This window comes from Carcharhinus amblyrhynchos, chromosome 3, assembly GCF_965287045.1.
Source record: "Carcharhinus amblyrhynchos chromosome 3, sCarAmb.v2.hapA, whole genome shotgun sequence".
NCBI lineage: Eukaryota > Metazoa > Chordata > Chondrichthyes > Carcharhiniformes > Carcharhinidae > Carcharhinus > Carcharhinus amblyrhynchos.
The window spans coordinates 16754745-16898850 of record NC_137326.1 but is presented as its reverse complement, the minus strand read 5'-3'; the positions used below and the strand labels follow the sequence as shown (position 1 = coordinate 16898850).

The 144106-nt window shown below is 42.3% G+C and overlaps 3 protein-coding genes across 4 annotated transcripts; 1 reads left to right on the top strand and 2 right to left on the bottom strand.

Moving 5' to 3' along the window:
- Positions 1-6817: 6817 nt before the first annotated feature.
- Positions 6818-23081, bottom strand: LOC145341348 (ciliary microtubule inner protein 7-like). Of its 2 annotated transcripts, none has more exons than XM_080186269.1 (4): positions 23042-23081; positions 22822-22935; positions 12673-12750; positions 6818-7305 (listed from the first exon to the last, which is right to left on the bottom strand). In XM_080186269.1, the coding sequence occupies exons 1-4, from the start codon at positions 23066-23068 to the stop codon at positions 6826-6828; spliced, it is 699 nt and encodes a 232-aa protein (XP_080042395.1). In that variant the 5' UTR covers positions 23069-23081; the 3' UTR covers positions 6818-6825. The 2 variants fall into 2 exon arrangements, with proteins under 2 accessions (XP_080042395.1, XP_080042396.1); XM_080186270.1 differs by lacking the exon at positions 6818-7305 and adding an exon at positions 9570-9762.
- Positions 23082-30327: 7246 nt separating this feature from the next.
- On the top strand, positions 30328-68082 carry ccdc36 (coiled-coil domain containing 36). The gene is made up of 8 exons (XM_080186267.1): positions 30328-30423; positions 41303-41372; positions 42611-42779; positions 45163-45323; positions 45419-45467; positions 51175-51262; positions 52793-52893; positions 66039-68082. The coding sequence occupies exons 2-8, from the start codon at positions 41317-41319 to the stop codon at positions 67431-67433; spliced, it is 2019 nt and encodes a 672-aa protein (XP_080042393.1). The 5' UTR covers positions 30328-30423; positions 41303-41316; the 3' UTR covers positions 67434-68082.
- An 11091-nt stretch (positions 68083-79173) lies between these two features.
- Positions 79174-128439, bottom strand: LOC145341346 (NUAK family SNF1-like kinase 1). Its single transcript, XM_080186266.1, has 7 exons — positions 127775-128439; positions 94714-94834; positions 92906-93057; positions 89820-89885; positions 84324-84443; positions 82847-82979; positions 79174-81565 (listed from the first exon to the last, which is right to left on the bottom strand). Exons 1-7 carry the CDS (start codon positions 127967-127969, stop codon positions 80424-80426), a joined length of 1929 nt encoding a protein of 642 aa, XP_080042392.1. The 5' UTR covers positions 127970-128439; the 3' UTR covers positions 79174-80423.
- Between the last annotated feature and the right edge of the window lie 15667 nt (positions 128440-144106).

Here is a 144106-nt window from a genome sequence, read left to right as displayed (position 1 = left end):
AGTCAGTGCAGGAATCCCCTGTGGTCATCGCCCTCTCGAACAAGTATACCATTTTGGATCCTGTTGGGGGAGATGGGCTTTCAGGGGATACCAGCAGCAGCAGCCAAAGCAGTGATGCCATGGCTGGCTCTGTTGTTAAGCAGGGAGGGACAAAGAGAATTAGAGCAATAATTATAGGGGACTCTGTAGCTAGGGGTGCAGGTAGAGGCGCTTCTATGGACGTGAAAGAGACTGCAGAATGGTATGTTGCCTCCCGGGTGCCAGGGTCCAGGATGTCTCTGAACGGACAGAAAGTATTCTGAAGGGAGAGGGTGAACAGCCAGAGGTTGTGGTACAAATTGGTACTAACAACATAGGTAGGAAGAGTGATGAGGTCCTGCAGCAGCAGTTTAGGGCCCTAAGTAGAAAGTTGAAAAGCAGGACCTCTCGGCTTGTAATCTCAAGATTGCTCCCTGTACCACGTGCTAGTGAGATTAGGAATAGGAAGATAGTGCAGCTCAACACTTGGCTAAACAGCTGGTGTACGAGGGAGGGTTTCTGATATCTGGACCATTGAGGTCTCTTCCGGGGCAGATGCGACCTGTGCAAGAAGTATCTAAACTAGAAGGGTATAAATATTCTGGCTGGGAGGTTTGCTAGTGTCACAAAGGAGGATTTAAACTAGTCTGGCGGGGGGGGGTGGAAACCAAAGCAAAGGTGAATTGGCTGAAGGGGAACCAGAGAGTAGGGCCAGTCAGACGCAGGGAAACAGCAGGCAGAGTGAGGTTGCTAATCAAAGAGGGTCTGATGGACTGAAGTGCATTTGTTTCAATGCGAGAAATGTAACAGGTAAGGCAGATGAACTTAGAGTTTGGATTAGTACTAGGAACTACGACGTTGTTGCCATTACAGATACTTGGTTAAGGGAAGGACAGGATTGGCAGCTTAACATTCAAGGATACAGATGTTTCAGTCGGGATAGAGGAGGATGTAAAAGGGGTGGGGGAGTTGCACTAATGGTTAAGGAAAATATCACAGCTGTACTCTGGGAGGACACCTGGGAGGGCTCATAAAGTGAGGCAATGTGGGTAAGCTCAGGAATAGGAAAGGTATGGTCACAATGTTGGGGGTTTACTATAGGCCACCCAAATGCCAGTGGAAGATAGAGGAACAGATATGTAGGCAGATTTTGGCAATGTTTAAAAGTAACAGGGCTATTGTGGTGGGAGATTTTAACTTTCCCTACATTGACTGGGACTTACTTAGTGCTGGGGGTGTGGCTGGAGTTTGTAAGGAGCATCCAGGAGGCCTTCTTGAAACAGTATGTAGCAGGCGGAGACAGTAGTCAAGAAGGCATTCGGCATGCTTGCCTTCATCAGCCAGGGCATTGAGTTTAAAAACTGGCAAAGTCATGTTGCAGCTTTATAGAACCTTAGTTAGGCTGCACTTAGAATATAGTGTGCAATTCTGATCACCACACTACCAGAAGGATGTGGAGGCTTTGGAGAGGGTACAGAAAAGATTTACCAGGATGTTGCCTGTTAAGGACGGCATTAGCTATGAGGAGAGGTTGGAGAAACATGGTTTGTTCTCACTGGAACAACAGAGGTTGAGAGGTAACCTGATAGAAGTTTACAAGATTACGAGAGGCATGGACAGAATGGATAGTCAGAAGCTTTCTCCCAGGGTGAAAGTGTCAATTACCAGGGGGCATAGATTTAAGGTGTGAGGGGCAAGGTTTAAAGGAGATGTACGAGGTAGATTTTTTACATAAAGAATAATGGGTGCCTGGAACTCACTGCAGGGGGAGGTAGTGGAAGCAGAAGTGAGTTTTAAGGGGCGTCTTGACAAATACGTGAATAGGACGAGAATAGAGGGATATGGTCCCCGGAAGGGTAGGGGGTTTTAGTTAAGTCAGGCAGTATGGTCGATATAGGCTTGGAAGGCCGAAGGGCCTATTCCTGTGCTGCAATTTTCTTTGTTCTTTGTTCTTTGTAATATCTGGTATTTCTCCCCACTGTGTACCCGCCATAAGTTTCCCTTGCCACTGTATATTCTCAATGTGGAGTTGCCGGCATTGGTCATCAGGTGAATGGGAAAGAGCAACACTCCTAAAGCTCATGCTACCAAAAAAAACCTGTTGGGCTTTAACCTGATGTTGTGAGACTACTTATTGCATGTTCTCAATCTCCCCCTGTGTATTCCAAATCATATTGTTCTCTACTATTTATATCATTTTGTTCTCTGCTGTGTATCTCTATCACATTGCTTCCCTCTACATACTCTTTATCACATTGCCCCCACCCAGTGTATCCTCTAGCATATTGTCCCCCTCCCCCTACAGTTTGTCTTCTAGCACAGTGCCCCCCCCCCCCCCCCCCCGCCGTTATATACCCTCTCTCACATTGCTCCCCCTCGGTGTACCCTCTATCACATTGTACTCTAGTGTATCCTCATCATAAAGATGTGCAGGTTAGGTGGATTGGCCATGCTAAATTGCCCCTTACTGTCAGGGGGACTAGCAAGGTAGATATGTATGTTTATGGCTCTCGGGATTCTATGATTCTATCTTGTTCTCTGGTTTGTACCTTCCATCATATTCTTTTCAGCTGTGTGCCCTTTAATACATTGCTTCCCATTATGTACCCTCCATCACATTACTCCACATTTCATTCTCTATAGTACATGGTTTCCTATTTTCTAGCCTCTATCACACTATTCTTCATAGCCCACTTTTTATCACCTAGTCCCCATTCTATACTACTTACCACTCTGCTCCCAAATGTCTCTTAGATACTGTGGACCGCTATACCACTATATTGTTGACTGCTGGGTACTTTCAATAGTGCTTTCTCAATTATGCCTGAAATTATGAAATGTATGAGAGTTCTTGAGGGATTTGAAACTGCTAAATACACCCTCCAAGAGAATACAGGTTGCCTGCAGAAGTTGTTTACAATGTGATATTGTGTTAAATATCTGTAGCAGCTAGTATAGTGTGGGACCCATCATGTTGGCTGGCGTCCACAAAGATCCTCCATTCACAGCTGTTGGATAGTTTTGGGGAGAGGAGAACATGAAACATATATAGCAAGTATCACCAGGGACATCCAGCTAAACAATTGTCATTTTAAATTAATTTGACATTTAAAAAGATCCCTGGAAAGATCAGACCATGGTAAAAGTGGAATTATCCATTGCTGAAACTTATAAGAGAACAGACAAAACAATTTCCAAATTTTGTTCCAATACTGACAGGTTGAGGAGAAATCTGAATTCTAAGCTGATATAGAGCAAAAGGTTCATCTCTTATGCTGACAGATTTTTATTCAATGAATCTGCAACCAGTTTGAAATGTGTGAATATTACATTTTGAGAACATGTCAATTACCTGGAACTGGCATCTGACGAACCCTTTCCATCGAAATGCATTCAGTCCAAAATGTTTTATATGGTTGACTAACTGCATCAGCAACTATTCTGAAATCAAAGGTATGCCCTTAAGTCGTGGCTGGTTATTTTGATGATATGGTGCACAAATTTCTCCAGGAACATACGCAATGACACTCATGAGAGCAAGAGGGTGAGTTAATGAGGGGGACATTTGAAAGAAAGGTTGCTGATTAGCAGGGCAATTAGTGCAGTCTTCACTGCATGTTATTTACTGCACAAATTACTAATGTCATTCTGCATGGCTTTGATCTGCCAGTGGAGGGAAGCTGCCATTAAATATGCTGAGTTGCAACACCCTGTTTTATGCAGGTATTGCATGGATCACATATTCAGTTTACAATCAATTTTCCTTTGCTCACATATTGATAAGATCTGAATAGCTAAGTCTTATTGTTGGTAATAGTTTATTGAAAATAGTCTAGACAACAGGTACACAAATCACTGAATAGAATGCCACAGATTATCTTAATTAATAGATAACATATTTTGAAATTAATCAACTTCTCCATTATAGTGAATAATACTCTGTTCTCTGAAGGAAACACAAGGAAAGTAATTATCTATCACAAACCAGATGAGTAATAGTGATTTCTGTGAGCCAGACAGGCTAGGTAACACAATGATGACTACTGGACGATAAAGGTAGCTAATACCATGATGAGGCAAGTAAGAGGAAATCCATTTTGGTAGGAATAGCTGCAAGATGGACTATTATTCAAATGGTAAAAAATTGCAGCATGCTGCTATGCGGATGGACCTGAGTATCCTTGTGCATGAATCACACAAAGTTGGTTTGCAGGTGCAGCAGGTAAATAAGAAGGCAAATGGAATTTTGTCCTTCATTGCTGGAGGGATGGAGTTTAAAAACAAGGAGATTATGTTGCAGCTTTATAAAGTGCTGGTGAGGCCACACCAAACTGTACTATGTACAGTTTTGGTCTCCTTACTTGAGCAAGGATATACTGGCTTTGGAGGGGTTGCAGAAGAGATTCACTAGGTTGATTCCGGAATTGAGACGGTTGGCTTATGAGGAGAGACTGAGTAGACTGAGACTATACTCATCGGAATTCAGAAGAATAAAGGGAGATCTTATAAAAACATATAAAATTATGAAGGGAATAGATGAAATAGAAGCAGGGAGGTTGTTTCCACTGGCAGGTGAAACTTGAAATAGGGGCATGGCCTCAAAATAAGGGGGACCAGATTTAGGATTGAGTTGAGAAGGAACTTCTTCACCCAAAGAATTGTGAATCTGTGGAATTCCCTGCCCAGTGAAGCAGTTGAGGCTACATCATTGAATGTTTTTAAGGCAAGGAAAGATACATTTTTGAACAATAAAGGAAATTAAGATTATGATGAGCAGGTGGGTAAGTGGAGCTGAGTTCATAAAAAGATCAGTCATGATCTTATTGAATGCCAGAGCAGGCTCGAGGGGCCAGATGGCCTACTCCTGCTCCTAGTTCTTATGTTCTTCTGAAATGTTACATACTTTCTGTAAAGAATAGACAAGATGGATAACAAAAAAGTGCATTGGAGTGGAGTCGCAATCTATAGTTTACCTATCCCTTCTCTAGCATTATTATTTAGCTATTCCAGGCCACATACCATTTCACATGTGTACCTAAGCTTCTCACAGATTTTACCAATGTGGCTGGAGTTGGATGCAAAAGAATGTACAATTATGTCCCTGGTTGAGTCTCCCCTTCTAATTTTCTCCCTTGTTGCCTGTTAAATCTGAAGCTGCAATCTGCTTCCTAACAGATTGAGTAGCTGCATGTTTAGGATCAATAGTATGCTGCTGTATTGTTATCTCAGAATACAGCAGCAAATGCTCAGATGGATGGTTACAAAACATTATTGGCCAGTTCAGTATTCCTGTCCCAACTATTTCTGAGTTGCTATAATAAGGCCTTCTTTAAACCTGTCAACTATGAAGTAAAAATGTCCACTGTTGAGACAGATGATCTAACATGCGTTGTAGTATTAAAAATAAATCAAAAGTCATGTCTCTGCTTGCTGTTATCTAGTTTGTAGTGGCCCTACCGCCACTGAGTTCAATTCTAATGGAGAATTTTTGTTTAGGTATAAATATTGATGAAGCCAGATCTCTCAGTTGACTAAAGGTTGGTTGCAGAGCTGTGACCAAAATATAGCACTCACATTTTATAAGGACAAGGTTGGGGCTTTGGTGTAATGTGATAGAGGTGAAGGCAGATGTTGTTCTGAAGTGAAAGAGAAAGCATTTATACCGAAAGGTATTCAGGGTGCACTCAGCCGCCCAAGGCAATTTCTGGATCCTTGTCCAGTTTGGCTCTTTCGGGAAGGGAGCTCCTAACAGATGTTAAGACCCCCCCATGTTAGCAAACAAGTTTAGGTCAGGTGTAAAATAGCCAGATGTGGAGTACAATTCCCACTATTCTCTAAGCAACATCTTCAACCTCAAACTCAGAAATCATTCCCCTATTCCACCATACTCCTACTACTTCCCGTATCAGCCATTCCATCCATGGCCTCTCTGAGTATGCCACCAACTGGTGCCGTACTAGAAACCCACTTCCGCAATCCTAGGAAAGTGTCAGAGTTCTTCAAAAAAAATTTTCAACTTTGATCATTGCGATAGGAAAAGTAATTGCTTGCTCTGGAATGTTTGGAAATTATTTTCCACCCCCAGAAAATTATTTGTGAATCTTCCCGTCATTATATTCCCTTGGAAAAAAATCAAATGTAATAATGGAAAAAACATCTCTTTTCTCAAACAGAAAATGCTGGAGAAATTCAGCAGGTCTGACAGCTCTGAAGAAACGTTGGCTAGAACTTTTCTGCCCCACCTACCATGGAAACTAGAGCTGGCAAGGGGTGGAACATGGAAAGGTCTATTGACCTCGGACAGGATTTTACAGTTTCGGGATAAACTAGGCCATAAAATCCTGCTCATTGGTTCTATTCTCTCTCCCCAGGTATTGTCAGACCTGCTGAGTTTCTCCAGCATTTTATGTTTGTGTTTCAGATTCCAGCATCCGTATTTTGCTTTTAAACTATTTTTCTCACTGAAATAGCAGATTATATTAACAGTAAGAAGTCTCACAACACCAGGTTAAATTCCAACAGGTTTATTTGGAATCACGAGCTTTCAGGGCACTGCGCCTTCATCAGGTGAGTCACTCACTTGATGAAGGAGCAGTGCACCAAAAGCTCGTAATTCCAAATAAACCTATTGGACTTTAACCTAGTGTTGTGAGACTTCTTATCCTGCCCAACCCAGTCTAACCCTGGCATCTCCAGATCAAGATTATATGCAAACACTGGTGGGGCGTGGTGGGGGTGGGGGGGGGAGGCAGCGGAAAGGTGAACAACTTGTTTTCTCCTTATACTGATTTGTTCCTAATGGAGTGTTCAGTCATTCGTTGCATCTGTTTTTGGAACAGGCCAAGAAAGACAGTCAGCGACAGTGATGCACTGTGACAGTGAAGACCTTGTTCTCCACTCTCCCATTGTTGGCTTTGGTTTGGGGTTCACATACACAAACGTTGCTTCTTTTTCCACGGGTGTGCTCCGCACTTCTCCGGTAAGGATATTTGTATGAACATTTGGATTTGGTTGGCAGTGGCTGTAGAATTGGCGATATGTTGTTTGCATGTTTTCTGATCTTGGATGGGCTGCTGTTATCAGCGGATGGACACGTGGGACCAACAGCTGTGGAATCACCACCGCTGTGGATTGTGGATTTCTGTGATGCCAGAAATCCGCTTTATACGTGGATATTAAGGGCCACTGCTGTTGCTTCTCAGTCTGAATCAGAATCCAGGAAATCAAATCTTTCTTAAATTCGCTGCTTCTTCCAAAAGCAGTTTTTGCCCGACATTTAGCGTTGCTCTGCAGAAAGGGAAGACAATGTGTTCATGTTATTTTCAAGAATTTATACGAAAGTCTGCAGTAGTGAATTGTCTAATAAGGCTGTGCATATGTGACAGATAAACGTCTCTCATAGACGTTCTAGGGCTTGGGTTTTGGAATTTAATGCTGTGACTATACCTTCACTCTGTACATAGAAAAATAAAAACGCAGCCCAGACTTAAGGCACATCCCTCATTGATATTCTTACCATATACAACTTTACTGATCTTTAAATTTTTAAGCAAAGTCCCTTGTAATGAAACAACTGGGAGCTTGTCAAAGCCTATATTTTAGCAAGTAGCACAAATAAAAATATGTTTGTTTTACTGAGGCAACAGAACTGCCTTAGGATGTGTTGCATCAAAATGGTTTCTGCTGATAGAAAAATGACAGAATCATTTTGGATTCAGACCCAAACCCAAATTCAAAGGATTGCAATGTGAGATTCACCCTGGAGGAGTCAGCCTCATTATTTGGGATTGAAACTGCATTATGTCAGACTGTGTCCAAAGGCTGAAACCTCTCCTTCGAGATCCTAATTTATAACAAGATGCACCCCTTTGGTCCTCTGCCACTGATGCTACTACATTGTCTTCATTAGAATGCAATCCCACATAGCCATGGGAACATCCTGGAGCCCATCAGAAACAAGAGGGAAATGCAGGATTGGCCAGTCACTTCATGTTCTGTCAATATTACGAGCCAAAAGAGGGCAAAGGTAAAACTCAATTTGTTCCCTTTATGAGGTGGGATTTTAATCCCCAAGGATTTGATTTGATTTGATTTATCATTGTCACATGTATTGGTACACAGTGAAAAGTATTGTTTCTTATGCACAACACAGACAAAACATACCATTCATAGAATACATAGGGGAGAAAGAAAGGAGAGAGTGCAGAATTTGATGTTACAGTAGAGTTAGAATGTAGAGAAATATCAACTTAATATACATAGTGTAGGGAGAGGTTGGTCACAGAAGGCAGTGGGGAGAAAAGGCAAGTCGGAAATTAATTATAAAAAAATTAGGAAAGCCAGTCTTTACCCCACCTTGTTTTTACAGAGGCAGATTGGGAGGGCGGGCAGTTCTGCTCCAGAATCTGTTCCAACTCTATTGCTGGCTTGGGAAATTTGACAGCTGAAAGGAGATGGGAATGGATGGGAAGAACAAATAACTGCCTTTCCAGCACAGCTCATAGGCCAAGAGGAACTGGAATGCTTCCTATTGGCTATCAAGTTTACCTGTTTCCAATTGGATCCCAGCCCACAATCTTCCCCCTCATCGCCTCACTCCCACCTGCATGTCTGATAACCTCCACCGATATCTGTCCAGACTATTTCCTCGTACCAGGGACCTATCCACTTGACAGCTTCTCAATGCGGCTGGCTATAGCCAGGGAACAGATTTAAAAGCATTTAGAAATTGTGCTTCTCCAGACATAGAAACCTCCTCCTCAGTACTACTGGGGTACTATCTCCAAATTATTTGAATAACCTGACTCTCCTTTCTGGTATTTGGCCAGTTGGATCTGATGGGACTCCAAACTTGGGAACCCCCACCCTGCCAATGCTTTCTGTTGATGTGTGCAATTCTGCCTCAGCTGGATGAGATTTCTGGTTCAATAATTGCATTTCCATGCTGGAAAGAATTCTGTTGCTCGTACTCTGAGACTGATAGCTACAAGATAATTGCACACCAACAGGTACAATAGTCAACCATTGAACCTCTTGCTGGCATTTTTCATCAATAGCCCTTTGATATGCAGGACAGAAATGATTGACAATAATCCAGAGTTCAGAGCAAAACCCTGAATCAAGACAAGAACCAAAATCTAGGCCTCTGGATCAAAATGTAACAATCCTGCTAAGAAGATCACTATGTACTCTAATACTAAAATCCTTTTGGTGCAACTAAAATGTTTAAATTCTGTGGTCCAAAGTTTTAAACAGCAGAGTCGGCCTTCCTGCTAGGCTTGAGTTATGAGTTTCATTTGCTTTCTCAATACTGCTACTCTCACTGTCCTTTCCCTGGGCTGGGTTACTGATCAAACGAAAGAGAAAGGCCACAGAAACAGCACCAAGCCAGAGATTTGGAAATTTATTGCGTGGAAAGCTGAGACATTTCAACATGATAAAAAGAAGTATTCTTTTACAATAGTTACACATAAAACGCTCCCATAAAAATGGTGGTTATGTAAAAATGGCGACATGAAAAATTAATAAGTCAAAAGAAATGCCAAGCTTTTCATCTATTTATGGGAATATACCAAAAGGTCAAAAAGGGAAGTACTGGTTGTGATTTTCTGTTCACTGAGTTTAGGCTGACTTTTATAGATGTCTGACTTTTGACTCCTTGAATGTCAGACTCCATCAGAGAGAAATGATGTAAGCCTCCCGTGGCTCCTTCATTGAGCTGCTCTGAATCTCCAGCTGCTTAACCTGCGATATCATAGGGAAAGATACCAGTTGGAGGCATCAGTTTAGAAAAAAAATGTTTTAAATACTTACACAATTTGCAATTAATGTTGTCCTGCATTAGTATATTAATATATTTTAATATTAACAACAATACATTATACTTTTGGGAGCATGGCAAATCTTTCAGATTTCAGTCATTTTTTGGTGGGTTTTGCGAAAAGAATTGGCTTAATATTTTCAGCACTAGTATCATTACGCTTTGCAATCTATATCAATCACCTGGGTGAAGGTATCTGGGGTATTGTTGTCATGTTTGTGAACAACATCAAGATCCATGCTAGCATCAGATGGCATGGTGGCACAGTGGTTAGCATTGCTGCCTCACAGCACCAGGGATCAGGTTCGATTCCCGGCATGGGTCACTGTCTGTGTGGGGTTTGCACATTTTCCCTGTGTCTGTCACTGTTTCCACTGGGTGCTCCAGTTTCCTCCCCCACTTCAAAGATGCGAGGGTTAGGATGATTGGCCATGCTAAATTGCCCCTTAATGTCAGGGGATTAGTAGGGTTATGGGGATAGGGCCTGGGTAGGATAATGGTTGGTGCAGACTCGATGAGTCGAATAGCCTCTTTCTACACTGTAGAGATTCTATGAACAAGAGAAAATGAGATTACAATTTGATTTAGCTTGTTGGCAGAATGGGATGATGACATCTAACGCAGCTAAATGGTGTCTTTTGCATTTGAATAAGGCTTATGCCAAGCATGTGTGTACCATGTCGGATTCTGAATTAAAATTTGTTGAGAGGGAAAAAGATCTAGAAGGTATAATGCATAAATGTCAGAAGATTCGAGCCCAATGCAGAGAGGCTAAAGGAAGGGAAAATCAGAGCATTACAATGTACAGCTAGGAGAATTTAAGGTAAAACAAAATCCTATTATTGTACTGGACCTTGGCTCAATCCTATCTAGAATACTCTGTTCAATTCAGATCCCCTTGCAAAATTGGAAACATCGAGACTCTGGAAAATATTCAGAAGTCACCATGTTAAGTTCAATGAACTGGGTATTTTTAATTCCACAAAAGACCTTTGATTGACTATTTAGATTAATGAGTGGAATAGGTTGTACATTTGGACAAATTACTTCATTTAGTTAAGTTAGGAACAAAAAGAGGACATACATATAAGTTATGTAAAAACATGATAAATACTGTATTTACATATTATTAATTAAATATCTCATAACCCCCATCAAATACCCCTAATCTCCTTCTATATTCTACGCAAAATCCAGAGAAAGTTCCTCACAGTCTGAAATAAAGCTGTCATTAAATTGCCATATCAACTTGAATGTTAATGAGATGTAGCAGCATAGGTTTCATGGAGGATCTTAGGAATAAATTGTTAGTTTGTGCTGTGGGTGCAGATTCACTGCAACTGTTCAACATGCAACTGGACAAATTCATTGGAGAGGCAAATATTACTCTTTACAAAAGGTAGGTGGGGTGTGGGAATGCACCCTGTGGTTGCTGTTAACTCCTAGAATTTGTTTTTCAATACCTATGGGGATCAGAGAGAAATTTCACCAAACTCTTTTCCCTTCATTTTGCCTTCAATGTTTTTTCTGCAAACCGTAAATGATCACATGATAACTGGCGGATAAAGAACATTGCAGGCAGCCTGGAATAACCACCCTCCTTATTTGCAACCCTTCCCCAAAAACCTGCCTTGTTTCTGGCCGGATATTTAATGGATATTGCGTAGGTCTGAATCCAGCGGGCTGCAATGATATGCTCCTCCGGGACAAGCAGCCCACATGCTCTATGTCAATGTGGTTTGGACTTTGCAATGAACCCAGCCTCTCTGCTCCAGGAATGGATGGGGAGGTAACAGTGAGAAATGACAGTAAACCTTCCAAATGTTAAAATCTGCCCTGTGATTCTGAGACTCAATGTGGTTTTAGGTTCTGCTATCTGACTGGTTGAAGTATCAGTGGTCTTTGGTACTGGCACCTGCTTGATTGAAGGGGCACTACAATCATACATTCTAAGCTCAAAGTCACAAAACATTTAATGTTATAGATTATTGCATCAAAGTGTTTCGACATATGTCAATGAATGATTAAAGGTTATTCTGTAAAATAATAACACTCAAGTAACAGTTATAATCCAAATTATAATAGAGCTTCATCGGCTGTGAAGCACTTCAGGATGTCACAGCAGCAAATTTACAATTACTTTTGTCCAATGCTTTTTGCTTGTGTTCTGTCCTGTTTTTTATGCCTCATTGTTTACATTTTCTGCAATTTTCAATGCAATCTGAAGTGTGAGTAGAGTGTGTCGGGAATCATTTACCGTATTTGGCCCTTTTTAATATCACAGTTCTTTTAACATTGCAGTATTATTGCTGGGACCATATGGTCTTAGATGGCTATAATGGGCTAAATTTTAAATTTTGTATTTTTAAAATCTCTAACAAATGACTCCAAGCAGGAATGAGATTGAACATTTAAAATTGTTCCCATTCTGGGACAGAGCAGTTAACTGGTGCTGCATTAACAATTATTAGCTTATTTATAAAGGTACCGTCAGCTGTTTATGGGAAATTCCAGCAAGATCTTAAAAATAACAGAGGAGCTAATAGCAAGCAGTATAAATTGACCAGAAGATTCTTGAGATTCACAACACTTAATGCCTTGAATTTGCTGGCGAATTTGCACATTAATGATGCCAATCCTTACTAACACACCAGCAAGGTCCATAGGAATAAAGGAATATCAGACCTGGGTTGTTATATTAAAACAAACTCATAACTATCAATTTTCCTCAGTGTATTTTGCATGAATGTCAATTACTTAGAATGTCAATAGAATGATATGAAAGAATCACAAGTCTTTGTGCTGCTGCATCAAGTATCACACTCTAAACTTACATTCTCCAGGTATGTGGCACTGTCATGAAACACTCGTTGACTATCATGTTTGGAAAAGTTGTGTTTCAAAGGGCTCTCCTGAAACCAGAGTAACACCTATGTTAATCAAAGGGACTAAATGGTGGTCAGTGAGACACTTCACAGTGTGCAAATAAATATACAACACTCAACTCAGTTTTAAAACAAACATATCTAGTTGGTAGTCAGAGGGAAGAGCTTTGGTCCACACATTGAAGATGGGAAAGGTCTGAAGTCGGCATGGACTCAATGGTCTGAATGAGCTTCTTCTCCACTGTAAATGTTTAAAATGTTTATTTATTAGTGTCACAAAGAGGCTTACATTAACACTGCAATGAAGTTAAAGTGAAAATCCCCTAGTTGCCGCACTTCGGTGCCTATTCAGGTACACTGAGGGAAAATTTAGCATGGCCAATGCACCTAACCATGTCTTTCTGGCTGTGGGAGGAAACCGGAGCGCTCAGAGGAAACCCTCACAGACACAGGGAGAACGTGCAGACTCTGCACAGACAGTGACCCAGCCGGGTATCGAACCCAGATCCCTGTGAGGCAGCAGTGCTAACCACAGTGCCTGGAATGTCTATAACTAAAAATGTGAGAAGCAGGGGCATAGCCAGGTTCTAAAGTTAGGAGAAGCAAGCCACGACGCACACCAAATAATTTTAAATTCATTATACATTTTTATCTTGTATTTAAAATCAAAACATAATAAAAATATGTGTGTTATTTAATTATTTTACATTTTAAATGTAAAATCAAAACAAAACAAAGCATTATGAAAAATTATCCTTGTGATTGCATGTCCTCTCAAGAGACTGCATGCCTTCCTCGCTGCCTTAAGTCCCCGCATCCGCATCACATCCTGCGATTGCAGTACACGGATTGAGGGCTTCAGATCTCGGGAAGAGATCTGAGGGGCCCATGAGGAACACTCTGGTGAAAAGGTGCCACTGTTCAAGAATGTGCTCGGGGGAGCGGTTGCTCCCCCTCTAACTACGCCACTGATATGAAGCAATTCTGATCACATCTGTTAGCTTGATATCATGAGTGGTCACAAAACAGCGCAGTGCATGAGTATCTAATGAGAATTTAAAAAGTTAATCAAAAGTTGATTCTTGAGCAAGGAATATGGATAGACTCAGAGGAGCAGCCTGCAGCCGCAATTCACCAATTATTTGCCTTTTGAAAGCTTTAGTACAGGGTTTCAAATGTTTCCTGATCAACTGTGACATTTCAGGAGAATGTGTACTATCCATTAATCACTGTATAAAATGATTCCATTGCAAAGGTCTCATAAAAGGCTATTCGTCAAGCAATACAAACATGGCTCCTGTTGTTACTGCTGACATTCATATAATGCTGTGTTTGCATCCCAAATTCCACCTTTTACTGGATGACTATCAATCTCTCCAGTTGTATAATGAGAATACAGGGGAAATTTTCAACTGCCGGCTGCTCATTTATCACACAAGAAACAACAGGAAAGAATGTGGTAGAGATTTTATATGCTCACTTGCCAGATACATTCGATTTTCAGCCAGGCTTTTATAAGGGTTGCCAAAAATCATGCACAAGATTGTGCAGAAGTCCATTTATATATGCAAATAAGGAACAAATGCCTTGTAGGATCCCAATTACAATATTTGTGATGAAGTGAACAGCAAATGCAAAGCACATGTAAAATTTAAAATTTAAATTAAGGCACAAACCAAAAAGTGCTTGGCCTACTAACACAGGTCTTAGACATTTGCTGTGACTACAAAGCCATCTTCACTTTGACACAAACCAAAAATCTCCCTCCACGTACCTCTGAATGCCTGATCTTGTCAAGAATAACTCCTGCAATTGTTACAATGGCATTAATTTGAAAAATGTTAAAAGTCCAGGATGCCAAAAGATTCAGGTTATAGATGTCAAGGAAAGGAGCTTTTATCAACCATGGATTGAGGGGGTGGGGCGTGGGGGGCGTAAACATTGTACTGCAGCCTGGCAAATATCCCTGATTGCAGCAAATATTTTGGAGCTATCTGAAGCCAAGCACCTCATGCTTTGGACTGATAACATACCTTTTCTCTTTTCATGTTCATGCTTTCATGGTTTCCCTGATCACTGTGTGAGAAAAATGTATCTTTGATGTATTTAGTAACTATAAACCATTTTCTTGGACGGAAATTGGCATTGTTAGTTTCCAAAAGGCGTTTGATAAGATGCCGCACAAAAAATTAACACTCAAGATAAGGGCTGATGGGGTTGGGTAATACATTAGCAGAGATAGAGGACAGGTAAATGGACAGAAAATAAAGAGTAGGGATAAATGCAGCATTTCCAGTACAATAAGCTGTGACTCGTGGAGTGCCGCATGGATCAGCGTTGCAACCTCAGCAATTTATAATCTATATTAATGACTTAGACAAGCAGACAGAGAGTAATGTTACTAAATTTGCTGGTGATACAAAGCTAGGTGGGAACTGAAGCTGTGAGGAGGACGCAATTGTAAAGCAAAGTAAAAGTAAAGTTAAAGTAAAAGTAAAAGTAAAGTTAATTAAGGCTTACATTAACACTGCAATGAAGTTACTGTGGAATTCCCCTATTTCAAATTGCAAAGAGATGCAGGCAAATTAAGTGAGTGGCCAACAATGTGGCTGATGGAATATAATCTGAGGAAATGTATTCACTTTGATCATAAGAATAGAATGCCTACAGTGCAGAGGAGGCCATTCAGCCCATCATGTGCACACCAATTCTCTCTGACAGAATACCTCATTCCAGCCCTTTCCCCACCTTATCCCTGTAGCCCAAAACACTTCCTATGGCTAATCCATCTAATTTACACATCTTTGGACACCAAGCAACAATTTAGCATGGCCAATCCACCTAGTCTGCACATCTTTGGACTGTGGGAGGAAACAGGAACACCTGGAGGAAACCCATCCTGACATGGGGAGAATGTGCAAACTCCACACAGACAGAAACCCAAGGCTGGAATTGAACCCAGGTCCCTGGCACTGTGAGGCAGCAGTGCTAACCACTATGCCACCTCTGAATGGAAAAGCAGAATTTTATTTTCAAAGATGTGGAACTTAGAATGTTGATGTTCCAAGAGACTTGGGTGCTTGTACAAAAAATATGGAAAGTTAACATGCAGATACAGCAATAAATTAGGAAGACAAATAGCATGATGACTTTTATTGCAAGGAGATTTGAGTATAGGAATAAATAAGTCTTGTGAAATTGTACAGGGCTTCTGTGAGACCACACCGAGAAGACTGTGCAGTTTTGGTCTCCATATTGAATGAAAGATATACTGGAATTGAAGAGAGGATAGTGAAGGTTCACTAGGTTGGCCTGTGGAGTGAGAGGGTTGTCATCTGATAAGAGATTGAATAAATTGGGCCTATATTCCCTGGTACAAGTGAGATTAATGCGCCATACCATGACAGCAGAATTCCTGGTAGGAGTAGCTACAAGCACCAGCAACATAATTTCTAGACTTTAGAAGAATGAGGAGTGAACTCAATCAAGCATACAAGATACTAAAGGGAGTTGCTAGGGCAGACACTATGGGTATTATTTAATAGAGCTAATGAGGAGGTTCCACCCGTCAGCTGGAGAGCAGTATGGAGCTCTGCATCGACTCTTTTTGGGAAGGCCCACCATATTAAGTTTCAATCAAGCACTTACCTGGCCAGTGGGATTTACTTACGATCAAAGAACCCACAGGCGCAAGTCGAGAGCTGCCAGCCAATCTTCATTTCTTAGTGTCACCAAAGGAGGTGCTGGCTGCTGCCAGTTCAACACCTACTAGAGTACTAAGTTCGCTGGTGGACTCAGGCACAGGTGAGTGACGGCGAGGAGGGTAGGTGGGTCACGTAGGGAAGAGTGGGTCATGTAAGTAAGTGCAGGAGACTAGTTCTCAGTAGACCTCATCTCAATGACACTGGGTCCCTCAAGGGTGAGTGCCTTTGAATGAGGGACCATCCACATAAGTCTGCAAGCAACTCGGCTGCACTCACTTTTTGGGCTTCCCATAAAGCAAGTGCCCGCCTGCCAGTAGGTGAATATCATCAGTGAGGGGCGAGGTTGAGGTGGAGGGTGAGCGGGTGGAGAGGTTGAGGGGAGGAGGGCGGTTGTGGGGGGGGGTGGCCGTTAAGTAGGCAATAAAGGATTTCAACAAACAGTGTGGCAGGGAGGCCATCATCCATGTACCTTCCTGCCCTGGGCATAATTAGGGTGGAGGCAGGAAGGTGGCCTAAATCCCCAGCTCGACTAGCTGCCTGCAGCCATCAAGTATGCCATAGGGAGGCATTAAGTTCCACTACGTGGATTTGTTTCCCCTGGCTAAAGAAACTAGAATATATGGGCACAGTCTCAGGATAAGGTGGCAATATTTCAGGATTGAGATGAGAACTTTTCTTTACTCAAAGGGTTGTGAATCTGTGGACTTCTCTGCCCGAGAGGGCTGTGGATGTTTCAGCATTGAATAAATTTAGGACAGATTCCTAGCCTCTCAATGAATCAATGGACCGTTAACATTGGATTGCATGGTGCTGAATCACATGCCTTCTACAAATGCTACTGAATTACCTTACAACAGTTGGATAGTTGAGAATCTTTAACTGAGATTTCAGGAACCAGGTGGCTAGGTAAGCATAAGCAAAGCTATGAAACTGTGGGTGTGGAAAAAGGGAAAATATTCTCTTTTTCTCCCCTGCCGAGTCTCCATTCCCCACATTCCATTTCCCGGAGTCATCATTCCCAGTCTCTGTTTCTTCGACCCATCATTCCCAGTCTCCACCATTCCCACAAACTGCTATTCCCTGATTTCCATTTCTCCCTGAGCCTCCAGACACAGAGTCCAGCCCCCCCAGTCCCAATTCCCAATTTTCCCAGCTATTTGCAACAATGCGGGTGACAGCACTGTGCAGTGGCTGGTGACAAATTCCACAGAGAAGTTTGGAATGATTCCATTTAAAATTGATGCAGTTTCTTCTGACCCTCAAGTATTTAGCAATTTTTACAATGCCTCAGCTAAGTGTCTGCTATTTATTTGGAAGGCAAGTGATAGGAAATTTGAATTGATGAGCTGCTAGAGGGAGGACTCAGGGCAGGATCCACTGATTCCAGGCAAACTCTGGTTAACCTGAGTGGGTAGGGTACCCAATGCCCAACAATAACTGAAAAACATCTGCAGCCACATTGGCCTTGGAGTCTGGGACAGCCACCTAAAACTGGCCTCGGGTCCCTTGCATGTGTTAATGAAGGGCTAAAGCCCGCTTTAGAAACCCTCTGAGAAATTGAGCTTCCCTAACTGAGCGAAGGAGGTGTTGGGCCTATCTCACAAAGTTTTCCAGCTATGAATGCAAAATCAAAGACACATGCCTAACTTTTTCAAATTCGTGTAGATCCAGTTGGAACATGAGTGCTCCTTCCTGCTCCATGACTGTCAGTCATGATATGCCCTGAAGTCACTGTCCTTCCTTGTACCTCCTTACCTGAGGGTCAGCTGCCTGGGGAAACAAGACTGGTGCAGGCAACTTCCCAATTGAAATGAAGCCTGAGGCTTAATTTCAGACCTCCCTGTTGGATGCAAAGAAATATCATAGAATCCCGACAGTGCAGGTGGAGGCCATTCAGTCCATCGAGTCTGCACTGACTCTCAGAAACAGCATCCCACTCAAGCCCTAGCCCCGTAACCCCACATATTTATCTTGCTCATTCCCTGAACCTATACATTTTGGGATACTAATGGCCTATTTGGCATGGCCAATCCACCTAATCTGCACATCTTTGAACTGTGGGAGGAAAGTGGAGCACTCGGGGGAAACTCTTGCAGACACGGTGAGAATGTGCAGACTCCAAGGTGGAATCAAACCCCAGTTCCTAGCGCTGTGAGGCAGCAGTGCTGACCTTAATGGGCCCAGACAAACATCTACCTTGTTACATGGATAAGTTTGGAACTGGCATCATTCTGAAATGTTGCTTTAAAATAAATGGGTACACAGATCTGCGAAGTTCAGTCTTTTGCAGGCTAGAAAGTGACTGTAGCAAAACTTTCCATATTTCTATGTATGTTAACTTCATTAACAAGTAATTGTGAGTAATGGCCACACAGATTATTCCTGATTGGTAATTAGAAGGAAGGTCTGCATGGCACAAATGAGATGAATTGGTTCAATTATTTTTGTGTGACTAAACCCTTGTGATCTTACAGATTACACCACTAATGAGTACTGATGGCTTCGCACGTAGATTACCGGTAAATGACAATTCAAATTATTCCTGAGTTTTAGAATTAATCAGTATTACAAATACCTCCAGGTATTTACATTTAATTTATTTAGTTAATTTTGTTAATGTCAAAAACACTGGACAAACTGGTTGGAAAATACCACCAAGTTTTACATTAAAATGAAGCTTGAATAAAGATTATTTATTTATTAGTCACAAGTAAGGCTCACATTAACACTACAACAAAATAACTATGAGATTCCCCTAGTCGCCATACTTCAGTGCCCTGTTAAAGTCAGTGCACCTAACCAGCATGTCTTTGGATTGTGGAAGGAAATCACATCATCCAGAAGAAACCCACACAGACACAGGGAGAACATGCAGACTCCACACAGACAGTGACCCAAGCTGGGAATCAAACCTGAGTCTCTGATGCTATGAGGCAGCAGTGCTAACCACTATGCCACCATGCCACCCCCTCACTACTTACCTCACTATTTACCTCACTATTACTGTGGATCCAAAACTTCTTTTTTATTGTAAAGAACCACGATTTCATAATAATCTGAAGTTGCGTTTACAATTAAGAAAACAGGGACCTCCCTGATCCTGGCACATTAGGCGTAGACTAAAATCATGAATAGGACACTGAGAATAGTGGGACGGCGGCGCGGGCTCGTTGGGCCGAAGGGCCTGTTTCCCGTGCTGTGTTGTTCTTTGTTCTTTGTTTATTTACATGGGGTGAATGGAGAAAGAACTTCCCCTGGTTGGAGAATCAGTAGGTCATTGATATAAAACTGTCATCTTGGCGGTACAAAAACAAGTTGAGAGAAATCTATTCACTCGCAGCAATGGTTTTAATGTAAAACACTACAAGGTGCTTCACATAAGTGTTATCGAACAACATTTGACATTGAGCCATGTAAAAGGATAATAGAGCAGGTGACCAAAAACTTAGTCAAAGACAGATTATAAAGAAACATAACATGGAATGCTTTGCCATGGAGAATAGTCGAGGCAGAGACTATTGCATCTTTGGAAGGAAGTTTAGAGAAATTTTTGAAGCAGAGGAGGGCAGAGTTCTGGGGAGAAAACAATTTTGTTGTCACAACACAGATGTCAGCAAAGGCCCTTGGTGGTACGACGGTTAGCACTGCTATCTCATAGCATCAGGGACCCGGGTTCATATTCCTGGCTTGGGTCACTGTCTGTGTAGAGCTTACATATTCTCCTGGTGGTCTGCATGGGTTTCCTCTGGGTGCTCTGGTTCCCTCCTACAGTCCAAAAGATGCACTGGTTAGGTGCATTGGCCATGTTAAATTCTTCTTCAGTGTACCCAAACAGGTGCCAGAGTGTGGCGACTAGGGGATTTTCACAGTAACTTCATTGAAGTCTTAATGTAAGCCTACTTGTGACACTAGTAAATAACATTAAAATTGGCTGATTGACTGATTTGGTGCTGTAAATATTTATAACTCCATGCTTTTTGCTGCACAATTCAAACAGCTATAACTGCAGTTTCATTCTCCAATGACAACTTGCATGTATATTCAATCATAGAATCCCTACATCCAGAAGGAGACCATTCAGCCCATTGAGTTTGGACAACAACAATCCCATCCACTCCCTATCCCCATAACTCCATGTATTTGAGACGTATAAGATGATGAATGGGATGGATAGGATAGAGGTGGAGAGACTCTTCCCGCTCAGAAAGGATAGTAGGACTAGGGGGCACAGCCTCAAGATAAAGGGGGGGCGGTTTAGAACGGAGTTGAGGAGGAACTTCTTCACTCAAAGGGTGGTGAATCTCTGGAATTCTCTGCCCGTTGAAGTGGTGGAGGCTGCCTCGCTAAATATTTTTAAGACGCGGGTTGATGGGTTTTTGATAAGAGAGGGGATTAAGGGTTATGGGGAGAGGGCGGGAATGTGGAACTGAGCCACGACAGATCAGCCATGATCTTATTGAATGGCGGGGCAGGCTCGAGGGGCTAGATGGCCTACTCCTGCTCCTATTTCTTATGTTCTTATGTATTTACCCTGCAAATCTCCCTGAAACTAAGGGTCAATTTATCATAGCCAATCAACCTAACCCGCACATCTTTGGACTGCGGGAAGAAACCGGAGCACCCAGGGGAAACCCATACAGACATGGAGAAAATCTGCAAACTCCACACAGATAATTAGAAACATAGAAACCCTACACTGCAGAAGGTTTGACCCATCTAGTCTGCACTGACAACTATCCCACCCAGGCCCTATCTCCATAAGCCCACATATTTACCCCGCTAATCCCTTTAGTTTATGCAATCCAGGAAACTCAGGGACAATTTAGCATGGCCAATGCACCTAATCTGCACACCACTGGACTGTGGGAGGAAACCCATGTAGACATGGGGAGGAATGTGCAAACTCCACACAGTTACCCAAGGATGGAATTGAACCGGGGTCCCTGGTACTGTGAGGCAGTAGTTCTAACTTCTGTGTCCCTGTCATGCTAAAAACATACCTGAGGTTGTTTCACAGAGGCATTATTGAACATCAACCCACAGATGGATATAGTAGGAGCGGTCATCCTAAGCTTGGTCGAAAAGATGGGTTTTAAGAAAGATCTTAAAGGAGAAGAGGGTGGCGGGGGGGGTGAGTTTAGAGAGGGAATTTCCAAGATGTGAGGTGGGATGGCTGAAAGCACCAGACAGGACACACGTGAGGCCAGATCGAGATGAATAGGGTGTACAGGAGAAATGGCTGTAAATCTGTGAGAGATTACACAGTTAAGGGAGCTCCATTGAAGCACAGGAGAGAATTCTAACTGAGGCACTGGATCCAATGTTAGTCAGTTAGGAAAGCGATGATGGGGTGAACGAGACATTCTGTGTGATGGAATAACTTCCTTCGACCTTCGACTTAGCCACAGTAATTTTGCTGACAATCAAGATGAAATCTTATTGCCCTTCGGGAGTATTGTTACCACAACCCCCCCATCCCCCCGACCCCCCACTTAAATAGTGATGGAGAGGAGGAAATTCGTGGCCATTATTGAGTTCATGTTTTGATTTCTGTTGGGTGATATTTAAGATTCGTCAACTTTATTTCACCAGGTTTGTATTTAACTGTGTGGAGTTTGCACATTCCTCCCCATGTCTACATGGGTTTCCTCTGGGTGCTCTGATTTCCTCCCACAGTCCAGTGGTGTGCAGATTAGGTGCATTGGCCATGCTAAATTGTCTCTTAGTGTCCCGGATTGCATAAACTAAAGGGATTAGTGGGGTAAATATGTGGGCTTATGGAGATAGGGCCTGGGTGGGATAGTTGTCGGTGCAGACTCGATGGGTCAAACCTTCTGCAGTGTAGGGTTTCTATGTTTCTAATTATCTGTGTGGAGTTTGCAGATTTTCTCCATGTCTGTATGGGTTTCCCCTGGGTGCTCCGGTTTCTTCCCGCAGTCCAAAGATGTTCTTTAATGCTAAATCATGCCTTTTTCGTGTTCAGCTCAATGCACAAGTAAACAAATATTTAATTATGAAACTAAAAGAGAAAATGCTGGAAAATCTCAGCAGGTCTGGCAGCATTTGTAAGGAGAGAAAGGAGTTTTGTCAAAGGGTCGTCTGGATGTCAGCTCTTTTCTCGCCTTATAGATGCTGCCAGACCTGCTGAGATTTTCCAGCATTTTCTCTTTTGGTTTCAGATTCCAGCATCCGTAGTAATTTGCTTTTATCAAATATTTAATTATTTCTAGCAAAGAATTTTAAAAATCTCCTAAATGTCAGTATTGTACAATAAATGACATGGAGTGCAAACGGAGAATAATCAGAAAACATCGGGCTGAGCAGCGACGGATAATCCCACTCAACTCCAGCCAAACATTGGTAAATGTGCTTGATGCTAATTCTTTGAACTCACCCGGAGTAGCCTGATAAGTCTGTCGGGAGGTGGAGGCTTGGCTTGTTGTCTATATTCTTGAAAAATATCATTACGGGATTTACTGCGAGTGTGCCCGTGAAATCCAGTCGGAAACTGATGGGGGGAGAAAGAGAGACAGAGAGGAAGGGTCAATGAACAGAAAGATTCCCAATGCAGAACTCAGCCACCGCTTCATTAACTTGCAAAGTGGCTTTCTCACCCAAGTTCCAGTGATGGCTCCAGCCATAATGTCTGGTGAGTTTCTGGGAGATTTGTAGAAAGGGTTTCCTAGGAATCAGTGTTGACACTGAACTTATGTTCAATGTTTACTCGGTTGCTAAACTACACGATTGGGAGGTGCGGCTGACTGCACTGCGTTACCACAATGTAAACTACAAGATATATAAGCCTTATTCTAAAACATTCAGTCATAGATTGTCTTTCGTTTACATGACAGAAATGGTAGGTCTCAGTTGGTCGCCACCACTAAACATTAATCGCAAAACAAACTCAAACTTGTAAACTGTCAGACGTTCATTTTTTTAAAGGCACCTACTTTTAAGGAGAGGCTATGGCCTGGTGTCATCTCTAGACTATTAATCCAAGAAACTCGGCTAATGTTCTGAGGATCCAGGTTCAAATCCCACCACGCAGATGGTGGAATTTGAATTCAATACAAAAAATCTGGAATTAAGAATCAAGTGATGACCATGAAAGGATTGGCCAAAAAAAACCATTGGATTCATTAATGCCCTTTAGGGAAGGAAATCTGCCGTTCTTACCTAGTTTGGCCTACATGTAACTTCAGAGTCACAGCAATGTGGTTGACTCTCAATTACTCTCCAAGAGCAACTAGGGATGGGCACTAAATGTTGGCCAGTCAGCAACACCCATGTCCCACGAATGAAAGGAAACAAAAAACCTGTGACGAGTAAATGGCATCACAAAATTGTTATGGTGCAGAAAGTGGCCATTCAACCCATTGTGTCAGTACCAGCTCTCCCAATGAACAGCTCACCTCGTACCAGTTTTCTCTCTGCAACTCTACACATTCTTCATTTTCAGATAAGTCTAATTCACTTTTGAATGTTTCCACTGAACCTGCCTCCACCAGGCTGTCAGACAGTGCATTTCACTCCCTAAACATTGGTTGAGTAATAAATTTTCTTTTCCTGTCATCTTTGCTTCTTTTACTAATAGTTTTGCCCTATCTACTGTGCCCAGACCCCTCATGATTTTGAATTTCAAATCTCCTCTCAATCTTCTCTCCTCTAAGCAAAACTTGGAAGTATTGTGAACTATGAGAAGGATAATAGACAAGTTAGCAGAATGCAGGTGAAGTTCAATGCAGAGAAATATGAAATGATTCCTGGGAAGATCATGGAGAGACAATATAATATAAAGGGTACAAGTCTAATATGGGTGCAGGAGCAGATGGACCTGATCACGTTGTCCATGTGACTATTTATTTTGCCCCCAAAGTTCTATTGCTTTAGAAGTTTCCCCACCTCCAATGTCTGTTGAGGTAGTTTGGGCAGAAATTAGAAATAGGAGAGGAGAGGTCACCCTATTGGGAGTCTTTTATAGACCTCCAAAAAGTTCTAGAGAGGTTGAGGAAAGGATTGCAGAGACGATCCTGGTTAGGAGTGAAAGTAATAGGGTAATTGTTATGGGGGACTTTAACTTTACTAACATTGATTGGAATTGCTATAGCTCTAGCTCGTTAGAGGGGTCAGTTTTTGTTCAAAGTGTGCAGGAAGGTTTTTTGACTCAATATGTAGATAGGCCAACTAGAGGTGAGGCTATATTGGACTTGGTGCTGGGAAATGAGCCAGACCAGGTGCTAGACTTGGAAGTTGGTGTGCATTTTGGTGATAGTGACCACAATTCGGTTACGTTCACCTTAGTGATGGAAAGGGATAGGCATGAACCTCGGGTCAGTAGTTTTAGCTGGGGGAAGGGTAATTATGAGGCCATTAGGAGACAATTAGGAAGCATTGGTTGGACTAGGAGATTACAGGGACTAGGAACGTCTGAAATGTGGAGTTTTTTCAAGGAGCAGCTACTGCGGGTCTGTGATAGGTATGTCCCTGTCAGGCAAGGAGGAATTGGTAGGGCTAGGGAACCGTGGTGCACAAAAAAAGTTGATTTGTTGGTTAGGAAGAAGAAGGAGGCTTATGTTCGGATGAGGCTTGAGGGCTCGGGTAGTGCAGTAGAAAGCTTTGGATTGGCTAGGAGGGAGTTGAAGAGGGAGTTAAGAAGGGCTAGAAGAGGGCATGAGATGACTTTGGCTGATAGGATTAAGGAGAATCCTAAGGCATTCTATAGGTATGCCAAGAACAGAAGGTTGGTTAGGGCAAGATTAGGGCCAGTTACAGACAGTAGGGGGAAGTTGTGTGTGGAACCGGAAGAGATTGGGGAGGCATTGAACCATTATTTCTCTTCGGTGTTCACGCAGGACGATATGAATGTAGCTGAGGAGGTCACTGGGGTGAAGGGGTGTAAAATAGAAAGTATTGCAGTTGATACAGAGGATGTGTTGGATATTCTAGAAGGGTTGAAAATAGATAAGTCCCCTGGTCCAGACGGGATTTACCCTAGGATTCTATGGGAGGCAAGAGAGGTGATTGCAGAGCCACTGGCTCTGATCTTCAGGTCGTCGTTGGTCTCTGGTATAGTACCGGAGGATTGGAGGACAGCGAATGTTGTCCCATTGTTTAAGAAGGGGAACAGAGACTTCCCTGGGAATTATAGACCAGTGAGTCTTACTTCCGTAGTGGGCAAGGTTTTAGAAAGAATTATTAGGGATAGGATTTATAGTTATTTGGAGAGGAATGAATTGATTAGAGATAGTCAGCATGGTTTTGTAGCGGGAAGGTCGTGCTTTACTAACCTTATTGAGTTCTTTGAGAAGGTGACCAAAGAGGTGGATGGGGGTAAGGCAGTAGACGTGGTATATATGGATTTTAGTAAGGCGTTTGATAAGGTTCACCATGGTATGCTTCTGCAGAAAATGCAGATGTATGGGATTGGTGGTAATTTAGGTACTTGGATCAGGAATTGGTTAGCAGATAGGAGACAGAGGGTGGTGGTTGATGGTAATTATTCATCATGGAGTTCGGTTACAAGTGGTGTGCCTCAGGGATCTGTTTTGGGGCCACTGCTGTTTGTAATCTTTATTAATGATCTGGATGAGGGTATAGTTGGGTGGATTAGTAAGTTTGTTGATGACACCAAAGTCGGAGGTGTGGTAGATTGTGATGAGGGGTGTCGAAGTTTGCAGGGTGACTTGGACAGGTTGCAGAGCTGGGCCGCGAGGTGGCGGATGGAGTTTAATGCGGAGAAGTGTGAGGTAATCCATTTCGGTAGGAATAACAGATGTGTTGAGTATAGGGCTAACGGGAGGACTTTGAATAGAGTGGAGGAGCAGAGGGATCTAGGTGTATGTGTACATAGATCCCTGAAAGTTGGGAATCAAGTAGATAAGGTTGTTAAGAAGGCATACGGTGTCTTGGCGTTTATTGGTAGGGGGATTGAATTTAGGAATCGCAGCGTCATGTTGCAACTGTACACAACTCTGGTGCGGCCGCACTTGGAGTACTGTGTGCAGTTCTGGTCCCCACATTACAGGAAGGATGTGGAGGCTTTGGAGAGGGTGCAGAGGAGGTTTACCAGGATGTTGCCTGGTATGCAGGGGAGGTCCTATGAGGAGAGACTGAGGGATTTGGGGTTGTTTTCACTGGAAAGAAGGCGGCTAAGAGGGGATCTAATAGAAACATATAAGATGATTAGAGGTTTAGATAGGGTGGATGGTGATAGCCTGTTTCCTCGGATGGAGAAAGCTAGCACGAGGGGGCATGGCTTTAAATTAAGGGGGGGTAGTTATAGGACGGATGTCAGGGGCAGGTTCTTTACCCAGAGGGTGGTGAGGGACTGGAATGCCCTGCCTGCTGCAGTTGTAAATGCGCCTAGTTTGGGGGCGTTTAAGAGATTGGTGGATAGGTTTATGGACGAAAAGGGATTGGTTTAGATTAGTGGGTCAATGTTTTTTTTTAAAAATAAGACTGGTCGGCGCAACATTGTGGGCCGAAGGGCCTGTTCCGCGCTGTAATGTTCTATGTTCTAATGTTAAATTGACTGGCCTGTACTTGCTGGGTTTACCTTTACACTTGTTTTTGAAAGAAGTGTGTAACATCTGCAATTCTCCAGTCCTCTTGGACCACTCCTGAGTCTAAAGGAAAAGTTATGGCCAGCTATTTCCACTCTCATTTCCTTCAGTGTCCTCGGATGCATCACATCTGGTCCTGGTGCCTTATCAACTTTAAGCACAGATAGCCTACCTTTAAACATACCTAGTGTCTGATTTACCTCATATTTTATCAAGGCCTCGGCAGCATCTTCATTTGTAAAGATAAGGGCAATGTATTCATTTAGTATCTCAGCAATGCCCTCTACCCAATGTGTAAATCGCCTTTTTGGTCCCAAATTGGTCCTCCTTTTTTACCCCCATTATTTTAATTATGCCTATAGAAAACCTTGGGATTCCCTTTTATGCTGCTTGCCATTCTCTTTACATACTCCCTCTTTGCTTCTCTTATTTGCTTCTCCACTTCTCCTCTGAACTTTTTTTTATTCAGCTTGGTTTTCAATTATATTTTCTCCTTTATCTTAATTTCTATCTCCTTTCCCATCCAGGGTTTGCAAGATTTATTTGCCCTACTCTTTCCTTTCGGGGGAATATATCTTAACCATGCCTAAATCATCGCTTTTTTGATGGTAGCCCCATGATCATCTACCTTTTATCCTGCCATCCTTTGACTCCAATTTATTTGACCCAGATCCATTCTTGCCTGATTGAAGTTGGCTCTCCCACCAGTTAATTATCTCACTCTGGATTGTTCTTTGTCCTTTTCCATAGTCAGTCTAAAACATACAATACAATGATCATAGGTCCCTTGCTGTTTGCCTACCACTTCTTGATCTACTTGGCTCACCTCAGTTTTAAGAACTAGGTCTAGCCATACCTCCTTCCTCATTGGACTGCAAACATACTGCTGAAGAAAATGTTCCTAAACAAACCCTAGGAAATCTTTCTTACAATCCAGTCTATAATTGGATAATTAAAGTTCTCCAGTATAGATATTGTATTAGTTTTTTTAAAGTATTGTACAAACCTATGGAAGAGAAATACACAGAAGTGTGCAATTTGATAACACATATAAAAGTTGAGACATGGGGAAAGATATAGAGAAAGCAAGAGAAGCTGTTGGGGAGTGTAAGGAAATTTGTACTCAATATGTAAGCATGTTAGTACTTAGAGAATTTGTACTGAACAATTGTACCTAAACTGGGTATGAAATATGGAATCACGGATAGTATTAGAGTGTCTTCCTTGAAGTAGAATTAGGATGGGTAAGTAAAATTGGGATGGGTAATCAAGTATAGCTGATTTGTAACCTAATATAATCAAGTGTAGCAAATGTGATCAGAGCAGGAGACCCAGAGAAGTAGTATAGCAGTTACTTATTAGCAAATGCAAACAGCAGTCACTTGGGGAGACAATGGGTACTATTCAGCTGTCCAGCTTAATATATGATCGTAACAAGCAGGAAAGAATAAAGTGAGCATGTTTTTCTTCACATTCGGCCTAAGTCAGCTAAACCACTATTGTTGTACAAGCAGAGTCGTAAAGATAAGGGCAAAGGATGTAACTACCATGGTTTCGAGAGGAAAAGAGACGTAACAATGGGTGACCAATCTCAAGCAAGGTAAATAAGGGGTCAGTACAGAAACAATGGTGGCTAAACGAGGTCGCATTGTAAAAGCGAGATAAGAATCTTGAGATATGGAGCTGAAATGTGCATAAAAAGACTGTAAGCCGAGGGCTCTGTGGAGTGTTCCGGACCTCCTGGCTTTATTCTCTTGTACTGGAAAATAAAGTCTACTGCTTGGAAGATTACAACTCAGACTCTCTGTTTCAATCGGGCTACATAAGTTGTCGTCCTGGGGAACCACGACAGGAGCCGTAGAGAAAGGGTGTGCAGCAATAAGGGCAATGTTTGTAAAGGCATTTGTAAATTCATTTACTGCCTACGCTCTACTAAAAGTGTGAAGTATCAGCATATCTTAAACTGAAATCAATACAACGAACACTGGGAAACTCAACAATTCTAATCAGACTAGACAGTAGCATCTCACAGGTCAAATTCTATCTTTACACTTTACTTCAGAGCTTCTCAGAATAATAGAAGATGATGGCTGGAACATGTGGCTGGTTTTTAAGATCAGCAGGCAAGTGAGCTGTCACTGAACACAAAACTTTCCATTAGCTGAACACGATTGTATTCTAGGGCAACATTTATAGTTTGTTACCCTCAGGACACTGCTGCATCAGCTGTTGTTTGAAAACTCAGCAGTTTTTCAATTGCTGCACTATTGTGACACGTGAATAGGTTTGAGCAAGCAGCTGGAACTTATGAAATTGTACCAGTGAATGGCCAGGATTGGAATCTCTTCTCCAAATATGGCAGAAGAGAGAAGTGGGGAGCAAGTATCAACTATGTTTTTGCAGCAAGGTCATGCTCACTTGATCAGTTCACTGTAACTCAAAGGACAAGAATGAGTCAGCAACCAAATTCTCTTAAGTAAGGCAAATAGAAAGTGCTAGAAGTACACAGCAGGATAGGCAACATCTCTGGAGAAACAGGGTGAGTAATTTCAGGTTGATGACTTCAGTCAACACTGGAAAAAGTGAGAGATGTAATAAATTTTAAGCAAGTTCAGAGACAGGGAAAAGAGATTCTCTGACAAACAAGATGATTTCTTCCTCACTTGTTATCATGCAAAACAAGAAACTGTGCAGTGAGGCAGCTATCCAATCTATGATGTGGTCTAATTTGTGCTACCTTACACTGTCTTCCCTCAACACTTCTTCAAGATGAGAAATATTAGTTATATTTGATTCTTGATCTAATAACATTTAACAGTGGATAAAATATGTGCATGGAATTGAGAGAGAAATTGTAAGAAGTAGTCAAGTTAACATTTTAGTTCAGTTCAGAATAATAAAGATCATCAATTTGAAATATTAACTCTGTTTCTCTCTTCACGGGTGCTATCAGACCTGCTGAATATTTCTCACATTTTCTGCTTTTCTTTAAGATATCCAGTACCCAGAGAATTTTACCTTTACAGGAGCTAACCTTCCTATACAGAGCATTATGACTTGCGCATAGGCATGCCAACTCCCATAAATTTATCAATAGATATACGATTTCTAAGTAAGATGAGAGAGGCAAGGGAGGAAATTGCTGGGGCAAAAAGAAACTTCCGGGTTGTACATCCAGGCAAATGAGTTCCCGCGTGCGCAGGGGGTCAACGAGGGGTCAGCCGCGGACCATGTGACACCCTGATCTGTCAATCACCCTCCCTGCGCATGCGCATTCCTCCCCGGGCTCGCGCTGATTCGCCTTCCCGCTGCTGGGAGGGCGGTTAATTGTTGGCGTCGTGAGCGGGGAAAGGCCCAACATCGCAGAGCCTGCAGCACCGAGAAATAAAACTCACCACACAGTACATCAGGGAAGACTACATCCCCTGTTACAGGTAGAAAGTGAATATAACACCAGCGAGTGCGGCTGTTGCTGAATTTCCTCAGAGCTTCCAACCTGCATGAGGCGGCTGTCCAGCCATTAAACTTGGGGCATAATGTTCACACACATACAGTGCATGGTTATCACATACACACGCTGCATGGTTTCACACACATGGTGCATGGTTTCAGAAATGGCATGGTTTTCACACAGAGCATGGTGTTCACACACGGTGCATGTGTGAAAACCATACACCGTGTGTATGTGATAACCATGCACTGTATGTGTATGAACATCATGCCCCATGTTTAATGGCCGAACAGCCGCCTCATGCCGGTTGGAGGCTCTGAGGTAATCTCAGCAACGGCCGCACTTGCAGGTTTTAACACACGTGCATGGTTTTAACACGTACATGGTTTTAACACTGTGCATGGCTTTCATAGGTTGAATGGTTTACATCAATGTTGTATGGTTTTCAGACGTGTACAGTTTTTGCATGGTGTTTGGTTTTTGCATGGTGCATGATATAACACAGTGCATGATTTCCACATACGATGCATGGTTTTCATACACTGCATGATTTTAGTACACATGATGCATGGTTTTTGCACATGCAGCACATAGTTTTCACACACTGTACATGGTTTTAACACAAGCTGCATGGCTTTATCACATGCCAAAACCAGTTAGTTCCTGCTTCAGAATGTGGCACCATGTTATGGTGGAGCGTAACTGGCACCTAGCAATTTGCAACATAGCAACTTCTAGATCCCGGCTGGATTGTTCTGAGGAAGTGTGGGAGGAGTAGAAGGAAATTCTTTACTACCCCTGTCCCCAGTGAGGATATGTGGATGACCCATCACTTTGCCCCATTTGTGTCCACCCCAATAACGGTTGAATAAAAAATCATAGGCAGAGATTTGGGAGAAGGTCATTCTTCATTCTCAATCAGGAAAGAGTGAACACCAGGAAATAAGTTGTAAAAGAAGGTCTTCTGCGTATTACACAATATCAGTATTATTCTCTGGGTATTGTTTCAATGAAAACTGGCAAAAATGAAAGAGAAATGACAAAAATATAAATAATACTTACTATTCTTGAACTTTTTTAAGTCATTAAGTAAATTAGGGAATGATGGACTTTGAGGTGTGTTTAAAAACCAGTTATCAAAACAAGGGAACGTGGATTTTAAAAATTGCATGTATGTTGCTGTTATAACCCTGAAATCCCTCCAGAAGCTTTGTTATTGACATTTCAGTTTATATTTGATAAGGATGTTTACTCCATTTTGTCCAGTTTTGTGTACTTGGAGCAGCTGATAGTGCAAGTACAATCAGTCAGCATTCTCTGACTTGCCTGTTATGTTTAAACAAGAGATTTAGCAATTATAAGGTTTTAATGTGCATTTGTTAAGATACTAGCTGCAATGGATTGCATACCTAATATAAGAACATAAGAACATAAGAAATAGGAGCAGGAGTAGGCCATCTAGCCCCTCGAGCCTGCCCCGCCATTCAATAAGATCATGGCTGATCTGTCGTGGCTCAGTTCCACATTCCTGCCCTCTCCCCATAACCCTTAATCCCCTCTCTTATCAAAAACCCATCAACCCGTGTCTTAAAAATATTTAGCGAGGTAGCCTCCATCACTTCAACGGGCAGAGAATTCCAGAGATTCGCCACCCTTTGAGCGAAGAAGTTCCTCCTCAACTCCGTTCTAAACTGCCCCCCCTTTATCTTGAGGCTGTGCCCCCTAGTCCTACTGTCCTTTCTGAGCGGGAAGAGTCTCTCCACCTCTATCCTATCCATCCCACTCATCATCTTATATGTCTCAATGAGATCTCCCCTCATTCTTCCAAACTCTAACGAGTACAAGCCTAGTTTATTCAGCCTCTCCTCATAGCTCAACCCCCTCAACTCCGGCATCAGCCTAGTAAACCTCCTCTGCACTCCCTCCAAGGCCAAAATGTCCTTGTGTAAGTACGGCGCCCAAAACTGCACACAGTACTCCAGCTGCGGCCTCACCAATGCCCTATACAGCCGCAGCAAGACCTCCCTACTTTTATATTCAATCCCCCTCGCTATGAAGGCCAGCATCCCATTCGCCTTCCTGACCACCTGCAAGCTGGGTTTTTGCGACTCATGCACAAGGACCCCGAAGTCCCTCTGCACCGTTGCCTGCTGCAGTTTTTCGCCACGTAAGTAATAATCCTTCCTACCATTATTCCTACCAAAGTGGACCACCTCGCACTTGCCAACATTAAATTCCATTTGCCATTTCCTGGCCCATTCAGTTATGTACGAAGATTGTAAGAAGTATGAGCAGGAATAGGTCATTCGGCCCATCAAATAAAATCGTGGCTCACCTGATTGTAGCCTTAACTCAACTTTAGTGCCTGCTCTCCATAACCTTTGACTCCTTTGTAGGTCAAAACTATCCAACTCAGCCTTAAATATATCTCCATTGCTCTTTGCAAATGAGAATTCCAAAGTCTAACAACCTTCTGAAAGAAGAAATTCCCCCTCATCTATGGTTTAAACTGGAGGCCTCTTATTTTTTAAATGTCCCTTCCCCCATTCCATACTCCCCCACAATTGGACCAGATTTTCATCTTAAATGTGGGTAACTTAAGTCAAGAAATTTTCTAGGCTTGGCACACTGGCCTTGAAAAAAAAATGTTCTGAAGGTGTGATTTTCTTTCCAGGAGCTGGGTGCAGGATAAAATCAAGCTATACCCAGGCATAGATCAGAAGCAGGTACAGAGGCTGCCAGGTGGCGAAGCAGACATGTTAAAAAGTTCTGCCTTGGTTTTCTGGGACTTTGTTCCAGTTGTTTTATTAAATATTCGGCTCTCTCGCCCTCTCCCCTCACAATTTCTTTACCTTATCCACTGCCCATGCCTCATTTATACCAACACATGCTGGCTGATACCCCACCTATCCCCACACACCCTCCATGCCAACTCATAGTACTTGCATGTCCATTCATCCAGTGTCTGTATAGAACTCTGTGCTAACAATGGCATGCGTGGAAGTTTTTAAAATATCTTTCACTGGATTTGGACGTCACTGGCAAGGCCAGCATTTATTGCCCATCCCTGGTTGCTCTTCAGAAGGTGGTTGTGAGCTGCCTTCTTGAACTGCTGCAGGCGTTGAGGCGTAAGCACACCAACACGTGCTGATAGGATTCGGGATTTTGAGCCACCGACAATGAAAGAATAATGATATATTTCCAAATCAGGATTGTGAGTGACTTAAAGAGGAATTTCCAGGTAGTGGTGTTCTCAGATATCTACTGCTGTTGGCCTTCAAGATGGTAGTAGCTATGGGTTTGGAAGATGCTGCCTAGAACCTTGGTGAGTTCCTCCAGTGCACCTTATAGACTATATGCACTGCTGCTACTGTTCATCTGTGGTAGAGGGATTGAGTGTTTGTGGAAATAGTATCAATCAAGTGAGTTGCTTTGTCTTGGATGATGTCAGGCTCCTTGAGAGTTGTTGGAGCTGTGCTCATTAAAGCAAGTGGAAAGTACATTCCTAAGTTACATTCCTAACTTGTAACTTATATATAGTGGACTGGTTCTGGAGAGTCAGGAAGTGAATTACTCGCTGCAGGATTTCTATCCTTTGACCTGCTGTAGTAATCACAGTATTTATATGGCTAGTCCGGTTCAGTTTCTGGTCAATGGTAACACGCAGGATATTGACAGTGGGGGATTCAGCTGTGGTAATGTCATTGAATGTCATGGGGTGATGCATAGATCCACTCTGGTTGGTGATGATCATTGCCTAACACTTGTGTGGCATAAATGGTACTTGCCACTTTCAGCCCAAGCCTGGATATCGTACAGGTCTCACTGCCTTTGGACACGGACTGCTTCAGTTGTGAATGGTACTGAACATTGTGCAATCATGGGCAAACTGACCTTAGGATGGAAGGAAGTTCATTGATGAAGTCACTGAAGATGTTAGGGCCTAGGACACTACTGTGAAGAATTTCTGCAGTGATGTGCTGGATCTGAGATAATTGACCTCCAACCACCACAGTGATCTTCCTTTGTGTCAGGTGTTTCTCCAATCACAATGGGTTTCCACCAACTCCAGTTTTGCCAGGGCTCCTTGATGCCATACCTGATCAAGTACTGCCTTGATGTCAAGGGCAAGTACTGTTACTTTGGGCGTCCAACTCTTTTGTTCATGTTTGAACCAAAGCTGTAATGAAGTCAGGAACTGAGTGACCCTAGCAATAACTGAGCAGGTTATTGCTGAGTTTGATAGCATTGTTGATGATCCCTTCCAACACTTCACTGATGATTGAGCACTTTAGAAAACAGCTATCCGTAAGATTTGTTATGGATGCTTGGTTGAAAGTCGAGACATCCATTAGTTTGTTGAAACAAGTGCATAGCAGGGAAAAGATTGCTTGATAAGTTTACAACCTTTTTTTGGAACTATTTTGTCACTGGCTCAGTGTTTATTTACAAAAGGTGTTGTGCTTATAGTTTCTGCCGTTGATACTTTAAAGGCCTGCTTAATTGACACCTTTATAGTGTTGTAATAATAACAGTTTTTCAAAGAAAGAAGGGCCACTAGGTGAGTGGGGGGGACATGAGTTTGTCTTGAGATATGAAAAGCTATTGGAATAGATATGGGGCATGAGTTGATATGGAGGGCATTTTAAGACCATTTGACGTTTTCGTTCAAAAGGTTCCTGAATCCAGACTGTGGTTCACGACTCATCTGAGGGCCATGAACCATGAGTACTTGAGAATCTGGACCGAATTAATGAAAATTGTGGGTCATCAGGAGATAGCTACTGCCACAATGGAAGTTAGCCAAATCAGGAAAAGGTCTGTGTTGTTCTCCCATCCCAGTGAAAATTGGGGGTGGGAATCTGGCAATCAGATTCTGTCTGCCACTTTTAAGGTCCGCACAGTCCCTCCAACACTGTGATAATGCAGCCCATCCTCTCAACTTCTACCCTTACAAGACCCTCACAATGTTATATGTTTCAATAAGATCACCTGCCACTCTTCTAAACTCCTAATGAGGATGGGCCCAAACTGCTCACCATTTCTCAGAACAACACCTTCATCCAAGGAATCAGCCTAGTGAACTTTCTCTGAACTGCTTTCGATGCAAATATATCCCTCCTTAAAAAAAAGAGCAAAACTGTACAATTTTGTGTATGGTACAGTTTTATGAATGCCCTGGACTTTTGCAGCAAGACTTTCCTAGTTTTAAACTCTATCCTTCATGCAATCAAGGCCAACATTCCGAATTACTTACTGTGCCTACATGTGATTCACATAATGAGGGCAACCAGATCGTCTGGACTGCAGCATTCTGCAGTTTGTCTCAGTTTAATACTCTGCATTCCGATTCCTCCTACCAAAATGGCAACCTCACATTTCCCATGTTATATGCCAACTACCAAATTTTCTTGCTCACCGAACTTATCTGTTTCCCTTTACATGTTCTTTGTATCCTTCTCACAACTTGCTTTCCTACTTGTCTCTGTGATCAGCAGATTTGGCAACAATACAGTTGGTTCCTTCATCCAGTTCATTGATATAGTTTGTAAGTCACTGGTCCTTGTTTTAAATTCATTTGTGGGACATGGGTGTTGCTGGCTGGCTAGCATTTATTGCCTATCCCTAGCTGCCCTTGGACGGCAGTTGAAAGTCAATCACATTGCTGTGGCTCTGGCGTATGTAAGCCAGATCATGTAAGAATGGCAGATTTCCTTCCCTCAAGGACATGAGTGAACCAGATGGGTTTTTCCTACAATTGACATAGTCATCAATGGATTCTGAACTTCAGCTACATTTTGTTGAATTTAGATTCTACCGTCTGCCATGGTGCCATTTGAATCCGGCTCCCCAGAACATTAGAGTTTCAGTTTAGAAGCTGAGTTTCTGAATTAGTAGTCTAACGATAATACCACTAGTCCGTCGCTCCCCCTTGGCACTCCACTTGTTACAGTTTTCCTGAAAATGACCAATTTATCCTCACCCTCTGTTAGTTTGCTAATCCTCTATCCATGCTAATAGATTACCCCCAATACCATACCACGTTTGCAGCAACCTTTCATATGGCACCTTATTGAATGTCTTCCATAAATGCGTATATCCTACATTTGACTTGTTCGCCTTTTACATCTTAAAGGAACTGATAAATTTATCAATGACATTTTCACTTTCACAAAACCACGCTGACTCTGTCAGATTCTATTATGATTTTTTAAATGAACATCAAGAAAGAAATGGAGGGTATATAAATAGCTTTTGCACAGATGTTGTCACAGAGCAAAAGGGAGGGAAAAAATACATTAGACCAAAAAAAATGTATTGGGTATGTTGACAGTGCCTTTGACAATCTCCGCATAGTCCAATGCGCTTTACAGCCAATTAATTACTTTTGACATTTGTCAATATTTTTGAAGTAAACACAATCAATTTTCACAAAGCAAATTCATGAAAACAGCATGAGATAAATGACTTCCCAGCCATTACTGGTGTCATTGACTGGCACACAAAGACACTGTTCTTTGAAAACGTGCTTTGTTGATTTTTCAGATCCAGCTGAGCAGGCAGACGCAGTCTCAGTCATTAACAAAAGATATTGGTTTGAATTTTGCCAGTAACGGGGAAGTCCTTGTGACCCTGATTAGGGCAGCAGTACCCCATTAAGAGGCAGTGGCTGAGGCTGCTGTTTAATTAAGGATGACAACAACTCTGAAGAGCACAATCAGAGGACCAGCAGTTCAGCATGCTACTGCTAACAATGTCCAATGCTTAGGTTGAAGCTCCAGGGAAAGTGCAGCTCAGCAGTGTAGGAGCCCGGTGTAGACAGGTGAGTTGGGTTGGGGAATGCCAGTGCCAAGCAGGCAGCAACTGGCAGTTGCAAGACTCCCTGAGCATAGGCGTCATTGCTTTCAGAGAGGCTATTGCTGACAGGGAGCCCTTCTGTGGGCCATAGAGGACCCATAAAAAAGGCCCCAACCCTTCGGAATCCAGCACAGCACCATTAAGATTTATCCAGGATCTTCCTATTTGGAGCCTTCCAATCAGGATAAAATGCCCAAAGATGCAGGAAATGACCTTTAATTGCCCACTTAAATGGCTCATTTAACCTCACAGTGGCTGCCATTCTGTTAACTTCCTGCAACTGGCAATTATAGCATCATGGCAGGAAGACTCGGTTCCCTTCCCTTCACCTTTCTTCACCATTTTGCCAGCCTTCCTTCCTCACAGTCCATCTCCACAGGTCCTGGAAAAGTCAGCCCAGCATCTCCAACATTGCAGCAATTACCTCAGTGTCACTGTTACTTTTAGGCAGGAATCTGACTTAGAGGAGTTCAGTCATAACCCCACAGATGGTAGGTCTGCATCATTGTTCCCTCAGTCAAGCATGTACAACAAATGTCTGAACCCGCGGTTCCTCTCGTTCTGAGCGGTGACAACTTAGGTAGCCAAATTCTCAAGTGGAACTTAAACCCATAGCCTTGACTTTGAATGGAATGTGCTACCATTATTGAGCCAAACTGACATTTGATATTGGGTTACATCAGTGTAAACAAACATATTAACTATAATGTTTTGTAAAGAATTGATTTTGAAAGTGAAACAAGACAAATAAATATCAAGAAAATATAAATAAGTGATTCTTTAGAGTATCTTCCGCAGGGAAAAGTTAGTGACCTTTTTCTTATTTTATCCTTTTCATGTTCTTATAGTAGCATGGAACCATATAATATGAGTCATGACATTTTACGGACTGTTAATGTGCTCACGGCAATGTTTTTATGTCCACTATCTTAATAGAGGCATTAATGCATTTAAAATTAACATAATTTTAAAATATTGGAAAGAAGAATATAATACAAGTATGTTGGACCTTCACTGAATAGCATCAAGGTAAATTTCCACACTAAGGAACGGATTGTATGTAGTAAGGTATTTAATCTGTATCCCTTGGACGACGTGCATCCCCTAATCACTGACAACTGACCCACATACTCTATTTATAGTTAAGAGCCCAGAGATTACAAAATGTCTGTTTTAAAGATCATCTTTCAACCCCTGTACAACCTCTGTGATGTCATATTGCTTGCTTCACATCCAGCCTTGGATGTCCTACATTTCTTCCAGTTAAGCATTGGAAGGGTAATGCCATATTTTTGGGTCCCAGGTTCAAAATTCCATTGATTCCAACTCTTCTGAACTCTTACCTGGCTGGGTCAGATTGTTTGCAAGATTAGCAGTCTATTTGATCCTGAGTTGAGCTTCTGACCCGATTAACCATGGTAATGGCTGCCTCTTTTCACCTCTGTAATATTGCTTGCCACTGTCCTTGCCTCAGCTTACCTGCAGCTGAAAACAATATCCATAACTTTGCCCAAACTCAAATATATCATTGTTTCCAAGCCGGCGTCTCATGCTCCACTCTCTGTCCATCGACACATCCAAAACTCTGCTTTTCAAATCTGACTGTACACATGTTTAGATGTGTTCATAGCCTTGCCCCTCCACAACTCTTTAAACTTCTTCAGGCCAACATTGTACGATCTCTCTGTTTTCTGGCTCTGGCCTTCCCTTCATATCACCATTAATGAATGTGCTTTCAGTATCCCTGGTACAGATCCTCTGGAATTGTGTGTGTGTATGTGTGTTAGTTCTGTGGGAAGCTTTTGCCACCAGGACCCACTCCATCAGTCACAATGCCCAACACTTAATTAGGAGCCCTATCATGTTGTCAGAGTTCACCAGGTGGTCACCCCATTCAACAGAGCACCGACCCACCCATGGTAAAGTGCAGTCGGAAAACATATTGAATTGGCCACTTAAGCACTTGGGCAGGAGAGCCGTCACCCTTCCCTGCTGATGGTAAAATGCTGTGATGGTAGTAGGAAGGCAATAGGAACTTCACCCCCACCTTTTCTTGACATTTTACAGGTTCCCTGCTCACCTCCCAGCCCATCCCTGGAGGGCTGGTAAAATCGAGCCCTGTGGCTCTCATGGGTTTATGGTACATATTAATATAATCCATGAATACAAAACCTTTGATACCTATGTCATATGATCTGTGGAAGGACAAAGAAAATAGGCAAAGCTTATAGAGATTCTATTTTTTTTATATAAGTTAAGCTATTAACCTAGAAACAACTCAGACTGTCATGGCTACTATGTGGTGGACAAGGAAGAAAGATTTGTATTTGTTGTTATGCCCTTTAAATACCTTAGAATTCCCCAAAGGGTCTCACAAAAAATGGACTACTTTTTTGTCATTTAGACATTGTTGTAATGTAAGAAGCATACATACATTTCCAGCTGGAAGCATATTAGGTAAGGTATCCTGAACCCATTTCTGAGCCAGGCATTTGGCCTTAGATGTAAGTATAGGACTTAATACCTGCTTGAGATTCTGTTTTAATTAAGGATTTTTCTAAGAGAACCATCATTAGCTGCACTCAAGGTAACCCAGTTTAGGGATTCCCTGCCAGGACCAACCAAGTACGTAAATAAATTCTAAGTTAAAATGGAGAACTGAGAAGAGCGTTCTAGCATAAGGCAACAGAGAATTGTGTGTTGTACCAGAGAACTGATCAGTGCGACTCACTACCCATCTCCCTACCAAATCATTGACGACGAGGGGTTCCACTCAGATACCTGAAAGTTGTTCATGACATTTTCAACTCCTCACTTCCACCAGCCCCTGGATGCCACCTGTCCCCCAGTTGTCCATGACACTTTCAGGCATCCGCATAAAGGGGTGCAGCAGTGACCAATTAATACTCCTTGTCTGCATGGATTTCCTCCAAGTGCTCCGGTTTCCTCCCAAAGTCCAAAGTTGTGCAGGTTAGGTTGATGGTTACTCAATGTTATGACTTGGCAAAATGGGGAGACATGAGCCAATTGAAAGTTAGATTGTTAGATTGGTGATGTTAGATTGGTTCCTGTAAAAACTGCAGTTCAGTGAGTAGGCAGTGTGTAACATGGAATTTTTGGTTCTGTTGCCCAGAGTATTAGTTGTCTACTAAACAGCATTTAGTCAGTATAGCTTTTGGTTTGTTATGGCAAAAGTTTTAAAACTTGAAATCTCGTGTGATCCTTTGAGTCAATCGCTGGGAATTCAGATCTCTTTGTTTAAAGTTATCATTCTCTAAAGGAACTATTAACAATATTTCTTGTAATAATATTAAATTGAGATGAAAGAAATTTTTAGTGCCATACCAATTTAAGACCAGGAATTCAGGTGGATAGATGGCTGTCTGTTATACTGAGTATCTGACACTCAGTTCTCTTGCAGTCAAGAGGAAGTCAAAATATAGAATTTCAGTGCAGCTGATGCTCTAATAGTGTAATTTGGAGCCAGAAACAAAGATGAGATTGAAATAAATGCAAATTTGACATTATTGCATCTTCAAGTGCCAAGATAAGAGTGCTTAGTCATGAGGTACATTTCAGATTGACTTTTATGGTTCATATGGGTCATCATAACGTCTCAGTGTTCAAATGCTGCATAGGACGGCACTAGTTAGCACTCACAGCGCCAGGTACTCAGGTTCAATTCTGGCTACGGGTGCAGTTTGCACGTTCTCCCTTTGTCTGCATGGGTTTTCTCCGGGTGCTTCGGATTCCTCCCAAAGTCCAAAGATGTGCGGGTTAGGTTGATTGACCATGCTAAATTGACCCTAGTGTCGGGCTTAGCAGGGTAAATGTGTGGGATTAGGTGGGTCTATGGTTGGTGCAGATTTGATGGGCCGAATGGCCTCCTTCTGCACTGTAGGGATTTTATGATTCTATGAAAACAATTTAACTGTAAATATTGAAATACACAAGCACCAGTAGTACAGGAACATTGACTTTCTTCAGTATTATTCTCTTCTCAGCAGATATTACAAAGATGAATTCAAACCTATGGAACATTAGAGAGATGTTAAGCATTCCCACAGGACCTGGGTAAGTAGCAATTAAGGAAAAATTAAATACTGTCACTTTGAGATATTTTAGACCTTGGCTGAAAATATACTGTCAAGAATGGATAATAATATGCAATATAAACTTTACAGCTACTAGATTTAAAAGACATGTGGACAGCCATTCACTTAATGTTGGGCAAGAGCTTCTTATTCCTGTTACACAGTCCTTGCGGCTACAGCTCGTACTGGAGAAACTGGTAGATGTGAGCAATCACAATACCAGACATACAAGGGCGCCTCCAGCATTGTCTTTCATTGATTTCTAGATAAGAACAGAGCACGCAATACACCCATAGTCAGGCCAGTGATTGTCGTGCAGTGGTCCACTTTCACCAGCATTTTGACCTTGCAGTGGCTTCGCTGTCTCTTGTGGATCAGTCCCTTGCCCCTGCCGACCCTGTGCCAATATGCAAAGGACCCACTTTCTAATCTGGATAAGAGCCATGTGATGGTGAGGAGCATATCTGGGGAAGATGGTCATTGGAATCACACCTGGAGCAAAACACTTTATGCTTGCACTAATGCCACAATCAAATAAAGTTGGGGTCTAGGCTAACTTCATAATATACCTTGGAGTTTCTGACCTGGTCCCTAACACAGTTGTTCGAATAAGCAATCCCAGACAATCAAAAAAATGCAGAACAGGATTCAGCATTTGCACAAATTACAGACTTCTCCCATGTCTAATGCGTCACTACCTACACCCATATTACCATATGAACTCCTTCAAATGACACCCTTCTTTGAATTGAAAGTCCTTTCACTCCATTTATGTGGCGTGATCACCAGGGAACCTCTGTGTTTACTCTCTTAGCAGATGTCATGATACATATGTCAGCGGTGTTCCTTCTCCTCATTATCCTGCGCAGCATGCTGGTTGTTTCGGGATAAGGGCTATCCCTTACTGTTACTTTATGTTACTTATCAGGAATCTACTCTTGGTATTCAAACTCTAGTTTAGGCAGATCCAGTTTGCAGTTAGAAGCTTCATTGAGCAGATATTAGGATTCTCCAAGCAGTGATTCCATTGCCTGATCGGATTTAGTCGTTTCCTTCAATAAAAGCTGAAACATTATATCCAATATGATAATTTACTGTAAGCCACATAATACCACTTAGCAATGGAAGTGCATGCTTACAGAATTACCCTCATTCCTGCAAGTTTCTACTCATCTTAGTTGTCTTTGTAATGTTTACTTATGAATTATTTTGATACAGGATGACTAAAGCTTCAACGCGGAATAGTGCTCCCAGTGACTACTCCAGCTTGACTGATTCTCAGTTTCTTTTTGGATCACAATTCTGTCCTGAGAATTCAGAATCACAAGATTTCAACCTGCCTTCGAGAACACTGAAGAGCTCCCAGCAGAACTCACTGCAGATTGAAGTAAGACCCCTCTGAACTGGCTGAGCTGGTGTCTGAACCTTGCTCTGCTGATATATGACGTGCAATTAACATAAAACGCTAGAATTTACAGACAGTCATAGAACAAGCATAAACATTTTTCATTAAGTTTGTGTGACCTAAGCTGAGTTAGGAAAAGTAACAGGAGAGTTAGTGGCTCCCTGATTGCTAAAGCATTGAATTAAATGACTAAAATGCATGTTTGTGTCCTTCAATCCCTACACAGCTTCTTCTGTCATTCGTTATAACACCCTCTAGCCTTCTATCTGCCTTCTGTATCCTTGGGTCCTCTATCTCCATTCTTCTATGCTCCTCCTTTCCTTTGCCACCTGCCCCTTGAACTCTGTCCTTGCAGTCCTTTGCTTCTTCACTTCTCTCTTCATCTATAAAAGTCTTCTCATGACTCTTTTAATTTTGCCACCAACTCATGTCATTTTTTTCTTTATGATACCTTTAATCTTCTTGTTTTTTACTTTAAAGTTTACTTTCCACATTAAAGTTGTTACGTAAATGTAAGTGTTTAAAACATTTTTGTTATTGTCACAAATAGGCTTACATTAACACCATAATGAAGTTACTATGAAAATTCTCTAGTCCCCACACTCCAGCACCTGTTTGGGTACACTGAGGGGGAATTTAGCATGGCCAGTGCCCCTAGCCAGCATGTCTTTTAGACTGTGGTAGGAAACCAGAGCACATGGAGGAAACCCACACAGACACAGGGAGAATGTGCAGACTCCACACAGACAGTGACCCAAGCCAGGAATTGAACTCAGGTCCCATGCGCTTTGAGGCAACAGTGCTAACCATTGCACCACCATGCTGTCAAATGTGTTGCTTGTTGTCATGATAGCACAAACAATGCATTTCACTGGAATTTGAGGATAACATCATTTCAGAAATTTATTAATGAGCATCAAGATATTTGGGTGAGAATTTGCAGGAAAGTTTCTAATTGTTTTAATTACACTATCACACTATTTAAATTCTGTCTTGATTCATCTGTTTCATGCAGTATTTCTTGTATTGGAATCTGATATAATGTGTCGGAGCTCTCAATTTTCTACAGTGATAGAAAGCAAGCTTTGCATCTGATGTTCTGCAAAGTGAGATTTCCGATTACCTGTAATTATGAGTAGCCACCAAGCAAAAATGGTTTATAGCTGGAACTTTCTGGCTGTTCAAGCTGGTGGGACCTCCTGTTCGATGACACATTCCATCTGTGGTTTCCCATGGCGTCATGGGGTGGTGTTAGTGAGAAATTCCATTGTCAGTGGCAGGACCAAAAGATTGGCTTCTGACCAATGGTGCACAGCCTCCCGCTGCAAGAAAGACACCTCAGGGAGGCTAGAGAATCCTGTCCTATATCTCTAAAGAGGAAAATTCAGAGAGAAAATCAGCTCCTGTTGCTCTCTCTTAGACTTAGCAATCTGTTGCCGCTGACATTAAAAGAGATCCAAATTAAAGTCACGTTTTTGGTCTCTTGACTATGGATCATTTATAACACAAGTAGATCATATAAAGGCAAGCGGAGGAATTTATTAACAATAATTTTTTCAACAATAAATGAAATATAGATTGTGCTGTTCAGTGATATCCTCTGATATTTAAATGGCAAATAAAAACATTGGTAGCAGCTTTGAAGCAAAGCATTTGCTGTCATAGATACAAATTTTACGCAGCACATTTATGAAATGTATGGAATAGCGTTTGACAGATTGGTGGTAAATAGTTTTTCATGTTAGGAGATAAATATTCCATAGTTAAGTAAAATAAACAGGCTTCAAAACAAGAATTCAATCCAAAGTATAAGGATATGAACCAGGATTGCTCATGTAATTCACAAGTGCCAACATTCATAATTTGAATGTATGTCAAGTATACTGGAATGTTGCTGAGTGCCAATTTCACAAATTCTAATATGCTTTAGGTATTGAATTGAGATTGTGAGAATTACAAGAGCAAGCTGTATTCAGTTGAGAAGCTGTTCCCTCTCAAGAGTACATCAAGAACTAGAGGGCACAGATTCTGAATAATGGGCAGGAGAAGTAGAAGTAGAGGGAAAATGTTTTCACTCTAAGTGGTTGAAGTATGGAACTAACTTCCTGAGAGGGTGGTGGAGCCAAGTTTGATTGAGGGGTTCAGAAAGGCTTGCTTTCTGAAAAAAATAATGTGCAAGATTACATGGAAAAGGCTAGAAAATGGGAGGAGGCCGAATACTTTTCCAGAGAGCCAGCGTGGACTCGATGGGCCGAATGATCTTCTATACTGCAAATATTCTGTGATTTTGTGATTTTTTTTAGATAGGGAGAAAGTTCAAAATCCAAATGAAATACCAAGCTAAGCTATTTCTGTTATTTTATAGAGTGAATCGAGGTTCTATGAGAAATATCAGGCTAAGCCATATTTATTTGCTGCAGAAAGCAAAGAGACTCGTTCATTGACTCAGTCTTGTGCTGGGAAACCCAAAAGCCTTCTGGAGCAGTTTGAGATTAGGAGGAAAAAAGCGAAAGACAAAGAAGAAAGGTAACTATTGCAGGAATAGCAGCTAACATATGCATTTTGATACTTGCTTCAGTATGTTTGATTATAAAAATGTATTTTATTTATTATTATTTTAGTGAGCTCTTTAATAGCTGGATTTCTAAGCTCCAGGACAGCATTGAAGGGGTATGTAAATGTCAAGTCTGAATATTTTTTCAGTGCTAATTTTACATGTTCAACATTCGCTCCAACATGTGAATACCATGATGTAGTAAGCAATAGGTCTGGACATTATTCTAATTATATTGGAATTGGCTTCATTTGTACGGCACAATGGTTAGCACTGCTGCCTCATAGTTCCAGGGACTCGGGTTTGATTCAGGCCTTGGGGACACTGTCTGTAGAATTTGCACACTCTTCCCATGTCTGCATGGGTTTCCTCTGGGTGCTCCGGTTTCCTCCTCTATGCAGGTTAGGTGGATTAGCCATGCTAAATTGTCCCTTAGTGTCTCAAGATGTATAGTTAGGGGAGGATTAGCAGTGGGAAATGTGTGGGTTATGGGGACTGGGTGGGGGAGAGGGCCTGGGTAAGGTACTCAGTCAGAGTCGGTGCAGACTCAGTGGCCCTAATGGCCTCTTTTACAATGTAGTGATTCTGTGGGCCCGATTTTACCATCAAGTTGCACCCATTTTCGGGCATGAAAACTTGGTAAAGTGGGGCGTGAGGCGAGTAGTGCGATCCGTGCCCGTGCCGGTTCCCCCTTTACCAAGGCCCGAAAATGGCCATGCTTGAGACTGCATCCAAAGTGGGCATAACGACAATTTAAATGCATTTGCATGCATTTAAATTGACTTGATGGGTGCAAGCCCAACTTTACTGGCACTTCCCCCTTTACCACCACGTTCGTCCATCCAGAATTGGTGCAAAACAGACATGCTCCACAGAAGTCCGATTCGGGTGCTCCAGTTAGTGAGGAGGTAAATGCCGAACATCCAAAGGCTCTCTGCTTGAGATTGGTGGGAGGGGAATCCGCTGTCAGTCTGCCTGAGATCAGTGAGGGGGAAGAGTGAGTCCGCTGCTACTCTGCCTGAGATCAGTGAGGGGGAAGAAGCCGAAGATCAGTCTGGGTGGTGGAGAGGGGGAGGATAAGGAGGTCAGTAATGTTGGGGGATGGGGCAGTGTTTGTGAGGGCCAGGGGAAAGCATTAACCAGCCCAGGAACGATGTGTAAGGGAAGCTGCATTCTGTCTTTTTTGCACATCTGCAGTTGGAGACGCCGAATGGACCTGCAGGATTTTGGATGTGTTAAGCCCTGCCCACCGGCTTGTGCAGCGCAATTTGGAATCGCTGATATTTTTGCCGGCAGCGTGTGTTAGGGGGTGCCTGAGAATGGGTCTGAAAGTTGGATCTGAAACACTCCCAGTTTCAAATCTGCCCAGCACTTCGAATCAAAATGGTAAAATAGGGCCTTATGATTCTATAAGGATATATTTTACACCTTTGGAGGAAAAACAAAGGCTGATTTTCCTCTGTGGGTATCTGTTGGTTGCCTGACCAATGTGACACGGCTCAGGTTGGCTACATTTAACAAAACAGCACATAACTTGTTTCAGGTCATAGCACTTCCTGACTGGGCCTATGCCAGTAACCTAGGCAGAAAACAGGAGTGAAACTATATGACTAGAGAGGTCTATAATTGTGCTTCTAGTTGCACCACTGGGGAGCAGCAACTAGAAAGCTTAAAGATTATTTTGATAAAGGGTGAGAGGAACTAAGGCTGATGTGGATCATAAACACCAGTCACGATCTGTTGGGTGGAATAGTTTGTTGCTGCATTGTAAAATTTATTTAATTCTAGAGAATGAGGGAAGGTCCCCTGTCAATATTAATCCAATGTTTGATAGCTCCAGGTGTCCTCTGAAACCCTTGCTCTGTAGAACCCTCAACTCAGACCCTTTTGACAGCTATCCTGCTGCACTTAAAATGAGGTGGGAGGCCATGAATGCTTCTTCTCATTTTACTCACGGCATAATTCTGAGTCAATCCCTCTGACAAATGTTAGCCAGTTGGCATACCATGACATACCAGTGCAGCACCTAGAGGCGGAGGCATGATGGTTTGGTTTCTGGCGTGTTTTTCTCTTCTGTATGGCTTTGGAACATCAATCTTTAGGGTACAACAAAGAGGAAAATCTACCCTTTAATATCAAGTGACTTTTCAGGTAATTGAAGATTTTTAAAACTCATGAGGCTGATTCTTTTGACTGGGACCCCTTCTACATGCTGAGCAAACATGATGGAGACCATTTAGGCTGCGTCTCTGACTGCATTGTTTTGATTCCAAAGCTTTTGTCAAAGGGCAGATCAAAGCCTGCATTTGCATTAGGAACAGACCAAGTGTTGTCATGGCAATGTGATGGAAACGACATTCTTCAGATTCAATTCCCTCTGATTACATACAACATGCACTAATTTCCAGCAGAACTCCAAGCTTCTGATGCCTGTGTCTGGACCCTTGTCACCTTGCAGAACAGAATGGACTAAGCAGTAAGGCAAACAGCACTGAAAGGGGCCCGACAGCTTTTTGACCCCAAGTGGGCAGTACGGCGGCACAGTGGTTAGCACCAGGGACCCGGGTTCAATTCTCGCCTTGGGTGACTATGTGTGGAATTTGCACATTCTCCCCATAACTGTGTGGGTTTCCTCCGCGTGCTGTGGTTTCTTTCTACACACCTAAGTTGTGCATGTTTGGTTGATTGTTCATGCTAAATTGCCCATTAGTGTCAGGAGGACTTGCATGGGGTCATGGGGATAAGGCCTGGATAGGATTGTGGTTGGCCAAATAGCTTCCTTCTGCACTGTAGAAATTCTAAGATTCTAAGTCTTTCTACTTGCTGTTGGAGAACAGCAATCAGAAAATCCTGTGGCTGGTAGCCAAGCCCATACACACTTTGAACATAAATTGGTTAGTTTACAGTAAGGTAACTTAAAATCTTTTTCTTAAATTCATGTTTTCTAGACAGACAGGAGTAATAAATACTGGTTGTTAAAGTTCCTTTTTCCATAAAACAGAATTTACAATTAATCATAAAAGCAGGTCCAAGAAGAGAAGTCCTTAAAAAAATGCTGATGAATTACTTCATGTAATGTTCTGCTTCTGTTACATCCTTATTATCCTTCTATGTTGCAGATTGCTTGTTGATTCTTCTTGTCTACAAATGACCACACATCTCTCAGTAGGTGTATAGTGAAGAATGAAGCCTACCAATTCAATTTGTGCCAGCGCTTTTTAACACATACAGATCGTAATTTTACTCGAAAATATGTGCAGCTAGTGTGAAAATGGGAAAGTTGTAGATCTGTCTTTTGGGCGGGTATTTGCGCGCAATCTTGTGCACATAGTACATGAAGAAATGGGCTAGGCTATTTCTAGCTACTACAGGCAGTAGACAGGACCTAATTTGCCAGCCAGCAACAGAGGGAGCTATTACGCATGTGCAGACCTGTCTGTATAGCGCGCAGTACATGTGACAATAATAAATCAAATCAAATCACAGCGATCGTTGGGGTGAGGGAGTGATCACAGTAGCAACACAGAGCTGTGAAGCCCCTGCTGTTGGAGCCAGCCTCAACCAACCAGCATGCCTACCCCCCACCGATCGCGAGCCCCGCACTGCCTGGAAATGTAGCCCCTGCCTCCTCCCCATGTCACCCAGACCAATTGCGCCCCCTCCTTTCCCTCCACCGACCTGATGCAGAACTGCAGCGGCCTTCCCTTTCCACTGATTGCAGGCAGAGTGGCAGCGGGCCCACTCCCTCACCACAATGATCGCTTTGATTTGGTTTGATTTATTATTGTCACATGTATTAGCATAGAGGGGAAAGTATTGTTTCTGGCAAGCTGTACAGACAGAGAATACCGTTCATAGAAAAGGAAACATAGTTAGAGTATAGACAAAGATCAACTTAATACGGGTGAGTCCACTGAAAAGTCTGACAGCTGCAGGGAAGAAACTGTTCTTGAGTCGGTTGGCACGTGACTTCAGACTTGTGTATTTTTCTCCTGACGGAAGAAGGTGGAAGAGAAAATGTCCGGGGTGCATGGGATCCTTAATTGTGCTGGCTGATTTGCTGAGGCAGCGGGAAGTGTAGACAGTGTCAGTAGATGGGAGGCTGGTTTGCATGATGGATTGGGCTACATTCACAACCTTTGTGGCTTCTTGCAGTCTTGGGCAGAGCAGGAGCCATACCAAGCTGTGATACAACCAGAAAGAATGCTTTCTGTGGCGCATCTGTAAAAGTTGGTGACAGTCGTAGAGAACATGCCAAATTTCTATTTTGAGAAAATAGAGGCGGTGGTGGGCTTTCTTAACTGTAGTGTCTGCATAGGGGATCAGGACAGGTTGTTGGTGATCTGGATACCTAAAAACTAGAAGCTCTCGACCCTTTCCACTTTGTCCTGTTCGCAGCTGTAGAGTGGCAGTGGAGCTCCCCTCCCTCCCCAGTCAGGCTGTCGCAGTCTGGTCCCGCCCCATCCAGGCCCTGCACCCCACCCCCTCATAGGTCACCTGATGTGCAGTCCAATGTGTCTGGAGGGTATTGCCAAAATGCCAGGCTGACATTGCCCTTGCCCTCCGCTTCCCCAGGGGCCCTCATTGGTGTCCAGTTTTACCAATGAGTGCAACAGGACTGTTCCCTGTTCATGGAGAGCAGGTGTTTTCTTCGCCAGAGAGAACTTCTCTCAGTCAGGCCATTAAGGCAAGTGAGTCTGGACAATTCAGCACCAGGCTCGCTAATCACATGGAAATTAACATTTTAATAAGTTTAAATAACTTGTTCAGTTTCTCACCGGAAATGGGCGAGAGATTGACTTCTTTGAAAATTTGGCTGCAGTAAGATCACGAAAGCTGAGCAGTTGGGTGTGATCCAGATTTCTTGGCTCTCGAGCAATTTTACCAGCTTGCTCCGCCCGTCGATGGGAGGGGCGAACTGGTAAAGTTAAGCCCATAATTGTAAACTCTCCTCTTAGTGTCTCAACAGCAGAATTATCATTCTAGCAGAAAAATAGTCTGTTTGAGTAGGGATTAGGTCCTTACCTTTCACACGTAACTAATTTAGGCTATTTGCTAAGCAACACAGGTTGCGTGATGGTATTAAGGGCAATGTTTCAAGTTGGTAAAATGTTTGGAAAACCAACTATGTCCACTCTCCAGGACCTACGCATTGATATGTAGAAACCATTGCTTGTGATTTTAGATCATTTGTGCCTTCATAAACTACAGTTATTTACTGCTGTGGATCATACAGATCCACTGCTGGGTCATACAGATGCTCACTGGACCACAGCCCTCAGGTGATGGTGTCTTATGAATGCCATGTATTTGGAAGAATCTGACATTTTTCCTGTTACACGCTTGTTCTGAACTTAATGTTATCACACATTGTCAAAACAGGACATTTGTGCATTGGCCACTCATTTGAAGAATAACTGCTTTTACTACTGTAGTTAAGGAATAACAAAACACAGAATTTACTCTATTAATACTGATTATGGAATTTACTCAGTATTAATATTGATTATGATAACCTATGAGTGTCTTGATAATTTGTTTGTGACCTGATTGTTGCAATTTTAAATGCCACTCTTTGTATGTAACATTTAGAAAGTGATAGAGATCTCAATTCTGGAACTTAATATCGTTAGTGTTAACATCCAAATGTTCAATGCAATCATAATGCATTTCTTTCTGCATCTTTAAACAAGGAAGTTAATCCACTGCAATTAACAGGATAATAATGCACACAGTACAAAACTGGGCAGATTAAATCAATCGCTTGCTAATATATTCAAAAATTATTCTGTGCCTGTGACAAATTGCTTTTTTATTTTAAAGATTATAACGTGCTTTAATAATCTTGAAAAGAAGGATGAACTACACAACAAATTGGTCCTTGAGGGATTGGAAAGTATGTCAAAAACAAGTAAGTTCACTGTGCTAAAAGGATTTTCAAATCATGTTTTGTAGAAAGTGCTAGAAAGAATCTATTAAGACAAATCACAGGTCCCACCCACAATGGCCTGCCCCCATACTCTTAATGTCATAATCTAATGAAATGGATCACCTGCTCATTGTTAGACACATGTATGATTTTCATTCCATTGAAATTCAAAACAAATGGAAAATGTCAATGAAACTGAGAGCATTCCAATTTAGTAACAGCTACAACAAGCACAGTGTGCTGGTTTTTAAAGTCCAGAATTACATACATCAAATGCAGTCTTCAAATCGAGTACAACCATAGCAACAGAGTATGCAAGATATGCAGATTGGATTGTAATCTCTGTAGTAACAAGCTAACTACCTTTGCAAAAGCAAGCATAACAAGGTTTTTATTTCATGCTAAGTGGCATGTAATATGTTCTAAATGTGCAACACTTTTCCAATCAGCCATTGAAATGAAACACCCCTCAGTATAGCATGGATTTTTATGTGTCACGTTATATTGAAAGAAAATCATCAGGGTGTATATAATGGATGGTTGATCTTTTACAGTCCACTTTTCTGTTGGAATTGAAAATTTATGATCTATTTGGAGTTAAAAAATGCAAACAGACTATGCAATAATCAGCAAATGAATTCTATCTCTATTATACAGCAAGTAGTCTCACAACACCAGGTTAAAGTCCTACAGGTTTATTTGGTAGCACTGAGCTTTTGGAGCATTGCCCCTTCATCAGGTGATTCATCACATCATCTCTGTAATAGGAATAGAGAGGGCTGTAACTCATTGGTCCACCTAGTATGAAAGTTTATACTATATTCCAGTTTGTTGTATGATTATCTATACGCATTATTGACATCCAAATGTTAATTTTGGAAATACCCAATGCAGTTGTTACTTTATGAAATCTAACCTTGGATTTTATTTAAAAACTCACGGCTAATTCAGGCATTTTCCAAATGGGTATTTTGGTAAATTGTGGGTGAGTTTTACATATGATTACATAGCCACTAGGTGGAGCACTGTTCAGTAGACAAAGTTCCAATTATTTCCTGTTCAGGTTAAACAAGACAAGTTAGTTCATGAACTGAGTATAATTTTTAATATATAAAGGGCAGACATTTCCTAAAAGCATGAAATTAATGCTCAAGCAAAATGGAAACTATGAAGGTCAAGTCAAAGTGGCCATGTTTTTTGTTGAGGATGTAATTCTATGCTAGAATTTCCTGTAAGATTTTTATGTTGCTTCTAATATATTGATAGATGGGAAATATTATTCAGGCAAATATTTCCATGGCAACATTTGAGATTATTTAAGTTGCATTAACCCAGCAGTTTTGCCCACCCTTAGTAACCCAGAATTAATATTAATTTCCAATATCCACCCTCACTAACCCAGCTTGAATTTCCAAGTTACTTCACCCTCCTGCAAAGAATTATAACTGTTCCACAATTTCGTGCATTGTTATATATCTCATCTTGTTTCACCTCCCTCCACTCCGTTTTCAGTGCAGGAGAACATAAACTCACATTACGAATCAATAGTGAGTGCCTTGGAGACCAAAAGCAGTACTGAGCAAATTCTGGAAATGGATAAGCGGCTTGTAGCTGTAAGTTATTTTTTTCATAATTGAAACAAATTAAGTTTTTTTTACCTCTTTTATATCATTTTATAGTTGTTTTGTGGTATAGAACTTAACCATTGCTGAAAGAAGATATTTTGTCAAAGTTTTTTGTCTGGCACTGGTCAGGACAATCACAAGAATACCAACGTTAGGCAAAACAATAAGTTTATGCTGTATGAGAAAAAGATATTGATTGGTTGTCAAGTGGATTCTAATTGATGGAGGTGTTGCCTTGGAGAATGCATAGGTTAATGGTGACTGATAGCTAATTGTTAAGCATTGTATGTACGTGTAAATTAGGGAGCTTGTCTCTGGTCAAGCTATTTCCCTGAGGAATGAAACAGCAACTGGCTATCATTTATTTTGCAGATGAAACAGGTACACTACAAGGCTGACTGACAGTTGTACAATCTGACAATCAAAGTGCTACTTTTGCATATACTCGAAGCTACATATATTAGTACATGGAGCTGTAATGACTTCAGTCAGGCCGTTGAGGTTGGCTATTTGGAATATGAACTCCGTGATTAAGGATCCGATTGATGGGACAATCAGGGAGTCTTTGCTGTGCACTTAACTGGAAGTGTCAGTTCCTCTGATACCCCAGAGGTAGACTGCTAACTGCTAGCACTCTGTGTACTGCTGTTAGAGTATGTAAATAAAGGGATTTTAGTGGAGGAGCTTCTGCTTCTAAGGACTTAATATAGGGGCACTCTTCTTTGCAGACAGAAGAGCAGGTACACACATTGTGCCTGTTTCAGCTCAACAAACTAAATGATACCATCCACTGGTTCATTCCTCAGGGTAATGCCTTGACCAATCAGAATCAAACTATGCTCAGCAATTAACTGTTAGTATCATTAACAGGCACATTCTCCATGGCAATGCCTCCATCAATCAGAGTCTACTTGCCAGCCGATCAGCACTCAGCCCTCATATAGTATAAAGTTGTTGTTTCCGCAACATTGTATTCTTGTAACTGTCCTAACGAGTACAAGACAAAAAGCTTTGGCAGAATCTTTTTTCAGTAATATATAATTTTATGTACAGCAATTATCGTTAGAACTCACTCCTAAATTGAATTAATGACTTTTCACTATTCTTTAAAATCCAATTAGTGTTTTTTGTTTGTTTTTGAAATTTGTCTTCCATATTGTCTTTTGAGAATTGGAGAACAGCAAGGTTTATTTTTCCTGCCAGCAGAAGAATCCAGCCATACTTGTTGTGACAAACATGCAATTATCAAAAATTAAATAGACTGAAGGAACTAATTTATCTGTTATTATTTTTATGATCATTTTGGTCATGTAAAATATGCATAATTATATAAATCTTTTGGCAATGTTTATACTTACACTGCTTAAATTTTATGTCAGGTTGGGTTTGCCTATTGTTCCAATTATGTGAAATGCATTTTTGCTATTTAAGTCCATAAATTTCAACAATTGCTTGATGTAAATGAGGGAACCCGTGACAATGTGCATTAACCATTTTATTTCTATTACATTTCAACAAAGGCAATCCTCAGAATTGCTAATTAGAATTAAAAAGATTTTTGAATGCATTTTTCACTTGGGATACTACATTTATAGATTTTTAATTTACCGGCTTTGTGTTTTGTTAATAAAAACGTGCATTCTCATTTTATTGCTGACGCACTATTATCAACTAAGGACAGACAATACATTTATCTGCAAACTCACTCTGAAAGTCAGTAATTAACAGGTGCTGTACAATCTCCCAGATTGATTTATCCTTCATTATTCCATCCTTTCTTGATTTGTCACTTTGAGCCTGATTTTACCATCAATTTGCACCTGTTTTCAGGTGTGAAAATTTGGTAAAGTCAGGCGTGAGGCGAATAGCGCAATCCACGCCCGCCTCCACGCCGGACCACGATCGGGACCGTGCCCAAAACGGGCAGGATGGCAGTTTAAGTGTATCTGCATGCATGAAACAGACATGCTCCGCAAAAGTCCGATTCGGGCGCTCCAGTTAGTGAGGAACTAAGTTCTGAGTTTCCGACGGCTCTCTGCTTGAGATTGGTGGGGGGCGTTGGGGCTGTGTCTGAGAGCGGTGGGGGAACGGACTGTGCTGCCACTCTGCCTGAGATTGGTTGGGGGAAGGGGATGGAGATGTCTGGGAGGCGAGGGGTGCGGGGTGGAGGATAAAGGGGTCAGTAATCTTGTGTGGGTGGGGCAGTACCTGTGAGGGCCAGGGGGAGGCATTATCCAGCCCAGGAGGGATTGGCAGGGGAGCAGCATTCTATCTTTTTTTTTCCGCTCAGGCGTGGTTGGAGGTACTGATTGGAGCCAAAGGGTTTCGGGTGCGTTAAGTCCTGCCCACAGATTTCTGCAGCGCGTTTCGGAATTGCTAATGCTTTCATAGGCAGAGTGCGTCTGGGGGCACCTCAGAATGGATCTAAAAGTCGGATCTGAGCTGCTCCCAGTTTTCAACCTGCTCGGCACTTAGAATCAAAATGGTGAAGTGTGGCCTTTTATCTCTAAAATCCAGGCTTAGGTCAGAATGATTGCATGGGGAATTATTGGAATACACTTGTTCCCTATCATTCTGGTTTAGAAATTGGGATACAGGGTGCAATTTCAATGCCAGGTGAGGGCTTTGATACTCCCAATATGGGGTCTCGGGCTTCAGTTACAATGTAAGGGCTGAGCTTTGGTGATTTAGAGATAGCTCACCTGTGAAATGTTGCTAAATGGTTGACTACTGTGACACTAGCAGGATTGTTAGGTAAATGCAGAAGAGGGCCAGGTCAGCTTGATTGATCCTACCAAATCTGAATGTGCCGTTGAAGCACTGTTGTTCCTTCTGGTTGCATGTTCCGGGTCACCGATTAGTATCGTGCAAGTTTAGTGTGTGGCGCTTTAAGCGCTGGGCCATTAATAGAGAATGTGTTTTACAAGAAGCACAGGACCCTCCTTAAAATAAATTGTTTCCACCTTCAAGTTTTTATAATGTGCCCCCTGATCCCGTGCTGCCGTTTTATCCAGTATGGAGATGTAGGAGCTGTGCGTCATCACTGCCCAAAAAACAGGGATCTCTGGACACTGATGCAATGTGTTGATACACCAATGCATTATGTTCCATCAGATTTTTAATATTGTATGAATTATGGAAGGAAAATAATGTAATAATTAGAGAAAATTTGATCTCTAACATCTCCTGACAGTCTGCCTGAACGTTATTGGTGGATGCTTGAAAGTGGGTCAAAGACATGCTATTGGCCAAAAAAAATGTCTTATTTACACAGTATTTAATAATTCTGTTGTGAACTGTTACGGATCAGTCTTTACTAATAGACAGGTCTCATATATTTTGCATTGTATTTTCTGCTATTTTCATGAATTACTCTCAATAGTTGATTCCTCTTAGGGTCAAACAATGTGAAAATGACACAACATAAATACTAGGAGGTTTACTAGGCTTGTACTCGTTAGAGTTTAGAAGAATGAGGGGAGATCTCATTGAGACGTATAAGATGATGAATGGGATGGATAGGATAGAGGTGGAGAGACTCTTCCCGCTCAAAAAAGACAGTAGGACTAGGGGGCACAGCCTCAAGATAAAGGGGAGGCGGTTTAGAACGGAGTTGAGGAGGAACTTCTTCACTCAAAGGGTGGTGAATCTCTGGAATTCTCTGCCCGTTGAAGTGGTGGAGGCTGCCTCGCTAAATATTTTTAAGAAGCGGGTTGATGGGTTTTTGATAAGAGAAGGGATTAAGGGTTATGGGGAGAGGGCGGGAAAGTGGAACTGAGCCACGACAGATCAGCCATGATCTTATTGAATGGCGGGGCAGGCTCGAAGGGCTAGATGGCCTACTCCTGCTCCTATTTATTTCTTATTATACATTAATCATACTTCATAGTTTGCATCCATGTCTAGCATATCATCTGTGATTCATTCTGCCTCCTATTTCCTCCAATGAGACTGTATACAGTACAGTTCTGGTCACCCTATTATAGACAGGATATTATTAAACTAGAAAGAGTGCAGCAATGATTTACTAGGGTGCGACTGGATTTGATGGTTTGAGTTATCAAGAGAGGCTGGATAGACTGTGACTTTTTTCCCTGTGCCGTAGGAGGCTTAGGGGTGATTTTAATGAGGTCTATAAAATAAGGAGGGTCATAGATAAGGTAGATAGGCTACCTTTCCCAAAGGTAGGGAAGTCTAAAACTAGAGGGCGTAGGTTTACCGTGAGAGGAGAGAAATACAAAAGGGTCCAGAGAGGCAATTTTTTCACACACAGTGATGAATGTCTGGAACAAGCTGCAAATAGTGGAGGTGGGTACAGTTTTATTTTTTAGAAAGCATTTAGACAGTTACATGGATAAGATGTGTATAGCGGGATATTGGCCAAACGCAGGCAATTGGGATTAGCTTAGTCGTTTAAAGAAAAAGGTGGCATGGACAAGTTGAGCTGAAGGGCCTGTTTCCCTGCTGTAAACCTCTATGACTTTATGAGACACAGACTGACACAAAGTATGTGAATAAACTGTCTATATAATGATATTTGTGAATATGAATGCCTACATTTCTCAAAGCTGCTTTACTTCAAGCAGTTTTAACACAAGTAATGTGAATCTTATTTATATCTAGACAAACTTCATTGTGTTGCTTAACTTTTTTTTCAATTTTGCATGTCTAATAAGAGGTGGAAATGTGTTAGAAACAAGGTAAGTTACTTTCTGAACTTGAGCAAGTTTGCATAAAATAGCAGTCTACCTGCTGCCTGAACAGTTGACTACACACCATGGGGGCGATCTTATCAGAAAAGTCAAAGTGTCAAACAAGCATGAAAAGGGGAGAGTTTCAGATCCATTTTGTGGGTGAGTTTCAAAATGTAGTCTTACACCATTTTGTGCAAAACCTATTGCATAATCTGTTGCTCGCCTGCAGGGGATGGTACTTAAGCACCAACCCCCCCCGACCCTGATCGTCACCTGAACCACCCAATCCTTGATACAGAGTGTGCAGCTTCTCCCTTCTCCCCACTGATTGCGATTGCAGAGAGCCCCCAGCTGATCGCTGATGCAAACTATGCAGCTCCCCCACCTCCCCTCATTGCTCGACCTCCTCAGGACCCACAGGGCACTGCCCTACCATGCTCCCAACTCCCAGGGAGCTTCAATGGTCTCTGGTCCTACCGGCAAGGCCATCAGGTCAAGTCCCTATGGACAGCAACCATATGTGATTCTTGCCAATGAGGACCTTGCTGCTAAGGCAAGTGAGTCCGGACAGTTGTGTCCCGGGCTCACTAATAATATTTAAATGCTACTTAAAATGGATATAAATATTGATACATAGCACATCTCACCAATATTCTGGCCCGGTAAAAACATGAGAAGCAAGAAATTGGGCAGAAACCTGTTTTTCGCCTTTCGTGTGATCTTACTGGCTCGCCCCCATGCATTGACCGCGAAGCCGAGAAAGTAAAATAGCACCCCCTCATATCTTCCTTAAATGCTGCCCCATTGTTAATTAGCTGGATGGAACATTCTAATCTAATCCTGTCCAATCACAGCCACACTGCTCCGAAACTGTTATATTTGCTTCCCCTAAGAATCTATCCTTTGCTCCTTGCTATCTATATGCAATCCATTGCTGACATCAAAAAAAGCATTAGATTTCAAATATATATTGCACCACCCAGTTTACCTACGAGGGCCTGAGAACCGTAGAATCGCTACAGAAGGAGCCATTCAGTTCATCGAGTCTGCACCGACTCTGAAACAGCATCTTACCCAGGCTCACCACTCCCATCCTATCCCTGAAACCCTGTATATTTAGCATCCATCTGACCTACATATCTTTGGATACTAAGGGCCTATTAGCATGGATAATCCATCTAACCTGCACATCTTTGAATTGTGGGAGGAAACCGGAGCATCTGTTGGAAACCCACACAGGCATGGGAGAACGTGCAAACTCCACACAGTCACCCAAGGCTGGAATTGGATCTGAGTCCCTGGCGCTGTGAGGCAGCAGTGCTAACCACTGTGTCATCGTGCCTCCACAATCATCAGCAATCTATTACTTGATGCTGAAATCAGCACAAATAGTGCAAAAACTGCAGCCATTATGTCCAAGCTGGAAAAGCAGTGTGACTGAGAACTGCAACTGCACGTTTACCAAGCCTGCATCCTCAGTGGCTCAGCCACATTCATCAGACAGCAGTATACTCAAAAAACCTTCTGTATAGTGAACTAGGCAGGTAATGACCTGTTGGATGTTCGTACCTCTGGTACAAGGGTTCTTACAAATGAGATGTGAAGTTCATGGATATTGACACTGAGAACTGGGAGACAGTCACTGACAGCTCTGACCTCTGTAGGAAGGGTATTGGAATAGAGAAGGAGAAACGGAGAGCTCAGCTGACTGAGAAGAGCAGCCAGAGTAAACAGGCCAGCAAAACCTGCACTTCTCAGCCTGCTGCCTTCATCTGCAGCAACAGCAGCAGAGATTGCTATGCCATAATAGGCCCCAAGCCAGGCGATGTTCAACACAGAGTTGGCCACAACATAGAAACCATCATCCCACAACTCAGAAGGCTGCCAGAGATTATTGGCTGACTGTCTGAATTTGTTTTCTTCTGAAATCCACATTGATGCCTTTTTTAACCTCTAGACTTGACTACCCTAACACAGCCATGGTTGGCCTTCAAAATTGTACCCTCACTAAACTTGAACTCACCCAAAACTCTGCTGCCCTATCCTCACTTGCACCAAGTCCTGTTGACTTATCACCCCTGTGCTCGCTAACCTACATTGCTCTTGGTTAAGAAACACCTCAATTTTAAAATTCTTATTTTCAAATCGCGCCATGCTTTCACCCCTCCCTGTCACTGTAAACTCCTCCAGTGTCAAAACTGTCTTGAAATGTCTTCCGTCATCTCATTCTGATATCTTGTGCATCCCTGATTTTATTACTCCATTGCTAATGGCCATGCTTTTAGCTGCCTAGACTCCTATCTCTGGAATTTTATTTCTTAAATCCGTCCACTTCTCTATCTCTCTTTCCATTTATACAGTTCTCCTTAAAACTTGCCTATTTGGTAATCATTTGGCCATCTGTTTTAATCTGGACATATATGACATGGTGTCATTTGCTTTCTGATGCTCCTGTGTAGTGCCATGGGACATTTCATTCCATTAATGGCACTATTGTGATTATTTGCAACTACATTTCTGTTGTGGTTTATGTGGTAGGGAGAGTGGCTGAACTTGGGTTTGCACATTATAAGCTGTACTTTTATTGGCGAAGAATTACACAGAGTGATTGAGCACTAACTGAGGGTGCTTGGCTTGTCCTGATTCTTCGAAAGAGATTACCAATCAGTCCTATTCCTTGTTCTTTCCCCATAGCTCTGTAAATTCTTCCATTCCAAGTAAATGTAATATCTTCAAATTTGCAGATGACACAAATCTGGGGGATGCACAGTTGCTTCAATGTGATTTGGACAAGCTGAATGAGGGGGCCACATGCATGGAAGCTGCAGCATAATGTGGGTAAATGTGAGGTTATCCACCTTGATAGCAAAAACAGGAAAACTGACAATTATTTAAATGACTATAGATTGAGAACTATTTTCAAATGGTGGACAAATCCTTCATAACATTATGTATAGCTAAGCAAATTGTTTAATTAGTACAAAAGTTAGAATTTGTATTAAGTTAAATATTCAAGTTATGCTTAAGTTTATTGTCTACTTGCAGATGGATCGTTCAAACATATGTTTCATTTATTATGAAGTGGGGGATATAAAGCGTGGGATTTTCCAACCAAACTCGCCTCAAAGCTGAAAAACCCTGTCCGAGGTCAATTGCTATGATTCGCGTGGCAGGCGGAATGGGAAAATGCCCCAGTGTATTAGCGCAAAAAAGTGCAATGTATGTATTTTGTTTGAAGATACCAAACATAATTGTACCATTAGAGGAGGTGTACAAGCAGAAGCAAAGCAGCTGTTTAATAAAAGAAGCCATGTTATTCTTGCACTTTTCCTTCTGAGCTGTCTCTGTCTGTTCCTAGTCCAAAGAACTTCACACTGCCCGGTCCCTTTTGTTAGGAAATAGATATAATCCAGAATTCTCCAGCCGTTGGCCTTCAAAATTGTACCCTCATTAAACTGGAACTCATCCAGAAGTCTGCTGCCTTATCCTCACTTGCACTAAGTCCTGTTGACTTATTATCCCTGTGCTCACTAACCTACATTGCTCCTGGTTAAGCAGCATCTCAATTTTAAAATTTTTATTTTCAAATCTCGCCATGCTTTCACCCCTCCCTGTCACTGTAAATTCCTCCAGTGCCAAAACTGTCTTGAAATGTCTTCTGCCGTCTCATTCTGACATCTTGTGCATCCCTGATTTTATTACTCCATTGCCAGTGGCCGTGTCTTCATTCTCCAGCCGTTCACGCTGGCGGAATTCTCCGGTCCCACCAGTAATGTACTCCTGCTCACAGGGGAGCATCAGCGGGAATTCCCATTGACAGCGGCGGAGCAGAGAACCTTGCCATGAGCAAACAATGCACCACCTTCAGCGGATGGGAACCATGTGGCTGGGAGATCAGAGAATTCCAGCCACAATTAAAAATAAGTCATTTTGTATTTGTGGGTGTTGGGAACAAGATATGGCTTAACATTTAAGCTTAATTTGTGTTTCTGTATCTGTTTGTTAAGAAAAGCTTGTGTTTTGGTTTCACTTTTAAAAAGTTGCTTTTAAGTCTGTGGGTGTGAAAACTTGGAGATGTCGGGCATGAGGCTAGTAGCGTGATCCAAACCCGACTCCGCGCCAGTTCCCCCTTATGCTAGGCCCAAAAATGGCCGCGATTGGGCCCATGCCCAAAATGGGGGCGATGACCATTTAAATGCATTTGCATGCACTTAAATTGACTGAATTTACTGAATTGACTGAGAGGGCGGCATGGTAGCCCAGTGGTTAGCGCTGCTGCTTCACAGCTCCAGGGACCTGGGTTCGATTCCTGGCTCGGGTCACTGTCTGTGTGGAGTTTGCACATTCTCCTCGTGTCTGCGTGGGTTTCCTCCGAGTGCTCCAGTTTCCTCCCACAGTCCAAAGATGTGCAGGTTAGGTTGATTGGCCATGCTAAAATTACCCCTTAGTGTCCTGGGATGTGTAGGTTAGAGGGATTAACAGGTAAGTGTGTAGGGATCTGGGGGGTGGGGCCTGGGTGGGATTGTGTGGTGCAGAGTCGATGGGCTGAAGGGCCTGTTTCTGCACTGTAGGGTTCTATGAATGGGCTGCACGCCTAATCTTACCGGCACTTTTCCCTTTACCACCACGTTCGCCCATCCAAATTGGTGCAAAACAGACATGCTCTACAAAAGTCTGATTTGGGCGCTCCAGCTAGTGAGGGGGTAAGTGCATGGTGTCCAGTGGCTCTGCTTGAGATCAGGGAGGTGGGGAGGTGGGGGGTTGGTGGGGGAGATCCACTGTCACTGCCTGTGATCAGTGAGGGGGAAGGGGGAATCTGCTGCCACTTTGCCTGTGATCAGTGAGTGGGGGGTCCGCTGCCACTTTGCCTGTGATCAATGAGGGGGCAAGGGAGGGGTCTGTTGCCAATGTGTATAGGGGGAGGGGCCAGTGATTGGTTTGGGTGGTGGAGGGCTAAGGAGGTCAGTAATGTTGTGGGGGTGGGGCAATGTCTGTGTGGCCCAAGGGGAGGCATTATTCAGTCCCAAATGCGATGTGGCAGGGGAGCAGCATTCTTGTCATTATTTTTCTGCACATGCGCAGTTGGAGGTGCCAGTTGAAGCCGCAGGATTTCGGATGTGTTAAGCCCTGCCCGCAGGCCTCCAGTGCAATTCAGAATTGCTGATATTTTTGCAGGCAAAGTGTGTGTGGGGGCGCCTGAGAACAGGTCTAAAAATCGGATCTAAAACTCCCAGTTTCAAGTCTGCCCAGCGCTTAGAATCAAAATGGTAAATTATAAGGACGGGCTGGATATGTTGGGACATTTTTTTCCTGGAGCATCGGAGGATGAGCATGACCTATCTTATAGAGGTTTATTAAAATCATGAGGGGCATAGTTAAGTGAATAGCCAACATCTCTTTCTGCAGGGTAGGGGAGTCCAAGACTAGAGGGCATAGCTTTAAGATGAGAGGAGAAAGATTTAAAAGGGACCCGAGGGGCAACTTTTTCACACACAGTGATGTGAATATGGAATGAGCTGCCAGAGGAGTTGGTAGAGGTGGGCATTACAACATTTAAATTACAACATTTAAAATACATTCGGACAGTTACATGGATGGGAAAGATTTAGAGGGATAAGGACCCAGCGCAGGCAAATGGGACTGATTGGCCAAAGGGCCTGTTTCCGTGCTGTATATCTCTATGACCCAGAAAGAAGTGGCATTCCACAGACACTGGCAGTGAGTCCCAAATTAAAGAACAGAACAGTCCCAGAAATCCAGGGAATGGGACGGAAAAGAGTTCCAAGAAGGCTGTGAGATCAAAAGAACAAAGAAAAGGTAAAAGGTTTTGTTCAATGGAGTTGAGAGTGAGGAGCAAGAAGAAGCTCCATGTTAAAAGGCAAAACTGCAGCAAGAAGAGATAAAGCACTAAGCTTATGAGAAGCCATACATGCAGGGTGATCATAAGGTTGTTGACACTATGGGCCCGTGAAGTAGTAGTGTTCTGTTGGGGTACCTGAGATAGTAGTTGAATGCCTTGGTGATCCAGGACAGAGCGATGTTGGAAGGAGAGGTTGAAATCCTGGAGGTGGATCCTGGATGAAAACATCCAAGAGAAAGCATCATTGACAAGATTCCAAAGCATGCTCTTCAAGAGCAAAGATTGGAAACCTACGTGTTCCAGTGAGACTCTTTGGCTCATAGTGTGATAAGTGTGTGGGGGAATTGGTTAGACATCCATAGAAGTTACTCTGGGTGTTGCCTTTGCTTTACATGGACTGTGTACCTGCTGAGAAAATTACAGCATTAGATAGATTTTGTAACTTGTGTTATCCTTACAAATCTGTATATATCTGTTGTGGTATAGTGAAGGAGTAGTGTATTATAGTTTGTTTTATTATTTTGTTTAAAAATTAATAGTCTTGAGACTCTGTTCAGTAGCTTCCTTCCATGTATCTAAACAAAAAGTAAAAGTTAGGATTTATCATGCCGAGCTCCATCCTGGGATTTGACTTGTCTAGTAGTAACATCGTCTGGGATGATAGCACCCTGATCAAATGGCGTCTGCATTTCCAGACTCCAGGAACATCAGACCCTGAATGCACATAATCCCATATTTCGGATGTCATAAAGATGCAAAGCAACCTTGAAATGCTGTTTATTTCTGATCTGCTGTCTGAAACTGACAAATATTGTAATTTGCAAAGTTCAAAGAATAATCAAACTTTCTTTTCTGCCTGTTACTCAACAATTTTAGCTTGATAGCAACACAACCCTACTGTGGCAGAACAGTACTACATTATCAGACTGCTTGTCTGACATGAAGTGCTGGAAGAGCAGAAATTTCCTCCAATTAAATACTGAGAAGATAGCTATTTTCTTTTGTCCTCACCTCAAACTCCATATCCTGCTTACCTACTCTATCACTCTCCTTGGCAACCATCTGAGGCTGAAGCAAACTGCCTGCAATATTAGGATCATATTTGACCTCAAGATGAACTTTCAACCACATGTCTGCAATCACCAACACTGCCTATTTCCATCCCTGTAACATTAGCTTACTCCACATCAGTCGCAACTCATTTGCTGCCATACATGTTTGGTGATGATTAAGGAACATTTTAAAGGAGGAAAGAGAGGTGAAGAGGCAGAGTAATTTAGAGAGAGAATTCCAAGAATTAGGTCTAGGCAGCCTGGTCTCTAGTAGTAGAGCAATTGAAACAGAAAGCCAGTATTAGATGAGCGCATCTACTTTGGAGAGTTGTGGCAGTGAAGGAGAATACAGAGATAGGTAGAGGTGAGGCCGTGGGGGATTTAAAGATTAGGATGAGAATTTTAAAATTGACTCCCACTTAAGCAATGACTCTATGGATGGATTTTCACCAGCTCACTCTGCCCATCGATGGGCAGAATGATCCAGTAAAATCGTGTGAAAGCCGAGAAATCAGAATCATGCCTGATTTCTCGGCTGTCGTGATTTTACAAGACCTGAATTTCTGGCACGGTCAGCGTCTTGCTCATTTCCGGCATCTAAATGCGGTTTTACATCTGCCCAGGGAGCCTGGCGCTCAATCATTCAGGCTCGCTTGCCTTTACGGCCTCACCAGGAGAGGTTCTCTCCAGAGAGGAAAACATTTGTTCCTCGTGAACAGGGAACAGTTGTGTAGGCCTCGCCAGTGGAACCGGAGGTCATTAAGGCCCCCCCAGGGAGGCTGAGGGTAAGGCTGGGTGGCTGTGCAACCTTGGCACCTTGGCATTGCCAGCCTGGCTCCTGAGCAATGCACACTGGGCAGTGATAGGGTCAAAGGGGCGTGGGCCAAGGGACAGGGCCACTGGGGACAGGTGAGGGGGCAGGGCAAAAGGGGGTTGGGGATTGTGGTGGGGAGGCCCTCTGCCATCTGGCCTGTGATTGGTGGAGAGGAGGGGGGCCCACTGCAACTCTGCCTGCAGTTGGTGGGGGAGGGAGCAGGGGCTGCGATTGGACTGGGTGGCAGGGGCTGCAGCTTGGGCTGTGGGCCAACGCGATTGCGGGAAGAGAAGTTATTGCAGTTGACACTCTGGTAATGATAGTTAAGTACATTTCTCCAAGTATAGTAATTATCCTTAGTTTCAAGATCCTTTCAATTATTTAGCAAAGACAGTGGGCGGGGTTTTACTGTCTCATTTATCGTAAAATCCTGCCCAAGGTCAATGGACCTTCACCTTGTCTGCTCCTCGCCCACTCTGAGCGCTTTGGCTGGCAGGGCAATAAAATTCTGGCCAATGTATCTACCCAGTGCCAGTTGCCATAAACAGAAAGTTATGAATTAAACCAGCAGCATCTGTGAGTTATGGTGATATAGAAATAGTCATTAAAAATTTTTTCCCATTGTTCAAAAAATAAGCTACCACCAGAAGAGTTGAACTGTTGGACTGTGGAGGGCATATTTTCATGAAACACCATGACCTTTTCTCTTACAGAAGGAGATGGAAGTGAATAATCTTAGAACTCAACTCCAGATAATGCAGGAGTGCCTGGATGGGATAAAACATGCCCAAAGTCAGCAACATCAGAAAATGTGCGATCAGCTCAGTTCGTTTAAAGACCACTTTCAGGTCAAAGAAGTACTGTCTGAACTCCATAAACTCAGTTCTAAAACAATTCCTATTATCCAGGTGCAGAACGATACGACACAAACAACTCCCTGTTTAAATGAGCAGCTTTGCATTGTCAGTAAGAAGCAGGCTTTTTATGAAAGCACAAGAGTTTGCAGATCATTCCAAACTCAACCGGCACTAACGGACAACCACCAGCTTTGTGATAGCAAAGCAGCATGTGCAGGAATATTATCTAATGATAGTAGCAGTAATTATCTGAATGTTGCCCAGAAAGCTTTACCAGAGGCAGCCAGGATGGGGCAGTGTACTTTCATTCATGAACATAATGCCATGTCTTCATGTTGTAGAGGCAAAGCTGAAGACACTTCATCGTGTTCTATTGCAACAAGTTCAAAACACATAATGTCTGCACACCCCATCAAGCAGATTGCTCACATGGAAGTTTTGCCAAGTGGATTAGCTTCTCAAGCACTTTCCCATGCAGATGTCAAATCAGCTAAACACCACAATGGCTCAAAGAGCAAATCACCACATACTTCCAATGCACCTGAACAGCACAGTATTCAGAAAATGCATCGCAGTGACAAAGAAAACAAATGGGACACTGTACCTTTCAAACCAATAAAATATAAAGTTGGTCAGAATATGTGGCAAGACATGACAGTGAAGAATAACAATACAAGGAGAGGTTGCTGTGCTCCTCCAGGCAGAAAGGTTGCAACTGGAAGATGCACTAAAAGAAAAATCACCTACACTGCACACGGTAAGGAAAAGGAAAACATCACCAAAGCATCAAATAAACCAAAGACGGTGAATATGATCATGAAACAAACTGTTCTGGATAAACCAAAGTTTAAAGCAGTCACCCAGAGACAGACAAATATGGGTGAGAAGAAAGTGTTGGGCAATGCTTATGAAAAGCGTAGATACCCCCTTGAAGGGCTTTATGTGAGAGATGGGAGCTGGCAAGGATGTATAAAGAAGGAAGATGACCCGCAGCAGCAGAATGTAAGGAAAGAAATTCGTAAAACAGCTAAGAGAAATCTTCCATGGCAGCCTCCGAACTTCTTAGAAGGGAAGTATTTGCAAAATGGTATAAAATCTGAATGTCAGTTTCAGTCATGGTTTAGTCCTTTAAGTCTAACTCAAGAGAGCTCCAATGATAAACTACCAAATCCTTCATTTGGAAAAGAAGCACAAAACAAAACACAGCTCAACCTTTTTGATAGCAGTGATGACTCTGACATATATATATAGATTTTACTTCATCTAATCTCAATCTTTTTCAAAAAAAAGGAAGAATAAATGCCAAAAGTTTAAGTTCATTTTACTGTGAAATTTACACTATTTTACAGAATATATTCTGTTCTCATTTCTTTATGCTGAATATACCATAGTCTTGTCAATTTAAGGTCTTAGTATCTTGCTTTAGAAATTGATGCATTGTAATTAGAATGAATTATTTGTTGTTGGAAAAAGCTGTAATTTTATTTGTGTTTGCAGAATTGATGCTTTTAGCTTCTTTGAGATGCTAATTATTAATAAAATCCTGTGCATTACAAACTGATAATATTTCTGAATTTTGTGCTCTATAAGTGGTTTTGCCCATTGAGACACTAGCACTTTTTTTCTGTTTGGTATTCTATTTATGGCTGGCATCAATTTGCCAGTGTATTATTGACTTGTGCTGTTATATACCTACCACATGGCCGTTGGTGCATTTCTGTTCTGTACTGTGGCCCTTATATTACACGTTGTACTGTTGACATTTTACAATTGCCAGACTACTACTGAAAACTACTTCCATTATATCCAGTAATAGTCCATTAAAGGAAACAGAAGGCTATTATTTTCTGCTCTTGATGTATCTGAAATGTAAACAAATGTATGTATATATGTATATATATGTGTGATCATTTTATGCTTGAATAAAAATAAACCTCAACCTGTATTAAAGGAATTAAGAAAAAATAGATTATCTGATACATTAAATAGCTGATAAGAGTTCTTTAGTCAGAAGTTATTTTTACTGTCTGGCACAGGATCTGTTATTTATATAAAAACCTCATCTTGACTCTCCTTTCCAACTTTTAAAAATTGCTTCCAGGGCATAGGGAGTAGTTAACAGTTCTTCACTGTTGCTAATGCGTTGTAGAGGATCGAGTGCATGTTAGATCAGATTTTACACAGCCTGTAGTAAGCTTAATGGAATGATTAGTGTTTTCTCCTTTCAAGCTTTCCTGTGTAACTGAAATATAACTGCCAAAAGAAAAGAACTATGCAAGGAATATAAGAAGGTATGAATGTGCCAACAAAAGATGAATTAACTTCAAAGATTCATTTAAGCACAGATGAATGGGCACAGTTTCCCTGAATCCTTGGTCCTCCTCATGCCTTGACTTAACAACATCATCTTAAAACATGGCAGAATTTAATAGTTGTGGCCCTTCCACATACCAGAGAGCCAGTGGCAAACATGCCATGACCTTTTCCAGGAACCTCATTGGGATTAAGTCTCAATTAACCAGCTGGCCAATCAGGGTTCATGGGCTTCCCAGAAGACATTTCCTGCTGGATTTGTTACTGCGGGGTGAAAATCTGACCATGGAGAGTTTCTAGCCAATCAAGGCTAGCAGCTCTCCAGTACTGGCAGTGCCACTGGGAATCATGATGTGGAGATGCCGGCGTTGGACTGGGGTGAACACAGTAAGAAATTTCACAATGTCAGGTTAAAGTCCAACAAGTTTATTTGGCTCACGTGAGAACACCATCCACCAGGTACACAGCACATTGTCTTGCAACTCGGCCAAGTCTACCTGATACGCTGCAGGCAAGGATGTCCAAGGCATGGTACATTGGGGAGACCTTGCAGACGCTACGACAACGGATAACTGAATACTGCTCAGCAATCACCAGGCAAGACTGTTGCTGTTGGCGAACACTTCAGTGGTCACGGGCATTGAGCCTCTGATCTTCGGGTAAGCGTTCTCCAAGGTGGCCTTCACGACACACGACAACACAAGTCACTGAGCAGAGACTGATAGCCAAGTTCCGCACACGTGAGGACGGCCTCAACCAGGGTCTTGGGTTCATGTCACACTATTTGTAACCCCCATGACTTGCCTGAACTTGCAACATCTCACTTACTGTCCTATCTGAAACAATACACATCTCTTTAACCTATGCTTAATGCTATCTCCACTCACATTGCACCTTTAAGACTTGATTAGCTGTAAAGACTTGCATTCTAATCAGTATTCTGTAAACTGAGTGCCTTTATATGCCCTGTTTGTGATCAGAACTCCACACTCACCTGACGAAGGAACATTCCGAAAGCTAGTGGCACTTACTACCAAATAAACCCGTTGGACTTTAACCTGGTGTTGTGAGACTTTTTACAGTGCCATTGGGAACCATGGTCACTGTCAGTATTACAGTGTGCTCCATTACCAGGATCATCCCTGGATTCCCCAGAAAGTGAGTGGATTTGGATTGCCAGAGTCAGTCTAGGAGGTCTCAGCGACAGGGGAGGGGGTTATAAAGAGTGGAGTATTTTTCCATGGATGCTTTCCTTCCTGCTTTTGAGGGGCAAAGGGTGCCCAAGAAAGAGTGACATCCCACATGATAAGTCTAATCATCCTACTGTACCTCTGGGGGAGCATGAAATTACACCCACAGTGTCAGTTTTAAGATATGTAGTGGTGTTACGTAGCTCTACCACGTTACTACAACTCTTGACTCCAATATGGCTAAATTACCAGATTGACAAAGAACAAAGAAAATAACAGTGCAGGCTTAGCCCTCCAAGCCTGAACTGACCATGCTGCCCGACTGAACTAAAACTCCCTACCCTTCTGAGGACCATATCTCTCCATTCGCATCCTATTCATGTAATTGTCAAGATATCTCTTATCTGCTTCCACTACCTCCCCCAGCAGTGACTTCCAGGCATCCACCACCCTCTGTGTAAGAAACTTGTCTCATACATCTCCTTTAAACCTATGCCCCTTGCACCTTAAGCCTACACCCCCCAGTAATTGACTCTTCCACCTTGCAAAAATGCTTCTGACTATCCACTCTGCCCATGCCTTTTGTAGACTTTTATCAGGTCACTCCTCAACCTCCATTGTTCCAGTGAGAACAAACCCAGTTTCTCCAACATACCCTCATAGCTAATGCCCTCCATACCAGGCAACACCCTGGTAAATCTTTTCTGTACCCTCTCCAAATTCTCCACTTCCTTCTGGTAGTGTGGTGACCAGAATTGAACATATTCCAAGTGTGGCCTAACTAAGGTTCTATAAAGCTGCAACATGCCGTATGCCTTCTTGACTACCTTCTGCACATGTGTTGCCACTTTCAGTGACCTGTGTACCTGTACGCCCAAATCCCTCTGCCCATCAATACTCTTAAGAATTCTGCCATTTACTGTTCATTTGCAAACTGCATTAGACCTTCCAAAATGCATTACCTCACATTTGTCCGGATTAAGCTCCATCTGCCATCTCTCCGCCCTAGTCTCCAACCTATATATATGTCCTGCTATATCCTCAGATGATCTTCATCATTATCTGCAAATGGACTAACCTTTGTTTCAATCGCAAACTTACTAATCAAACCAGTTACATTTTCCTCCAAATCATTTATATATATTACAGACAGGAAAAGCAGAAATATTCTTCAATTAGCTATTACAAAGAACAAACTCAATTCCTTAGTCACTGACACCATCCCTTTCCTTGGCAACTGTATAAGGCTGAACTAGGTTATATGATCCTGAGATAAGCTGATCACTTAATAAGTATTATCTCTAAGAACACCTATTTCTGCCTTCACAACGTTGCTTAACTCCATCTTGCCTCAGCTTATCTGTTGCCAAAACCCTCATTGATGCCTTTGTTACCTCGCTCTTGGCTGTTATTCCACATTCATAGAATCCCTACAGTGCAAAAGGAGGTCACTTGACCCATCAAGTTTGCACCGACAACAATCCCACCCATATACCTGCACATAATTAATCTGCTAGTTCCCCTGACACTAAAGGACAATATAGCATGACTAATCAACCTAACCTGCACATCTTTGGACTATGGTAGGAAACTGAAGCACCTGAAGGAAACCCACACAGACATGGGGAGAATATGCAAACTTCATACAGTCACCCAAGGACAGAACTGAACCCTGCGCTGTAAGGCAGCAGTGCTAACCACTGTGCCACTACACTGCTCTTTGTAAACTTGAGGGCATCCAAAACGTGCTTGTGTCCTTAGTTTCACCAGATCCTACTCTCCCATCACTCCTATGCTCACTGATCTAAATTGGCTCTCAGTTAAGCAGTGGCTCTATTTTAAATTCCTCATTATTGTTTTCAAATCCCTTCATAGTCTCTACCCTATCTCCTTAATCTTCTGCAGTCCCACAATCATCAGACATATGTTCTCCACTGATTCTATTACTTGGAGCATTCCCAATTTTAATTATCCTTCATTGGTAGCTGTACTTTCAGCTGGTAAAGCCCTAAACTCTGGAATTTTCTCCCAAACATCTGTGCTTAAGCGAGACCGGAAATTTCCACTTGAGGTCAAGGGACATTTCTGTGGTCAGCCCCTCGCCCGCTCCGATTCTGTGACAGGCGGGATGGTGGCATTCCAGCGTCTACCTCCCTTCTCTCCTTTAAGATGCTCCCTGAAACCTACCTCTTTGGTGAAGCTCTGTCATCCCTTTTGGTGGCTTGGTGTTAAATATTGATTTACAAAACTGAAGTGCCTTGAGGCATTTTATTGCATTAAAGATTTAATGCTGGTTATTGCTGAATACCTTAAGCTAGCCGAAGAAAATAAGACATTAATTTTGAGTGATGAGGAATTGAACAGTTTTATATCTGGGCCATTTTAGAGATCTTCTGCTTCAGTGCCATGATTTTGATGCATTAATCTGAGCAAAAAGAAAATCACAGGCCAAAGTGTGCAATTCCTCATGATGCTGGGAGTATTGAAGTGGAATTAGTGGAATTTAATGCCCTTCCTGAGGTAAATTTGGAAGGGGGGTCAGTTTATAATCAGATGGTGGGGGGGGAGCGTTGGGTGGGAACCCCACTACTTCTTACCTCTGGCCAGATTTAGTCTCATGTGGCAAGGTTCATGAACGGCTTTCCACCCTGACATCAACTGAGTCCCTTAAGTGGGCAATTAATGTCCCCTTAAGGTCCTCATTCTGCCACTGCTGATTTTCATGTCGCAGCAGATGGAATGTCGCCATGCAGGAAACCCAAAAAACAAACCCTTTTCTGTTTGCTCATTAGATCCTGGGACTGGGAGCATCTCTCATTGTCTGACACTCAGTGCCTGATTCAACGTTTCACCTGGAAAGGGAGAAGCCTACTGAAAGCCATTTCCTTCTCCCCATAGCCAGTGAACCCTCCCCCTACGGCCACATCCTGCCCATACATATCTTTAAGCTGGTCACTCACTGATCCTGAATCTCTGTTGGCTGAATTGCTAGCATCTACCACTGCTCTCCAAGTAGCACTATGGCAACGACAAACTGTCACCTCTTGATTGGGGTTGGAATTTGCAGTTTTTATAATTTATTGTTTTTTTTCCTCATAACCACTTATTTTTTCCTTTCTCAACCACTGGACATCCAGTAAACTACAATACTTTTGAAGTGTAATTGCTATTGCAACATAGAAAATGTGGCAACCTGTTTGCACATAGCAAGCTTCCACAAAAACAACCAGATAGTGTGTTTTTATTGTGATGTTGATTGGGGGATAAATATTGACCAAGGTGCAGGGATAGCTCCAATGGTTATCTTTAAAATAATGTAATGCGACCTTTTACATTCTTCAACAAGAGCAGATAGGGCCTTGATTTCCTTTGCTGCTGCTTTAAATCACATAACTACATATGTGGCACAAACATAATTCATGGGATGTGGACAGCACTGGCTACTCCAGTATTTATTGACCTTCCCCAATTGCCCTTAAGAAGATGGTGGTGCCTTTTTGAACCACTACAATTCCTGTGGTGTAGGTACACCCACAGGGCTGTTAAGGAGGGAGCTCCAGGTTTTGACCCAGCAACAATGAAGAAACAGCAATATGTCTCCAAGTAGGATGGTGTGTGGCTTGGAGAGGAATTTCCAAGTGATGATATTTCCATGTCTCTGATGCCTCTTAGATGGTGGCACGTGTGAGTTTTTAAGGTGTTGTAACATGAACCTTGGTACACACTGCTGCCACTGTTCATTGGTGGTGAAGAGAGTGAATGTTTGTAGAAAAGGTACAAATCAAGAAGGCTGCTTTGCCCTGGATGGTGTCAAGCTTCTTGAGTGTTGAAGTTGCACTCACCCAGATAAATGAAGAGTATTCCATTACTTGTAGATGGCTTTGGGGAGGCAGGAGTTACTCTCAGCACAATTCCTAGCCTCTAAGCCTTTTTTTCCTCTATCCAGTCATGATATGTGTGCATCACAATGCCAGCATTTATTGCCCATTCCTAATTGCCCATCACATATAGGCCAGACCAGATGAGGATGGCAAACTTACTTTCCTATAGGACATCAGTGAACCGAATGATTTTATATCACAGTTGACAATGGTTTTATGGTTGTCAACTTTTCAATGCCAGATTTTTACTGAATTCAAGTTTGACAATCTGCTATGGCAAGATTAGAAACTGGGCCCCCAGAACATTTTCCTGGATCTCTGGAATATTAGTCCAGTAATAATAACGCTATGCTCTGCCTCCCCCTTGTAACTATAATATGTAAATAGCTAGCCCAGTTCAGTTTCTGGCCAATGATAACCCCCAGGGTGTTGATAGTAGGGGATTCAGCAATGGTAATGCCATTGGAAGCCAAGGGGTGATGGTTAGATTCTGTCGTGTTTAAGATAGTCATTGCCTAGCATTTGTGTGGCACAAATGTGCCACTTCATCAGTTCAAGCCTTGTTATTGTCCAGGTCATGTTGCATTTTGGTACGGACGGCTTCAGTATTTGAGGAGTCATTACTAGTTACTAAGATTTATTATGCAAGATGATAACATGGTAATGTTGAAACAAATAGGATTCATGGTCTGTCTAATGGATGAGGACACAGTAAACCAAGAGGGTGTTAGTATTTGCATGGTGGCATAGGAATGGCGGCACGATGGCACACTGGTTAGCACTGCTGCCTTACAGCATAGGGACCTGGCCTCGAATCCCGGCTTTGGTCACTGTGCGGAGTCTGCATGTTCTCCCTGTGCCTGCATGTGTTTCCTCCAGATGCTGCAGTTTCCTCCCACTGTCCAAAAGATGTGCTGGTTAAGCGCATTGGCCATGCTAAATTCTCCCTCAGTGTACCCGAACAGGTGCCAGAGTGTGGCGACTTGAGGACTTCATTGCAGTGTTAATGTAAGCCTACTTGTGACACTAATAAATTAACTTTATTTATTTATCTTTTACCATAAGAAATAGGAGCAGGAGTAGGCCATCTAGCCCTTTGAGCCTGCCCCGCCATTCAATAAGATCATGGCTGATCTGTCGTGGCTCAGTTCCACTTACCCGCCCTCTCCCCATAACCCTTAATCCCCTCTCTTATCAAAAACCCATCAGCCCGCGTCTTAAAAATATTTAGATACTAAGCTAAGCTAAAACAAGCAAAGTAATGATACTTGGAAGCAGTCACTAATGTTAGAGAGTGAGAGTCATACCCTAAAAAACACAAATTTACGATAGTTTTATCTGGCGCCATTTTGTAGATTGTTCAAATGAAAGTTCATAACAAGCAGAGATTGTACTACTCCGGAAAATGTGTTTTTGTGGAAGTGTGTTCGTTTGGTTGTTAATGAGAATTTAGTGCTGACTGCAAATAAAATCAGCAACATAGACCCGGAAGAAACTGTTAGACAAAGAGGTGAAAATGATTCTGATTAATGAACATAGATCTTATATATCTGAGCCTCATAAAATTGCAATAATAATATTGCAAAGATTCCCTCCCACGTGGTTGATTAACATACAAATCCTGTCAAGGACTTGCATGATTAAAGCAGCCAGTGAATAATGAATTATTTTGAAATGTTATGTTAGCAGTTTACACAGAGGAGATTTTGAAAAGAGTTTGAATGACTGGAAATCTTTAGTGAGGAGGGTGTAATTGGACAAGACACCAGGAGAACTCTTTTGAATACTGCCATGTGATTTTTTTAAAAACAATATTTGGGTATTAGTTCAACATCTCATCAAAATGGTATCTCTGACAATGCAGTAAGTAACCCCAAACTCACCAAACGCGAGTTGAAAATGTGAATCATCTGTGAAACATGAACAAGCACTGACACGCCTCATAACATGAGGCGTGTCAGTGCTTGTTCATGTTTCATCAGTGACTGGTCAGTTATTACTGTAGGATTCCCTTTGCCTTGGTCCAAATTTTTACAAACTTAAAAACTTTATTTCAGTGATATAATTATGTAACTAAGTTTAATTATTAGTGTCACAACTAGGCTTACATTAGTGCTGCAATGAAGTTACTGTGAAAATCCCCTAGTCGGCACACTCCAGTACCTGTTCAAGGACACTGAGAGAGAATTTAGCATGGCCAGCAGACTTAACCAGCACATCTTTGGACTATGGGAGGAAAACGGAGCACCCGGAGGAAACACACACGGAGATGGGATAAACGTGCAGACTCTTCACAGACAGTGACCCAAGCTGGGAATTGAACCTAGGTCCCTGGTGCTGTGAACAGCAGATACCCCAGGAGTCTGCAGGATGGAAAATGTTTGTATGGTGAAGTAGCCATAGTTAGATGCCCAAAATGTTTGCAAGTGTGGCATGAAGGCCCTAAATATCGGTTGTGGCACTTGAGAGTCACTGGCCCATGACATTCTGTGTAGGTCTCATGATGACCAGTGGCATGGTAACAGGTACCAATGCCAAAAACAACTATTCAAAATCATGTTTGGAAGCTTCCTGTGCAGCACTTGTAGCAGAATCTGTCCTTCATTGCCCTCTTCAGCCATCAGCAAGATGCACCAGACGACGATACCCCAACTGAAATAGATTGTTTTCTACATGTCAGTATCTCATGCTGGACGTGAGGTGCTGTAAACTTTATTGCATAGGTATTGAGTAGACTTTGGGTTCAATGGAATGAGTCATTGCAAATGTCTGTTAAGGAGGTGGCACATCTGGCATGAGGTGGAAGTAGTACCTTGGTAGCCCAGTTATATGTGCGTTGAATCAAGACCATCTTGGCATTCCTGCATCCCTGAATTCCAGAAGAATGCCTTCATGCCCCCACAGTTTCCTTCCCTGGGCTCCTGTTCTGATCCACTAGAGTTATTACCTGCGACCTGTGAAGATGCCTCGATAGCCTCATCCTCCAGTGGGCCCCCCTTGCCAGAGCCAGGTTGTGGAGAGTAAACATGCAATGACTATTAGAGGCACCACGCTGTGGAGGATAAGTAGTGCTTCTCCTGAATGCTCCAGGCATCTGAATCTCAATTTTGGCAGACCATTGGAGCATCACCCTTGTGGAAGGTTGGCTCCTATTGTATCTCTCCTCTGCTTTTGTCCTTGGATGCGTCATAAGCCAGCAGCCATCCATTGAGCTGAGTCACAATGACAAACAATTCTGGCACCTTTGAGTGTCGGAGAATGTATGCATCATGGGAGCTGTTAGGGTACCTTGCATAGACTTGCAGAATCTGTGTCTTGTAATTCCATGTATTTATCTCACTAATCCACCTTACACATATTAGGACATTAAGGGGCAATCTAGCAAGGCCAGTCTACCTAACCTTGACGTCTTTGGATTTTGTGGGAAGAAACCAGAGCATGCGGAGGAAACACTTGCAGACACAGGGAGAAAGTGCAAACTTCAAACAGTCACCCAAGGCTGGAATCAAACCTGAATCCCTGGTGCTGTGAGAAGAGAGAAACCAAACACAGTTGCTGTTTGGGATCTGTAGAGAGAAGAAATAGCTCTCTGTCTCTTTCTCTCTCCAGATTTAGAGACTGGCATCAGCCAGAAAATGGATCTCTTTCTCTGCGGTTCTGTTGTTTGGGGATGGATCTTTCTCCAGAGGCTGCTGTGTGGGATTCAGAAGGTAGGCATCTTTCTGTCTTTGTCTGGCGAGGTTAAATCTAACATCAACATGAGTATTTCTGTTTTTGGTGCTAATTGGTTCTGAAGAAGGCCTTCTGTGGGGATATTACTTAAATTGGAACAGTAGATAAAGTTAACTTAAGAATTATACTTCGTCATTCTTAAGTATTTTAATTGGCAAAAGTTATGCTAATTCTTTTTGTTATTTGAATCATAGAATCCCTACAGTTCAGAAGGAGGCTTTTTGGCCCATTGACCTTGTAACAACAATCCCAACAAGGCCCTATCCCCATCACCCTGTGTATTTACCCTGCTAATTCTAACTGTGTTCCTAAATAAAGTTTGTTTTAATAAAAACTACCGAGTGGCTTAATAGAATCACACGTGGAGTAAAACACCTTATGTTCACACTACTGCCAAAATCAAATAACTTTGGGGTCTAAGTTAACTTTGTAATGTACCTTGGAGTTTCTGATCTTGTCCCTAACAAAATTATCTTGAAGTCTCCTTGCAACCTCTTTACTGCCCAGTTTTGTGTTGTCAGTACATTTGGTTCCCTCATCCAGGTCATTTATATATCGTGAACAGGTGGGACCCAAGCACTGACCCCTGCGGTACCCCAATAGTAACTGCCTGCCACTTGAAAAAAGACCTATTTATTCCCACTTCCTGTTTTCTTTCTGTCAACCAATTCTTGGTTCATACCAATACATTATCCCCCGTCCACGTGCTTTAACTTTGCTCACTAACCTCTCATGAGGACCTTATCAAAATAGATTTGGTCTGACCATATCATTTGTATGTTACTGTTTTGAGTATACAGCACAATGTTGCATTTATTTTTGTGACAACTTTTAACTGGGAAACAACAGAGTAATAAAAATTTGTAATTTCTTTAAAATGTCTAGGGAATCTGTAATTGATTTTAAGAATGTTGCAAAAATAACTTATGAATTAGCATCAGTTTTGAAGGAATCATTCATAATTTTCTTAATATTGGGCCATGTGACCCAATGATCTTTGATCTGGAAGCTATAACCTGCACATCAATGTGACCAGAGACAAAGAAGCTGCAGCATGTGAAGAACAGAGAAGACGCATTTACAAGGAACTGTCAGTATACAGTTAAAAGGGACAGACAGCTGAAGGTAAAGTAACAGCATGATTTGTGAATTAGATAATTCTACAACTATGCTTCAGATTTTGCCAGAGCTGTCCAGACTGTTTGACATTTATTGATAACTAAAGGAGGCCGTCATGAACCTAGCTAAGGAGGTTCTGCAGGATTGCGCTGTTTGAGTGATGACTGTCTCCAGGGAACTTAGAATGAGTGGACCTACTGTTGCAGGTGACTCAAGTTTTAGATCCATTGAGTGAGGAAAGTGAGTGATCAGGTATACTGGAGGCCAAGTTGGAAAGACTGAGATATTGTATGTAGTGCCTCATTTGCATGAGGAGTGATCATAGAATTCCTACAGTGCAGAAAGGCCATTCAGCCCATCAAGTCTACACCAACTCTCTGACAGAGCATCTTACCAAGGTCCACCCCCATAATCCCCCAACCTACACATCTTCATAGAATCCCTACAGTGCAGAAGGAGGCCATTGGCTCATTGAGTCTGCACCCACTCTTTGATGAGGCATCCCACCCAGATCCAAGGATTGTAATTTATTGATTGTTGTTCTGTTGTAGCTGGGCACATTGACTGTCAGATCAACTAAAACACTTAGATAATCTTCAATTTACTTATTAACTATGTAACAGCATCCATGTCCATCATTGTTTTTCTTCCTACGTGCAATGCTTTACAGAATAAAATAATTTAATAATTTTTCACACATCTACATTAAATTTCAAGTTCCATCATTTATTGATATACATTGAATGTAGCCTTACAGATAAGTCTGGGTGTAAGTGACATGTTTTTTGCTTATTTTACTTTTTTCTGTAATCCATAGAAGCTTAGAGTCGTGATTTACCCTTATACATGTTAAATTTCGACTGCAATATGTTTGCCCACTCATGTTTTATCCAGCTCATGTGCTGAATCGTGAGGATCAATCGTTTCTCCTAGTTTGGTACAATTTTTAGATAGTACCAATTTTTTTTGAGTTTCTGATTCCAAATGATTTATGCATTTGAGAAACAACAGAAATTCTAGCACTAATCCCTGAGGTATCTCACTACATAGTCCCATCAATATCCTTTTAGCAAAAAATCCAGTGCTGTCTTAATGTTCAATCAATATTGATCTATTTCTAAATTCTATTCTCAAACTTTACGGTTTTGATTTTAACCAGCAGTGTTTTAGGTGTAGCCTGATCAAATTATTTCTGGATGTCTGCATACACCATATTACAGTGCTTTTCAAAGTCCACTTGGAATGTTGTCCTCTTACAATACACAAGAGCTTTGTTAGGTAGGCTCTTCCCATTCTGAATCGATGTTTGCTCCTGCTTACTAGGTTATTATCATAGATGTAATCCTCCAATTTATTCCTGAAAATGAGTCCATTATTAGACTTATTATTGAAGTGACAATAAGGGGTTGATAGTTGCCTCTTCTGCTTTGTTACCAGCCATACCTGGCCGTGCAATCAGGCTCCATTGTTCAGACCATATCCAAACATAACAGCCTGATTTTGAAGCTTAATGATAGTTTCTTATTCCACTTTTGCAAGATGGCAATGTTTTATGTGCAGTCAATCATGGTTTGATTGTTTACATGCAAGATTATCTGGTGTAGCACTGACTCAGGGACATGTGTATAAATAAAGAGCCAGTTTGAAAATTACAATTGTACACTCAGCATTTTATGCTATAGTTTTGGAAAATCACTAATTTGGTCAATTCTCAAACCAAATTCTGCCTCCCATTCAGTAAATAATAACAGTCAACATGATGATGCCAATCGTAGCAAAAATGCATGTAAATAATTCACAGAACTATTTAACATTTTAGCCTCATCACGAACATAAACAGATTTCTGGTAGCAAATCCCCTTAACCTCAAGGAAAAGTGACAACAAAATTTAATTATTTTGTTGTAACACCTTCTTCTTATTAAGCCTCATAGATGACATCTTCCTTTTGTCTCAGTGGGAATAACATTTGGCTCCAGTTTAGGGAGAGTCATATCCATATCCCATTCACTTTTCCTTTAAATTATTACAGATGTCCTGGGCCCTAATATACATATCTTGTGTATCTTCAAGTTCCGTTATAGAGAAAATTCTCCCTATATTGTCTTTTCCAGAGCTTCCATTCTTTCTGGCTGTTTGTGGTTCTTCTTCAGTCTTATTGAGCTCCAACAAGTCTTCCTCTGAAGCTGAACTATAAATGCTACTGCGTTTACTCTGAGCGAAGAGTCTTCTTTTGCCTTCCGAAGTGAGATCTAGAAGGTCAAATGAATCAGTAGAAATTAGGCTGTCATCACTAATTACGCTAGAGGGGCGGCTTATGTTTTTCTGATGTCTCCCACTTGATAAGATCAGGTCCTTTAAAGAAGCAGAAAGTTTTAGTGATGGACAATCATCTGGCAGATCTAGACTGATGGAAAATTTTCCATTGCGTTTTAGAATTCCCTTTTTCCTGTATTTAACCACTCCTGATGAAAGCACTTCTGACTGTTTGCCACCTGCTTTGGAGGAATTGGCAGCTGTATCCTTATCTGTAGGTTCACTGCGTTCTGGAGAAGAAGAATAGCCAGACTCTCTCTGGTATGAGTTTTTGAGGATCCCTTTCTTTGGTGTGCTTGTGAAGACTGTAGTTTGAATTGTGTGGGCCTTGTGAGAGGTGTTTACAGGTTTTATGATGGTTGTGCTGGTTTCAGTTTGTTGTGATTGTATATCAATGGCTGCAGATGAAAGAAGATCATTGTCAAAGCTGCTCCTGGTTTTTAAAATCCCCTTCGGTTTTCTCTTTGTATCTTTGGAAGTAAGTTTTTGCAGTTTCACATCTTGTTGTGGTTGTGTCACATCATTTTCTTTTTTTGACTTCCTTAAACAAGCCTTTTGCCTATCCTCTGCTATGTGAGTTGGAATCTCATGCCTGGAAATCTCCACTCCTTGTATATTTTCAGATTCCTTCGTCCTTTGATTTGCATACCCTTCCCTGTTTTGCCAGTCAATAAAACGGGCCAGGAGTGGTGAGTGACAGTCATTATCAGAATTACAGTCACAAATCGACGTATCATAACCCCAGTTGACCCACCAATGGTTTGCAATGTCTTCAATTGTTGCACGTTTCTCTGAATTTGTTGTTAGCATCCAGTCAATCAGGCCACAGGCATCTATTGGTGAAAGCATATTACAATGAATCAACAAAAGGCTTTCCAATTGTTACATTCATACAAAAGAGTATCCACCATAATCCATCAGTAAAAACACTCTATTAGAACAGAATAAATCGCCATTCCTCCCCGCCCCCCCAATTCTTCCATTGTCTGACAATGAAATCCTAGTTGTAGAAATAATATTGACTTCACGGGGACAAGGGAGGAAATTATGTTTATTTTAATTGTTCAATGTCATTTTATTATATCATATTTTTAGAATCTTTCCTGTGTGTTCTAACACTTTCTTTTCCCTTCTAACATCTGTACATTGTAATTTATCTACTGTAAAATTCACAAATCAGAGATTATCATCAATTTAGATGCCAGCAAAAACATTACATGTAATTCTGCTCCCTAAGTAAATTTGGGCCTAATTATACGGAAAACAAATGGTGACATCAGCTGTGTATAAAACAACTGATCCGCTGACCTAGTGTATTTGTCCTTGCACAAGATGATTAAAAGCCATTTTTACTCAGTAGAAACCCATGAGTTTGAAGATTTGACTTCAAACCCAATCTGGACTTTGAGCACATAATCTACACTGACATTTTAATACAGCAAATGATATGATAGTAAGGTTTCAACTGCTGATCAAAGTTAAAAATCCAATGATGTTTTTTAAATAGAATAGGGCTCTCAGGATGACTTTGCTGACATTTCTCTTTCAAACAACACCATCATTAGCAGATTAGTTGGTCATCTATGTCATTTGCTGTTTGTGGCACCTTGCAGTATGGAAGTTGATGTCATATTGATGACATAATAAGTCATTGCACTTCAGAAGTAATACATTGGTTTGGAAGTGCTTTGGGCTATCCTTTATCCTAGTGTTACAAAAGTGAAAATGCAATAGTGCTCCAAATTTGCTCTTGAGATGGTCAACACCAGGCAACATTTTTTGCCCATCCCTAGTTAGTATGAGGGCATCTAGAGGTCAACCACATTTAGACTGGAAACATATATAGGTCAGATCACATAAGAGTGTCAAATTCCCTTTACTGAAGGACGTTAATTAACCAACTTTATTTTCACAACGGTCTGGGAACTTTCAGGATCATCATCTGGTTACAAGAAGAAATCGGTTTCACTAGCCACTCAGTAAGATTTGAGCTCAAGACTTCCAGTTAGTAATTCAGCACCATAAGCATCAGAGCCTTACATAGAAACTTGCCATAGTGTAACCATTATTAGTGCAGAAATCTGCAACTACTCTGTGAGATCTTAATTCCTTACCAGAACTTTGCTGAGGTTTCCTGTATTCTCCATGACTGATTTGCTGTATCAAAGTCTTGTAACTCCTACTGTCAAATGGCATTGTTCCATAAAGCAGTGTGTACAGCAGAACTCCCAAGGCCCAGCAATCAACCTAAGACACAATAAAATATTTGATCATCAGTCCAGTGAACACAGCAAATGGAAGATTGTCTCAAACACTACCAGATAATTCCACTTCAAAGAGCGTGTGTTCCTTTGTGTTAACAGAACAACATTAACAGATTTGTTTTTTTTTAATTGGCAAGTGTTAAAGTCCCAGTCACCTTTTATAGAATCATAGAATCCTACAGTGCAGAAGGAGGCCATTTAGCTCATCGAGTCTGCACCAACCACAATCCCACCTAGCCCCATCCTATCAACCCCACGCATTTACCCTAGCTCATCCCCCTGACACTAAGGGGCAATTTAGCATGGCAAATGCACCGAACCTGAACACATTTGGACTATCAAAACTCTCAACTTTCTAACTGACTTGTGCCGTGATGCCACGGCAAATTCTCCCCACCTGAGGCAGGTGCCATGTCTGTGCATGTAAAATAGATCCATGTCAACCAAAATATGTTCCCCCTTATTTAGTAAGTATACTTACTGCTTGCAGACAATAATAAACCAAGAGTCTTGACTAGTCACACAACCTCTCACAAAGTGGTTCCATCGGATATTATCATGGACATATTGCATAGAGCCATATAATAATTATATTTTGCAGCTTCTTTCAGTTGTGAAAAAAGTTTTTAAAAAGCTGATCAATTTATTCATAGAATCATAGAATCCCTAAGTGCAGAAAAGATCATTTGGCCTATCAAGTCTGCACCAACTCTCTGACAGAGCATTCCATGCAAGCTCTATCTCCGTAACCCTATGCATCTTACCATGGCTAATCCATCTAACCTTCACATCATAGGACACCAGGGGACAATTTAGCATGGCCAATCCACGTAACCTGCACACCTTTGGAGTTTACTTATTTATCTTATTATTTATTAGTCACAAGTAGGCTTACATTAACACTGCAATGAAGTTATTGTGAAAACCCCATAGTCGCCACACTCTGGACCCTGTTTGGGTACACTGAGGGAGAATTTAGCATGGCCAATCCACCTAACCAACACATTCTTAGACTATGGGAGGAAACCGGAGCACCCGGAGGAAACCCATGCAGACACGGGGAGAATGTGCAAACTCCATACAGACAGTGACCCAATCTGGGAATTGAACCCGGGTCGCTGGCACTGTGAAGCAACAGTGCTAACCACTGTGTCACTGTGCTGCCCAGTGTGGGGAACTTGGAGCACCCAGAAGAAACTCATGCAGATACGGTGAGAATATGCAGACGTTACACAGATAGCCATCCAAGGCTGGGAATGAACCTGGTCCCCCTGGAACAGTGAGGCAGCAGTGCTAACCACTGTGCCAGCCTATTTGTCTCTCATACCTCCGGTCCTTGATATGGATATCCATTCACTATTTCAGGTGAGGCATAAAGAGGACTTCCACAGTATGTCTCCAACAGCTGATCCTTGTGGTACAAATTTGACAAGCCAAAGTCAGCAAGCTGAAAAACACCCACAAGAAATAGGGAAATAGGATTACATAATAGCCAGTGTAAAGTCAATGGTTTATTCACATTTTAGGTTCTCAGAAAAGGGGCTATGTAACATTTCACAGACTTTATATATATCAGAATTGTTATATACTCTTTTGCAATGTGTACTGTGAATCGGAGAATTGCTCATTATAAAGCCAATAGCCACGCTCCATCCTATTTCGAAGGGGCGGCACGGTGGCACAGTGGTTAGCACTGCTGCCTCACAGTGCCAGGGACCCAAATTCGATTCCCGGCTTGGGTCACTATGTGGAGTTTGCACATTCTTCCCGTGTCTGCGTGCATTTCCTCTCACAGTCCAAAGATGTGCAGATTAGGTTTATTGACTGTGCTAAATTGCACCTTAGTGTTGGGGGACTAGCTCGAGTAAATGCATGGGGTTATAGTGATAGGGCTTGGGTGGAATTGTGATTGGTGCAGACTTGATAGACCGAATGGCCTCCTTCTGTACTGCAGGGATTCTATGATTATGAGATAATTTTCCCAGAAACTAAGAAGATTTCTACAAAGTTATAATGTAAATGCAGCTGTATAAACCTGAGTTGCAGTTCAGGATGATGAAAACATTTGTGATGTTTCCAATAACATTCCATCACTTTTTAAGACTTATGAATAATGTTGTGCAGTAGTTAGGATATGCTGAATATACAACTAATATTCAAAATGGTATGGAGTTTGGGAGGCAATTCATAAAACTGTTTTACTCATCTCTCCTCTGGGTAACACAGGGACTCCTAAATGTTATTGTGCGAGAGAATGAAAATGTTGTGTGAGTAAAATTGGAAGAATTCTTATTGCTGAGGTGCACAATGTGAATTTTAAGACAAGAAACTGTATTTGTAGGATTGGCATTCTTCAAATTCCGCTTATTTATTTTAGTCTTGAAGTTCTTGCCAAATAAGGCATTGTGTTCTTAGCTACTTCTAAATTAGTTAGAGAAGTCTGGAAACTAATCTAATTTTTTGTACTTGTTTCAATCAGTTAAACACATTGGAAAAAATCAGTGCTTAAACTATTGGCCAATTTCAATCAAATCTTATTCCTCATATCTTTTATATAGTTATTTGTGAGAAATTATGCCACCATTCAAAATTATAAAATAAATTTTTATTCTTCAAGGTATACTGCTAATATTATGGTGGCACGTGCTTATTTTTTTCCATCAATTGTTGTCTCTTTTCCTCTTGACTGTCTTCAAAGCAGAGTTTCTCTTGGTCATGGAAAACCTGACAAAGACACAGAATTTTATAAAGACAGGGATGAAACTTTTCCAACTTTGGGCAGAATTCCAAACTTTTCCAGTGTTTTTCGAATGTCCATTTCTCTCTCTCCATAATGCTTTGGAGATCACCAGCAGTAACTGGTCAAGTAGTTGGCACCAGATTCCCCAGCCCCTCCTTTGTTGCTTTCCTCGTGTGGTGTTGGTGCCAGTTATGGATTTTGTTTTTGTGGAGGTGGAAGACTTGGCAGTTGCTTTCTTCGAAACTTTTTTTTAAAAAATCTCATTCATGGGATGTGGGCGTTACTGGCTGGGCCAGCATTTATTGCCCATCCCTAATTGCTCTTGAACTGAATTTCAGAGGGCATTTAAGAGTCAATCACATTGCTGTAGTCCTGCAGACACATGTAAACCAGACCAGGTAAGAATGGCAGATTTCCTTCGGAACATTAGTGAAATAGATTGGCCTTACAACAATCAACAATAGTTTGAAGCATGGTAAATGGAAATTGTGGAATCTTATTGTATTAAATATGATATAATTAAGATTTGATATCATTAAGATGTTTACTGGTCATTTGAGAAAGTTCTTTCTTGAGGAGGTTACAATATTCATCACCAAGCCTCTTACATAGAATCATAGAATTCCTACGTGCAGAAGGAGGCCATTCAGCCATTTGGCCCATCAGGTCTGCACTGACCACAATCCCACCCAGGCTTTCTCCCCATAAGCTCACATTCTTACCGGCCTAATTCCTCTAAACTATGCATCCCAGGACACTAAGGGGCAATTTCGCATGGCCAATCAACCTAACCCCCACGTGTGTTAATTCTATTAGTACAAGGAGGTAGTTCAAAGAAGAAGTACTGGTGCAAAGAACCCTATCAAAATATTAAGGATTGATCTTGCAACTTTTCTCCAGTTTTTGAGTATTAAGATCATTTGGTGTTCTTTTGAGGAATACCTGCCTTTTTATATGATTGACATTTTTATGTTGGTGGGAATTTTTTCTGTTATCAATACTTAGAAAATGTTATCATTAGTTGTTCCATTTGATTTTCACCGTGTTTTGAAAGTTACATCCTTGGCATTTCCTCCTCTGGAAGCAAACTCTTAAAAAGCCTCTCCAGTAATCTGGTTGGAAAATTGGAAAGAGATATTACAATTGTGAAATTACATCTTACAGAAAGGGAGTGGATGACTCATAGAGGGGAACAAATGGTAGCCAGAAAGTTAGCAATAATTTGAACTCCTTTTTGCACTAATAGAATGAACGTACACAAGGCTTGGTAATAAATACGATAACCTCCACAAAAAAGGATCTTCTCAGATTACCTGTAAACATCTTAGTTATATTAAAGAAGTACTAATGCAAGGTATTGTTGTCAGTGGATAGATTCAAAGTGGTTTGATAAAAACTTCAGACCAAAAAAAATTATTAAAGAAGCCAAAATCACCCAATTCTTTGCTTGAGAAACCATTACAATTTAGGAACAATTAGATAGGAATAAACTCCTCAGACTCTCACTATGTAATAGTGGGAGTGTTATCTATATTTGCCAGATGTAGTGACACAATAAGGGGAAACATTTACTCGAGTGTGTATTTAAGCCATTAGGTTTTTTTATGGATGTATGATAACAAGTGATCTTACAACTCTCCTCCTCTTGTGGCTTTGTCTTTATTTAGCGTTGAGATTGATCTCACGGATAGAGTAATTACAAAGGCAATGTTAGACTTCCATTGCACGCTAGCATCCATGGGCAGGATTTTTCAGATGGTTTCCTGCTTTTGTTGGTAGGAATACATTCCTGCCGATCGCAACAACCTAACAGTCATTAATTGCTCCGAGGGATGTTAATTGATTTCCACCAATATCCAGCAGAAATCCTGCTTCAGTGAGCTGCTTGCCAATCTGAATGGCTGTTAGTTGTCCAATACCAGCAGTGCCAGAAGCTGCAGTGGACATGTCTGGGACTGCTAAGTTTAAGTCCCAGCAGTCCAGGAACAAGAAAATTTTGGGTCTCAGTGAGGGCAAGGGAAGTGAGGCCCAGGGCTTGGCCAGAGATGAACTGGGGGTGCTGGTAGAGAGGCCAGGGATGGAAGAAGCACACTCAGATCTTTTTCTTTTGGAGGGGGAGTACCTGATGTTGAAAGGAAGCTATTGATGGCGATACACCCCCCCACTTCCCTCTCGAGGTCAGAGCTGAGCCATTTTTTGGACACTCCCACCTGCCCATGATCTCCTCTGAAAATTGAGATAGGGAACAGTTCATTAATTGGCCGCTTATGGGCTTCAACTAGGCAAGGGTATTAAAGATAGAAGGATGGTAGGAGTTGAGGGCTTGAATGCAATTACTGTCACTAGAGAGATAGTGATTGATCGACTAGCAGGACTGATGGTGGACAAGTCCCCAGGACCGGATGGAATGCATCCCAGGGTTCTGAAGGAAATGGCAGAGGTGATAGTAGACGCCTTAGTAATTATTTACCAAACTTCGCTGGATTCCGGGGAAGTGCCGGAAGATTGGAAAACGGCTAATGTTACGCCGTTGTTCAAAAAAGGTAGCAGGCAAAAGGCAGGGAATTATAGGTCGGTTTGTTTAACGTCTGTTGTTGGAAAAATGCTGGAATCCGTCATCAAAGAAGAAATAGCGAGGCACCTAGAGAAGAATTGTTTGATAGAGCAGACGCAGCACGGATTCGTTAAGGGGAAGTCGTGTTTGACAAATTTATTGGATTTCTATGAGGATGTGACTAGTGCGGTAGACAGAGGGGAACCGGTGGATGTGATGTTTCTTGATTTTCAGAAGGCGTTTGATAAGGTGCTGCACAAAAAGTTGCTTCAGAAGGTTAGGGGGCATGGAGTTGGGGGTAAGGTGTTAGCGTGGATAGAGTATTGGCTGTCTAATTAGAGGCAGAGAATTGGTATCAATGGGTGCTATTCTGGTTGGCGGTTGGTAACTAGTGGAGTGCCGCAGGAATTGGTGCTGGGGCCTCAGCTATTTACCATTTATATAGATGATCTGGAGGAGGCTGAGTGTAGGGTGTCGAAATTTGCTGATGACACAAAGATGAGTGGAAAAGCAAATTGTGCAGAGGGTGTGGAAAGTCTGCAGAGGGATCTAGATAGGCTGAGCGAGTGGGCGAGGACCTGGCAGATAGAGTACAATGTTAGCAAGTGTGAGGTTATCCACTTTGGCAGGAATAATAGTAGGAGGGATTACTACTTAAAGGGCGAAAAACTGCAGCATGCTACGGTGCAGAGGGACCTGGGGGTCCTTGTGCATGAGTCGGAAAAACCCAGTCTGCAGGTGCAGCAGGTGATCAAGAAGGCAAATGGGATGCTGGCCTTTATAGCGAGGGGGATAGAATATAAAAGCAGGGAGGTCTTGCTGCAACTGTACAGGGCACTGGTGAGGCCACAGCTGGAGTACTGTGTGCAGTTTTGGTCTCTGCGCTTGCGCAAGGATATTTTGGCCTTAGAGGGAGTGCAGAGGAGGTTCACAAGGCTGATACCGGAGATGAGGGGGTTGGAGTATGAAGAGAGACTAAATAGACTGGGTCTGTACTCATTGGAGTTTAGAAGGATGAGGGGGGATCTTATAGAGACGTATAAGATAATGAAAGGGATGGATAGGGTAGAGGTAGAGAGATTCTTTCCACTTAGAAAGCAAGCCAGAACTGGAGGGCACAGCCTCAAAATAAGGGGGAGGGGGGCAGTTTAGAACAGTATTGAGGAGGAACTTCTTCTCTTAGAGGGTGGTGAATCTCTGGAATTCTCTGCCCATTGAAGTGGTGGAGGCTACTTCGTTGAATATGTTTAAGTCACGGGTAGATAGATTTCTGATCGATAAGGGAATTAGTATGTAATTGGTATTTTGCATTTTTTCTACTTTTTTAAAAGAAAGTTACCAGTCTCTTGAGGTAGTAACACAAAATAAGGGATTTGTACAGTGTGAACAATAGTCTACTTCATAATTGAGAGAAAACCAACAATTTTCTGTAACAAATGCTAGCAAGCCAGAATCCACCAAATGTACAAAAATGTATTCTGAAGGGATCCAATTGACAACACAGAGGGGAAAAACTTTACAAATCTAACCTTTACATTGAAGTTTTCATCCAGAAGAATGTTCTCGAGTTTCAAGTCACGGTGCACAATTCCTTTCTGTGTGGGAAAAGATATCAGGGTCAATGGACTGAATCAAGTTGGTTTGCCTTGGGTTAGATGTAAAGCTTAAAATAAAACCTCAAACCTAAACCTAGTCCACCTTGGAGCAGTCCCTTCCAGTTTTAACAGAGACAGAAAGAGGGCTGGGCATATCTTCCTTCTTTCCAGGTTTTCTCAGGGCAGACTGAGTTTTCCCAGTTGAAAGGAAACAGAAGCTGCTGCAAGGAACAGGTAACTGAGTTTTCAGCACTGCTTGTGGGTCAGGAGAAACCAGCCTGCTTCTTCCCAGGCTAATAAGCTTACCTATTTGCCTCCAGAATCCTCTGCCTGGGATTGGAATCTTTCTAGGATTGCTGATTTTTTTTAACATAACAATAAATCTACCTTAAGGATATAAGGTAGCATAAAGGAGTAAGTCTCTCAGTCCCATCCATTGGTGGGATGGACAATTTGATGAACCATTTCAACATTTGTTGACCTTGGGCAGAAATTTCTGGCCTTGGAGTGAGCACACCTGGAAAATCTCGCCCAGAATGTAATAGAAAAGCCACAAACCAAAAATGCTGGGCTCAATCCTTCATACAAATTCACAAAATCTGCAATTTACTTCAGAACTTTTTTCCTAAGGGATGGCCAAATGGATTAGAGTTTAACCATTTAAAATTGTGTTTGTCTTTGTTAGGGAGCTACGACCATAAGATATAGGACCATACGATATAGGAGCAAAATTAGGCCATTCGGCCCATTGAGTCTGTTCTACTAAATTAAAATTCTATTAAAATTCAGATATTGATCTGTCCGAAAATAACATTTTTTAAGTGAAACAAAGAGCTTCAGTGGGCACAGTAATCCTGTTAAATTAATATCTTATTCCTTTCTTTCGGACAAGTTTGTTATCCAATAAAACACTATCATGTGGAACAGATTTTTAAGCTAAATGCAGTCAATCTCTGAAATATCATTTTCTGAAGTACTTGTACATCTGCATCTCTTATATCTGTAACAAAACATATGGAGGAACACGTCAAAAAACAAAATGGAAAGGACAATGGGCAAGATTTTCTGCCCCATCATTGCCTTTTCCCCCTACACCCCCCACCCCCCCACCCCACCCCCCATGGCATGTTTTGCAATGGGCGAGGCAGCCCTACTAATTGGAGCAGGCTCTTCCAGCCTGGCTGTTGCCAGCGTGGTGTCCTGTTATTCGCATCTGTGGGTAACCTGCAGCGGGTGGTGGGGGGCACCATTGGTGGGATCAGAAGATCCCGCTGGAAAAGCCTGCTCATCGTAGGGACAATTTTATGAGTGTTCACCGCTGCCAGGAAGCCTGATCTATCGGTGCACCTTCTGTAAGAAGCAGTCTATAATTAGCTGACATAAATTTAGTTGCAGTGTTTATTTGCTTTGTAAAATCTTTAGGATGGTATTGCACTATTCAAATGCAAGTTTTCTTCATTAAAGTTAAGAATACCAGCAATGGGCATTCAGAAAGCTGGCAATGTCTGAAGCTTGTAATAAAATCAGTTTGAGTACTGAAGCAAATTGTTAAATAAATATGCTTGCCACCCTTGTTTATTGGAGTATTTCTGTCTTCAAGTATCTGGTTGGCACTTATATCACTGACATTTGGAATAGTTGCAACTTCAAGCTTTCGGTCAGTACTCGTCTTACCCATGTTTTCACACTCTGGTTGGAAATCTCTTATTTCTGTTGCTGTGTTTACAATTTTCACTGTTGTGTATGTGTTTATATCTTACTCTGTAATTATTATACATTTGCAATGTTCATTTACAATCTACACTGTGTGTGTGTGTGTGTGTGTGTGTGTGTGTGTGTGTGTGTGTGTGTGTGTGTGTGTGTGTGTGTGTGTGTGTGTGTGTATATGTGGTTATCTGTATTGCTGTGATTTGCTTAAGGCAGTACACATTGCTGCTGGAATATTTTATCTTTGCAGGTACTGCTTTGGGTGTTATTATATTGTTATCTTTAAGGCTGCACCCATTGATTTTTATGATGACTGCAGAATTTGCTGTGCTTGTGCTAATTGTTGCCCCGATCGCAGTGTCTAAATTTATAGCTACACATAAAGACCAAGGTGTGTTTAAATGGGTGGGACATTATTATGTGTCGTGCTGTGTAGGTATCTCTGCTTTGTTGGTGAGAGTGGGGAGACAAAATGGAGCTATCCTATTGCGACTGAGTAATTCCCATCACCTCCACTCTCTTCAGCCCTATTTTTTTGTTCGTTCATGGGATCTGGGTGCGTTGCCTGTGCCAACATTTATTACCCATCCCTAATTGCTCTTAATCTGAGTGATTTATTAGGCCATTGCAGAGGGCATTTATAGAGTCAATCACATTGCTGCAGTTCTGGAGACATGCAGATCAGACTGAGTAAGAATGGCAGATTTCCTTCCCTAAAGGACATTAGGGGTGGCATGGTAGCACAATCGTTAGCACTCTTGTCTCACATTGTCAGGGACCCGGGTTTGATTCCCGGCTTGGGTCACTTGTCGATGCGGAATCTGCACATTCTCCCAGTGTGTGCATGGGTTTTCTCGGATGCTCTGGTTTCTTCCAAAGATGGGCGGGTTAGGTGGTTTGACCATGCTAAATTGTCCCTTAGTGTCAGGGGGATTAGCTAGGATAAATGCATAGGGTTACTGGGATAGCGTCTGGGTGGGATTGTGGTTGGTGCAGACTGGATGGGCCAAATGGCCTCCTTCTGCACTGTAGGATTCTATGATTCTACCACAATCAACAATGGTTTCATGGTCATCATTACACTTTTAACTCCAGATTTTTATTGAATTAAAATTTCACCCAGAAGATTATCTGGACCTGGATTATTAGTCCAGTGAGAATATCACTGTATCACCATCACCACCCCCCCCACCTCCGGGCAGAAACATACTCAGGTGTAAGGATTTATTAATATGGTAGCATTGGTATGGGTAATTTGTGAGCACCACACACAGGAAGTTTTTACCAAGAATGTGGTGGAACTTTATTTTTACCTTATGACAGTAGTGAATTGCTGAGACGACTTGCCGGAAAGCTTTGCGTGCTTCATTTTCAGAAAGCTTGTGACGCTCATTTACATAATCGTACAATTCACCATTACTGCAGTAGTCCATCACAATGATAATCTTGTCCTTATTTTCAAAAACTGCAGAACAAAGTGACAAATGATCACTGAATCTGGAACATATTGGGAGAGATTTTCCAGCCTCCCACCCGGATGATTCTGCCAGCTGGAGGTGGCATGTTGTTTGCTGGTGGCGGCATTCTCTGGTCCCGTCGCCGTCGATGGGAATTCCCATTGACGCCATCCTACACTGACGGGAATCCCATGGGCGGGGCTGCGCTGCTGGTGGGATTGGAGAATCCCGCTGGCATGGACAGCCAGAGAATTCCGGCCATTATCTTATCACATAATATTGCAAAGAAAAGCCACGTTTTAGATCGTGAATCCAAACTCCTCGGGCATGTGCATTGAACACAATAAAGGATCTAAGATCATAACTGTGAGGCAAGAAATTGTTTCCATGGGAAAACAAACAGCATGTCCTAATTCCCATAGGTTGAGATTATACAGTATCTCTCCAAACTATACAGTAGACTATGTTTCTCTATCCCTTATGATGAAATCAGTTCACCAAACCCCTACAGGGCAGAAGGAGGCCATTCTGCCCATCTAATCTCTACCAACTCTCCGACACAGCAAACCACCAAGGCACCAACTCCACATATTTACCCAGCTAATTCCCTGAAGGGGCAATTTAACATGGCCAGTCTGTCTAACCTGCACATCTTTGGAGTGTGGGACGAAGCCAGTGCACCCAGACTCAGGGAGAATGGGTCTGCCTACTTCTGCTCTTAATTCTTATGTGCAAGCTCCATACAGTCACCCAAAGCTGGAACTGAACCCGGGTTCCTGGCACTGTGAGGCAGCAGTGCCAGCCACTGTGCCACTATGCTATCCCCAAATGTTATATCACTCCATCCAATAGATACAGAGCAATACAGTTTCTCTACAGGTATAAATACTGTGTCTTTTTAACTCAAAGCTAGGGGACAATGTTTGGTTTTTTCAACCTCATAGGTAGATAGTAATGATGCAGCCCTGCCCACATATTGATATGATGTGGAAATGCTGGCATTGGACTGGGTTGGCACAGTAAGAAATCTCACAATGCCAAGTTAAAGTCCAACAGGTTTATTTGGAATCACATGTTTTTGGAGCACTGCTCCTTCATCAGGTGAGCGATCATGAAGGAGTGATGAGCAAAGGATCAAAGCCTGGTGAAGAAGTGATGACCGAAAGCTCGTGATTCCAAATAAACCTGTTGGACTTTAACCTGGTGTTGTGAGACTTCTTACTATGCCCACACATTGACAGTAACATCTCTCAGTCCCACAGACAATGCTAATTCAATGGGGCTGATTTTAATCTTTGATGGGTGTGTAAGATGGGCTGGAGTAAATCGGCTGCCCTTCACTTTCCTTTGTGGGGTATATAGCCAATCTACTACCATCTGTTTTCCTTCCACCTCAGCCAAAAATTAAAATTTACACTGTTATTTCTCTCAGGACCACCGTAGATGCCCACACTCTGGGATAATCTCATTGACTGAGAATATGATTTCACCTGATGAAGGAGCAGTGCTCCAAAAGCTTGTGATTTCAAATAAACCTGTTGGACTATAACCTCTTGACTGGTAATATGACAGACTATGGGTTGAATAATACCTATTGTGTAATATTTTTCCTTCTGGGTACATGTGGCATTTTCATCACCTCCTTAAGTTACAGTGATACTGACCTTCATAAATGCGTACGATGTTGGGGTGGTTAAGAGATGCCATGATCTCCATTTCTCGTTGGATATGGATCTGATCCAGTTCCTCTTGAACTTTATCCTTTCGGACAGATTTAATTGCTACCTACAAAGAAGAATTTGAGGTGACTCATAAGAACCCAAATCAGATGTTGATAGAAATTTCTGTTCAAAATCTTCACAAGAAGATGTAAACATTCATTTCAGACCCTTCGAATAAACAAAGGTTGTTCATGGAGTTGGAATGACTTGGTTTAGAACTGTACTTCTCTATTGGGAGGGCATTTTGTGAAGATATTGTTCCAGTGGACAGTAAGGCCAGATTAAAAAACTGGGCTACGGGTTTGCCTGATCTCTGACCAATCCTAATTTTGAGCAGGTATCTTAAGTGAGAGTCACGGATCACAGTTTATTGGTATATGCTTCCACTGTACAAAACTGGCATGTTAATGTTCCTGAGACCCAAGCATCTGAGTGTTTTTGCTGATATACTATACAAATACTTAAGACACTTATGTCCACTTGTGAGGGTGAGATCTTGTGATCACTGTGTTGGCATCATAAGCAAATCCTTCCTTTGGCTTAGTATTTCAAATGAAATTCTTTAATAATGCCTTTACGTATTTGCTTGAAATAAAAGCAGGGGTAATTTTGCTACTGTTTACTTTTTTCAACAACAACCAGAAGAAATCAACCTCATTGATGTGACAGTGTCAGTTCTTTACCTATACTCCACACACAAATGTTTCTGCTTTATTCTCTGTTGCTCAGTCATACTACAATTCTCCTTTTGTTAAGCAACACTACACAGTGCTGTGTCTCTCAGTTCCTCCTTAATTAGATAAGATTTTGGGTAATCATGGATAAGGACAAGAGTGGCCCTCGGGTGAGCTTAATTGAGCGAGGGCCAATTATATCCAAATTAGACAGGAATTGGGGAATGTGGATTGGGAGCGGCTACTTGAGGGCAAATCCATATCTGGCAAGTGGGAGGCTTCTAAAGGCCAGTTGACTGAAGTGCAGGACAAGCACGTCCCCGCAAAAATGAAGGATGAAAATGGCAGGATTTGGGAAACACGGATGACAAGGGAAATTGTAAGTTTAGTCAAAAAGAAAAAGAAAGCATTTGATAGGCCTAGGCATCTAAAAACTGACGAAGCCCTTGAGGAGTACAGTGAAAGTAGGAAGGAACCTAAATGTGGAATTAAGAGGGCTAAAAGGGGCCATGAAATGTCTTTAGCAGAGACAAGAAGAATCCCAAGGCTTTTATGTATTTTTAGAAGCAAGAAGCTAGCAAGAGAAAGAGTGGACCCATTCAAGGATAATGGAGGGAAATTATCCACAGAACCACAGAAAATGGGTGAAACCCTTAATGAGTACTTTGTATCAGTACCAAGGAGAAGGACATGATGGATGTTGAGGTCAGGGATAGGTGCATGAATGCTGTAGAGAACGTCACTATATCAAAGGAGGAAGTGTTGAGTAACCTAAATTGCATTAGGGTAGGCAAGTACCTGGGGACAGACGGAATCTATCCCAGGTTACTCGGCAGGCAAGGGAAGAAATTGCTTGGGCCTTAACAAGTATCTTCACATCCTCTTTGACCACAGGCAAGGTTCCAGAGGACTGGAGAATACTTAATGTTGTTCCTTGTTTAAGAAAGGAAGCAGGGATAATCCACAAATTATAGGTGGTGAGCCTGACATCAGTAGTGGGGAAGTTTTTGTAGAAGATTTGGAGGGACAGAATATGTACACGTTAGGAGGAAAATGGCCTAGTTAGTCACAGGCAGCATGGTTTTGTACAGGGAAGGTCAAGTTTCACCAACTTGATTGAGTTTTTTGAAGACGTGATAAAGAAAATTAATAAGGGAAGGGCTGTGGATATAGTTTATATGGACTTTAGTAAGGCATTTGACAAGGTCCCCCAAGGCAAACTAGTACAAAAACTAAAATCACATGGGATTCAGGGTGGGCTGGCTAGATGGGATACAGAATTGGCCTGGTTATCGAAGATGGAGAGTACTCGTGGAAGGGTGTTTTTCAGAATGGAGATCTGTAGCTAGTGGTGTTCCACAAGGATCAGTGCTGGTATCTCTGTTTGTCGTATATAAAAATGATCTGGAGGAAAATGTGGATGGTCTGATTAGTAAGTTTGCGAATGACACAAAGATTGACGGAGTTATTGATAGTGCTGAGGATTGTCAGAGAACGCAACAGGATATAGATAAATTGGAGACTTGGACACAGAAATGGCAGACCGAGTTTAATCTGGACAAATGTGAGGTGATGCATTTTGGAGGACCAAAATTAGGTGTGAATTATACTGTAAATAGCAGAATTCTTAGGAACATCAACATACACAAGGATCTTGGAGTCCACAGTCCCCTAAAAGCAGCAACACAGGTGGCCAAGGTACATAAGAAGGCATATGGCATGCTTGCTTTCATCAGCCGGGGCATTGAGTATAGGAATTGGAAAATCATGTTGCAGCTGTATAAAACCTTAGGTAGGCTGCATTTGGAATATTGTGCGCAATTCTGGTCACCACACTATCAGAAGAACATGAAAGCTTTGGAGAGAGCGCGAAGAAGGTTCACCCGGATGTTGCCTGGTCTCGAGGGTGTTGATTATGAAGATTGGTTGAATAAACTAGGATTGCTTATTCTGGAAAGGTGGAGACTGAGGGGAGACCTCATAGAGGTCTACAAAATTATGAGAGGCAGGTGGATAGTCAGAGGTTTTTTCCAAGGGTGGAAGTGTCAATTACAAGGTGGCATAGGTTCTAGGTGAGAGGGGGCAAGTTTAAGGGAGATATGCCAAAGAAGGTTTTCACACAGAGTGGTGGGTACCCAGAATGCGCTGCCAGAGGATGTGATGGAAGCACGCATATTAACAACACTTAAGAGGCATCTGGATAGGTACATGAATAGGGAGGAAATAGAGGGATATGGACCGAGTAAGGGCAGAAAGTTTTTTTTTAGTCTAGTTATAATCGTAATCATCACAGGCTTGGAGGGCCTAAGGGCCTGTTTCTGTGTGTAGTTTTCTTTGTTCTTCTTTGTTCTAAATGATTTGACAGAGCCTAAGCATTCCAAATTCAGATTTGGTGCAATCATTCTAAATTTTTCCTCTGATTCGATTACATTTTATTGAAATGCTATCACCATCAGACACAAATAATGTTCTTGAGCAAGATAACATTGTTTTCAGTAGGACTTCACATACTTTCTGTTAAGTTTTATCAGACAGTTTGTCGTCTTATACCATTCCAGGTTATTTTTATACAGTTATCTACTGGGTAAAGCATGTAACTCCACAATTTCAGCAATGTACAAAGGTTATTTCAAGAATGCCTCACTCCAGGGGTGTTTGCAGATACCATTACTGAATTTTAGTTCTTGACTTTTTGCAACCCTAGGAGCTTGTGAGCTTGTGTATGTTCCACATGTAATGCTAAGAAGAACTAAAATAAATCTTCACTAATGGTGAAAACTATCTGTAAATATTAGACTTGCTGCTGACTTAATGCGTGCTTCTATAATAACTTAACTCTCAATCTACTTGACAATCACTTAATGAATGTTTCTATAATTGCTCTACCAACAGTGCCCTAGAACACATATCGTTATAATATTTTGCTTATTAACGACATCCCATCACTATTTTCTTGCAGGTGTCTTTAATTCAATGCCTAGCCACCTCAGATTCCTCATGTAGAGCTATTTTCCCCGGCAACTCGTACTGTGTGCAAGTAAATCTAAAGATTAAATTCTTAAATTATTGTAAACAGTGGTTCAGTTCTTGGTCCTTCTTACCTTATTCCTCATCTTATCTGTGCCTTTTCTGTCTAAACTTTAATTGAAAACACAGTTTGCAGCTACTCATTACCTCTGCATAGCTTGCTTCTTTCCTTATCTTGCTTCAACTCTCCCTCCTTTCCTCCCTTTGATTACCTTTTTAATCACCTTTTAACTTTGTCTTTCACTCAGTTGAATAGATATGACTCCTCTGGGATAAAATAGATAATTGACAAACAAAACCACTTACTTTTGATGTTATTAATGGGACATGTGGGTGGAATGGTGGCACAGTGGTTAGCATTGCTGCCTCACAGCACCAGGGACCTGGGTTCAATTCCCAGCTTGGGTCACTGTCTGTGTGGAATTTGCACATTTTCCACATGTGTGCGTGGGTTTCCTCCCACAGTCCAAAGAGATGTGGGTTAGGTGGATTGGCCATGCTAAATTACCCCTTACTAGCTAGGGTAAATGCATGGGGATAGAGTCTGGGTGGGATTTGGTCGGTACTGACTCGCTGGGCCAAATGGCCTTCTTCTGTACTGTAGGATCCTATGTCCTGAGGAAATTCCTACATTTGCTATTTTAATGAAACATTAATCAATTTAAAACAAACAAGTTGCAATTTTCACCAACTGTTCAAGGTGAGGATCAAATTTGTCATGGCTAGTAGCATGGGAACAGGTTGGTAGCAAATCAATCGTATATCTTCCAGTACCCTCAAATTTCTCTCCCATTAAAATTGAACAAATCCACCATCCGCTTAAAATATAACTAAAATCTTTTGTGTTTGGTTGTACAGTAAATTGTCCTATATTTCATTTTAGGAGTCAGTTTAGCTTAGTTGGCTAGATAGCTGATTAGTCAGGCAGAGTGACTCCAACAGCACAGGTTCAATTCCCCATACCTGCTGAGACTATTCATGAAGGTCCCGCCTTCTCAACCTTGCCCTCGCTTGAGGTGTGGTCATCTTCAGGTTAAATCGCCACCAATCAGCCTATGATCCTTTGGGACTACAGTGGCTTTATTTCACATTTCACTCTGGATCACGTTTGTCTGTGATTCAATTTTTATGTTTCCAACAAAGAGGTGAGGGGTGATGCTATAGAGAGATTTAAGCCCAAGCCATTGAAGGATTTTTGAAGTGTATTCATTGCTGGAATGAAAAGTTGCTTCTGGAGGTGACAGCGTTTTTGTATGCCATCACCTCAACTAGGTAATACCGCTTTGTAATAGTGACAACACTTCAACAAAAATATGGATGAGCATTCAGGAACAGAAGAGCCCAGATAGAGGTGGAAATGGATGTTACAATGATGGCAAGAGATAGCCTGTGTGGTTGCAAGAAGCTAGAAGATCAGTGATAAGTGGTGTGGGTAGGTGGTCTGCAATGCTGACGTCACTAATGGGACCATAGGAGCAGAGACAGACCATTTGGAAGCAGCAAGTCAAGCAGATGGACATGTGGGAAAGTTGATATGGAAGCAGCATTTTAAACAGGCCAGTGAATTTGTAGGAGAGATTGTAAAGGGATTGAAAATACTGTGATGAGAAATTGCTTGCTGAGAGCCTCGGGAAAGGAAGAATAGGAAAAATCTCGATGGTATTTTGGAAGTAGGTCTGATTTTAAATGAAATGCAAGAGGTGCTACAACAGGCTGAGGTGTTTATGGGAGGAGAAGATATTAAAGGGGTATTGGGAGGGACTAAGCTGTGACTTGGCGTTGGAAGCCATTTGGAAACTGTGAAGGAGGAATCATTACAAAATCAGAAAATATTGGAAATTCCCAGCAGGTCTGACAGCATCTGTGAAGAGAGAACAGAGCTATCATTTTGAGTCTGGATAGCTCTTCAGCTGTCAGACCTGCTGAGATTTTCCAGCATTTTCTTTTTCTCTTTCAGATTCCAGCATCTGCAGTAACTTACTTTTATTAAAGGAGGAATCATTGTTTTCTGCGTACGGTATTACTAGATGGGCCAAATGTTTTCTTGTATTTGTACTCATCTTCATGATTATACACAATAGCAATGCTCTCCAAACATTACCAAGACACCACCCTTGAATATCCAACTGAGCCATCATCTTTGCAAAGTTCTGTTCTGGCATTTAGCATTTGCTTGTATTCAAAACATAATCTATTCTGACTCTGTAGTCAAACTGTATATTCTTTTCAGGTCTTATAGTTCTGTCCAGAGTCAAAGTGCATGGCATCATTGTGTTTCTAAGGGATCTGTAGCTTAATTTAATTTGGCACCATTTGACTTCACAGAACGTGTGAAGCATTAAAGGCTTTGTGTGTTTATTCCAATGGAAACCTTCTGCTCGACATCTTGTTTAGATAATTTAATCCGTTTCTTTATTGGAAGTTCCTCATTGCTCACACATTTCTTCACACCACCCTCAGAACACGCAAGCCACAGATTAACCATTTTCAGAATTAGTTTCTCGCTTCAATGCAACCAATGTTCTTGTTCTAATTCCTGAGTCCAGCCACGCGCCTCAAACTGGTAAAAGATTAATGACAATAGACAGATTGAGGGTGAGTACTGGGGGGAGGTCCCAGTACCACTAAATCCTCTCATTCTCATGTGCTTACGTAGATGGTTTTTCTCTGCACATTAACAATGGCAACAGACAGAAAATTAACACAAGGATCATCAGAGCTTTCTCCAAGGGTTGCAGTTTAGAATAACTTGTACAACAGTGTTCAGCATTAATTCCAATAGCTGTGGTTTGAACATTTCATCATCTCTCAGGGACACATTTGGTTAGTCCCTAAGAACATTACACTTATATCAGTAAAGATTTACTTCATGTAGTAATTGGCATCGATATTAAAAATAAGGAATTTTGACCGAAGATTAGAAATCAGGGTGAATCCACATATTTTTTTCTGACAGAGTGCTGTCTGTCCCTTTTAATAGTAGAGTGTTCCCAGTGGCCAATCAAACATTTTAATCAAGAATAGAGAATGCTGGAAAAACTCAGCAGCTCTGGCAGCATCTCCTAGAAACGCTACAGTGCAGAAGGAGGCCACTCGACCCATCAAGTCTGCACCAACAACAATCCCACCCCACACACTCACCCCGCTAATTCCCCTAGCCCATGCATGCTGGGATACTAAGGGGCAATTTAGCATGGCCAATGCACCTAACGTGCACATCTTTGGGAGGAAACCAGAGCACCTGGAGGAAACCCACGAAGACATGGGGAGAACGTGCAAACTCCACACAGTCAGTGACCCAAGGCGGGAATCAAACTCAGGTCTCTGGTGCTGTGAGGCAGCAGTGCTGACCACTGTGCCACTGTGCGAGGAGAAAAAACAGAGTTAATGGTTTGAGCCCTTTTGGCTCTTCCTTGGGAAATAGATTTTACCTTACAGCCCGGATATATTATTTTTGGGAAACCTGGAAGTTTCTCTGCATCTGAAGATGAGGTAAGTTTTGTGGTTGTTGTGGGTAGAGATTGCAAGGGGAGGGTGGCAGGTTGCCTCAAATCCTTTAAAAAGTACCTGGAGGTACTTTTGGTATATCATAACATTTAAAGCTATGGCCCAAATGCTAATAAATGGGATTAGCTAAGTGGATAGGTGTTTCTCACATGTCAGTGCAGACTCAAAGAACAAAGAACAAAGAACAAAGAACAACCCAGCACGGGAAACAGGCCCTTCGGCCCAACGAGCCCGCGCCGCCGCATCACCCTACACCTATTCTACCCTGCGTGTCTACGAATGGAACCCCTAACTTAACTCGATGGGCTGAACAGCCTCGTCTGCACTCTGCGATTCTGTGAGTCGGAGAAATAACATGGGGGAGTTGGAGATATGGCAATCACCAGGTTTACTTATGAACATACGAGTTAGGAGCAGGAGTAGGCCATTTGGCCTTTTGAGCCTGATCCGCCATTTGATGTGATTATGGCTGATCTAACTGTAACCTCAACTCCACATTCCCACCTACCCCCATAACCTTCCCTCCCTTTGTTTATTAAAAATCTATCTACCTCTGCCTTAAAAATACTCTGCCCTTGTTTTTGTTGTGGGGGGGGGGGGGGGGGGGGAGGCGGCGGGGTGGGCGGAGGTGGTGGATGGCAGAACAGCAGAGAGGTGGAGAAACAAGTGGGTCCAAAAATGGTATTTACACTGGTGAGATTTCTCAACTCGATTGTCTAGAACCCCTGCCAATGACATAATGAGGATCCAACTTTAAAAATCAAGTTCCCCATTTATATCCACCACAGTGGCACAGTGGTTAGCACTGCTGCTTCACAGCTCCAGGGACCTGGGTTCGAATCCCTGCTTGGGTCACTGTGTGGAGTTTTCACATTCTTCCTGTGTCTGCGTAGATTTCCTTCAGGTGCTCCGGTTTCCTACCACAGTCCAAAGATGTGTGGGTTAGATTGATTGGCTAAGCTAAATTGCCCCTTAGTGTCTTGGGATGTGTAGGTTAGCGGGATTAACGGATAAATGTATGGGGTTATGGAGATTGGATCTGGGTAGGATTGTTGCCAATGGGCTGAATGGTTTCTCCTTCCCTCCACGCTGGCAGGTTTGCCTCAATTTGCTCCTGGCAAACAGAACCCACTGGTGATGCACAGGTCAGTACAGCCCCAAAGGGGAAGAGGATAATGCCAGGGCTGTATCTTGGAGAGTAGTGGCACAAAGTGGTGTCATGGAGGAGGGGGAGGGTTAGAGAGGGTTTCTGTAGGGGGGGGAGCGGGGGGTGATCAGTGAATGCTCCTTTTTTATTTTATTTTTTGGGAATCGGAGTGCCCTTTAAAAAGTTGCTACGTTGCTGGCAGGGCAAGCATAGCATCCTGGTATCCGCCCCATCACTTTTTTTCCCAAAGTATCAAAAAAGATGGTGAGAAAAGCCACCAGCACAGGCAGTGGGTTACATGCACTTTTCCTATCTGAGCTGACACTTTGAAAAATAATGAGAAAATTCCACCAAAAGATTCTGTCAGCTTCCATCGCCTTTTGAGGAAAAAAGTTCCAAAGGCTCACCACTCTCTCAGAGGAAAGAATTATCCCCATCTCTGTCCTAAATAGGCGACCCTTATTTTTAGACTCATAGTATTAGATTCTCCTACAAGAGGAAGCATTGGCCAGAATTCTCCGGCCATTTACACCCACCGCTTCTGCCAGAGAGGGTAGAGAATTTGGTGCTCAGACAAATCTCCGTTCACTGCAGCAGGAGGGGAGATTCCCGCTGGCATGAACAGCCAGAGAATCCCACCCATCCTTTCTCTCCACATCAGCCCTGTCAAAATCCCTCAGGATATGTTTCAATGAAGTCATCTCTTACTCATCTAAACAGCAGCAGATTCAAGCTTGGCCTACCCAACCTTTCCTCATAAGGCAACCCATCTATTCTAAGTATGAGTCTAGTCAACCTTCACTGAATTGCTTCCAATGCATTTATATCCTTCCTTAAATGAGGCAACCAACACTGTCCACAGTACTGCGGATGTGGTCTCACTAATATCCTGTATAACTGAAGCAAAGCACTCCATAAGACCATTAAGAAATAGGAACAGGAGTGGGCTATTCAGCCCTTGGAGCCTGCTCTGCCATTTAATAAGGTCATGCTTGATCTAACAATTTCTGCCTTATCTCCGTAATCCTTAATTTTCCTACTGATTAACAACCTATCAATCTCAACCTTGAAATTGTTCAAGGACTTCCTTCCTTGGGTAAAGAATTCCAAAGATTCACCACTCTGACAGAAGAAAATCTTTCTCAAATCCACCTTTGATTTTGATTTGATTTATTTTTGTCACATGTATTAACATAAAGTGAAAAATATTGTTTCTTGCGTGCTATACAGACAATGCGTACTGTTCATAGAGAAGGAAACAAGAGAGTGCAGAATGTAGTGTTACAGTCATAGCTAGGGTGTAGAAAAAGATCAACTTAATGCAAGGTAAGTCCATTCAAGAGTCTGACAGCAGCAGAGAAGAACCTGTTCTTGAGTTGGTTGGTATGTAACCTCAGACTTATGTGTCTTTTTCCCGACTGAAGAAGGTGGAAGAGAGAATGTCCAGGGTGCTTGGGGTCCTTAATTATGCTGGCTGCTTTGCCAAGGCAGCAGGAAGTGTAGGCAGAGTCAATGGATGGGAGGCTGGTTTGCGTGATGGATTGGGTTACATTCATGACCTTTTGTAGTTCCTTGCAATCTTGGACAGAGCAGGAGCCATACTAAGCTGTGATAGAGCCAGAAAGAATGCTTTCTATGGTGCATCTGTAAATGTTGGTGAGGATCGTAGCTGATATGCACCCCTTATTATGTGACAATGTCCTCTGGTCCTACACTTTCCCATGAGTGGAGTCATCCTCCCAAAAGTTCCCCTGTGTAACTCCCTAAGCGGATGTTAAATTTATGGGTGGAATTTTCCCTTCCCTCCTGCCACGGGAATCATAACAGACAGGATACAGTTCATGCAAAGTTCCGTTGACCTCGGCTAGTATTATCTGGCTCTGGGGCAAGTGCGGTTGGAAAATCTCGCCCTACATGTTTCAATCATATTACCTCTCATTCTTCTGAACTCCAAGGAGTATCGACCCAATCTTTCCCCATATGGCAGTCCTTCCATACCCGGGGTCTTCCTGGTAAATCTTCTCTGTAGTGCCTCCAATGATAATATACTTTTCCTTAAATAAGGGCACCAAAACTGTGCACAATCCCTTGCAATAAAATTTCATTCGCCCTCCCTCTTACCTCTTCAGCTGTATTCTCACTTTCTGAGTTTTATGAACAAGGGGCCCCCCAAGTCCCATTATCCTACAGTTTTCTGCATTTAAATAATAATCCACCTTGTTATTTTTTCCAACATGAACAATCTCACATCTTCCCACACTGAATTACATTTGTCAATTTTCTACCCCCTCACTTAACCTACCAATATCTCTCTGTAAACTATTTATATCCTCCTTACATCCTGTCTTCCCTTTCACCTTTGCATCATCTTCAAATTTGGCCACAGTACACTCTGTTCCTGCCTCAGAATCATTAATATATATTCTGAAGAGCTGCGGTCCCAGCACTGATGCCTGTGGCACTCTACTGTTTACTGCCATCGAACCTGAGAAAGACCTCCTTATCGCTATTCACTAATTCCTGTTAGCCTTCTCTTCCTCAGACTATTGTAAAATTCAATCTCATTATGTTGTTGCTATCTAGGGGTACTTTCACTATGATGTTATTAATTAATCCTATCTCATTGTACAATATCAAGTCTCATATCACCTGTCTTCTTTGTCTTTGTCCTTTGCCCACTAATTTTGTCAGGCTATATATAAAATAAGATCTCCCATGATTATCACTATACCTTCCCGACAAGCTCCAGTTATTTCTTCCTTCATTCCCCGTCCTATCATATGGTTACTGTTAGGGGGCCTGTGGACCACTCTCACCAGTGATTTCCTGCCTTTATAATTTTTCTTCTCTACCCAAACATTTTCTACATTCTGATTTCCTAAACTAAGTTAATTTCTCTCTATTATGCTAATACCATCCTTAACTAATAGAGCCACACTTCCATAATTTCATAGCTTCCTGCCCTCTCTAAATGTCACATATCCTTCAATATTCAGGTCCCCATTTATGTCATCCTGCAACCATGTCTCTGTAATGACTATCAGGTTAAATTTATTTTTTCTATTCACACTGTCAGTGCATTCGTTTTGTTTCCAATGCTAAATGCATTCAGATACGGAGCAGCTCATTTTTCCTTTTATTATTTTTGTAACATCTGGCCTTACCTGCTGATAACTCTACAAATTACTCTTAGATTTGTACTCCCTGTATTCCCTATCCCCTTACTGTCATGGTCTGTTTATCTTTTCTTACATTAATAATGCTTTTTCTTGCCTTGCCCCAACTGTTTGATTTACCACATCTTCCCAGATTTGATCCCTCTCTGTTTCCCTAGTTATGTGGCTCACTAGAAGACTGGTCCCAGCATGGTTCAGGTGTCAACTGTCTGAACAGTACAGCCCCATGTTTCCTAATACTGGTGCTAGTGCCCCACTGACCAGAACCTACTTCTCCTTCACCAGTCCCTGAACCACACATTCATCTCTCTAATTTCATGGACCTTATGCCTAATTGCATGTGGCTCAGGTAATAATTCAGAGACTATTTGAGGTTCTCCTTTCTAATTTAGTGCCGAGCTCTTCATAGTCTATGCGGAACCTTTTTCCTAGTTCTTCCCATGTCATTGCTACTGACATGAACCAGAACAACTGATCCTCCCACTCCCATTGTAAGTTCCACCTCAGGCCTGAGCAGATGTCCTAAGCCCTGGCTCTGGGCAAGCAACACAGCCTTCTAGATTCTCACAATTTGCTGCAGAGAACAGTGTCAATGTGATGGTATTTTGGGGGACATCATGAAAGCAGGCGATAAGTGGCTTGTGGTGGTAAACATTCCTGATCCTGCTGGCCCACTAGCAGTACTGTAAAGGTGTGGATCTCACTTTTCTTGCCATTTTCTGCCAATTTTTTGTCCATTTCTATTGTTTTCCAAGGCTCAGGAAACTGGCCAAATGAGTTAAAAATAGAAATATTGTAAAAATGGAGGCAAGTTCGGCCTTAAGTGACCAGTACAGCTCCTAAGACTGGATTGATCAGCCCTCTCTTCTCACATCGTTCGGTTTCCAGATCACAAATATGGTCAGATAAGAAACAGGTTGGGCCTCTGTATCAAATTCTTAACTCACCCTTTAACAAGTTTATAATTCTGTATTGACTATCTATCAGAAATCAGCCCCTTTTCATGGCCAGTGACTGTAACAATCTTTCAACTGGATGATAGTCAATCTCTCAAACTATTTGATGGCTAGGTATTAGTTAACATTCCAAACGAGTTCAAGATTGTAATTTCTGGTTTTAGTTTTCTGGTGGATCTTTTAGTTGACCATGAAATGCCTACGTTGCCTCTGAGATGTGGAAAATTTGCACAATTATGCCAATAAATGAGACCCTCGTATATTGCCGTGTTTCATTTTCTCCACTTGTGTAACTCTTCAGCTCCCACTGGAGCCAGTTTCTCTGACACTAATGGTATAAAGCTGCACTTACCCTCAAGGCAACAATAAAGTGTAATGAAGTGAACAGACCTTTTGTCAGCATCAAGGCAACTGCTGTGTAAAGGATGCCATGCTGGCTCCAGTTCGAGTTGGTGTTAATATCAGAACTTTGGCACCAGATAAATCATAGAAAATGATGGAATCCAGAAAAATCCTCCAGAGTCTCAGCTCACAGCTGTTGTAAAATGGAGTGGGTAATCACTGACACGGTTCATTCTCCACAGTTAGATTTAGCTGCCAGATGCCAGGAACATTTTTGCCATTGTATGCCATAATTTCTGGATAGGTCGCAAAGATCCACCAGGAGAAGACATAAATGTTACATTGCTAACTCAGGTGGAAAAATAAATGATTCAACAAAGTGCAAGGACAGCGATAAGCCAGCTCTCATCTCAAGTTTAATTCTTCTCCACTGAAGCAAATCACCTTTGTATCCAAGTGAAACTGTCCAATAGTAAATCTACGATTAATAAAGCTAAATAATTGAACAGAAGGTGGACTTTACTGGAAAAATATGGTAAACCTTCTAATAAAAAAGTTGTTGAATGCGCATTGAACATTCATCATTGATTTACTTCAAAGTAAAGCTTGCCAAAGTGACCACTGGTTCATGTTATTTTAAACTAAGTTTACTAAAATACCTTGATAGCTGGTATATAAATTATCAAGACATGTATTTTATTTTGAATACTTTTTAAAGTATTGAGGCATTTAAAAAAATTTATTTTGTTTTTTATTTATTTTCTTTTTAGTACAAAGAACAAAGGACAAAAAAACTAGTGTCACAAGTAGGCTTACATTAACACTGCAGTGAAGTTACTATGAAAATCTCATAGTTGTCACACTCCAGTGCCTGTTTGGGTACACTAAGGGAGAATCTAGCATGGTCAATGCACCTAACCAGCACATCTTTCGGACTGTGGGAGGAAACCGGAGCACCGGAGGAAACTCACATAGATATGAAGGGGGCGTGCAGACTCTGCACAGACAGTGACCCAAACCAGGAACAAGTCTGTGCCCCTGGCGCTGTGAGGCAGCAGTGCTAACCACTGTGCCACCATGCCGCCGCTATTTGAAAGAGGAAAGAAAATGCAATGTTTTTGAAGTTTTCAATTCTGCAAGGATTTGATCAAATTGTACAGCATGATGTAGGGTTCAAAAGCAGGGGAAAACGTTAAACATTCGGCAAGTTAAGAATAAGAATGTGGAACATTTTCATCCAATGGGGAACAGATGTATTGAAATGAATAAACGGATCCGAAAGATTAGTTGATACATTTCTAGAAAAAGTGCTTGAGTGGATTCGTAAGAAGGTTGGCAGGTGAGACTGACCTATGAAGAAAAAAGGGTGACCTTTTTTCATTTTAATTGGGCTTTTTCTTCTTCAATATACTTACATTCTTAGATTGGGGTGATGGAGATACAATATACACCTTCCTGTAATTATCACATAGGTTATTGAACTTCTGGACTGTATGAAGTTCTGCATTAACCTTGGGTGATTCCCAATTGTGTCAGAATGTATTTAGCATTCAAAACAATGCGCCTTGCTAATATCTTCAGGTAGCAATCAAGAGTCAACTACATTCATGTGGGATTGGAATCAAGTATAGGCAGGGCCCAAATCAAATATAGTAAGGAGTCTCACAACTCCAGGTTAAAGTCCAACCAATTTATTTGGAATCACGAGTTTTTGGAGCACTGCTCCTTCATCAGGTGAGTCACTCTGGAAGCTCGCGATTCCAAATAAACCTGTTGGACTTTAGCCTGGTGTTGTGAGACTTCTTACTGTGCCCACGCCAGCACCTCCACGTCAAATCATGTATGGGAGGGAATAACTCACATAGAGGCCAGATTGAGTGAAAGCCAGCTGATTTCCTTCCCTGATTAGCGAACCGGTTGGGTGTTTACCACGTCCTAATAGCTTAATGATTATTTTTACTGATGACAGTATTTCATTTACAGATTTAAAAACAAAGAATGAATTAAAACTCTCGAAGTGCCATGGTGGAATTTAACTCATACTTTTCGGCTGTTGATCTTGATCTTTGGATTACTAATCCAAAAGCATAAAAACTCATTTACTCAATAATAAATAAGAACATAAGAACATAAGAAATAGGAGCAGGAGTAGGCCATCTAGCCCTTTGAGCCTGCCCCACCATTCAATAAGATCATGGCTGATCTGAAGTGGATCAGTTCCACTTTCCCGCCTGCTCCCCATTACCCTTAATTCCCTTATCGATCAGAAATCTATCTACCCGTGACTTAAACATATTCAACGAGGTAGCCTCCACCACTTCAATGGGCAGAGAATTCCAGAGATTCACCACCCTCTAAGAGAAGAAGTTCCTCCTCAACACTGTTCTAAACTGCCCCCCTCCCCCTTATTTTGAGGCTATGCACTCCAGTTCTGGCTTGCTTTCTAAGTGGAAAGAATCTCGCTACCTCTACCCTATCTAGCCCCTTCATTATCTTGTAAGTCTCTATAAGATCCCCTCTCAGCCTTCTAAACTCCAACGAGTACAGGCACAATCTACTCAATCTCTCTTCATAAGCTAACCCCCTTATCTTCGGTATCAGCCTGGTGAACCTTCTCTGTACTCCCTCCAAGGCCAATATATTCTTTCGCAAATAAGGGGACCAAAACTGCACACAGTACTCCAGTTGTGGCCTCACCAGTACTCTGTACAGTTGCAGCAAGACCTCCCTGCTTTTATATTCTATCCCCCTCACGATAAAGGCCAACATTCCATTCGCCTTCTTGATCACCTGCTGCACCTGCAGACTGAGTTTTTGCAATTTGTGCACAAGGACCCCCAGGTCCCTCTGTACAGTAGCATGCTGCAACTTTTTACCATTTAAATAATATTCCATCCTATCCTGCTGCAGGTGCAGCAGGTGGTCAGGAAGGCGAATGGGATGCTGGCCTTCATAGTGAGGGGGATTGAATATAAAAGTAGGGAGGTCTTGCTGCAGCTGTATAGGGCATTGGTGAGGCCGCAGCTGGAGTACTGTGTGCAGTTTTGGGCGCCGCACCTGCGCAAGGATATTTTGGCCCTGGAGGGAGTGCAGAGGAGGTTTACTAGGCTGATACCGGAGTTGAGGGGATTGAGCTATGAGGAGAGGCTGAATAAACTAGGCTTGTACTCGTTAGAGTTTAGAAGAATGAGGGGAGATCTCATTGAGACGTATAAGATGATGAATGGGATGGATAGGATAGAGGTGGAGAGACTCTTCCCGCTCAAAAAAGACAGTAGGACTAGGGGGCACAGCCTCAAGATAAAGGGGAGGCGGTTTAGAACGGAGTTGAGGAGGAACTTCTTCACTCAAAGGGTGGTGAATCTCTGGAATTCTCTGCCCGTTGAAGTGGTGGAGGCTGCCTCGCTAAATATTTTTAAGAAGCGGGTTGATGGGTTCTTGATAAGAGAGGGGATTAAGGGTTATGGGGAGAGGGCGGGAAAGTGGAACTGAGCCACAACAGATCAGCCATGATCTTATTGAATGGCGGGGCAGGCTCGAAGGGCTAGATGGCCTACTCCTGCTCCTATTTCTTATGTTCTTATGTTCTTAATGCTGTCACCAAACATGAAACTATACAAGATACAGACCTGCGCTCGTTGGATTTGAAGCTGTATATGAATCATTTTCAAATTAAAATATTCAACTGTTCATCAGAGTCAGTAACTGAAGGTGTTTCCTCTGTAACTAACCACATTCTTACCACATTCAATGTATGGTACATGCTGACAAGGACTGCAATGTTACATTTGAAATAAGTTAGTTTGCTAACAAGCCACAGTTGTGTAATTTGATCATCTGTCTGGAATAGTCTGTAGATGAAATTTTTTTTTGCTACTTCAAGGCGTGACATGATATGTGCTGTGAAATTTGATCATTCAATGCCTACAAAGGGGAAGGAGTTGCACAAGAGGTTAGGGTCAGAGGGATGAAACACAGGGATTGGGGGAGGGGCTGAATGGTTGCAAGACTGCAGCTGTGTATGGCCAAAATGGCTGCCATGGTTATAATTTTCTTCCATCCACCTTTCTCACAGTAGGAAAATAGTTTTCATAATCTTAACAAGTCTGTTTTGAAACAAAACTTTTGTTTTTGATGTGTAATTGTATGTCAGCACTAATTTTGTATCATGAGAGAAATGGCATGTGCTAGTCCAATATGTGGGCTTGCCTCATCTTCAGTAATTTCTCAATGGAAGAGCATTTCTGTAGTTTCAATAGGTTACAGGTATGGAGCACAACATTCTTCAGGACGAGAGCCAAGAGGCTTACAGTTGAGTATTAGCTGTGGCTCTGCTGGCAACATTCTCACCTTTGAGTCACCAGCTGGTTCTAGGTTCAAATCCCATTCCAGCACTTGAGCACAAAGATCAAGGCCACTCCAGTGCAGTCCTGAGAGAGTGCTCCACTGTTGGAAATTCTGACTTTAGGATAAGACATTAAACAGAGGCCCCATTTGCTTGCTTGAGTGGATGTGAAAGATTCTGTGGCAATATTACAAAATAGCAGGGTTGTTCTCCCCAGTGTTCTGGCCAATATTTATTCCTCGATCAATATCACAAGAACAGATTATCTGGACATTGTCATGCTGTTTGTGGGAGTTTGCTTTGCTCAAACAATAGTGACTACACTTCAAAAGTACTTCATTGACAGTAAAGTACTTTGAGATATTTGCTGATGATGAATGTTGCTATATAAAGACAAGTCTTTCTTTTCTTTATTGTCGTTAGCCTAATTTAGAACATTCTATGAAATTATAGGATGGAAATGCTCTCAAGCCAGAACACTTCATGTAATGCCAACAATATTCTTGTGCTATACTTTTAGTCTGTCCTTTCAAATTCCTCCCATCATCACCAACTTTTGAAACACTAGCTCAGGCCGTCTTCTAACTTGAAACTAAATGCTATAGATGTAAATTCTGTTTCTATTCTATGAATATCCAGATTACAGCTACTTATCCTGCTGGATCAAGAGACTAGTCTGTGAAGAATCAATTTAAAATACTTAATTGGCTGTTAGCTAGCTTATTCAAAACTAAGACCCAACTCCTGCTGGTCCCCCAATTCCCATGAAAATTCTAATGAAAAAATGCTAGTGTGAATAATGGGATGGCAGATAATTGAGGTTTCCTTGTAACAGTGCAGATTCCACATACCCATCATTAAGTTTCAGTAGCTGCAACGCTACACATGATTAACCCAGGCTGTGAGATAACAAGACAATGGAACCCAGATGGAGAAAAATGGAAATGACTGTTCCTAGCTGGAATATGCACTAAGTGGCTTACTGAAAACTGGAAGCAATCACTGTGCTCTCACGCTTTAGTTTTAAACAATAGCAAGCTGGAGAAAAAGTTAGGAGAGTTACAAGGCTCAAGGACATGATGGGTAAGATAGGAGCCCTGAGAACCGAGTAGGCCAGGAAATACAACAAGCCATATGATCTCAGAGGTCTTGAGGCATGGTGGTAGCATCCCTGCCTCTGAATTGGAAGCTCTGGGTTCAAGACCCACGGTGTAGAGATGCAGGGGTTGGACTGGGGTAGACACAGTAAGAAGTCTCACATCACCAGGTTAAAGTCCAATAGGCTTGTGGCGTTTACTATCAAATAAACCTGTTGGACTTTAACTTGGTGTTGTGAGACTTCTTACTGTGTTCAAGTCCCACCACAGGACTTGAGGCCAAGGAAGGTGTGTTCATGATGTGGCCAAAGGTGTTGAGTGTGCCATTCTGCAAATCCTTCCAAACACATCAATGGCTGGTGGTAGAGTGGGAGAGGCTCCTGGATGGCTGCTCCTCAAGCCAAAAGCTCCTGGCGACAGACTAACGACCTGTTACTAGCTCTGGATATGGAAGAAAGTCTGCCTTAGTATGCCACTAGTTTCAGGAAGAGAATTGGGATATAGTCTGAGAATATTAAGAGACCATAGCCTAAAAATGTGGCTAAACCCAATTTTGGAAGTATTCTGTACATGCCCAACTCCTGAATGGCGAGGCCTGAGGCAGCCTCATATATTGGGCCCTATTCCAGTGGAGCCAGCATGGGCCAATAGTTAGCTGGCAAAAAGACCAAGATCAGACTGCTACTAGTTTTATTTTATTTATTAGTCTCATGAGTAGGCTTACATTAACACTGCAATGAAGTTACTGTGGAAATCCCATAATCGCCACACTCTGGCATCTCTTTGGGTACACTGAGGGAGAATTAAGCATGGCCAATGCATCTAACCAGCACATCTTTTGGACTGTGGAGGGGAACTGGAACATCCGGTGGAAACTTATGCAGACATGGGGAGGACATGCAGACTCTGCACTGTCAGTGACCCAAGCCAGGAATCAAACCGAGGTTCTGGTGCTGTGAGGCAGTTGTACTAATTTCTGTGCTACTGTGCTGCCCTAACAGCAACTAGCAATGGTCTTCAAGTAAGTGAAGTTGAGAATCGGGATTGAACATTGGGGCGGGGTGGGGGAGTTTGTAAGAAGAATAGGAGGCTGGAAATCAGATGATCAGAGGTTGGATGGGCTGGATAAGAGGTTGGGGGTCATGACAGGAGGATGAGGTATGATGGAGGGCATGCTATTGTTTGTAAAATTGGTGGTGTGTTGACAAAGCTATTAGATAAGGTTAAAGAGCCACCAGCTTTCAAAGCAGGGAGATACATTAGCCATGAAGACTACACCTTCTAAGGGATTGCTGACCTGGGGAATGAAGTTGCAAGTAATACCAGCCAGCCAGACAGGTTGGAAGCAACACTAGCCACAAAGGCTGAGGGTGTTGAACAAACTGACACTGAGCTGGAGGAAATATCAATCTCTGAGGATTGAAACTGCAAGACATAATCATCCCTGAGACAGGCTGGCAGCTTGGAGATATTGGCTTCACTCCAGAGTAATTAAAACAAATTCTGGAAAGATTCCCATCCCTGATACTTTTTTAGCAAATTTTACTGGAATACAGTATCCAAAAATAACGTAATATTGTTTGAGGAAATGTGCGGAATGCGGTTCCTGTGTAAATTAACCTTGTATAGAAATATGAAGGCTGACAACAAGCCAAAAATATTCACTTGTGTTATTGTCCCTGTTGAGAGCACCAGTGTACTGAGACAGTCTGGCACTCACAACACAGCTGAGATCGAACATGGGAGGTCTTGTAAGTTTGAGGTGCTACTAAGCATGACGCTATGACTTTTCAAAGAAGTATGTGATCAAGTTGAAAACATTTGCCTCATTTACAGAGGTTAATTGAGGCAGTGGTGTGCTTCATTTCTGTTCAGCCTCGATAACGTAAGTATCTCCTTCACACATACCTGAAAAAAACTGCAACATCAATTCCAATTATTTGATTATGTCTGATTAATGGACAGCATTTTGAAGCAAAATGGTAGTCTCAACATAAATTGATTTATTTTTGTGGAGGTATTTTGAGATTAAAGTAAGTTTTGGAACTTGTGCTGCAGGTATTTAGTTAAAGGCAAATTAAAGTGGTGGTCAAACAGTGCTGACCAAGTGAGAGGTTAGATGGATAGGGCTCAGTGAGTAAAATAAATACTTAACTCCCCATCTCAGCACTGCAGAAATAAGACACTAGCCTTGCTTCGCTCTTATCCTTCATCTCATTTGAAATGACTAACAGTGGAATCAACATTTTTGATGGAGCTCGGCTCCGAGGAGTCCGAACCCAGACCAATGGAGGCCCAGAGGAAGCCGCTCTGGAGACTGCTATTAGAATTGACAGGAAAGAGAATAGTCATGGCCTTTGAAGATGAATTTACGGGATATGACTGCAGGATGTCCTCAGGGATGTGCCCATGGCCCAGCCATCCTCAGCTGCATCATCAATGATCTTCCCTCCATCACAAGGTCGGAGGTATTGTTCACTGCTGATTCTACAGCATTCAGCTCCATTTACAACTCTTCCAATGATAAAGCAGGCATGCCAGCTGACAGCAGGCCCTCCTCTTCATCTATGCTTAGGCTCACAATCACATAATATAAGTGCCAGGAAATAACTAATGAAAAAAGGGCTAACCACTTCCGTCTGATCCACAATAGTACATGCTACCATCACTATCAACATCCTGAAAGGTCAATATGAATCATAAGCTTAACTGAGCTGACCATTTTAGCAATATTGACACAAGAGCAGATGAAAGCCTGGGTACTCTACAATGTGTGACTCACTTCCCAACCCATTAATATCTCTCCACCAGCTACAGTACTCAAGAAGGACTGCAATAAAATACTTAGCAGTCATTGAATGGGTTAGACTTTTTAAAGTGTGTTTATTGTATGTGGGCACCTCTGGCAAGTTCAGCATTTATTACCCATTCTTAATTTCTCTTGTGGAGGTGGTGAGCACCATTGCAGCCCCTGTGGTGAAGGTTCTTGGGCTCTGCTAGGTAGAGAGTTCTGGAATATTGACCCACTGATGTTGAAGCAGCAGCGATATATATCCAAGTCAGGATAGTGTGTGACTTGGTGATGGTCCCATGTGTCTGCTGCCTTTGCTCTTCCAGGCACTGTTGGTTGTGAGTTTGGGAGGTGTTGATGAAGACTTGCCGAGATGCTGCAAGGCACGTTGCTGCTGCACTGGTGTGGAGTGAATGAATGTTTAAGGTGGTAGATGAGGTGATGATAAAGCACGGACAAATGGTGTTGAGCTTCTTGCGTGTTGTTGCAACTTCACTCACCCAGACAATAGGAGAATATTCAATTACACTCAGAACTGTGTCTTGTAAATTGTGCAAAGACTTTGGGGGGCCATGGTAGCTAACAAAGCCTTTGGGGAGTTGCAGAATTTCCAACCTGTGACCTGCTATTGAAGCCATAGCATCACGTGACCAATCCCGTTATTTTTCTGGTCAATGGGGACCTCCAAGGATGCTGATAGTAAGGACTTTAGCAATGGTGATGCTGCTGAAGATCAGGGAGAGAAAACTGTCACTGCCCAGCACTTAGGTGACGTGAATGTTATGTACCACTTATCAGATCAAGCCTGAACGTTATCCAGGTCTTGCATAGACTGTTCCATTATCTGAGGAGTTACAAGTAGACCTGCACATTGTGTATCCCACTTCTAACCTTAGAAAAGAAGTGGGGTAAGGCCATTGATGAAGCAGTTGAGATAACTGGGCCTAGGACACTGCCCTAAGGAATTCCTGCAGTGATATCCTGGGACTGAGGCAATTAGTTGTTGACAACTACAACCATCTTCCAGCTCCAACTGGTGAAAAGCTCCTCCCTGATTCCTATTGACTTCAATTTTATCAGAGCCGTTTGATGCTGCATGGTGCCCTGATGAGAAGGGCGGTCAGCGACCAATGAATTCAGCTCCTTTGTCCATGTTTGGGGCAAGGTGTATTGAAGCCTAGAGCTGAGTGGTTCTAATGGAACATAATGAGTAAGTGTTGCTTGATACTAATGGTGATGACACATTCAACACATTGCCAGTGATTGAAATTTGACTAATGGAGTATTTGATTAACTTGGATCTGTTATGCTTTTGATGGACAGTACATATCAAGGCACTTTTCCATTTTGTTGGGTAGATGCTAGTGTTGTAATTACTGGAAGAGATAGACTAGAAATGAGCTTAGTTCTAGGGCACAAATTTTCAGCACTGCAGCCAAGCTGTTGTTGTATCCAGTATTGTCAGCTGTATCTTGACATTATGTGAAGTCAATAAAATTGGATGAAGACTGGCTTCTTTGGTGGTGATGATGTCAGGAAGAGGCTGACATGGATCATCCACTTGGCATTTCAGAGTTTGAATGTAGTTATAAATGACCCTTGCCTTGATCTTTGTCTTTTACAATTTTGTGCTGGTCTTCACCATCTTTGAAGATGTGGGTGTAAATGTTCAATAAAACATATTCCATGAAAACAAATCCAGCAAGAACAAACGTGGCTTACTATAGAAGTTAGGGATATTATTTTAGCCAGTTGGCAGCAAGTGGGTATGGGGTTCAATTTTCAGGCTGGCAGGCACAACATATCTTGGTGGGAAACAAAAGAAATAAAGAACCTATGGGGAGGGCACCCTCCCTTTACGGGACATTTACCTCTGGACTGTCCTCCCCCACCTCCCCCATAGCATTTCCTCTGATTACCCATTCCCCATGAGTCCAACAAGGCATCCCCTAACCTCCTCTCCCTTGGACCCCAGAACCTCTCCCCAGGACCCTTCACACCAGCTTCCTGCACTTAATTCCAGATACAGTGCTGTAGTTCCTCTTCTGGCCACTGCAGCACTGTGCATGGAGGGGTTGGAGACCTGTCGGCCAATCTGATTGGCTGACAGCTTTCAGAGGCTGGACTTTCTTCCAAGTGCAGCGGGAAGTCCCATCTGCTGCCAATCAGTGCTCAGTGGGATATGTTCCCCACCAATCCTCCAGATGATGACCCAAGCCCCCACAATCTGAAAAATTCAGGCCATTACATCAATAAAAGAAGAAAAAAGGTGAGAGTAACTGGCCAGGAATACATTTACCAGTTTATAAAAAGGAGGAGAGTAGATAAAGTAAATCTTGGGTCTTTTGGAGGTAGGTACATGAGAAGTTATCATGTGGAAATGACAGAGACATCAGCTGCAAAAGAAAGTAAAAAGCTGACAAATTCCTAGGGCCCTGAAAAAAGCATCTGCAGAGATAATGGCTGTATTGGTCATGATTTTCTAAAGATCCCTAGATTCTAGAATGGTCCCAGTGGTTTGGAAGTTAGTAAATATAACATTACTATTCAAGAAAGGAAGAGTTAAACAAACAGGGGATACAGGCCAGTAAGTCTAACATAAGTAATCAGGAATATGCTGGAATCTTTCATTAAGGAAGTTTCATAGAATCTCTACAGTGCAGATGGAGACCATTTGGCCCATTGAGTCTACACCGGCCACAATCCCACCGGGCCCTATTCCCGTAACCCCACCTTTTTACCCTGCTAATCCCCCAACACAAGGGTCAATTTAGCATGGCCAATCCACCCAACCCTCACATCTTTGGCTTGTGGGAAGAAACCCACGCAGATACAGGGGCAATGTGCAAACTCCACACAGACAGTGACCCAGGGCCGAAATTGAACCCGGGTCCCTGGTGCTGTGAGGCAGCAGTGCTAACAATACATTTAGATAATCATGGTATGGTCAGACAAAATCAACATGGTTTTACAAAAGGAAATTTGTTGGAACTACTGGAGGATGTAACTTGCAGGGTAGGCAAACAGGGACTTGTAGATGCCATACACTTGGATTTCCAAAAGGCATTTGATAAGGTTCTAAAGGCAGAGTAAGGACTCATAGATTTAAGAACATAAGAACATAAGAAATAGGAGCAGGAGTAGGCCATCTGACCCTTCGAGCCTGCCCCGCCATTCAATAAGATCATGGCTGATCTGTCATGGCTCAGTTCCACATTCCCGCCCTCTCCCCATAACCCTTAATCCCCTCTCTTATCAAAAACCCATCAACCCTCTTCTTAAAAATATTTAGCGAGGCAGCCTCCACCACTTCAACAGGCAGAGAATTCCAGAGATTCACCACCCTTTGAGTGAAGAAGTTCTTCCTCAACTCTGTTCTAAACCGCCCCCCTTTTATCTTGAGGCTGTGGCCCCTAGTCCTACTGTCCTTTCTGAGCGGGAAGAGTCTCTCCACCTCTATCCTATCCATCCCATTCATCATCTTATACGTCTCAATGACATCTCCCCTCATTCTTCTAAACTCTAACGAGTACAAGCCTAATTTATTCAGCCTCTCCTCATAGCTCAACCCCCTCAACTCTGGCATCAGCCTAGTAAACCTCCTCTGCACTCCCTCCAAGGCCAAAATATCCTTGCGTAAGTACGGCGCCCAAAACTGCACACAGTACTCCAGCTGCCGCCTCACCACTGCCCTATACAGCCGCAGCAAGACCTCCCTACTTTTATATTCAATCCCCCTCGCTATGAAGGCCAGCATCCCGTTCGCCTTCCTGACCACCTGCTGCACCTGCAAGCTGGGTTTTTGCGACTCATGCACAAGGACCCTGAGGTCCCTCTGCACCGCCGCCTGCTGCAGTTTTTCTCCACGTAAGTAATAATCCTTCCTACCATTATTCCTACCAAAGTGGACCACCTCGCACTTGCCAACATTAAATTCCATTTGCCAGTTCCTGGCCCATTCGCCCAGCTTATCTAGATCCTTCTGCAGACTCTCCACACCCTCCGCACAATTTGCCTTTCCACCAATCTTGGTGTCATCAGCAAATTTCGACACCATACACTCAGTTCCCTCCTCCAGATAATCTATATAAATGGTAAATAGCTGAGGCCCCAGCACCGACCCCTGAGGAACTCCACTAGTCACCAACCGCCAATCCGAATAGCACCCATTGACCCCCACTCTCTGCCTCCTATTTGACAACCAGTCCTCTATCCACACTAACACCCTACCCGATTTGGAGAGAATAGCTGGAATTCTACCACCTTGCTTGCCACAGAATCGGTGCGGATGAGGGTCCAACAATGGAAATCACCATTGACCTCAGGCGGGAATTTCCATTCTTGCCTGAGCGAGGCCATAGAGTTCCGTCCAATATATTAGCATGGGTGGAGGATTGGCTAACAGATAGGAAGCAGAAAGTAGAGATAAGCAGGCATTTTCAAGTTGGTAGGCTGTAAGTAGTGAAATGCTGCACGAAATAGTGCTGGGGCCACAGCTATTTTCAATTTATATTGATAACTTAGGTGAAATGACTGAGAGTAATGTACCTAGGTTTGCTGATGATACAAAGTTAGATGGGAATGCTGCTGTGAGGACACAGGGAGCATGCAAAGAGATATACAAAGGTAAAGTGAGTGAGAAGCAAACGGGTTGATGGAATATAATTGGTGGAAAGGTGAGTTTATTCACCTTGGTAGAAAGAATAGAGAAGCAGAATATTATTTAAAGGCATGAGGCTTCTAAATGTTAACATTCAGGGAAACTTGAATGTACAAGACAGGAAGTTAGCATGCAAACGATTAAAAAGGCAAATGACATTTTGACCTTTATTGTGAGAGGATTGGAATACAAAATGAGGAGGACTTACAACAGTTGTATAGAATTTAAGTGAGACCACACCTGGTGTACCTTACGTAGTTTTGGTCTCCATACTTAAGGAGAGATATACCTACATTGGAGAGGATAGAGCAAAGGGTCATAAGATTGGGGTTGTTGAATGAAGGAAGGTTGAGTAAACTGGGCCTTTAACCCTCTGGTGTTCAGAAAAGTGAGATTTAATCTCACTGAAACATTCGGATTGGCTTGACAGGATAGACATTGAGTTATTGTCCTCCCTGGCTGGGGAATCTAGAACACCGGGACCCAGCCTCAGAATAGCAATTAGGATTGAGAAAAGTAGAAACTTCATCACTCAAAGGGTTGTGAACCTTTAGAATTCTGTCTGCAAGAAAGCTCTGGGTGTTCCATCATTGAGTAGATTTAAGTCTGAGATAGACAGATTTTTGGTCTCTCAAGGAATGAAGTGATATGGTGAGAGAATAAAGTTCAGGCAGAAGATCTGCCATGATTATACTGAATGAAAGAATAATCTTGAGGCCCTTGTGGTCTTTTGCTCCAATTCCTTATGAAATTTTCTCATCCTAATAGTTTAATTGTCTGTCACTATTTATGGCTGGATGCAATAGTACAGTGGAACTTCTTTTGGGTAAGTTTGGTTTGCATTCATTTTGCTCTGTCATACAAGTTGCTTCTGCTAGTTAGCATGTATGTACTCCTAAATTATAACTTCAGCAGATTGGTACCTTATTTTGAGATAATCCTAGTGCTGCTCCAGGCATACTCTTTACACTCCTCATTGAACCAGAGTTCATCCCCTGACTTGATGGTAATGTTAGAGAAAGGAATATGTTGGGTTATGAGTTCACAGAATGTGGTAGAATAAAATTCTCTTCCTGCTGATGTTAATCAAGGAAATTTGAGCTGCTAGATCTGTTCTGAACCTACCCTATTTAGCGTGGTGATAGTACCAAACAGCACAGTGGAAGGTGTCTTCAGTCTATCAACAGGATTTTGTCTCCACAATGACCGTGCAATGCATCTGCAACAGATAGATTTTTGTGCATTTTCCCTCAGTTTGGTAATGTCACCATCTGCCTCTCGTCCAGCTATATCCTTCAGAGCTCAGCCTGTTTGAAGGGTAGTACTGAGCTACTCTTAATGCCCCCTACCCAGAGTATATCCTATGTCCCCGACACCATTTAGGATAGAGCAGTCAGCCTAATTGGTACCCTTGATATTGAAATCAATGTTTTCCCCCTTCATTACTCATTTGCCAAACTTATTTGTACAGCACCACCCAGTCCTGCAACCTCAGCCATTAAGAAGAATAAGAGTAACAAAGCTTATAGGACCACCATGGTCTCTAACTTCCCCTCCAAGTCACGCTTCATCTTTACTTGAACAGACATTGCTATTCACCCAACATTGTTGGATCAAAATCTTGAACCTCACATTTTAATGTGTGGGACCATTTCAGCATGAAAACTGCTATGCTTCAAGGAAAAATTCCATTACTGCCTTGTCCGATACAGCAGGATTTAGTAAAATGTTCCTTTGCCAGTATTGTCCACATCCCAGAATAAATGTGGAAAATATCTAATTGATCAGACAAGGCCCGAGGAAATTTTACAATCATTGCTGCTAAATGGAGTATCTGGGATCTGGCATTGCTGAGAATGACGATTTGATAAGTTGCAATGCCTCAAATCACTGAGAGTGAAAGCAAACTCATCAAGAGAAGATTCAAAATCAAAATTATTTCCAAAGCAGCATTTGTCCATGTATCTTTCACCTATTATCCTTCAACTGGGCAATTTTAAAAATAACCCTCATCTACGTTAGTGGAAACCTCATTTTCTATTTTGTTGAAATATAATTCTATTAAATGACATGCTGGATTGTGTTCACTGTATTGGCTGTTAACTAATCATATTTAATGGTATATAACTGATTTTATCAGTACCTTACTCTCGTGATGGGATTGTCTTCTGATTATTTAGTTTTATTTATTAGTGTCACAAGTACGCTCACATTAACACTGCAATAAAGTTACTGTGAAAATCCTCTACTCGCTACACTCCAGCACCTGTTTGGGTACACTGAGAAAGAATTTAGCATGGCCAAAGCACCTAACTAGCATGTCTTTCAGACTGTGGGAGGAAACCGGAGCACCCTGAGGAAACCCACACAGATACAGGGGGAACATGCAAACTCTGCACAGAGAGTGACCCAAGCTGGGAATCAAACCTGGCTATCTGAATCTGTGAGGCAGCAATGCTAACCATTGTGCCAACGTATCACCCATATGTTGATTTGGATTGGATTCTGGGTAATTAATTATCTTAATCTCATGGCATTTCAAGCTTGCAATTGAAATTCACATCTAGGGTTTGTGCAATGTTGACAATGGATGATTGTACGTGGATACAAAACTGGTATCCAGTATTTTTATGATTGTTAGTTTCAAAAACATACATTGATGCATTCAGAAAGAATGGTAGAAAAATAGACTTAGCTCCTCTCTTACTAACACTCAGGTTAACATTGGTTTGCTTTTCATCCTTCTGTCACCACACTGGTACATTCCTTATCAGCTCTCCAAACCAGAGCTATTTTAAACCCCATAATCCACCTTAATTTAGATAAACTGAAAGCACCAATCTGTGCTAAATTAACTGTACTCAGCTGAGGTAACAGCTGGGACATTGCAATTGGTCACAGTAATGCCAGAGTAGGGTGAACAAAATTGGCTTGAATTCTAGCTCCTGATTACAATTCAGCAATCCTCATGGTGTGGATGAAAATCGGATTGGTCTCAGTTGTAATGCCCTTGTGGTAAAATAGCCTGCAGGCATTAAGAGGTAGAAATGTGTTGTGCACATTTATCAAGTGTAACAAAAAGAATAATGCTCACAATTTGCAGAGGGCTTCCAACCCTAATCTGTATACATGTGTATCAGGAGAAGGAGGCTGCTCCACCATTCAATAAGATCGTGGCTGATCGAATTGTGGCCCCAACTCCACATTCCCCCTACTTAAAAACGTTTGACCCCCTTGTTAGTCAAGAAGCTATCTACCCCTGCCTTAAAAATATTCAACAACCCTGCCTCCACTGCACTCTGGGAGGAGACTGTCACAGACTCAGAATTCAGTGAAAAACATTTTCCTCATCACAAGAGGTTATTGCAGAAGGTCGAGGGACATGGAGTTGGGGGTAGGGTGTTAGCGTGGATAGAGGATTGGTTGTCAAATAGGAGGCAGAGAGTGGGGGTCAACGGGTGCTATTCAGATTGGCAGATGGTGACTAGTGGAGTGCCCCAGGGGTCGGTGCTGGGGCCTCAGCTTTTTACCATTTATATAGATGATCTGGAGGAGGGAACCGAGTGTAGGGTGTCGAAATTTGCTGATGACACCAAGATTGGGGGAACGGCAAATTGTGCGGAGGGTGTGGAGAGTCTGCAGAAGGATCTAGATAGGCTGGGCGAATGGGCCAGGAAATGGCAAATGGAATTTAATGTTGGCAAGTGTGAGGTGGTCCACTTTGGTAGGAAGAGTGGTAGGAAGGACTATTACTTACGTGGCGAAAAACTGCAGCAGGCGACGGTGCAGAGGGACCTCGGGGTCCTTGTGCATGAGTCGCAAAAACCCAGCTTGCAGGTGCAGCAGGTGGTCAGGAAGGCGAATGGGATGCTGGCCTTCATAGCGAGGGGGATTGAATATAAAAGTAGGGAGGTCTTGCTGCAGCTATATAGGGCATTGGTGAGGCCGCAGCTGGAGTACTGTGTGCAGTTTTAGGCGCCGCACCTGCGCAAAGATATTTTGGCCTTGGAGGGAGTGCAGAGGAGGTTTACTAGGCTGATACCGGAGTTGAGGGCGTTGAGCTATGAGGAGAGGCTGAATAAACTAGGCTTGTACTCGTTGGAGTTTAGAAGAATGAGGGGAGATCTCATTGAGACGTATAAGATGATGAATGGGATGGATAGGATAGAGGTGGAGAGACTCTTCCCGCTCAGAAAAGACAGTAGGACTAGGGGGCACAGCCTCAAGATAAAGGGGGGCGTGGTTTAGAACGGAGTTGAGGAGGAACTTCTTCACTCAAAGGGTGGTGAAGCTCTGGAATTCTCTGCCCGTTGAAGTGGTGGAGGCTGCCTCGCTAAATATTTTTAAGACGCGGGTTGATGGGTTTTTGATAAGAGAGGGGATTAAGGGTTATGGGGAGAGGGCGGGAAGGTGGAACTGAGCCACGACAGATCAGCCATGATCTTATTGAATGGCGGGGCAGGCTCGAAGGGCTAGATGGCCTACTCCTGCTCCTATTTCTTATGTTCTTATGTTCTTAAATCTTATGTTTAAACTGTGTCCCCTAATTCTAGCCTCTATGTATGCATATCAGCCACTGTAAAATTCATATGGCCAACTTTATTCTTCAGTTTCTACCAAAGAATGCTGATGAAGAGCAGAATTCTTTCAATGCTTGATCACTCGGCGTGTCGCAACCACCCTCCAGAAGGCACCTTCAAAACCAATGGCCCCACCTTGGCATTTTCAATGTGCAGAGTGTCTGGAGAGGGCTGGCAGGCAGCCACACCATTCATGGAGATGAATCCTGAACCCAACATTGACAGACCCATGGACCTCCCAGTTGGTCTAGCTGTGCAGCGCTGAGCTTAAAACAGCTCTAACTGAATTTCTATGGAAAAAGTATACAGGGATATTCTGCACTGTGCTCTAGCAAGCTCTAGGTTGCATAGTAGCATGGGAGGCAGAGTGATTAGCACCAGGGACCTGGGATGGATTCCCAGCTTGGGTCACAATCTGTGCGGTGTCTGAACATTCTCCCCATGTCCGCATGGGTTTCCTCCAGGTGTTCTGATTTCCTCCCATAGTCCAAAAGACGTGCTGGTTAGGTGCATTGGTCATGCTAAATTCTTCCTCAGTGTACCCAAACAGACACCAGAGTGTGGCGACTAGGGGATTTTCACAGCCACTTCATTGCAGTGTTAATGTAAGCCTACTTGAAATGCTAATAAATAAACTTTAAACTTTAATACCTTCAGGGGCAAGGGGAGGAGATCAACAACAGAAAAATGAAATATGCATGTATGCAAACAGAGCTACAAAAAGTGGGGTTATGTGGGGTCTGTTCATTTTGGGACATTAATCTTAAGATTTAGTGAAGATGTCTGTTTAGCAAAGCATGGATGCAAATGATAATAATGATCTCACAATAACTACCCACCAGCAACCTGCATTTATAGAAAGCCATTATTTATGATCACATCCCAAGGTGCTCCAACGAGATGATTACAGGATAAACCTGGGAATACCAAATACACCCATATACCTGTCTCATATTTTGGTCCCTTCCTATTACATCAACCCAGTTCATTCAAACGGCATGAAAGCTTTTGAAAATAGATGAATTTGCATTTCTATTTGGAAACTATTTGCATCTCCTGTTATCTTATTTTCATTTAGTAAAAAGGAAATATAGAAAATAGGATACAGGAGGAGGCCATTCGACCTTTTGGTTGTCCTTCTGTAAAACATCAGTAAAACAAAGGAGATAGTCATCGACTTCAGGAAGTAGAGTGGAGGACATGCCTCTGTCTACATCAACGGGGATGAAATGGAAATGGTTGAAAACTTCAAGCTTCTAGGTGTCCAAATCACCAACAACCTGCCCTGGTCTCTCCATACCAATGCTATAGTGAAGAAATGATGTGGAGTTTCCAGTGTTGGACTGGGATAGGCACAGTACGTAGTCTCATAACACCAGGTTAAAGTCCAACAGGTTTGCTTGGTAGCACGAGCTTTCAGAGTGCTGCTCCTTCATCACCACTCACCTGATGAAGGAGTGGCACTCCAAAAACCTGTGCTACCAAATAAACCTGTTGGATTTTAACCTGATGTTGAGAGACTACTTAGCATTGTTAAGAAAGACCACCAGCGCCTCTAGTTTCTCAGGAGACTAAGAAAATTTGGAATGTCAGCTACGACTCTCACTACTTCTACAAAAGCACCATAGAAAGGCATCCTATCTGCTTGTATCACAGTTTGGTATGGCTCATGCTCTGAAAAAGACCACAAGAAACTACAATGGGTTGTGAATGTAGTAAAAAGTCTGACAACACCAGGTTTAAGTCCAACCAATTTATTTGATAGTACACTCACTAGTTGTCAGACTTTTTACTGTGTTTACCCCAGTCCAACGCCGGCATATCCACATCATGTGAACATAGGCCAGTCCATCACACAAACCAGCCTCCCATCCATTGACTCCGTCTACATTTCCCGCTGCTTCAGAAAAGCAATCAGCAAAATCAAGCACCCCACCCACCCCAGACATACCCTCTTCCACCTTCTTTTGTCAGGAAAAAGATACAAATGTCTGAGGTCACGTACCAACCGAATGAAGAACAGCTTCTTCCCTGATGCTTTTGACTTTGACTATCAGACTTTTGAATGGAACTATTTTATATTAAGTTGATCTTTCTCTACACACTAGTTATGATTGTATGACTATATTCTGCATTCCCTCCTTTCCTTCTCCCCTATGTATTCTATAGATGGTATGCTTTGTCTATATAGCATGCAACAAACAATGCTTTTCACTGTATACTAATACATGCAACAGTAATAAATTAAATCAAATCAAAGGGCTAATATTTTTTAGTATCTGGCAGTAGACTTTCACAATAACTGAGAATCCTTTTCCTAAAGAAACTTCAGCGTTGATGGGTGGCACAGTGCTTAGCACTGCTGCCTCACAATGCCAGCTTGGGGAATTTTAATTCCTGTCCAGGCAGAGTCCACACATTCTCCTTGTATCTGCATAGGTTTCCACCAGGTGCTCCGATTTCCTCCCATAGTCGGTAAGATGTGCTACTTAGGTGCATTGGCTATGCTACATTGTCCCTCAGTGAACCTGAACAGGTGCTGGAGTGTGGTGACTCGAGGATTTTCACAGTGTTAATGTAAGCGTACTTGTGACAGTAATAAAAATAAGCTGCATCCTCTCCAATTCCACAAACCCCAATCAGTGTATAACTCCGAGCTAATTTCTATTTCCACACATTATTTTGATGAGATTGCTACTTACTGTCCTGCCTGTGGCTGTCTCCTGCGCTTTCTTGACTTTCCCATAGGTTCCCCTGCCCAAAGTTTGCAGGATCTGGTACCTGTGCTTCAGGTTGTGCTTGTGCTGGTGTTTCTTTACAGCTGGGCAGAACTGGCTGTCGGAACTCTCTTCCCAGTCCTGCTCCTCGGGACTATCGGATTTGCCTCTGGTTATCATCTCGCCTTCTGACACTTTTCTTTTTTCATCTTTTAACGCTGGCTCCCTCCATCTGCTCTGGTCAGGGCAACTTTTCCGGATCAGGGGATTCAGTCGGTGAAAGGTTCCTTCCACGGGACGGGGAAATCAGACTCCAAGGGGAGTCCCGGCAGACAGCGCTGGGAAGGTCAAGAACTCATTCAGGAGTCAGCGAGAGTGGAAAGGTGAGTTCAGGATGTGAACACAGTCGTAGCGCAGGCTCCAGCCTGTGTGAACTCAAATTGCCTTCCGTAAACGCCCGGAAACTATACTTTCAAACACAATACGGAGCTGCCTCACCTCTCAGTGAGTTTATGTGTGTGGCCAGGTCAGGACTCAGTGGCCCGGGTAGCTCAGCCGTGACACGCCAGTGATTCAGACAGTGCAGCATTCCACATGCCAGCCTCACACAGCGGCTCCTGTGTAATATCTCCGCTCCCACACTCTCCAAACAGCAGACAATGCCACACAACATCAATGTCTCCCCCTGCCTCTTCCATCCTGCGCTTTATCTCGCCTCTTGTCTGCCTCATGATCCGTGTCCCCGCCTCTCTATCTCTTTCAGTCTCGGCATCTGTTTTGCCAGCTTCGTGCTCTCTGTCATTGCTTATCTCCCAGTCAATCACACCGCCTGCGATATACTAATTGCATTCTCCTCATAGTTGAGAATGGACATCAACAACTTACAGAGTGCATTGTGCTGCCATGTTCTATAATTCTCTTTTCCAAATTATTAATTTTCAGTTACAACCACATCCCAATCTCAAAACCCCCTGCCTGTATAACTTTAGTCCTTTTTCAATATTTTAAGTTTTTTAAAACGTTAGTCACAAGTAGGCTTACATTCATAGTGCAGTGAAGTTACTATGAAAATCCCCTAGTTGTCACACTCCAGCACCTGTTCGGGTACACTGAGGCAGCATAGGCAGCACAGTGGCACGGTGGTTAGCACTGCTGCCTCACAACGTCAGGGACACAGGTTTGATTCCTGGCTTAGGCCACTGTGTGAAGTTTGCACATTCTCCTCATGTCTGCATGGGTTTCCTCCAGGTGCTGTGGTTTCCTCCCACAATCTGAAAGATGTGCTGTTAGGTGCACTGACCCAAACAGTGGTGACGAGGAGAATTTTGCAGTAACTTCATCTCAGTGTTAATGAAATCACAAGCCTTACTTGTGACTAATAAATAAACTTTACCTACTGAGAGAGAATTTAGCACAGCCAATGCACCTAACCAGCATGGCTTTCAGATTGTGGGAGGAAACCGGAGCACCCGGAGGAAACCGATGCAGACACGGGGAGAATGTGCAGACTCTGCACAGACAGTGATGCAAGCTGGGAATCGAACCTGGGTCTCAGACGCTGTGAGGCAGCTGTGCTAACCACTGTGTATCTTTGCTGTAAAAGAGTTGATTGACCGGTCATGTTTAATCTATTCCAAATTGCAAGTTCCTGATTAATTTGGTTCATTCAAATCAGGTTTACAAGAAAATCGACCAACCAGAACACTTCTGAAGCAGCCAAGTTGCCTTGTCTGTGACCACCTCATTTACTTCACTGAGGATCGAGAAAATTGAGTTAAAATGGCCCAGCAGAGACTTGGTAAAACAGACAAAATACTACCGATGCTGGAATCTGAAATGAACAGAGAATGCTGGAAAATCTCAGCAGGTTTGCAGCTTCTGTAGGGAGGGGAACAGAATTAATGGGTGGGATTTTCCATGCTCCCCAGCCACCCCCTCTCCCCCAAACTGTGTTCTGCAATGGTGGAGGCTATTAAGCAGCAGCAGGATGTTCTGATCCCACATTTTTCACTGGAATATCCTGTTCCATGCCCCAGGAAACCTGTGGCAGAGGTTTGCTGTAGGCGGACCGGAAGATCCCACCGGCGAGAACGACTAGAAGTTTCTAGTCCTTTAACCCTTTGTCAGAACTAAAGGGTGGGGAGTGTGTGTTAGATATGTAGCAACCGTAAGAACAAAAGACAGATGGCCTGATGTGGGAAGGGGAGGGTGCAGCTTGCATTGAAACAATACATACCTGGGATTTAAAAATAATAAGATGGAGGAAAAAGCTCACGGTCTATTGAGCCCCGAGGGCTGCAAGGTGCTGAACTGGAAGATGAGATGATGCCTCTCTAGCTTGCGCCAGGCTTCACTGGAGCATTGCAACAGGCCAAGGACAGACATGTTGGCATGACAGCAAGGTGCTGAATTAAAATGGCAAATGACAGGAAGGTTGGGGTCATGTTTGCAGACTGAGCAAAGGCATTCCACAAAGTGGCCATCCAGAAGCGTATTTGATAAAGTCTATTTCACTGGCCCAAATGTAGAAGTCTGGATAGAAAACTTGGCTTCATGAACTTACTCAGTTTGTCCTGCCATGTGCGATATTTATTCGATGATTTTTTTTTTCTTGTCTGCCTTCTTTTCAATGCGAAAACCAGATTAACTAAAATTAAAAATCAGTGTTTATTGGGCAGCATTGTCGATGCAGGCTTGAAGTGCCGAAGAACCTGTTCCTGTGCTGTAATTTTCTTTGTTTAAAACCTAATAGTTCTAGTTTGAATTGATCTGATTTATTATCACATGTTTTGGTATGCAGTGAAAAATTGTGTTTCTTGCATGCTATACAGACAAAGCATATCATTGTTAGAGTACATGGTAGCATAGTGGTTAGCATTGTTGCTTCACAGCTCCAGGGACCTGGCTTTGATTCCCAGCTCGGAGTTTGCACATTCTCCCTGTGTTTGCGTGGGTTTCCTCCAGGTGCTCCAGTTTCCTCCCACAGTCCAAAGATGTGCAGGTTAGGTGGATTGGCCAAGCTAAATGGCCCCTTAGTGTCCCGGGATGTGTAGGTTAGGGATAGGGCCTGGGTGGGATTGTTGTCGGTGCAGACTCGATGGGCTGAATGGCCTCTTTCTGCACTGTAGGGTTTCTACATGAGGAGAAGGAAAGGAGAGAGTGCAGAATGTAATGTTGCAGTCATAGGTAGGATGTAGAGAAAAATCATCTCAATATAAAGTAGGCCCATTCAAAAATCTGTAGGGAAGAAGCTGTCCTTGAGTCGGTTGGTTCATGAACTCAGACTTTGGTATCGTTTCCCTGATGGAAGAAGGTGGAAGAGAGTATGTGCAGGCTGCATGCAGACCTTGATTATGCTGGCTGCTTTTCCGAAGCAACGAGAAGTGTAGACAGAGTCAATGGATGGGAGGCTGATTGTGTGGTGGCCTGGGTTACATTTTGCGGTCCTGGTCAAAACAGGAGCCATACCAAACTGTGATACATCAGGAAAAGATGCTTTCTATGGTGCATCTGTAAAAACTGGTGAGAGTCATAGTGGACATGTCACATTTCCTTAGCCTCCTGAGAAAGTAAAGCTGTAGGTGGGCTTTCTTAACTATAGTGTCGGCGTGGAGAGACCAGGACAGGTTGTTGATGATCTGTACACCTAGAACCTGAAGCCCTTGACCATTTCCACTTCATCCCCATTGACGTAGACAGAGACATATCCTGCCCTATGCTTCCTGAAGTCAGTGACTCTAGACTTCATTTAACTGACATTGAAGGAGAGACTATTGTCGTTGCACCATTTCACCAGATTCTCTATCTCTTTCCTGTACTTTGTCTCATCATTTTTTGAGATCCGACCCACTATGGTAGTGGTCATCACAAACTTGAAAATGTAGTTGGAGTGGAATTTGGCCACATGGTCATAAGTGTACAAATAGTCAGGGGCTGAGGACACAGTGTTGAGGATAATGGTGGAGAAGGTGTTATCGCCTATGCTTACTGATTGCAGTCTAGGGAAAGGACACACATCTCTTGGAGGAGGTAAATGCCAAAAATTGTATCGTTGTTCAACTTACTTAATTTATTTGTTTATGTCAAGAGAGGCTGCCATTTGATTTGATCCAGCATCCATTAGATAGGTGGTTGGCTCTCTTGGCTTTTTGACAGGGTTTACTTGTATACACTTCCAGAAAGCTGTTTACACAGGCACTTAAACTGGCCAGATTCCTATGTTATCACCTTGGAGATAATACCTGAGAAGCTCAGGCATTTGCTAAGGATGTTTGGCATCTTGATACATATCTGTTTTCTTTTGTTCACTGGTTGGACTTCAAAAGTACCATCTCAAACAACTATTATCTCAATTCAACAATCTCTCTGAAACCATCAAAAAGGAGGGGTGGCAGTCAAAGTTGTTATCAAGGACCTAAGCCCAGATTTTAACCAGCTATTTCCAACCAGAGCCTAAACAATCAGTGTTGTGGCAGTCACATTCCCAATGATGTCGCAGTCATTCCTTGTGCCATTTTAACAGATCTGTTTTCAAATGCAAATATTGGCACCTGATTAGGTCATTTAAATCTGACAAGCTTTTAACGTTTTCGTTGAAGTTGGGAGGTCTGGTGCAACAGATCCAGAACAGTCCCCACCAAGACGTGTTGATGTGTTATAATATGCATAAGGAAAGGTTGCCTGGATTTCCCCTCTCTTCTTTGACTGTGATTACTTCCTTCTCCAGCTGACCTCTTTGGTTCTGGAGCAAAGTCCTGTACCTTTCTGGAGCAGCTCCTGCTACACTTGTCCTCAGTCTCATGTCTTTGGAACTTGGTTTGGAATAGGTCAGGATTGGTGTATTTAAACAAGGCTGTGCTGTTAAAATAGCTTGGGCCTTGTCTAAGTGATTTGGGGCGATGAGCCTGATGCTTGTCCCATCATTACCCAACCGAGAATCTAGATTTGAGTCCAGTTTTTGTGTGAGATATGATTGGTCATTATTTTCTGTATGTTGAGGAAGATTAGTTATATTAACGTAAATTTACAGTCTGTCTTTTTTCTTGTTTCCTTCCCCATTTGTTGCTTGTTCTGTAATTCAAAACCTAGAACACAGTCTGGTGGAGTTTTTATTCTACAGTTTTATAAAGTTAAAGAAATCATGGGCGGGATTTTTCATCCACACTCGCCCCAAAACCAGAAAATCCTACCCGTGGTCAATGGACCCTTGTGTCATCTACCACCCACCGCCGCCACGACTCTCCCCACCCCCACCCTACCTGCTACGAATCCCGTGGCAGGCAGGACAGGAAAATTCAAGTGAATGTGTTTTATCCAGTAAAATGAAAACTGTGATAAATGGCTACGATGAATCTCTGACCTTAAAATATCCCACACACTGGGGGAGAGATTTCCTCAGGGAAATGCACATAAATACGAAATTCTACTCTCTTGCTACAATGGTGAGTTTTCATGCCATATCATCCATTCCCTGTATTATTAATTATGCATGCATGAGAAACTGGATCACTGGGGGATGGTGTTGATTTACCCAGCCCAGTGTCAGATTACCCCTTCTTCACTCCAGGTAAGTGCAGTCATACACAGCCTTCTCAATGTCAGCAGCCCTGGACTGCTCCTCTAAAGATGTGGCCCATGAAACCAAAGAACACAACAGCACCCAAATTCAGTGACACCTCATTATAGCACCCGCTGGATGGAGTTGAGGTTTGCCACCATGTCCTTTATGGCTGCGGGAGTTCCAGCAATATGACCAATCTAGCTTGGGAGGAAGTGGCAGCAGTGGTCAGTGCTGATGCAGAACGGAAGAGGCCAGCCACTCAGTGCAGGAAGAGGATGAATGATCTCATCTATGTTGACAGGATAAGGCAATTATTTCATCACTTTCAACTCCACATACTTATAAGCTCATCACAAGTTCACATTGATTTCACTCACTGCCAGCTCAAGAGATGTTACCACTCACTGTCTCACACATACCTTCATGTTTCCATATGTCTTTGATACTTCTGATTTCATCCTCATCCTATCCATGTCTCCACTTACTGTTAGGGATCAGATCAGAAACCCCAACATATATCATGAAGTTAGACTAGACCCCAACCATTTTCTTATTTTGGCATTAATGTGCAAATAAGGTGCTTTTTTCCAGGTGTGACATACCTATTTGCACGCTAAGAAGCTTCCATCAAAACAAACTTCATTTAACAATACAGTTGAAATATAACAAATGAATTAGTTTAACTTTTATGTATTGAAGTACTTAAACATGACAAGATACAATTCCAAACTGCTAACCTATCTTTATTAGTTCCAGTTTAAGCAATATTAGAACCACAGAGCCAAACAGTGCAGAAACAGACCCTTCAGCCCACGAGTCTGCACTGACCACAATTCCACCCAGGCCCTATCCCCATATCCCTACACATTTACCTGCTAATCCCTTTAACCTACACATCCCAGGACACTAAGGGACAATTTTAGCATGGCCAATCAACCTAACCCACATATCTTTGGACTTGGGAGGAAACCAGAGCACTCGGAGGAAACTCATATTCCTCACTGACTTAAACTCCTCTTCAAAAATCAGTTAGCAAATAACACAGGCTTATGTGCTTTTACTTGTTAGCTTTCCTAGAGCCTTCAAACACCCTTGGAGAGATTTAGAGAGACACATGTCTTCTGACACTAAAACAGCAGCCTCCAGAGAGAGAAAAAAAATCTCTTGTTTCTCTTGTGATCAAGCTGAAACTAACCCTTTTTTCCTGTAAGCTTAGCTCCTCCCCTTCACATGATTCTGTCTCTTGTCAATCAGCCTACTCAAAGCCCCAGGGGAAAAATCAAAGAAAACCAAAAATACATTAGCTCAGATTAAAACAAACATCCTGTTATCTAGAATGAATTATTTTCTTGCATTTCCAGCATGGAGTTACCTAGCTTGGAGACAGATCAGCACCAGGTAAACCAGAGCTGAATTTTAAACATACCCCACACAAGAAACATGATATAAATACATTTTTCAAAAAACAGAGTATTAATACACCACCCACGCATGCCAGGCAACCTTGTCATCAGACCAGACATAAATCTTATTCACTCTCTCGGTCTGTCTTTATGCAGGACAATCTCACACACAATCGCAGGAACAGAGACCAGACCAGAGTGGAGTGTCGGAAGTCAAGGTCCTCAAGCCCAGTACTTTGGTGTCCTAGCTTGCCTGATCTCTGTTGACTTTGACATAATTGTGGACCTTGGCAAAAATGGTCTCTGTGACCTCATGAATGCTTTTGTGCGTGGACTCTTGAAAGATGCCACAGTGCTCCTGCCTGGAGCTCTGGGAGGAGCCACGACATTGAGATTCAGTTTAGTGGTTATTTTCACAGCCACTGGCAATGGATGCCTTCCCAATCCCAGTCACCACTTCCTGGAGAATGTGGCAAATATGAGTCTCCAGATTCCTGGAAACACAGAGACGGAGACACTGGTTCTCGCTCATTCGCAGATAGGACATGTGAGTTTTGTATACCCTGGGTCTTGCAAACTGTCTTTGCACAATGTTGGTGATGTGAGCCCTGCTGGTCTTTGGTCTTGGGTTTTATAAGAACATAAGAACATAAGAAATAGGAGCAGGAGTAGGCCATCTAGCCCCTCGAGCCTGCCCCGCCATTCAATAAGATCATGGCTGATCTGTCGTGGCTCAGTTCCACATTCCCGCCCTCTCCCCATAACCCTTAGTCCCCTCTCCTATCAAAAACCCATCAACCCCCGTCTTAAAAATATCTAGCAAGGTAGCCTCCGCCACTTCAACAGGCAGAGAATTCCAGAGATTCACCACCCTTTGAGTGAAGAAGTTCTTCCTCAACTCCATTCTAAACCGCCCCCCCCTTTATCTTGAGGCTGTGCCCCCTAGTCCTACTGTCCTTTCTGAGCGGGAAGAGTCTCTCCACCTCTATCCTATCCATCCCATTCATCATCTTATACGTCTCAATGAGATCTCCTCTCATTCTTCTAAACTCTAACGAGTACAAGCCTAGTTTATTCAGCCTCTCCTCATAGCTCAACCCCCTCAACTCCGGCATCAGCCTAGTAAACCTCCTCTGCACTCCCTCTAAGGCCAAAATATCCTTGCGTAAGTACGGCGCCCAAAACTGCACACAGTACTCCAGCTGCGGCCTCACCAATGCCCTATACAGCCGCAGCAAGACCTCCCTACTTTTATATTCAATCCCCCTCGCTATGAAGGCCAGCATCCCATTCGCCTTCCTGACCACCTGCTGCACCTGCAAGCTGGGTTTTTGTTTTGCTCCTCCCTTTGGTGAGGCAGGCATAGCCATTACAATCTTCTCCTCCTTCTCGTCTGCCTGTAATCGATAAATCTGTCCCCCATCTTCCTGATGGCTTTGTCTCTGTGGTATCAGTGAGAAACAAGTGTCAGTATCAGCCTCCAAAAGTCCTCTTTTTGTCAATGACTTGACAGTGACCATGTAGGTTCAAGGGCTTTGTTCTCATGTTGGAAAGTACTTGCCCCTGAAATGATGGCCATGGGAGCTGCATATCAAGGTCCCCCTGGCCCCTCAACATGACCAACTGCTTTGGCATTGCTTTGGAAGGCACTTGGTTGTGCTGCTTTCAGCCCAAGCACTGGGATCCTCATTCACTGCACTCCAATAATACTTCAAATCTTTGGAATAAACGTGAAGATAAACTTTTAATCAAGGACTGAGATTGTTTGAGAGGGGGCCTGAGGGGCCCTTCAATAAACCATCCAGCGCCAATTTTCAAACGGGCTTCTGAAGCTTGTCCAGTTACCCAATTGCTCTGGAGTTCATTATGACTCTGGGCAATTTCCACATTGTGAACAAGGGCTGGAATTTTCCGGCTACTCACGCCAGCAGGATCTTCCAATCCTGCCAAAGGTGCACCCTCGCTCAAATTTCACAGCAGTGATGGGTGCATTCAACAGAAAACTCCATTGACAATGAAGGCACCAGAAGATCCCACTGCTGTGAAACACGCAACAGGTTGTGTGGTAAAAGCTGCCCAAGGGGTTTAAATAAGGAGATTGATCAGTGACACCTTGTGGTATTTGTTTCAGATGAATAAGATTATTGTTTCACTCTCCTGATTTCCTGCATTGTCATTGAAAGGCTGCTAACATGTCTCAGCTGTGCCTCTCTCCATTTGGGACTGCACAGTTCAGTTGAATGCCCTGTTAATTGATCCCCCCAGGATGTGTACCTTCTTTCCAATCCACCCACAGAGCCCTCATCAGCGGAGATTCTCCTCATTTCAATTTTGTACCATACCATAGCTGCAAGTTGGAAGATGGCTGGGCAGAATTCTCACTGCCAGACCAGCTTGGACTCTCCCTGTGTGAGTTCGGAAACCTCTTCTGGAGGAACTAAATATTCAGATTTCTCTCCATCACAACCTCTCAATCCTCCTGCCTTATTCCTTAATCCCATTGTATGTGTAGTGCGTATCTCTTTTTTAGTCCCTGAACATTTTGAAGTGGATGTACTTTGGTGACAACATTTCAAAATTAAACAATCCTATTGGCTGTAAAGTGGGCATTCTGAAGGTGTAAAAATTGCTATGAAAATCTTCTTTTTCTGTGATATGTCACACATTGAAAAGCTGACAGACATTCTCAGATGGAGACCTTACTGAAGCACTCTTTATACATCTTTCTCTTTCTCAGTGTAGCTCCTATTAGGATTCTCCGGTAATTATCTCGGTCAATACCCTACCATTTCAGATTGGTCTTTGTTCTGACAGTTGTTGCACTCAGGGTTTCATAGTCCAAAACTGGCATCCTCCCCAATGTTGGTTCATTCATTCATTGCGAATGTAAACATATTTCATATAACTTCATCCATGTATTCTGTCTACTTTGTAAATGTTATTGTTTAAATATATGAATAAAATACATATGAACTGATGTACTGGAATGAGAACACATAATATGACAGTCTCTGGCTGGCATTTGAGTCATTTCCTATTTCCTGTTGGCAAAGTCTACACTCGTACTGTTATAAGTTGTGGAATTCTTTCTCTCAACAAGCCGTTCAAAATTATTTCACTTTATTTCAACAATTCCCCAGGAATTGGAAGTGGTAATTCCACAGTCTTTACAGACTCTCAGACAGAGAGTGTGAAATAGTATTTTCTTTATTCTTTGAATAACTTGGACATTTGGGTTTTTTGATATTTGGAGAGTGGAGGTGAAGGAAAAGATGGTGGTTGTTGACTGAACCATACATTTTGGGTACGGTATCAAGCTTAGAAACAAAGCTTGATTATTTAGCACTCATCGCTTTCTAAAATGGATGATCTATTAAGTTAGCATGAGTCATATTACCATTCAATAACACCACACGTAGTCCAGAATTTTACCGCCCTGTCCTCCATAGGAATCGGAGCAGGTGAGGGGTGGACATTTGGAAAGTCCGCTGACCTGAGGCAGGATTCTACAGTTTTGGAAGGAGTGAAGCCATAAAATCCTAGCTGTTTAAACCTGTATACTAAAGGCAGAAAATTATTCAAGTTAGGTACTCATTAAAAAGTGTAATTGCAATTTATTTTGATGAAGAGAGGACAAATTAAAAAATATATATTTTGAAAGCCTATTGTTACAATCTCCATAGAGACAAACTTTTACATAGAAAGTAATCCCCACAATGGAAAGAAAACCAATGGACAAGATTTCATGTTTTAAAACTTTTACTGTAACAAACTAATTAAGATCAAAGTAATTCATATACTAGAAGGTGAACGATAGTTTAAACAAAAAGGTAAACTTCACTCTAAACTGTCGATACCACAAAGACACACCTCACATAGTCACAAGCACTTGCATCACTTTCTGCACAAATGTGGTACCACGTGCAATCTCAGTCTTTCCAACTCAGCCTTCAGTATGTGGCTCTCTTAATTTTCACACAATGGAGTTAGCCCTTCAGGTACTTTTACTGGCAGCTGTGTCCTGAGATCCCCACATATAGTTAACACTAACAAGGTGCACATCTATGAATACCCTCTCACTCAGCTCACAAAATTCCTGATGATGTAGCTTTCCAGAGATCTTTTTCAAACTGAAAGATCAACACACCCATTTCATGGCCTGGTCCTCTGATACAAACACAAAGATTGTTGCTTCACCAGGAGCATCTAGAGTTGTATTTCCTTCTTACTGTCAAACAGAAAACTCATCTACTCACAGAGAGCTTTGTTTGCTTCCCCTCACATTAATTCTGTGTTCGAAACTGCAGCTCTAAAACCAGTTGTACTTTGCGCTCCAATTAGTTTTTTATTTAGCCTTTGCTTCTTAGATTTTATCACCACGTAAAGTCAAATCCCATGAGCATTTCTTGGAACTGAAAAGTCCAAGTCCAATTACACTGCTTTCAGAATACAGACCAGTTTCACTTTGGAAAGAAAGGTACATGTGGACAAGAAAGTGCAGGCTATTTCTCAGAGCACAAGGGTCATCACAATATTAAGGGTGAGATTATCCCTGATATTGAAAAGGGAAGTGCAGTATTGAAGCTACCAATGGCAATGGCAGCTTTGTCTGCCATACTGTCTGAGATTTAGAAGAACTTCAAGGATTGGGACCCATGATGTATTATTGGCAGGTGGCCTGTGATTCATCCATCGTGCCAGCAACTTAGAAAAATGAGAATCGGACCACCACTTGTAAAGGCCATCCCAGTGCACAGTGGCCAGACCTATTGATCTTGGAATATCCCCGGCACTGCCCAGGCACTACCCTGCCAACTCCTGGCACTACCTGCCAGCACTATTCAGGCAGTGTCGAGGGGTGCCTGGGCAGCAACAGGGTACTACCTGGACATTAACTGTGTATGACCCTCTCCTCGCTGACTGCTGCACTCACCTGAGCTCCCCTCAGACAATGCTCACCAGGTGCATGTCTTTAGAGACATTTGGGCTCCACATCATTACTTGTTAATGCATTCAAATGAATTCCTGATGTTCAACATCAGACGGTATGGTGGCACAGTGGTTAGCACTGCTGCCTCACAGCGCCAGGGATTCAGGTTTGATTCCTGGCCTCAGGTCACTGTCTGTATGGACTGTACACATTCTCCCCATGTCTGCGTGAGTTTCCTCTGGGTGCTCTGGTTTCCTCCCACAGTCCTGGTTATGTGCTGGCTAGGAGCATTGGCTGTACTAAATTCTCATTCCATGTACCCGAACAGGCGCTGGAGTGTAGTGACAAGGGGACTAGGGTATTTCATAGTAATTTCATTGCAGTGTTAATGTAAGCCTACTTGTGACAATAATAAATAAACTTTAAGGAAATGTACTCGGTCACTGACAAGAGATCAAGCATTTCATGCATTTATACCAGCATAAAATGGGACTTGGCATTTTTTCAAAAAAATCTTCTACTCCTGCCCCAATCCTGCCTCACACAAATAGGAGTGGAAAATGTCACTCTGAGGATTGATACTTTAAAATGTTGACATTTTAAAATAGATTTCCATTTCTAAATCTGTCATAGATGATGCAAAATGAATGTCTGATACACAAAGATGTTTCCTATACTGTTCAGAACACAATTGTATTAATGAATAAACCCACTGAAACAACTGAATATGTATTCCCAATGAGAAAATGACCAGCATGAATCGCCTGCCACATTTGCTTTGGGTAAGTCTTATCAGAGCAAGTCACAGGGCTACTTGTCTTTAACATCTGCCTGTTTCAACTGAGTGGGTTTTATCACTTCTCGTCCCAGGGGATCACTTTCACACTCACAGACCTCAGCATATTTAATGACCTACAGTCTCAAGACTACTTATCACTCCATCCTATACCTCAGGGGGATATGCTCCGTGAGGTCTCAGTCAAGTCACCCGATAGATCATCAATTATACGACATTCCATCATGGAGTGAGGAAAGAGAAAACAAGACCATCTGCCTTTCTCTGCTTGAAATCACCAAATGACAATCTATTGCCCATCTGAAAGAGAAATCTGTCAAGATACATTGACAGTCATGTTGTACATCCATCTTGCTTGTATAAGCTTACTCTTCCATTATAAACATTCAGCCCCCCCACCATCAGCTTGGTATTCAAACCAAAATCGTGCTGAAATAAATAATTAGTGTAAGTGACTATATGAAAAATAATAAGAATTATGAAGCAAACTTGATCCTACTCATCACAGTCAATACCCTGAGTTTTATGCACATCCACATGGAGTGAACAATCCTGTTGCCATGTCCAGATCTATATAAAGATCAGGTCACAGCATACAGAGGATAATTAGACAGGGAACATTACATGCCCATGTGGAAATCCATCCATATTTATGTGCATTAATTTAAATAGACTTAAAATTGAATGCATTCACTTATGGACCTGGATTGTGCCCAAATGAAGGAAGAGGAAAGTCTGACTTATGCATTCTAACCCTGTTTACTGAGAGCAAGAGGTAAGTCCTTGCCCCGGCATTCAGAAAACCATATAGCCAATGGATTCGAAATAACGACAGCCACCTCCTGGGGTACTCAATAACTTTGATCAACGGCCACAATTAGGGGAGGCGATGGCCTAGTGGTGTTACAGCTAAACTATTAATCCAGAACCAGGTTCAAATCCTGCTATGGCTAATGGTGACATTTGAATTTAATTAAAAAATTCTGGAATGAAGAATCTCCTGATGACCATGAAACCATTGTCGGAAAAACACATCTGGTTCACTAATGTCTCTAAGGAAGGAAATCTGCCCTTATGGTCTGGCCTACATGTGACTCCAGAGCCACAGCAATGTGCTTGACTCTCAACTGCCCTCAGGTAACTAGGGATAGGCAATAAATGCTGGCCAGCCGGTGACGTCCATGTCCCATGAATGAATAAAAAAAATCCTCCGCAGTGACCACTTGCTGGCTATGACAAGCTTTGGTGTAATGGAACAATCTTCAATTTTTTTTTAAATAGAGCCATTTTAAATCTTTTGCTATCTTTCTTCCCAATAGAGTAGAAAACAGTTTCGCACCCGCCAGGTGAATTATCTAGTTTGCCAAAACTAATTTTGTTTATCTTAACTCACTTGGATGGGCATTCCATGGGAAGAACGGAAGCAGGTCAGGAAATGAATTAAAAGGACAATTCAGTTCAAAACCACAAAAGAAAAGTTAAAGCAGAAGATATACAAGAAAGAATCAAGAGACAGGACAATGCTGTTCAAATAGGGGAAGAAAATGACTGAAGATAAATGAAAATGAAACTTCAGAAAAAGTGACAGTTTAATCAGATAAGCAAATGGGCAGGAAAAGGCGTAGTTAAAAGGTAAAGATATTTGTGAAGCCAAAACTCAAGAATAATATGATGAGTAGCAACCAGAGATATTTATTTCTGAAAGAAAATATTCCAAAAGAAGAAAGCAACTGGACAAAAGAACGGTGAGAGAAACAGAACCAAATCTAATTGAATCTCATCCACATCATCATATTTTCTGGCACCATTAAAATATTTTTCGACTGATGAACATATGGTCACAATTGCACATTGTGCTTTTCTAAAATCCTTAGACTTGGTGAGCAAATTTTAATTTCAGTTTCCTCGCTTTGCACATGAACAAAGTTAAACTAGATTTCTCAAGGTCTCTTTGTGGCCAGCAGAGAAAGAGTTCTCCTTTGTATTAAGAAAGCCCTGCTGAGAACTTTCCTTTACAGACCCTCAGCAGGATCCAATCCCATCTGTTGCTGTTGATGTTGCTGCTGCTACTGATAACGCGAAGGTGCAACGCGGGCATTTTATCCCACCATTCAGTGGGACTGGCAGCTTCAAGTCAGCAGGTGGGACTGTATCCTGCTGAGTAACACAACAGAAGCTAGTTAGGGCCCATTTGGTCCTAGGGCCATGCAGTGTATATCCTGGCCTGCTATCCAACATGAGAGAGATGTGGTCTGACAGTCAGCCTTCAAAATGATTACATGTGGATCAGTACAACAGATGTCATTGATGTTTAATACGGACCTCCATGGTTAGGCCAGAAACTCAATAGTTGCTGTATTTACATATCAATCACATTTTATGAGTCACTTGGAATAAAATACTTTCATTCAAATAACCAAGAAAAACTTGATACTAGTTTTGTTGAGAATTTTTACGTAACATTGGCTTACATGTTAAAATATTGCTATTGAGCATCATAGAATCCTCTAGTGCAGAAGGAGGCCATTTGGCCCATCAAGCCTGCACCAACCACAATCCCAGCCAGGCCCTATCCCAGTAACCCCACATATCTACCTATCACTGACAAAAGTTTGCAGGCTTTTCTTGTCAGCCAAATTCTCTCACAGCCTATTTAATCAGAGACTCTGTCACTTTTACATAGAATTTTAATACCACTTGCTGAATCAGAGTCCTTTGTAAAACACTGAGGTGCTGCAATTTGTGCTGCATTGCCTGCTAAGACCCTCCATTCTTTCATTTAAATCTTTTATAAATATATTGAAAAGCTGAGGCAAAACTTACACTTTTAAACATTTGATCATTGATCAGAATTCTACTCTTTCAAATGACTTCAGTTTAATGCAAGGCCCAGGTGAACCACATGATTAGGAACACTGATGGAAAAGATTCCTAAGGTATAGCATAACTTCAGCTTTAGACTTAAAGTTAGAAGCAAAAGAGGTTAACATACTGTTCAGTAGGCCCGAATGCGCAAGACATTATTGCAAATCAGGGAATCAATTAATCATCTGCTCAATTTGAAAATCATTTGATATTTATTTTAATCCAAGAAGGAATAAAATACTCGAAAGAATTACATTTAACAAATGAGTCCAGCAGCTGGGAGAACCCCTTGATTCATCCATCAATGACCTATGCAGGATGGCAGAGGTTTGTGAATACAGAGACTGAGGCCAGAATTTTATTGCCCCCACCTGCCACAGGAATCAGAGCGGGCGAGGGACAGACCATGGAAAGGTCCGTTGACTTTGGATGGGATTTTATGGTTTTGGGATGAGCGAGGACGTAAAATCCCACCCTTAAACTCTGGACTGATCAGAGACAGAATAATGGTGGGAGTAGCAAATAACGCACTCTCCAAGCAAAGGAAGATCTAACCCTGGGAAAAGCAATCCAGATAGTTATTCCATCAGAATTTCATGAGCAACACAAAACCGTTTTAAGGGGAGATTATCAACCATGGTACAGAGGCCAACCCTCAGTTCAGTTGGTTAAGCAGTAAAGACAGAGGGGCAATCCAGATCAGAGAAGGCAATACCCAAACTGACCTTCAGAGTGACCATGCCAACACTGTGTAGCAAGGCAC

Excerpts from the sequence above, each read along its gene's own strand:
- LOC145341348 (XM_080186269.1), bottom strand. The coding sequence starts at position 23,068 with ATGGCTGGAGCCATCACTGGAACTTGG. Across the intron at positions 22,936-23,041 it reads GAGCCATCACTGGAACTTGG|TTTCCGACTGGATTTCACGG; the intron begins GTGAGAAAGCCA and ends TCCCCCCATCAG. Across the intron at positions 7,306-12,672 it reads GTGCCACATACCTGGAGAAT|AGCAACGCTAAATGTCGGGC; the intron begins GTAAGTTTAGAG and ends CCCTTTCTGCAG.
- LOC145341346 (XM_080186266.1), bottom strand. The coding sequence starts at position 127,969 with ATGATAACCAGAGGCAAATCCGATAGTCCCGAGGAGCAGGACTGGGAA. Across the intron at positions 89,886-92,905 it reads CAATTCACTACTGTCATAAG|AAAGGAATTGTGCACCGTGA; the intron begins GTAAAAATAAAG and ends TTTCCCACACAG. Across the intron at positions 82,980-84,323 it reads ATCCATATCAAGGACCGGAG|GTTGATTGCTGGGCCTTGGG; the intron begins GTATGAGAGACA and ends ATTGTGTCTTAG.
- ccdc36 (XM_080186267.1), top strand. The coding sequence starts at position 41,317 with ATGAATTCAAACCTATGGAACATTAGAGAGATGTTAAGCATTCCCACA. Across the intron at positions 45,468-51,174 it reads TCCAGGACAGCATTGAAGGG|ATTATAACGTGCTTTAATAA; the intron begins GTATGTAAATGT and ends TTTATTTTAAAG. Across the intron at positions 52,894-66,038 it reads TGGATAAGCGGCTTGTAGCT|AAGGAGATGGAAGTGAATAA; the intron begins GTAAGTTATTTT and ends TTTCTCTTACAG.